Source organism: Muntiacus reevesi, chromosome 9 (assembly GCF_963930625.1).
Source record: "Muntiacus reevesi chromosome 9, mMunRee1.1, whole genome shotgun sequence".
NCBI classification, from domain to species: domain Eukaryota; kingdom Metazoa; phylum Chordata; class Mammalia; order Artiodactyla; family Cervidae; genus Muntiacus; species Muntiacus reevesi.
The window spans coordinates 11806421-11950599 of record NC_089257.1 but is presented as its reverse complement, the minus strand read 5'-3'; the positions used below and the strand labels follow the sequence as shown (position 1 = coordinate 11950599).

Below are 144179 nucleotides of genomic sequence, written 5' to 3'. Positions count from 1 at the left end.
AGGCCCTCAATAAAACTTAAAAAAAAAAAAAATAGATTGGATAAATAATGCTATTGCATCTAAACTGGAGATAAAATTTTATCATACCCAGCCCCACACTTACAGGCAGAACATATTAAGAACTAGATAAAAAGAAAGAAAATCTTCCTATGGATAAATGGGGAAATAAGTGATAAATTCATTTGTCTTGCAGCAAAATGAGAGGGCTAATATTTTATTCGCTACTGGCAAAATTTCCATAATGGTTCTGAAGCTATGTTTTTCTCCTTGTTACATCTTCTTGACCCCAGTTATGTCACTGGTCTAACAGTATCTTTATAAAGAGATGTTCTGTTAAGATTTGGTGGAAAATCACATGGAATATAATTAAGCAAGAGTCTGTCTTGGATAGGAGAAGGCAATGGCAACCCACTCCAGTACTCTTGCCTGGAGAACCTCAGGGACGGGGGAGCCTGGTGGGCTGCCGTCTCTGGGGTCGCACAGAGTCGGACACGACTGAAGCGACTTTGCAGCAGCAGCTGCAGCAGTCTTGGATACTCTCCAAATTCACGACTTGATAAATCTGATTAGAAGGTATAAGATCCCATGATCTTTGCCTCTGTCAGGGAGATGATGCTATCCTCTTTAGAACTATATACCTTTTTCAGGAGTTGCAATTACTATTTCCATAATGAGCTCTCAAAATCTCAGTAGTTTCTTTTGCTATACTAACACAATAGAAAGAGGTAGGGGAAAAAAGCTGCATAGTATATTTTCTTTATTGAAGTTACTGGAAAACAGTTTAGTTACTAGAGCAATTTCCTTTTCAAAGTAGTTGTTAACTTATATGACATAGATTTGTCTGCTGTTTTAATTACCTTAAGCTGGAAAAAATATTTTTTCTGTTTGTAATATGGAATTTTGGGGGAATTTTTTAAAAACATTTCTACAAGGTGAGTAATAACAATTTTCTGAAATATTTAGAAAATTCTATTAAGAAAAGGGGCTGACATAGTAATGTGAAATCAAATATATTTTTAGGAATAATGCAGGTTTTTGTTCTTGGTGTTCACACTGGATTGAAGACATTTCTATGTCTTTACGAGATAGTTGAAAAGGCTTCTTGCTGACTGTGAACTGGAATCCAAAAGGTAAATTTATAACAGTTAGTAGTAGATGCTGGATTTTTCAGTTGTGTAGATTTATTTACTATGTAGGAAATTGCAAACTTGGATTTATAAGAATTGAAAATTTGGAAACCTTTTCCTGAAATCACAAGATTTTTGAAGTGAGCTAGTTTAAAATTCAATTTCTTTCACTGAGAAATGTATGATTTTTAGAAAATTAAATATTATAAGCCTGTGTCTTTAAAAAGTGAAGTTAACAATATTTCTTACAGTGAAGACTAAATTTGATACATTAAATGTGATTTTATAAGTGCACAGAGTACATGCACTTAAACATATACATACGGAGATATAAAACATCAGTGTAAGCATGGAGATTTGTTTATCCCTAAGTCATATCCAAATCTTTGCCACCCCATGGACTGTAGCCCACCAGGCTCCTCTGTCCGTTGGATTTCCCAGGCAAGAATATTGGGGTGGGTTGCCCTTTCCTTCTCCAAGGGATCTTCCCAACCCAGGAGTTGAACCCCTGTCTCCTGCTTGGATGGAGATTCTTTACCACTGAGCCATCTGAGAAGTCCAAGAAGAGATAACATCTAACATATAGTTTGGCATTAAAATGATAGATATTCTTACAATGTTAATATTTCCTTTTATTAAACTATTCTCTACCACAAAATGAGATGGAGTACATTTAGGAAGGAATAGGTTAATTGTGGAATATTGAAAATGTATTTAATAAATTTAATAAATATGATTAAAAATTATTTTAATAAATATTAAATTGATATCTGTTTGAATATGTCAATTAGATAGTTGCATACACATATTTATTCCTAAATTTGTTCTCCCCACTTTGAATGTGTAAGTTACCTTAAATGATTCTTTACTTAAATATTTCACTTTTGTGATTTTGTACTTGGTTCATCTTTTCATGGAATTCCCTATTTATCCACTCTTATTATTTCACTTTTCCTATAAAACTCAGCTGAAGTATTGTTTTCTTTGAGAAACCTTCCCAGATCCAGAGTTGATTATAGACGTTCTGGAAATGTTAACCCTTATCCATATGAACCTATTTATAGTGACACTTATAAAATTGGTTGTTATGGTCTGACCCCTCATTATACATCTAATCACTGAGAATAGGGAAACGTTCTTATCTGACTTTATGATCCTAATGTCAGGTTTAACACATTGGGTGAATAAAGTACATTAAGCTTATAATCCATGTAAAGGTGTTTTTAATTTTTTGACTTGATTCATAGGTAAACTGCTCCTCATATGTGAAGCCAGCATCTGTGAGGAATAGATGGAACCAAGAAGCAATGTGACTCACTTTGTTCTCCTGGGCCTCACTCAGGATCCAAAGGAGCAGAAAGTCCTTTTTCTTATGTTTTTGTTCTTCTACATTTTGACCATGTTGGGCAACATGCTTATTGTGGTGACTGTAACGTTTAGTAAGATCCTGAATTCGCCGATGTACTTTTTTCTTGCTAGTTTATCATTTATGGATGTCATTTATTCCTCATCTATTTCTCCCAAATTGATTTCAAGCTTGTTCTTAGGGAAAAATACCATATCCTTCCAATCCTGTATGACCCAGCTGTTTACAGAGCACTTTTTTGGTGGGTCAGAGGTCTTCCTTCTGCTGGTGATGGCCTATGACCGCTACGTGGCCATCTGTAAGCCCTTGCACTATCTGGTGATCATGAGGCAATGGGTGTGTGTTGCACTGCTGGTGCTGTCCTGGGTTGGAGGTTTTCTGCACTCAATTATTCAGCTTAGCACTATTTTCGGGCTCCCGTTCTGTGGCCCCAATGTCATTGATCATTTTTTCTGTGACATGTACCCTCTATTGAAACTGGTCTGTACTGACACCTATATCATTGGCCTCTTAGTAGCAGCAAATGGAGGACTGATCTGCACTGTTGTGTTTCTGCTCTTACTCGTCTCCTACGGAGTCATCCTGCACTCTCTGAAGGACCTGAGTCAGGAAGGGAGGCGGAAAGCCCTCCAGACCTGTGGCTCCCACATCACCGTGGTTGTCTGCTTCTTTGTTCCCTGCATTTTCATGTATGTGAGACCTGCAAAGACCTTCCCCATTGACAAATCATTGAGTGTGTTTTATACAGTCATAACCCCCATGCTGAACCCAATAATCTACACTCTGAGAAACTCAGAGATGACAAATGCCATGAATAAGCTTTGGAGAAGGAACATGGTATTTTATGGTAAAAAAAATGCATCATCTACCATGAAGGGGGTCATTTGACATCAGAGACCACTTCTTTGGAATTCAGTAGCTTTCTCAAATCTGATGCTGGTTTCTTTTTCTTCTAAGAATTTATAATTATAATATGAAAAGTTGTACTATAACTATGCAACTGTGCTGTTAATAACATGGATAGTTCCTCTCCATGGTAGAATGCAAGGTCTGTAATATTTTCCTTATCACTGTACCTAGAAAAATGTAAGAAAGATTGAAGGAGCCAATATCATGTAACAGATTAGGGAAGGAAATTTTATATAGTTACACTGATTTTTATCAATTTATGCGTTTTTTTGTTTTAATTTTTTCCAGACAGTATTTATTTTTAGTTAGATTCTTGTCTTTTAAGTTATTCTTTTTATTATTCTATTTAAAGTATTTAATGCTATATACTCGGTGTTTTTTATAAAATTTCAGTTGCATTATACACAAAACTTTTCATGTAACCCTAATTTTTTTGAACAGCTGAAGTGAAATAGATAATAATAAATAGTAAAAATTCAAATCATACAAAATGGGAGAAAGTGTAGAATACATTTCCTATTTATCTTTCAATATATTTTCTAGTCCACTTCTGCAGGGGCACTCTATTTCTTAAGATCCATCTGGTAATAATCTATGTAAAAGCAATTGTATTTAAATATATATATATATATATTTTTTCTGTGTAGGTAAACTTTACTTTTGTAGGAACATCTGTGAAGTATTTTCATAGCAGTCCATTTAGAGCTAAACCTTAATTTTTCTCATACTGCATCATACTCCTTTATAGAGACATATTGAAATTAATGTTTCCATTCTTTTTCATGTTGTTCCTAAAAGTTTTCTATGAAAAGTAATTTTGCAATGGAAATATATTTTTGAATGTGTGTAGGAATGAGCTTCTGGAAGTGAAGCTGTTGGTAAATGTGTTGTGTTTGGATCAATGCTCGGGTGATCCATGCGTTTGAAATGTTGATGGTCATAGCCATTGCCGTCTGTGAAGTTGTACAAGCAGCCACACTCCTGTTCACAGTTTGTGAGAATGTTTTTGTCCACATTCTCAAAATCAACCCTGATAAATACTGATGGCCTATGATAATCAGATTAAATTTGTTTTAAATTTGGTTTTATAATTCACCACAAATCCTTTTGATATAATTGGGTTTGGACATCTTTACACTTGTTTGATATAATTTGTACTTTTTCCCTAGAATTGTCTGTTAATCTCTTTTATCTATTCATTTAATTGTTGATCCTTTCCATGCTGATTTTTAGGAAATAATTGTCTAATAAAGAAACGACACTTTTGTTATCGTACACAAATTGACATCTTTCTGGCCAGTCACCACACAGGGGGTCCTGGAGCTGGTGTCGTCTTGCTGGTTGGCAGAACGGTCAGGCCAGGCTGTCCTGGGTGGCGCTGGCCTGCTGTGAGTGGGCTGGGACAGACTGGGCTGGCACCAGGGCCACGGGCTGGTGGGTGCGGCTTTGGCCCAGCGGTCCTGGGGCTGATGCCTGCCCACTGGTGGGTGAGACCAGGACCTGGGGCTAGGGCCAGCCCCCTGGTGGTGGAGCCGAGTCCCAGGGCCCCTGGCTGCGGGGCCAGGGGCCCCAGCACTTGGGTTGTCTGAGTGGTTGCAGGTCCCAGAGGGCTCTGGGCTGCTGTCCTTGTTACTACCCAGGGTTCTTCACCTCCTTAATCAATAGAAATTGATTAGAGACCAGACAAGAAATTCAGGCAAGGCTCTACTGGGGCCCCCGCTGCAGCAGGGGGTAGAAGGACAAGCAGCTCCTTAGGTGGCATCGTGTGCAGGGGCACGCACACTGCCCTGCTTTCCTCCAGGTTCTGCTTTTTGCTCCAGGCTCTTCAAAAGCGGTGTGTGCTCATGCCAAGTCTCTGCAGTCTAGTCCGACTCTGCAGCCCTGTGGACAGTTGCCCACCAGCTCTTCTGCCCATGGGATTCTCCAGGCAAGAATACTGACGTGGGTTGCCATGCCCTCCGCCAGGGGATCTTCCCAACCCAGAAACTGAACCCATGTCTCCTGAGTCTCCTGCATTTCGGGCAGATTCTTTATCACTGAGCCACCGGAAAGCTCCTATTACCTTAGTTCTTAAACTTATTTTAAAAATTGTGGTCAAATATACATAACAAAATTTTAAATTTTAATCATATTAAAGTGGCATTAATTCACCCTGTTTTTTTTTTTTTTTAATTTTATTTTATTAGTTGGAGGCCAATTGCTTCACAACATTTCAGTGGGTTTTGTCATACATTGACACGAATCAGCCATTGAGTTACACGTATTCCCCATCCCGATCCCCCCTCCCACCTCCCTCTCCACCCGACTCCTCTGGGTCCTCCCAGTGCACCAGGCCCGAGCACTCGTCTCATGCATCCCACCTGGGCTAGTGATCTGATTCACCATAGATAATATACATGCTGTTCTTTTGAAACATCCCACCCTCACCTTCTCCCACGGAGTTCAAAAGTCTGTTCTGTACTTCTGTGTTTCTTTTTCTGTTTTGCATATAGGGTTATCGTTACCATCTTTCTAAATTCCGTATATATGTGTTAGTATGCTGTAATGTTCTTTATCTTTCTGGCTTACTTCACTCTGTATAAAAGCAGTGCTAAGGGGAAGGTTCATAGCATTACAGGCTTACATCAAGAAACAAGAAAAAAGCCAAATAAATAACCTAACTCTACACCTAAAGCAGTTAGAGAAGGAAGAAATGAAGAACCCCAGGGTCAGCAGAAGGAAAGAAATCTTAAAAATTAGGGCAGAAATAAATGCAAAAGAAACTAAAGAGACAATAGCAAAAATCAACAAAGCTAAAAGCTGGTTTTTTGAAAAAATAAACAAAATTGACAAACCATTAGCAAGACTCATTAAGAAACAAAGAGAGAAGAACCAAATTAACAAAATAAGAAATGAAAAGGGTGAGATCACAACAGACAACACTGAAATACAAAGGATCATAAGAGACTACTACCAGCAGCTCTATGCCAATAAAATGGACAACTTGGATGAAATGGACAAATTCTTAGAAAAGTATAACTTTCCAAAACTGAACCAGGAAGAAATAGAAGATCTTAACAGAACCATCACAAGCAAGGAAATCGAAACTGTAATCAGAAATCTTCCAGGAAACAAAAGCCCAGGACCAGATGGCTTCACAGCTGAATTCTACCAAAAATTGAGAGAAGAGCTAACACCTATCTTACTCAAACTCTTCCAGAAAATTGCAGAAGGTAAACTTCCAAACTCATTCTATGAGGCCACCATCACCCTAATTCCAAAACCAGACAAAGATGCCACAAAAAAAGAAAACTACAGGCCAATATCACTGATGAACCTAGATGCAAAAATCCTTAACAAAATTCTAGCAAACAGAATCCAACAACATATTAAAAAAAATCATACACCATGACCAAGTGGGCTTTATCTCAGGAATGCAAGGATTCTTTAATATCCGCAAGTCAATCAATGTAATACACCACATTAACAAATTGAAAGATAAAAACCATATGATTATCTCAATAGATGCAGAGAAAGCCTTTGACAAAATTCAACACCCATTTATGATTAAAACTCTCCAGAAAGCAGGAATAGAGGGAACATACCTCAACATAATAAAAGCTATATATGACAAACCCACAGCAAGCATCACCCTCAATGGTGAAAAATTGAAAGCATTTCCCCTGAAATCAGGAACAAGACAAGGGTGCCCACTCTCACCACTACTATTCAACATAGTCTTGGAAGTTTTGGCCACAGCAATCAGAGCAGAAAAAGAAGTAAAAGGAATCCAGATAGGAAAAGAAGAAGTGAAACTCTCGCTGTTTGTAGATGACATGATCCTCTACATAGCAAACCCTAAAGACTCTACCAGAAAATTACTAGAGCTAATCAACGAATATAGTAAAGTTGCAGGATATAAAATTAACACACAGAAATCCCTTGCATTTCTATACACTAACAATGAGAAAACAGAAAGAGAAATTAAGGAAACAATACCATTCACCATTGCAACAAAAAGAATAAAATACTTAGGAGTATATCTACCTAAAGAAACAAAAGACCTGTACATAGAAAACTATAAAACACTGATGAAAGAAATCAAAGAGGACACAAACAGATGGAGAAACATACCGTGTTCATGGATTGGAAGAATCAATATTGTCAAAATGGCTATTCTACCCAAAGGAATCTATAGATTCAATGCAATCCCTATCAAGCTACCAACGGTATTTTTCACAGAACTAGAAAAAATAATTTCACAATTTGTATGGAAATACAGAAAACCACGAATAGCCAAAGTAATCTTGAGAAAGAAGAATGGAACTGGAGGAATCACCCTCCCTGACTTCAGCCTCTACTACAAAGCCACAGTCATCAAGACAGTATGGTACTGGCACAAAGACAGAAATATAGATCAATGGAACAGAATAGAAAGCCCAGAGATAAATCCACGAACCTATGGACACCTTATCTTTGACAAAGGAGGCAAGGATATACAATGGAAAAAAGACAACCTCTTTAACAAGTGGTGCTGGGAAAACTGGTCAACCACTTGTAAAAGAATGAAACTAGAACACTTTCTAACACCATACACAAAAATAAACTCAAAATGGATTAAAGATCTAAATGTAAGACCAGAAACTATAATTCACCCTGTTATGCAAACAATACCACTGTCTATCATTGGCAGAACATTTCCAGCTTCCCAAACTGAAATTCCACAGCTAGTAAATAAAATTTCCCACTTCCACTCAGTGAGCCCCAGGCAATCACCATTCTTTCTGTGAGCTTGACTACTTTAAGTGCCTCATGTAAAGTGGAATCATTTATTAATATTTTGATTGCCTTTTTCCACTCAGTGTAACATCCTTTCCCTATTAAATGCTGTTGGCGCCCTTGTGGAAAATTATCTAAGCACTTACAAAAGGTTTATTTCTAGACTCTCTTAATTCCTTTAGTTTGTTGTCTGTCTTTATTCCAAAACTGGCGCTGTGACTACCATTGTTTAGTGTAATGTTGTAGAATCAGGAAATATTAGACTGACCACTTTCTCTTTCCTTTTCAAGATTGTCTTGGAAAAAATTGGAGTCCTTGAGATTCCATATGAGTCTTGGCATGAATTTTTCTATTTCTGCCAAAAACGTTTTTGGGGTTTTGATAAGGATTGCACTGAATCTGTTGGTCACTTATAGTCATATTAACATCTTAATGCTAATTAATAACCCGATTCATAAATTTCTTTCCATATATGGGTGTGTATTCTCTGAGTAACATTTTGCAGTTTTCAGTTTACAAGATTTTTGTCTCTTTGGTTATGTTTTTTCTTAACTATTTTATTCTTTATGATGTGCTTGTAGGTGGAATTATTTTCTTTGTTTCTCCTGGGTTATTCACAATGGTATAGAAATTCAACTCCATTTCACATAAAATCTCAACAAATTGGAATTAGAAAGAGTGTACCTTGACATAATAAAGTTCATATATTTACAGATCACAGCTAACATCATCCTCAACTTTGAAAGATTGAAAACTTCCCCATTAAAATATGGATGAAGAGGGCACACTCTCACAAGCCCTTTTTAACATAGTATTGCCATAAAAATTCTTATGAAAATTTTAGAGTTTTCTAAGTATAACTCCTGTCAACTCTGAAAGTGAGATAATTTTATTCATTATCTCATTTTTAAAATTTAGTTTTACTTTCTGTAATAGAGATTCTTTAAAAACTTTTTATTTTATTCAGAGTATAGCCAATTAATGAGTGTCACCAGTGGCTCAGTGGTAAAGAATCCACCTGCAATGCAGGAGACTCAGAAGACAAGGGTTCAATTCCTGGGTTAGGATTGTTCTCTGAGGACATGGCAACCCACTCTAGTATTCTTCCCTGGATAATGCTGTGGACAGAGGAGCCTGGTGGGCTATAGTCCATGGTTCTCAAGGAACTAGACATGACTGAGTGACTGAAAATGAAGGCACAGTCATTAACAATGTGGTGATAGTTTCAGGTGGAGAGCAAAGGGACCCAGTCACGGATACATGTATCCATTCTCCCCAAACTCCCTTCCCATTCCGGCTGCCACATGACACTGACAGAGCTTCCTGTTCTGTACATGAGGCCTTGTTGGTTATCCACTTTAAATGAAGTGATTTGAACGTGTAGATCTCAGCCTTCCTAATTCTCTCCCACATTGTCCTCCACTGACAACCATAAGTGTGCTCTCTGAGTCTCCGAATCTGTTCTGCTTTGCTCATTGGTATCATGTCTGTAACAGTGCTTCTGATGGTATTCATTTTCTATCCTTTCAATCTCATCTTAAACATATCCTTTTAAGAAAGATCATCTCTCCTTACATTATCCATAGTAGAATTTTCCTTCTTATTTTCTGTCACACTACCTTATTTCTTAACTTATAAGTAGTGTAAAGAATAAAACTACTTTATTAAATTGTTTTTTTTTCTTTATTGCCTGAATCATAAATAACATCCATGCAGGAGGAAAATTTTGCATGATTTTCCAACCAATTTTAGAAATTGCTGAACCCTCATTCAACATACAATTGCTGGCATAACTGCATAACACAGGTGTCCTGACCTTTTAAAAATTAATTGGATAAATAATTAGCTGTTATCTCTAAAATGTTGACATATTTAGTTGTGTTTTCTGATATAATTTTATATCTCTAACAAAATTTTAAGCTGAGAATAAGTTCAGTTCAGTTCAGTCATTTAGTCAAGTCCAGCTCATTGCCACCCCATGGACTGTAGCAATCCAGCCTTCCTTGTCCATCAACATATCCCATAGCTCACTCAAATTCATGTCCATCAAGTCGGTGATGCCATCCAACCATCTCATCCTCTGTTGTCCCCTTCTCCTCTCGCCTTCAATATTTCCCAGCATCAGGGTCATTTCAAATGAGTCAGTTCTTCACATTAGGTGGCCAAAGTACTGGAGCTTCAGCATCAGTCCTTCCAATGAATATTCAAGACTGATCTCCTTTAGGATGGACTGGTTGGATCTCCTTGCAGTCCAAGGGACTCTCAAGAGTCTTCTCCAACACCACAGCTCAAAGGCATCAATTCTTCAGTGCTCAGCTTTCTTTATAGTCTGACTCTCACATCCATACATGACTACTGGAAAAACCATAGCTTTGACTAGATGGGCCTTTGTCTGCAAACTAATGTTTTTGTTTTTTAATACGCTGTCTAGGTTTGTCATAGTTTTTCTTCCAAGCAACAAGTGTCTTTTGATGTCATGGCTGCAGTCACCATTTGCATTGATTTTGGAGTCTAAGAAAATAAAGTCTGTCACTGTTTCCATTGTTTCCCAATATATTTGCCATTAAGTGATGGGACCAAATGCCATGAACTTTGTTTTTTTGAATGTTGGGCTATAGCCAGCTTTTCCCCTTTTCTCTTTCCCTATTATCAAGAGGCTTTTTAGTTCCTCTTCACTCTCTGCCATAAGGGTGGTGTCATCTGCATATCTGAGGTTATTGATATTTCTCCCGACAATCTTGATCCCAGCTTGTGCTCCATCCAGCCCAGCATTTCACATGATGTACTCTGCATTTAAGTTAAATAAACAGAGTGACAACATACAACCTTGACTCACTCCTTTTGCAATTTGACCCAGTCCATTGTTCCATGTCCGGTTCCAACTGTTACTTCTTGACCTGCATACAGATTTCTCAGGAGACCCGTAAGGTGGTCTGGTATTCCCATCTGTTAAGAGTTTTCCAGTTTGTTGTGATCCACACAGTCAAAGACTTTGGCGTGGTCAATAAAGCAGAAGAAGATATTTTTCTGGAACTCTCTTGCTTTTTTGATGATTCAATCCATGTTGGCAATTTGATCTCTTGCTCCTCTGCCTTTCCTAAATCAAGTTTGAATATCTGGAAGTTCTCATTTCACATACTGTTGAAGCCTGGCCTGGAGAATTTTGGGCATGACTTTGCTAGCATGTGAGATGAGTGAGATTGGGCAGTAGTTTGAATATTCTTTGGCATTGCCTTTCCTTGGGATTTGAATGAAAACTGACATTTTTCCAGTCCTGCGGCTACTGCTGAGTAGTCCAAATAGCTGGCATATGAGTGCAGCACTTAACAGAGTCATCTTTTTGGATTTAAAATAGCTCAGCTGGAATTCCATCACCTCCACTAGCTTTGTTTGTAGTGATGCTTCCTAAGGCCCACTTGACTTCGCATTCCAGGATGTCTGGCTCTAGGTGAGTGATCGCACCATTGTGGTTATCTGGGTCATGAAGATCGTTTTTGTATAGTTCTTCTGTGTATTCTTGCCACCTATTCTTAATATCTTCTGACTCTGTTAGGTCCATACCATTTCTGCCCTTTATTGTGCCCATCTTTGCATGAAATATTCCCTTGGTATCTCTGATTTTCTTGAAGAGATCTCTAGTCTTTCCCATTCTATTGTTTTCCTCTATTTCTTTGCATTGATCGCTGAGGAAGGCTTTCTTATCTCTCCTTGCTATCATTTGGAACTCTGCATTCAAACGGGTATATCTTTCCTTTTCTCCTTTGCCTTTAGCTTCTCTTCTTTACTCAGTTATTTGTAAGGCCTCCTTAGACAATCATTTTGCCTTCTTTTTTGCATTTCTTTTTCTTGGGGATACTCTTGATAACTGCCTCCTGTACAATATCATGAACCTCTGTCCATAATTCTTCACGCACTCTATTAGATCTAATCCTTTGAATCTATTTGTCCATTTGTCACTTCCACTGTATAATCATAAGGGATTTGATTTAGGTCATAACTGAATGATGCTGTGGTTTTTCCCTACTTTCTTCTATTTAAGAATTTTTTTAAATAAAAATAAAAATTTAATTTAAATTTAAAATTTAAGAATTTTTTTTTTTTTCTCTCTACAGTCAGCAAAAGCAAGACTGGGAGCTTACTGTGGCTCAGATCATGAACTGCTTATTGCCAAACTGAGGATATTGTGTAGTAAATAAAAGAATGGAAACTCTTCCTATGCCAGGTGTGGGAAATATATAACAAATAAGTTCACTGGGACAAAATGATTGGGTTGATTTTATTCTTGATTGGCAGTAGTCTCATAATGATTCTAAAGTTATTTTTCCATGTTGCACCATTATGATATTTAATATGAACTTTGGTCTAATAATATCTTTACCTATAGATGTTCTTTAACAACTTTGTGGAAAATTCCAGTGTATTAATTAAAGCAAGAATCAGTCTTGGACACATTCCAATTCCGAGACTCCATGATAAATTCAGCTGGAAGGGATGAAATATTCCACAATCTCACCCTTAATAGGGAGAAGATGCTATCCACTCAGTGACTGTCATATACTTTTCAGAAGGTCATTTCTTACACTTAAAATTTGATAAAAAAATCACAGCAAAGTCTTTGGAAATCTGAAGTCAACTACTCTGCCCATGTTAACGTGAGTGTTAGAAGAGCTAAACATTCAAACGCTATTTTTCATTTTAATGTTAGTAGGAAATAAGTTGTGAAAAAATTCCCTAGGAAATGGCTGGTTGATATCTATGTTTTCTATGAATATGGAGGATTTAATGGTCATTTTGATACATTTCCTGATGTGATAAACTTTGTTCTGTGTGCCATGGAACTCCTTTCAAATAATCTGTATTTTATGTAAAAATGAACTTCTGAATAATCAGAAGACTCAGTGGAGAAAAAGGACAGACTGCCAAATGAAATAAACTCAATTAATAAGGCAGCATTTGGCCTCTGTCATCAAACTGGATGAAAAAGAATTTCAAGTGTTTATGAATAACTTCAAATCATCCTTAGATTCTGAACAAACCTCCACAAGGTAAGACTAGCAGAAAATAATGAGAACCATGCTCACAGTTGTATGATTTTCTTTATGTAAGAAGCTAAATTACTTTGAAGTCAAACAAATGTAGATTCAATTCTAGATATATCACTTAGAAGCGTGTGATTTTGGGAAAATAAATGATATATCCTGAGTATTAGATTCTTCAATTATAAAATGGCAATTGCATTTCTTGTTATTATAAATATTAAATATGATACATTAGACTATGAGTGCATGATTGGAATATACTGTAGCAGTTCTGAGCAATAGAGTGATATCATCAGAATAAAACTGAAAAAGACAGTTTGAGCTGCTTTAGGAGAACCAATTTTTGGAGAATAAACACAAAAAAACTTGGTAGGAGGATACCGCAGCAGATCAGGAAGAAATTAAGAAGGGAATGAAAAATTTTTTTGTCAGGACAATAGCATGGAAAATGATAGTATTTAATGAGATAAATAGGGTACGCCTCTTTAAATTTTGTATAGGAACTGTTTATATTTTTCATGGAAAATTTAAAAGCTAGTTTTAAAAATACTAAATTGCCAATCAACTTGATGTCAAAAATTAGAGATGTTGCATATATAAATTTGAAAATTAAGGGAGAGAGTGGGACTGGAGACACAAAATTAGACTGCTGAAGCATTTATTGGTCAGGAAAAGGGAAATATTCCCCTGAAGACCTAAGATGGATCAATGAGGTCTGAGACAATTCAAGACAGGGATCTTCTATTCATAGTTAGTCTACTCACATTGATTATGTAAATTACCTTAAGAGAGTCACAGGTGTTACACATTTGTAACTTCATAAATGGTGCTCCTTTCATGGAATTCTCTTCCCATCTTTTTTATTAAAACAAAGTAAAACAAAACTCAGCTAAAGCACTGACTCCTTTGGGAAGTCTTCTCTGATTCTAGTTTGATATACACCTATGCTGTAACTCTTAGCACTGTGTGATTATTCATGTGATGGCTGCAATTGCCTGATTCCTTATCATGTGTCACATCACTGAGGGTAGGGTTCTATGGCTTTTTCAAGCTGATAATTAGAATGTCCTTAACACATTGGACCCAAAATATATGCCATTCACATTCTTCTAATGAATGGATAAATAAAAAATTAAACATTTAATTCTTTCCCCCCTTGTTTTATAGGTAAACTGCATCTAATACACAAACTCAGCTCCTGTAAGAACTAGATGGAACCAAGGAACAATAATATATCTTACTTTGTCCTCTTGGGCCTCACAAAGAATCCAAAGGAGCAAAAAGTCCTTTTTGTTATGTTCTTGATCTTTTACATTTTGACTCTACTGGGCAACTTCCTCATTATCATTACTGTAACTATCAGTAAGACTTTGAACTCACCGATGTACTTTTTTCTTGCTAGCTTATCATTTATGGATGTCACTTGTTCTTCTTCTATTACCCCCAGATTGATTTCAGACTTGTTCTTTGGGGGAAAAAAACATATCCTTTGAATCTTGCATGACTCAGCTGTTTGCAGAGCACCTTTTTGCTGGATCCGGGGTCTTCCTTCTGCTGGTGATAGCCTATGACCACTATGTGGCCATCTGTAAGCCCTTGCATTATCTAGTGATCATGAGGCAGAGGGTTTGCGTTGTGCTGCTGGTGGTGTCCTGGGTTGGAGGTTTTCTGCACTCAGTGATTCAACTTAGCACTGTTTATGGGCTCCCATTCTGTGACCCCAATGTCATTGATCACTATATGTGTGACATGTACCCCTTATTGAAACTTGTCTGTACTGACACCTTTGTCACTGACCTCTTAGTTGCATCCAATGGGGGGCTGATCTGCACTATTGTGTTTCTGCTCTTACTTGTCTCCTATGTAGTCATACTGCACTCTCTGAAGAACCTGAGTCAGGAAGGGAGGCGGAAAGCCCTCCAGACCTGTGGTTCCCACATCACCGTGGTTGTCTGCTTCTTTGTTCCCTGTATTTTCATAAATGCAAGGCCTGCTAAGACCTTCCCCATTGACAAATCTGTGAGTGTGTTCTATACAGTCATAACTCCCATGCTGAACCCACTAATCTACAGTCTAAGAAATTCTGAGTTGACTAATGCTATGAAGAAGCTCTGGAAAAGGAACATCATATCTCATAGTAAAAAAGTGCATCACCCAACATGAAGAGAGTCATTTGACATCAGGGTTCATTTACTTAGAATGTAAAAGTCATTTAAAATTTGATTCTTATTTCTGTTTCTTCAGAGACTTTATGATAATTACATGAATGTTTGCAATTAATACAGCTATGCTATTAATAACAGTTTACCTACCTACTAGAATATAAGGTCTATAATTACTGGTTTATTACTGTACCTAGAAAGAGGTAATGCCTATATATCTAGGAATTAGTAATATATATTAAAAAATAGAGATTCAATTTGCCAACAAAAGTCCATAGGTCAATGCATAGTTTTTCCAGTAGTCATATATGGATGTGAGACGTGGACCATACAGAAGGCTGAACACTGAAGAATTAATGCTTTTAAACTGTGGTGCTGCAGAAGACTCTTGAGAGTCCTTTGAAATGTGAGGAGGTCATACTAGTCAATCCTAAGAGAAGTCAACCCTGACTATTCATTGGAATGACTGATGCTAAAACTGAAACTCCAATACTTTGGCCACCTGATGGGAAGAATTGACTCATTGGAAAAATCTCTGGTGCTGGGAAAGATTGAGCACAGGTGGAGAAGAGGGTGACAGAGGGTGAAATGGTTGGATCGCATCACCAACTCAATGGCCATGAATTCGAGCGAAGTCTGGGAGACAGTGAAGGACAAGGAAGCTTGGTGCACTGCAGTCCATGGGTTCACGAAGGGTTGGATATGACTAAATATCAAGAACAGGAATTTAAAATAATCAAGAAATTATTATGAGTTTCACTGATATTTAGCTTTATATATAGTTAACTTTTAAAGTTTTTATATAGAATTTTAACTATTATATAGTTACCCTGAAAATTAATCAAGTCATGTATTTATCTTTTTTACTTTCTTTCAGAGACAGGATACTTTTTATTTAGATTTGTGTCATTTAATTGGAACATTTTTTTGTATACAATTTTACATATTTAATTCTATGTAATTTGCTTTCTTTACTATAGTTAAGTTGCATTATTCACAAAATGTTTAACTTAATGCTTTAACTTTATAAGAAACATTGAAATCAAAAAAGATATTAATAAATAGTATAAAGAAAAACCAAATAAATTGGGATGCAATGTCAAATAAATTTCCTATTTTTATCTCAGTATTTTCTAGTCCTCATGCTCAGAATTTAGCCCTAAATTTGTTTCTTAATTGATGACTTAATTGGCGGCTCAGTCATTAAAGAACCTGCCTGCAATGTAGGAGACCCGGTTTCGATCCCTGATTCAAGAAGATCTCCTGGAGAAGGAAATGGCAACCCACTCCAGTATTCTTGCTTGGGAAATCATACGGACAGAGGAACCTGGTGGGTTATAGTTCATGGGGATGCACAGAGTCAGATAAGACTTGGCAACTAAACCACTCCCACCAACAATCTTTGAAACACAATATATTAGCCAAATGTACATTTGCTTCTTTCTATGTATATAACACTTGCTTTTGGTATCTGACATATTAAAAATATTTCTATTATCAATCCATAATATCTCTAAACTATTCTTAAGGTACACAATACTCTATAAATTTATACTAAAACTGACATGTCCATTCCTCTTCATTTGGTTCCTAAACTTCTCTATGAAAAATAATTTTCCAATAAATATGCTTTTGAATTGTGCAATTATGAGTTCCTAGGCTTAGAATTTTTGATATGATATTCGAATCAGTGTTCAAGTAGTATATTCATTTAAAATGTTGATACTGATAGTTATTGCTAAACTACCATTCTTGAGGTCAGTGTAACAGCTATAGTCCTGTCCACAGTCTGTGAATTTTTTTGACCACATTGTCAATGACCAATCCCTAAAAGGTATTTATGACATCTGGTTAATGTTATTTTTATATTTTAACCACCACCCTTCTCATGTAATTGAATTTGGGCATCTTTCCACATACTTAATTTATCTGTATTTATTTTCCTCTGGATTATATATATATACATATATATATATGTGTATATATATATGTGTGTGTATATATATATAAATATATATATAACCTATTTTTTGTTTTTCTTTTTATGAGATAATGATATACTAAAAATTGGTATCTTTTACATTATATGTATATTTAATATTTTCTGGTTATATGCTTTTAACATTTTATCATATGTAGAATGCTTTTTCCTTGTAATTTATTTTATGCTTTATATTCAATTTTTAGAATTTTTTGTATCTTCTTTACGAAGAATTTTCCCAGTTCACTTGTACCAAACGTCCTTCAATTCATTTTTAGGATTTAATTTTTAAAGCATTGTGATATCTTGTTTATTATATTAAAACTCCTGATTCATCTTGAATTAACTTTGCTATAGGAATTAAATAGTGATGAAGTCTTAACTGTTTCTCTAAATTTTAGAATTTTTAGAATATTCACAAAATTATCTTATTGCCATTGATTTGAAATTCTGACTGTGACTATTATATCCTGAAGTCCCAATTTGGAACCAATTTGAGACTATTGTTTTTCACTAGTCTCTTTATCTACGTGCAGGTTGACACATAACTGCTATGATATATAACATATTTCAATATGTGCAGAGACTAACTGTCCCTTACTACCATTATCTTTCAGACGTATGCCTAGGGTGGTTTATTTATAATTCAAAAATTATTTCAACTAAAATAATAAATTGATCAATAATATAGTTTAAAATTAAGTTAAAATAAGTTTAAAATAGTTTAGTCACAAAGCAATGTTATTATTTTTAATAAAATTCACTTTAAGAAGGTTAGATTAAGAGGTTAGTTTAAGTTAGTTTATATATTTAGAGTATAAAAAGAACTGCTATCCAGGTAAGAACAGGTGTCTTCAGTTAATAAGTCCCCTATCGTAAGCTTGGGTAGAGCTTACAGTTCCTGCCTGTGTTTCTTATCCCTTGTAGATAGCTGCTGGTTTTCATCTATGACACCTAAAATGCCAGCTGACACTTGCTGTAAGAAAAAAAAATCATCTCTTTCAGGAAGTCCAGAACTCAACTCTTTGCTGAGCACCTCTTGCTGCTGAGATCTTCCTGCCCACGGCGGTTGCCAGAGCTCTGTGTGGACATCTGCAGAACCCTGACCTGTGAAACCATCGTGAGTGACAGGGATGTGGTTTCTTTCGAGCATCACAGGCTGGAGGGTTTGTCCTTGCAACACTGGATTCTCTTCACAGCGTGACTGCCTGTCTGTAACTCCAATGTCATAGACCATTCCTGTGTGCCTAACACCCTTTGTTGAAACCTGTCTGCAAGGACACTCACACCACTGGACTCTGTTGCTGCCAACTGTGGATTCATTTACCCATTGAAACATTTCCTTCAGAATGGGAGAAAATGATAGCAAATGAAGCAACTGGCAAAGGATTAATCTCAAAAATATACAAGCAACTCCTGCAGCTCAATTCCGGAAAAATTAGCGACCCAATCAAATAATGGACCAAAGAACTAAACAGACATTTCTCCAAAGAAGACATACAGATGGCTAACAAACACATGAAAAGATGCTCAACATCTTCTTCATCAGAGAAATGCAAACCAAAACCACAGTGAGGTACCATCTCACGCCGGTCAGAATGGCTGCTATCAAAAAGTCTGCAAACAATAAATGCTGGAGAGGGTGAGGAGAAAAGGGAACCCTCTTACACTGTTGGTGGGAATGCAAACTAGTATAGCCACTATGGAGAACAGTGTGGAGATTCCTTAAAAATTGGAAATAGAACTGCCATATGACCCAGCAATCCCACTGCTGGGCATACACACAGAGGAAACCAGAATTGAAAGAGACACGTGTACCCCAATGTTCATCGCAGCACTGTTTATAATAGCCAGGACGTGGAAGCAACCTAGATGTCCATAGGTGGATGAATGGATAAGAAATCTGTGGTACATATACACAATGGAATATTACTCAGCCATTAAAAAGAATGCATTTGAATCAGTTCTAATGAGGTGGATGAAACTGGAGCCTATTATTTAGAGTGAAGTAAGTCATAAAGAAAAACAACAATACAGTATATTAGCACATATATATGGAATTTAGAAAGATGGCAATGATGACCCTATATGTGAGACAGCAAAAGAGACACAGCTGTAAGGAACAGAGTGTTGGACTCTGTGGGAGAAGGTGAGGGTGGGATGATCTGAGAGAATAGCACTGAAACATGTATATTATCATATGTGAACTAGATCACCAGTCCAGGCTCGATGCATGAGACGGGGTGCTCAGGGCTGGTGCACTGGGATGACCCTGAGGGATGGGATGGGGAGGGAGGTGGGAGGGGGAACACATGTACACCCATGGCTGATTCATGTGAATGTATGGCAAAACCACCACAATATTGTAAAATAATTAGCCTCCAATTAAAAAAATGCAAAAAAAAATTAAAATGAGAACAGATTATAGAATGTGTCAAGCTACAGAATTGCTGTGTGTACAACATGAGCTATGGTTAATAACTACAATATCTTTCTTTAGTTCAAAGTGATATCATTTCCAACTTTTATAAAGAAATACAGTTTTTGAGTTTATAGTTTAAAGAACACCCTAATGAGGGTCAGAAATTGTCAAAGTTTTTCTCACATATTTGTTAAGCAAAAACTAAAAGTAAAAAATGATGCTTTAAATGCAAAAAAAAAAAAAAAAAAAAAAAAACCCAACAGCAACCCAAAACATTTTCCCTTGACGGTGTCCTACGTGGACATCTTGTGCTCCCTAAAGACATGATTTGGAGCGGAGGTGCCTAGTCCTCTCCACCTGTGTCCACATCACGATTGTCATCTTAGTTGCGTCCTACTCATTTGTTTTTGCGCCCTTATATTTGCAGCCAACCCAAGGTTACATTTTACATCATCATAACTCCTGGCTGAACTCCTTAAACATGCTTTCTGTGCCTGCTAAGTTGCCTCGGTCTGTCTCATTCTTTGGGACCCTGTGGGCTGTAGCCTGCCAGGCTCCTCTGTCCATGGAACTTTCCAGGCAGGAATACGGAGTTGGCTGCCATTCCCTCCTCCAGGGGATCTTCCCAAGCCAGGGATCGAACTCCCACGTCTCATGTCTCCTGTACTGCCAAGAGGGTCTTTACCACAAGCACCACCTGGGAACACAGCCGCAAATTTAGAGGAGAAAATGCTATGAGGACGTTGTGGGATGAAATAGTGACTTTGGGAAATAATCATAGCAATGAGTTTGTCTCCTAAATGGAGAAGAGAAAATACAATTTCATGGTTCAGGGTCACCTGAACACTACTTATCAAAAGTTTGTTGAGTTTTACCTATAGGTACTCAGAGGAACGGCCCGGGTAGGGAATGTTTACCATTATAAAAACTGTATTTAGATTTATGTATTGCCCAGTTGGTAGTTAAACTTTATTTACTTATATCGCAAGTCATGGCTACTTTATTGTTTCCTTTATTTAATAACTACTTTAATATTAAAAGACATTTAATAGCTACTTTATTAGATGTCTCTTTTATTGTTTGACTGTATTAGAAGAAAATAAGATCCAGGCATGAGAAAAACTTTTATGTGATTTTCCCCCTGGTTTTATTAATCTGTGTCCTTACTCATAGCACAGTTGCTGGCATAACAGAAGTTACCTAACTTAAAAAAATATATATATAATTGGACAATTCATTAGTTATTATATCCAAAGTTTTGATACATTTAATTATATTTTTGATGTAAATTTTATTTATTAACCGAAATATAATGTGATTAAATTGAATATTAAATAAAAGAAAAGAAACTCTTCCCATGACGGGTGGGGAAATGCATAACAAGTTCTCTGAAACAACACAACTGGGTCAATATTTTGTATTTGATGGACAATCATATGATTCTAAAGCTACTTTCTTCGTATGTTGCACCTTTCTGACATTAATTATGTGATTTGCTATAGTAATATCTTTACATATAGGTGTTCTTTAAAAACTTTGTGGAAAATGTCAGTGAATTAATTAAGCAAGAATCAGTCTTGGACACATTCCAATTCCAAGACTCAATGATAAATGCAGCTAGAAGGAATGAAATATCCCCTGATCTTCACCACTAACAGGGAGAAGATGCTATACACTTAGTGAGTGATGTAAATTTTTCAAGAGGTCCTTTCTTAGACTTAATGCATGGCTTAAAAAATTAGGGGGGTGTCTTTCAAAACTGCAAGTCAACTAGTCTGGCTATGTTAACATGACAGAGTGAGAAGAACCAAACCATCAAATGGGACTTTTCTATTTGATGTTAGTAAGAATTCGAGCCAGCTTCCCTGGTGACTCAAGATGGTAAAGCATCTGCCTGCAACGCAGGACACCGGGGTTCCATCCCTGGGTTGGGAAGATCCTCTGGAGAAGGAAATGGCAACCCACTCTAGTATTCTTGCCTGGGAAACCCCATGGACTGAGGAGCCTGGTGGGCTACAGTCCATGGGGTCGCAAAAGAGTCGGACACGACTTAGCGACTAAACAACAACAAACGAGAAAGCAGTTCCTCGGAAAACTCCCCTGGCAAATGGCTAGTTGCTATCTTCTCTGTACTTATAAGATGTGCTGGTCATTTTGATACATTTCCTAAAGCGATAACCTTTTGTTTTCCTGTGTGAACCCTGGAATTCCTTTCAAATAACTAACAGTGCATATAAAAATGACCTGAGTAATCAGAAGACTTCATGGAAAAAATGGACAGATAGCCAAATTACATGAATATCCTCAGGTAATAAGGTAGCTTTCTACCCTCAGTTGTCAAACTGGGTGAAAATGATTCCAAGTGTTTATGAGTAACTTGAAGTCATCCTTCAGATTCTGAACAAGACTCCACAAGGTAAGACTAACTGTAAGTAGTGGGAATCAGACTTACAGTCGTGGGCTGTGTTTATTAGGTAAGACATTTAATTACATTGAAATCAATCAAACTTAGATTCAATTATAGGTATAGCACTTAAAAACATGTGACTGAAACAGTAAGTTAGATGTTCTGAATTTCAGTTTCTTCAATATGAAGTGAGGATTACAGTTCTTGTTATTGTAAATATTGACTGTGTTACATTAAACTATGAGTTCGTGATTGGAATAAACGATAGGAGTTTTGAGCACTGGAATGATGTCATCAGAATAAGATTAAAAAGGACAATTTGGGCAGCTTCAGGAGAACCAATTTTTGAAGACCAGGATAAACATGGAGAGAATTGGTGGAAGGCTGTTTCAGTGGACCAGTAAGAAATTAAAAAGTAATGAATGATCATATTTTGAAAGTATATATTTTGAAAGTAGTGCCAATAGGCTTTATTAAAGTTTTATGAGAGTAACTAATAGTGAAGACCATTGAAATTTTTTGTCCTAACACAAACATGGAAAATGATAGCATTTAATGAGATAAACAGGGAATATCTCTTTAAATTTGGTTTAGAAAATGCCTATGTCTATTGTGGAAAATTTAACAATAGTTTTGTAAATATTAAATTGCCATTAAACTGGATGTCAAAATTATAGAAGATGTATAACAAGTTTGCAAAATACAGGAGAGATAGGGGCTGGGGACATGAAATTAAACTGCTGCAGCATTTATTGTTTAGGAAAAGGGAAATATCCACCTAGAGATCTAAGAAAGTATCAGTGAGGTCTGAAACAATTCAAGACAGGGATCTATTTATGGTTTGATCTACCCACATTGATTGTGTAAATTGCCTTAAGTGAATCTCAAGTATTACACTTTTGTGAGTAATACTCAAGTATTGCTCTTTATAAATGATGCACCTTTTCATGGAACTCTCTTCCCATCATTTGTATTCTTTGATTTAAAAAAAAAAATATTTCAGCTGAAATATTGTTTCCTTTGGGAAACCTTCTCTAATTTTAGTTGATATACTCCTTTACTGTGACTCTTAGCACTGTGTGAATAATCATTTAATGCACTTATTACATGGGTCTGGAATTACCTGATCCCTCATTTTGGGTCCTATCACTGAGGGTGGGGTTCTATGACTTATTCTAGTAAGTAAGTGTTAGTTGTTCAGTCGTGCCCGACTCTTTGCAACCTCAGGGACTGCAGCTCACCAGGCTCCTCTCTCCATGAGATTTTCCAGGCAAGGATACTGGAGTGAGTTGCCATTTCCTTCTCCAGGGGATCTTCCCAACCCAGGGATGGAACCCGGGTCTCCTGCATTGCAGGCAGATTCTTTATTGACTGAGCTACAAGGGAAGCCCTGGCTTATTCAAGTTGGTAATTAAAATGTCCAAGGCACATTGGAGCCAGAAGATACTCCATTAATATTCTTCTAATGAATGGATAAATAAACGACTATACCTATAATGCATTTAAATGTTTTCCCTCTTGTATCGTAGGTAAATTGCGTCTACTACCTGAACTCAGCCTCTGTACAGACTAAATGGAAGCAAGGAACAATGTAATTTACTTTGTCCTCCTGGGGCTCACACAGAATCCAAAGGAGCAGAAAGTCCTTTTTGTTCTGTTCTTGCTCTGCTATATTTTGACTGTAGTGGGCAACCTTCTCATTGTTGTGACTATAACTGTCAGTAAGACCCTGAACTCACCAATGTACTTTTTCTTACTAGTTTATCATTTATGGATGTAACTTATTCCTCTTCTATTACCCCCAGATTGATTTCAGACTTGTTCTTTGGAAAAAGAAATAACCTCTGAATCTTGCATGACTCAACTGTTTGCAGAGCACCTTTTTGCTGGATCAGGGGTCTTCCTTCTGCTGGTGATGGCCTATGACCGCTATGTGGCCATCTGTAAGCCCTTGCATTATTTGGTGATCATGAGACACAGGGTGTGTGTTGTGTTGCTGGTGGTGTCCTGGGTTGGAGGTTTTCTGCACTCAGTGATTCAACTTAGCACTGTTTATGGGCTCCCATTCTGTGACCCCAATATCATTGATTACTATATGCGTTACAGGTATCGCTTATTAAAACTCGTCTCTACTGACACCTATGTCAGTTACCTTTTAGTTGCATTCAATGGAGGACTGATCTGCACCGTTGGGTTCCTGCTTTTACTATGGAGTCATCCTGCACTCTCTGAAGAACCTGAGTCAGGAAGGGAGGCAGAAAGCCCTCCAGACCTGTGGTTCCCACATCACTGTGGTTGTCTGCTTCTTTGTTCCCTCCATTTTCATGTATGTGAGACCATGGATGTGAGAGTTGGACTATAAAGAAAGCTGAGCGCTGAAGAATTGATGCTTTTGAACTGTGGTGTTGGAGAAGACTCTTGAGAGTCCCTTGGACTGCAAGGAGATCCAACCAGTCCATCCTAAAGGAGATCAGTCCTAGGTGTTCATTGGAAGATACTGAAGCTGAAACTCCAATACTTTGGCCATCTGATGCAAAGAGCTGACTCATTTGAAAAGACCCTGATGGTGGGAAAGATTGAGGGCAGGAGGAGGAGGGGACGACAGAGGATGACATGGTTGGACGGCATCACCGACTCGATGGACATGGGTTTGGATGGACTCCAATAGTTGGTGATGGACAGGGAGGCCCAGTGTGCTGCGGTTTGTGGTGTCGCAAAGAGTCAGACACGACTGAGTGACTGAACTGAACTGAACTGAACTGCTAAAACATTCCCCACTGATAAATTATTGAGTGTGTTTTATCCAGTCATAACTCACATGCTGAATCCATTAATCTACAGAAGTTCTGAGTTGACTAATGCTATGAAGATGCTCTGGAGAAGAAGCATTGTATCTCATATTAACTAGGAGGTTCATCAACCACGGAGGGAGTCATTTGACATCAGGTTCCATTTCCTTTGCATGAAGAAACCATTTAAATTTGACTCTGATTTCTCTTTCTTCTAGAAAATTATGATAATTATAATTAAATAATATAATCATACAACTGTGCATTCGTAACAGTTTGCTCCATGCTACAATGTAAGGTCCAAAATTCTTGTTTATCAATGTACCTAGATAACCATAAGGCCTATACAGCAAGGCATTAATAATAAATAAATGATTTAGTGAGGAAAATATTATATATTTATACTGATTTTTAATCAGTTCATGTATCTTTATCTTTTATACTTTTTCAGACAGAGTGCAATTTTTATTTAGATTCTTTTCATTTAAGTGAAATTTTATTTACATTATTTAAAATATTTAACTCTATATAGGTTTCCTTCTTTACTATATTTCAGTTGCATTATACATAACAATTTTTACTCTAATACTTCTGCTGTTTATAAGAAAAATGAAATAAAATAGATAATAATAAAAGCATAAGTGAAACCAAATTATATGGAATGCAGTGTTGAATAAATTTCCTATTTTCCTTCAGCATTTTCTGGTCCTCATACTCAGAGACTGGCCAAAATTTGTTTCTTCATTTTCATCTGAGAATAATTTTTATCAGTGCAAATGTATGTGCCATATGTATATTTGTTCTTTTTTATGTATGTAGCACTTACTTTTAGTATGCAAAGTCTTAAAAAATATCTCTGTATCAATCCATATATATCTCTTAATTTACCTCATCCTGCACAATGCTTCTTATAAATTTAAATTTAGTATGTTGATTTCTCTTCATGTAGTTCATAAACTTTTTAAATACTTTCCCAACAAATGCATGTTTTGAATTGTGCAAATATTATTGAGGGCCTGGGCTCAGCCTCCTTTCAGGGAGTTAGGATGCTACAAGCCGCAGGCAGGGCAAATCCTCCCCCCGCCAAACTAAAAACAAACAAAAAATTGCAAACGAAAAACAGACTCACTAACAAAACTCAAAACCCTTGTTAGATGCAGTTGTAGAGATTTTGCGGGGGGCGGGGGAAAGTAGGGTGGAAGTACCAACATATATATTAGCTTGGCGCAAAAGTAATTGCTGTATTTGCCTTGTTGAAATTTGCCATTTGATATTGGAGTACATTCTTAAATGTGGTTATATTATATGCATCCTTTTAATGCACATTTTTCACTTTATGTTTTTTGCTAATGACCTATTACTTGCTCTGCATTTTAAATTTATTTTAGACTAGGGAAATGATGTTAGACAAAAAGCAAATTCAAGCTATTTTTTTATTAGAATTCAAAATGGGTGTTAAAGCAGCAGAGACAATTCACAATCAGCAATGCATCTGGCCCAGGAACTGCTAATGATCAGTTCCGATGCAGTGGGGTGCAGTGGTGGTTCAAGGAGTTTTGCAAAGGAGATGAGAGGCTTGAAGATGAGGAGCTTAGTGGCTGGCCATAGGAAGTTGACAAAGATCAATTGAAAGCAATCATCGAAGCTGATCCTCTTATAATTACAGTAGAAGTTGCTGAAGAACTAAAAATCAACCATTCTATTGTCATTCAGGGCTTAAAGCAAACTGGAAAGGTGAACAACTTCAATACTTGGGTGCCTTATCAGCTGATCAATAAAAAAAAATTGTTGCTTTGAAGTGTCATCTTCTCTTACTCTGGATAACAACAATGAACCATTTCTCCATCAAATTGTGACCTGAGACAAAAGTGAACTTTATATGACAACTGGCAACAACCAGCTCAGTGGCTGGACTAAAGAGAAGCTCCAAAGTACTTCCTAAAGCCAAACTTGCACAAAAAAAAAAAAAAAAAAAAAGGTCACGGTCACTGTTTGTTGGTCCGCTTCTGCTCTGATCCACTACAGCTTTCTGAGCCCCGGTGAAATCACTACGTCTGAGAAGTATGCTCAGCAAATCAATGAAGCGAAGTGAAATGAAATGAAATTACTCAGCTCTGTCCGACTCTTTGCCATCCCAAGGACTGTAGCCTGCCAGGCTCCCCTGTCCATAGGATTCTCTAGGCAAGAATATTGGAGTGGGTTGCTATTCCCTTCTCCAGGGGATCTTCCCAACCCAGGGATCGAACCTGGGTCTTCTGCATTGCAGGCAGTTTCTTTACTGTCTGAGCCACTAGAGAAGTCCCAGCAAATCAATGGGATGCACCAAAAACTGCAATGCCTGCAGCCGGTATTGATTAAGAGAAGGGGCTCAGTTCTTCTCCAGGATAATGACTGATGAGTGCACCCCACACATACAAGTTTTTTTTTTTTTCCAATTATTTATTTTTATTTTTTTCCAATTATTTATTTTTATTTTTTTCATTTATTTTTATTAGTTGGAGGCTAATTACTTTACAATATTGTAGTGGTTTTTGCCCTACATTGGCATGAAACATCCATGGATTTACATGTGTTCCCCGTCCTGAACCCCCGTCCCAACTTCCTCCCCATCCCATCCCTCTGGGTAATCCACAATTTTTCAAAAGTTGAATGAATTGGTCTAAGTTTTACCTCATCTGCTATATTCAGCCTGACCTCTTGCCAACTGACTACCACTTCCTCAAGCATATCCCTTCAACGACTTCTGCAGAGAAAACACTTCCACAACTAGTAGGAGGCAGAAAATGCTTTCCAAGAGTTTGTGAAATCCCCAAGCCTGGATTTTTACATACAGGAATAAGCAAATGTATTTCTCATTGGCAAAAATGTGTTGATTGCAATGATCCTATTTTGAGTAATAAAGATGTTTGAGCCTACTTATTAATATATTGATTTAAGTGTCACAGTCTGAAACCACAATCACGTTTGCATCCATCTGTTTTATTATGACTCATTAAAATTTCTATTTAAGATATCACTGATCCATGTAGCATAAATTATTCCCTGTCACTTTGAGGGCAAACCCATCCCACTCAGAGTTTCATCAGTGACTTTGGTACCTCTGTTTGCAAGGTGGAGTTTAAGTCTAATCTGTAGTGCAAATTCTCATTGCTTTGTAGGCAAGGAAGTTTCCTATTGTAAAATCTTATCTTTCCTCTGCAAAATCAGACAATCTGAAGTAGTCCAGAGGAGCACAAAATCCTTCAAAAGTGTTTGCCAACTTGCTTCTAAAATCTGAGTTAGAAAATCCAAAATAAAGAGTTTGGGTTTTTGTTCCTTCTTTCTCCTTCTTTCTTTCTTCTTCTTCTTTTTTTGGTCTACTTTCTTTATTGATTCATCCTGAGAACTTAAACAATGCCTGGTCCACAGAAGGTACTCAATATTTGTTGAATTGATTAGATAAAACTTTGGAATTAGCATATGCAGACTACTATGTTTAAAACTGATATCCAAAAAGGACCTACTGCATAGCATAGGAAGCTCTGCTCAACATCCTGTAGTAACCTAAGTGGGAAAAGACTTTGAAAAAGACATGATGGATGCATGTATTCATATACCTGATTCACCTTGCTGCATACCTGAGCTAACACCTTGTTAATCAACTCTATTCCAGTACAAAATGAATATTAAAAATAGAGATTTTAATTTAGCAGTTTTGCTATTGATTGACACATTTACCTATTAGAAAGATGACCTTGGTTTACTTGAAGTCAACGATCTATGCACATACTTTGGGCTATTGTGCTATAGTTTATGTTCACATCATACACCAGTTAATGAGGTCACCTTAGTTCTTATATTTACTTTAAAAATTGTGGTAAAATATGCATAGCAAAATTTACAATTCTGGCCATTTTAAAGTAGCACTAAGTTAATTCACATTGTTATGCAAACATTGCCACCATCCATCTCCAAAACTTTTTCAACTTTGCAAACTGAAACCCACAGCCATTAAACAAAATTCTCCACTTTTGCTCCCAGAGCCCTGGCAGGGAAACCATTATATTTTCTGCCTGTGAATTTGACTAAGTGCCTCATGTAAGTGGAATCATAACATTTTTGTTTTTTGGTGATTGCCTTTTAATCACTTATTATCATTTCTTTTCCCCATAAAATGCTTGGGACCCTTGTTGAAAATTACCTAAACACGTATAGGAAGATTTATTTCTAGACTATCTGTTTTACCCCATTAGTCCATCGTCCATCTTTACTGGACGTCCACCTTTATTGGGGCTGTGATTACCATAGATTTGCACAGTATATTTTATAATCAGGAGGTATGAGACTCCCAACCTTCTTCTTTTCTAGATTGATTTGACAATTTGGAGTCCTTGAGATTCCATATGAATTTTAGCATGGATTTTTCTGTTTCTGCAAAAAATGATTTCGTGGCTATGATAGGAATTGCACTGAATCATGAAGTATTATTAAGTAATGCTCAAAATACTCCAAGCCAGGCTTTAGCAATATGTGAACTGTGAACTTCCAGATGTTCAAGCTGATTTTAGAAAAAGCAGAGGAACCAGAGATCCACCGGATCATCGAAAAAGCAAGAGCGTTTCAGAAAACCATCTATTTCTGCTTAATTGACTATGCCAAGGCCTTCGACTGTGTGGATCACAATAAACTGTGGAAAATTCTAAAGAGATGGGAATACCAGACCACCTGACCTACCTCTTGAGAAACCTGTATGCAGGTCAGGAAGCAACAGTTAGAACCGGACATGGAACAACAGACTGGTTCCAAATAGGAAAAGGAGTATGTCAAGGCTGTATATTGTCACCCTGCTTATTTAACTTATATGCAGAGTACATCATGAGAAACACTGGACTGGATGAAGCACAAGCTGGAATCAAGATTGCCAGGAGAAATATCAATAACCTCAGATATGCAGATGACACCACGCTTATGGCTGAAAGTGAAGAAGAAAACTAAGATCATGGCATCCGGTCCCATCACTTTATGGCAAATAGATGGGGAAACAGTGGAAATAGTGGCTGACTTTATTTTTGAGGGCTCCAAAATCACTGCAGATGGTGATTGCAGCCATGAAATTAAAAGACGCTTACTCCTTGGAAGGAAAGTTATGACCAAACTAGACAGCACATTAAAAAGCAGATACATTACTTTGTCCACAAAGGTCTGTGTAGTCAAAGCTATGGTTTTTCCAGTGGTCATGTATTGAACATTGGACTATAAACAAAACTGAGAACCGAAGAATTGATGCCTTTGAACTGTGGTGTTGGAGAAGACTCTCGAGAGTCCCTTGGACTGCAAGGAGATCCAACCAGCCCATCCTAAAGGAGATCAGTCCTAGGTGTTCATTGGAAGATACTGAAGCTGAAACTCCAATACTTTGGCAATCTGATGCAAAGAGCTGACTCATTTGAAAAGACCCTGATGGTGGGAAAGATTGAGGGCAGGAGGAGGAGGGGATGACAGAGGATGAGATGGTTGGACGGCATCACTGACTCGATGGACATGGGTTTGGATGGACTCCAAGAGTTGGTGATGGACAGGGAGGCCTGGCGTGCTGTGGTTTGTGGGGTCGCAAAGAGTCAGACACGACTATGTAACTGAACTGAACTGAACTGTTGAATAGTTCAGCTTATAAATGTCTTCTGTTATATGTGTGTGTGTTCTATATGTCTCTCAGCAACATTTTGTAGTTTTCAGAGTGTAAGACTTTATTTTATTCTTTTTTTGGATACTTTTGTAAGTGGAATTATTTTCTTAAAATCTCCTTGGGTTGTCCATGATCAGATAGAAATTCAATTTTCATTTCATTGAAATCTCTCAAGTTGGAAATAGTACCTTGACATAATAAAGTCCATATAGGACAGATCCACAGCTAATACCTTCCTCTGCATGAAAGGTTGAAAGCTTTTCCATTAAAATTTGGAATAATACAAGAGGGCATATATTCTCTGGTCCTTCTTAACATAGTACTGCCAAAAAAATTCCTGTGAAAATTTTAGAGTTTTCTAAGTATAACTCCTGTTTTCTCTGAAGTGAGATAGTTTTATTCATTAATTTTATTTAGTTTTAGTTTCTGTAACAGTACTTCTGATGGTAGCCACTTGCTATCCTTTCAATTTCAGCTTAAACATCACCTTTGAAGAAAGATCATCTCTACATTTTCCACAGTAGAACTCTACCTCTTATCTTTTGTCACAGTATTCTATTTCTTATAAGCAGTGAATAAGACTGAAGCTACTTTGTTAAGTTGTCTCATTCTTTATCATCTGACTAAGAAAGAAGATCCATGCAGGAAAAAACCTTTTACATGATTTTCCCCCAGGTTTCATTAATCTCTGTGTCCTCACTCATAGGGCAGTTACTGATATGACAGAGGTGCCTTGACTTTTAAAAAAATGATAATAATTGGAAAATAATTAGCTATTATATCTAAAATTTTAATACATTTAATTGTGCTTTTTGATATAATGTTCATATATCTAACCAAATTAAGGTGATCAAATTGAGTACTAAACAAAAGGAAAGAAAATCTTGTGATGCCAGGTGGGGGAAGAAATAACAAATAAGTTCACTGGGACAAAATTTTTGATTATTTTTGGTTGACCTTAGCCTCATAAAGATTCTAAAGCTGCCTTGTTTTGGGTATTGCACTTTTCTGATATTATTTATGTGACTTTGCCTATTAATATATTTACATATAGATTTTTATTTTTAAAACTCTGGGTGAAATCCCAGTGAATTAATTAAACAAGAATCAATCTTGGACACATTCCAATTCTAAGGCTCAATGATAATTGCGGCTGAAAGGGGTGAAATATCCTGTGATCTTCCTCCCAACAGGAAGAAGATATTATCCACTTAGTAACTGGAATCAATTTTTCAGGTCGTCCTTTTATAGACTTAAAGCATGACTATATATATATATATATACACGAAAGAACATCTTTCAAAATCTCAGTCAATGAGTCTGGTCATGTTAATATGACAGAATGAAAAGGGCTAAATAGTCAAATGTTATTTTTCTTGTTGAAGTTAGTAGGAAAGACGTTACTTGTGAAAAACTTCCCTGCCAAATAACTAGTTGATTTATTCTATGTATATGTAAGGTTTGCTGGTCATTTTGATAAATTTCCTAATGTGGTAAATTTTGTTTTTCTAGGTGTGCACCATGGAATTCCTTTGGAAAAATCAACACAGCACATAAAAATGCGCCTCTGAATAATCAGAAGACTTTGTGGAGGAAATGGACAGATAGTCAAATGAAATAAAATACATCCTCAAGTAATAAGGTGGCCTTTTGTCCTCTGTTGTCAAATTGGATGAAAAATAATTTCAAGTGTTTATGTGTAACTTAAAGCCACCCTTAGATTCTGAACAAGCCTCCACAAGGTAAGATTAGCAGTAAATAGTGGGAACCAGGCTCATAATTAGGGACTGTCTTTATTATGTAAGAAATGTAATTACTTTGAAATCAATCAAACTTAGATTCAGTTCGTGGTATGTCCCTTAGAAATGTATGATTTTGGGAAAATGGATGAGATCTTCTAGCATTAGTTTCTCCAGTTGTAAAATGAGGATTACAGTTCTTGTTACTGTCAATATTAAACAGTAAACTGTGAGTGTATGATTAGAATATACTCTAGGATTTTCGAGTTGTAGAGTGATGACATTTGGGCTGCTTCAGGAGAACTGATTCTTGGAGGCTGGAATAAACATGGAGAGACTTGATAGGAGCCTATTGCAGTGGACCAGGAGTAAATTAAGAAGTAGAGAGTGATCAAATTTGCGATATATTTTCATAGTAGGGTGAATAGGATTTAATAAAGTTTTATGAGAGTAACGAATGAATGAAGAGTGCATCAATTTTTTGTCCTAAAAATAACATGGGAAAAGACAGCATTTAATGAGATAAATAGGGAACACCTCTTTAAGTTTTGTATGGAAAATGCTTATGTTTATTATGGACAATTAAAAACTTTTTAAATACTAAATTACCATTCACTTGGATGTCAAAATTAGAGATGTTGCATATCCAAGTTTGCAAATTAAGAGGAAAGGTAGGGACCATGGACATAAAATTACTGCTGTAGCATTTAATTGTTAGGAAAAGGGAAATATCCATCTAAAAACCTAGGAAGTGTCAGTGAGGTCTGAGACAGTTCAGGACAGGGAACTTCCATTCACAGTTTGATCTACTCACACTGATTATGTAAATTACCTCAAGTGGGCCTCAAGTATTAGACTTTTATGGCTTTATAAATATTGGACTTTTTGGATTTCTCTTCCTTATATTTTTTTATTCTTTCAATTCTTTTTTACACTCAGCTGAAGCTTTGCTTCCTCTGGAAAGTCTTCTGTCATACTTATTTGATATACTCCTCTACTATGACTCAGCACTGAATATTCATTTAATGGCACTAATAGCATGGGTCTGGAGTTGGTTGATTTCTCGTTATGTGTCATAGCACCAAGGGAAAGAAACTCTGCCTTCTTCAACTTGATAATAAAAATGTCCATGATGCATTGGACACAAATAGCTGTTCTATACTCATTCTTCCAACAAATGGAAAAAAGCAATTCTCATACATTTGAGTATTTTCCCCCTTTAACTTTCCCTCCCTGTTTTGTAGGTAAATTTCTTCTACTATATGAAGTCAGCTCCTGTTCAGATTAGATGGAATCAAGAAACAACGTAACCTACTTTGTTCTTCTGGGACTCACACAGAATCCAAAGGAGGGGAAAGTATTTTTGTTTATGTTCCTGTTTGTCTACATTTTGACTGTGGTGGGCAATTTTCTAATTATAGTCACTATAACTGTCAGTAAGACCCTGAACACACCAATGTACTTTTTTCTTGCTTGCTTATCATTTATGGATATTGCTTATTCCTCTTCTATCACCCCCAGATTGATCTCAGACTTGTTCTTTGGAGAAAAAACCATAACCTTTAAATCTTGTATGACTCAGTTGTTTACAGAGCACCTTTTTTCTGGATCAGGGGTCTTCCTTCTGCTGGTGATGGCCTATGACCGCTATGTGGCCATCTGTAAGCCCTTGCATTATCTGGTGATCATGAGGCAGAGGGTGTGTGTTGCGCTGCTGGTGGTATCCTGGGTTGGAGGTTTCTTGCACTCAGTGATTCAACTTAGTACTATTTATGGGCTCCCTTTCTGTGGCTCCAATGTCATTGATCACTTTCTCTGTGATATGTACCCCTTGTTGAAACTCGTCTGTACTGACACCTATATCGTTGGTGTCTTAGTGTTGGCCAATGGAGGACTGATCTGCACTGTTGTGTTTCTGCTCTTACTCATCTCCTACGGAGTCATCCTGCACTCTCTGAAGAACCTGAGTCAGGAAGGGAGGCGGAAAGCCCTCCAGACCTGTGGTTCCCACATCACTGTGGTTGTCTGCTTTTTTGTTCCCTGCATTTTCATATATGTAAGACCTGCTAAGACCTTCTACATTGATAAATCATTGAGCGTGTTCTATACAGTTATGACCCCCATGCTGAATCCACTAATCTACAGTCTGAGAAATTCTGAGTTAACTTATGCTATGAAGAAGCTCTGGAAAAGAAGCATCATATCCCATATTAAATAAATGTATCATCCATCATGAAAGGAGTCATTTGACATCAAGTTTCATTTTCTTGGAACGCAGAAGTCATTTTAAAATTTGTTTTGATTTCTCTTTCTTCAAAGAGTTTACGGTAATTATAATTAAGATTACAATTATACAACCAGGGTATAATAACAGTTTACCTAGCTACTAGAATTAATTATTTTGTTTATCAGTGTACCTAGAATGGTGTAATGCCTATATAGCAAGAAATTAATATGTAATGAATTAGCGAGTTAATTGTTATATAGTTATACTGATTTTTCACCAACTTATGAATTTATATTTTTTATTCTTTTTCAGAGACAGTGTAATTTTTATTTAGTATCTTGTCTTTTAAGTTAACATTTTTACTTATACAGGTTAAAATACATAATTATATATGGCTTGCCTTTACTGTATTTCATTTGCATTATACAACACTTTTACTTTTACACTTTTAGTGTTTACAATGAAACTGAAGTAAAATAGATAATAATAAATAATATAAGTGAAAACTGAATGCTACGAAAGTGTAGTCGCTCAGTATAGTCTGACTCTGTGCAACCCCATGGATTCTAGTCCACCAGGCTCTTCTGTCCATTGAATTCTATAGGCAAGAATACTGGAGTGGATTGCCATTCCCTTTTCCAGGGGATCTTCCCAACCCAGGGATGGGACCTGGGTCTCCCGCATTGCAGGCAGTTTCTTTACCATCTGAGCCACAAGGAAATTCAAACAATACGAGGTGAAATGTAAAATGAATTTTCTATTTTTCTCTCAGCTTCTTCCGTCCTCATTCTCAGAGGTTGACGCTACATTTGTTTCTTAATTTTCATCTAGTAATAATCTTTGCAGATTCAGGTGTATTTTCTATATGTGTATGTATTTGTTTCTTTCTATATATGTTTCACTTGCATTTACTATGCAATATCTTAAAGATATTTCCATCCCATTCCATATATATTTTGTAAATTTTCTCATTTTGCAAAACACTCTTCATAGATTTATATCAAAATTAATCTGTCTATTTCTTTCATGAGATTCTCAAACTTTTCTATGACAGTTATATTTCCAATAAGTGTATGTTTTTGAATATGTGCAAATATAAGTTTCTAGGTTTGCTGACATTACATTTGATTCAATAGTCAAGTAGTATATGCATTTAAAATGCTGATATTGATATTTGTTGCCGAACTATCATTCTCTGTTTAAAAATTAATTTTTAATTGGAGGAAAATTCTGTACAATGTTGTTTTGGTTTCTGCCATACAACAGCCCAAACCAGTCATAATTATACATAGTTATACGTAATTATACTGAGCCTCTTAGCTCAGTCAGTGAAGAATCTGCCTGCAATGCCGGAGACCCGGGTTTGATTCCTGGGTTGGGAAGATCCCCTGAGAAGGAAATGGCAACCCACTCCAGAATTCTTGCCTGGAGAGCCCCATGGACAGAGGAGCCTGCCGGCTACAGACCATGGGGCCGCAAGAGTCGGACGCGACTGAGTGCCTGAACCAGCACCGCCTCCATCCTCAGCCTCCTCTCCTCCCCGACTCCACCCCTGCAGGCCACAGACTGCCAAGCTGGGCTCCTGGGCTATATAGCAGCTTCTCAGTTACCTGTTTCACACCAGCTAGTGGGTATATGTCGATGCTACTGTCTCTGTTTTCCCCACTCTTTCCTCCCCCTGCTGCGCCCACGAGTCCCGTCTCTGTTTCTGCGTCTCCAGTTCTTTCCTGCGAATAGGTTCTTCAACACCATTTTACTAGATCCCATACAGACACGCTAACATACTATATTTGCTTCTCCCTTTCGGACTTACTTCACTCCAAACTGTTGCTCTTGAGGTCGTACTAACAGCTACTGTGTCTGTGCTTAGCTGCTCAGCTGTGTCCTACTCTTTGCGACTCCAGGGGCTGTAGCCTGCCAGGCTTCTCTGTTCTTGGGATTTTTCAGGCAAGAATACTGGAATGGGTTGCTATTTCCTCCTCCAGGGGATCTTCTTGACTTAGGAATTGAACCTGCATCTCCTGTATCTCCTTTACTCACTGAGTCATGGAGAAAGCCCCACTAACAACTACTGGCCTGTCCATAGTCCATGTGAATTTTTTTGACCACATTCTCAATGACCAGTACCTGATAAATATATTTTTCACATCTGATTAAAGTTATTTTTTACTTTAACTGTAAACCTTTTGACATAATTGAGTTTGAGCATCTTCCTGCATGTTTAATTTGATTTGTATTTATTTGTGGAGAAGGAAATGGCAACCCATTCCAGTATTCTTGGCTGGAGAATCCCACGGACAGAGGAGCCTGGTGGGCTACAGTCCACGGGGTTGCAAAGAGTCGGACACGACTGAGCAACTTCATTTTCACTTTATTTGTGGATTTTATATATATGTCTTTAATCTGATTCACTCAATTTTTGATTTTTATGAGAGAATTTTAAGCAAAAGAAATGATCTCTTTACATTGTATATATAGTTAATGTTTTCTGGCTATATGTTTTTAACTTTTTATCCTATGTAGAATTATTTTTGCATGTAAATTTTTTGTAGTTTATATTAAATTAAAAAAATTGTATCTTGCTTAGGAAGAATTTTCTCATTTCATTTGTGCCAAAAGTTTTTCAATTTTTTTTGCATTTAATTTTTCAAGCATTTTTCATATCTTGCATCTTATAATATTTGATTCATCTTGAATTTATTTGGGAGTTTAAATAGGGGTTGATTTTATTTGTTCTGTAAATTTTAGAATTTAAAAAAATATTCACATATTTTTTTTTTTTGCTATTGATTTGAAATTATGACTATTGTATTTTGAACTCCCAATGTATTTGGGTCCAATTCAAAACTTTAATCTTTTTCACTGATCTCTTTTATTCATGTACACATTGGCACATAATTGCTATGTTATTTTGCTAAGATATTTTGATGTGAGATGAATCTACCAGTCCCTTATTAGTATTATTTCTCAGAATTTTGCCTAAGCCTGTACATTTCTATTTCAAAATTATTAGAACTTAAATAATAAATTAAGTATAGATAAAACTGTTTGAATTAAAGTTAGTTTAAAATTGTTAAAATAAATTTAAAATATGTTCAAAACTATTATATTCATTAAGATTCCCATTGAAAAGATTAATTTAAGAAGAATTTATACATTTAGAGTATAAAAAAACTGTTATCAAGATAAGAATTGGTGTCTTCAGTTAACAAGCCACCTATTGTAACACTGGGTTGAACTTGCAGTTCCTGCCTGTGTTTCTAATCCCTTGTAAATAGCTGCTGTTATTTGGCTATGACACCTAAAATGCTACCTGATCTTGATTTAGGAAAAAAAAAACATCTCTTTCAAGGAAGTTCAGGACTAAAATCACTGCTGAGCATCTTGTGCAGCTGAGATCTTCTTGCCATGTGCTGTGCTAAGCCGCCTGAGTCCTGTCTGACTCTTTGCAACTGTATGGACCGTGGCCCGCCAGGATTCTCTGTCCATGGGCTTTGCCAGGAAGACTATAGCCACAAAAAAAAAAAAAAAAAAAAAGGAAAGAAAGAAAAAGAAAAAAAGACTAAAAAAAAAAAAAAAACTGTGTCAGGATGCAGTTTTAGAGATTTTTTTTTTTCTGAAATGCGAACATGTTTATTTTATTATGACTTATTACAACCCCAGGTGGCGCTAGTGATAAGGAAGCCACCTGCCAATGCAAGAGATGCAAGAGACTTGGGTTTGCTCCCTGGTTGGGAAGATTCCCTGGAGCAGAAAGTGGCAACCCACTCCAGTATTCTTTTTTTTAAATTAATTAATTTATTTATTTTACTTTACAACATTGTATTGATTTTGCCATATATTGACATGAATCCACCATGGGCGTACATGTGTTCCCCATCCTGAACCGCCCTCCCACCTCCCTCCCCCTCCCATCCCTCTGGGTCATCCCAGCACACCGGCCCCGAGCACCCTGTATCATGCATTGAACCTGGACTGGCGATTCGTTTCACATATGATAATTTACATGTTTCAATGCCGTTCTCCCATATCATCCCGCCCTCGCCCTCTCCCACAGAGTCCAAAAGACTGTTCAAAACATTTGTGTCTCTCTTGCTGTCTCGAATACAGGGTTATCGTTACCATCTTTCTAAATTCCATATATATGCATTAGTATACTGTATTGGTGTTTTTCTTTCTGGCTTACTTCACTCTGTAAATAATAGGCTCCAGTTTTATCCACCTCATTAGAACTGATTCAAATGCATTCTTTTTAATGGTTGAGTAATATTCCATGGTGTGTATGTACCACAGATTTCTTATCCATTCATCTGCTGATGGGCATCTAGGCTGCTTCCATGTCCTGGCTATTATAAACAGTGCTGTGATGAACATTGGGGGTACATGCGTCTCTTTCAATTCTGATTTCCTTGGTGTGTATACCCAGTAGCAGGATTGCTGGGTCATATGGCAGTTCTATTTCCAAATTTTTAAGGAATCTCCACACTGTTCTCCATAGTGGCTGTACTAGTTTACGTTCCCACCAACAGTGTAAGGGGGTTCCCTTTTCTCCACACCCTCTCCAACATTTATTGCTTGTAAACTTTTGGAAAGCAGCCATCCTGACTGGCGTGTAGTGGTACCTCATTGTGGTTTTGATTTGCATTTTTCTGATAATGAGTGATGTTGAGCATCTTTTCATGTGTTTGTTAGCCATCTGTATATCTTCTTTGGAGAAATGTCTGCTTAGTTCTTTGGCCCACTTTTTGATTGGGTCTTTTATTTTTCTGAAATTGAGCTGCAGGAGTTGCTTGTATATTTTTGAGATTAATTTTTTGTCCATTGCTTCATTTGCTATTATTTTTTCCCATTCTGAAGACTGTCTTTTCACCTTGCTTATAGTTTCCTTTGTTGTGCAGAAGCCTTTAATTTTAATTAGGTCCCATTTGTTTATTTTTGCTTTTATTTCCAATACTCTGGGAGGTGGGTCATAGAGGATCCTGCTGTGGTTTATGTCAGAGAGTGTTTTGCCTATGTTTTCCTCTAGGGGTTTTATAATTTCTGGTTTTATATTTAGATCTTTAATCCATTTTGAGTGTATTTTTGTGTATGGTATTAGAACGTGTTCTAGTTTCTTTCTTTTACAAGTGGTTGACCAGTTTTCCCAGTGCCACTTTTTAAAGAGATTGTCTTTTCTCCACTGTATATTCTTGCCTCCTTTGTCAAAGATAAGGTGTCCATAGGTGCATGGATTTATCTCTGGGCTTTCTATTCTGTTCCATTGATCTATATTTCTGTCTTTGTGCCAGTACCACACTGTCTTGATGACTCTGGCTTTGTAGTAGAGACTAAAGTCAGGCAGGTTGATTCCTCCAGTTCCATTCTTCTTTCTCAAGATTGCTTTGGCTATTCGAGGTTTTTCGTATTTCCATACAAATTGTGAAATTATTTTTTTCTAGTTCTGTGAAAAATACCGTTGGTAGCTTGATAGGAATTGCATTGAATCTATAGATTGCTTTGCATAGTATACTCATTTTCACTCTATTGATTCTTCTGATCCAAGAGCATAGTATATTTCTCCATCTATTTGTGTTCTCTTTGATTTTTTTCGTCAGTGTTTCATAGTTTTCTATATATAGGTCTTTTGTTTCTTTAGGTAGATTTATTCCTAAGTATTTTATTCTTTCATTGCAATGGTGAATGGAATTGTTTCCTTAATTTCTCTTTCTGTTTTCTCATTGTTAGTGCATAGGAATGCAAGGGATTTCTGTGTGTAATTTTATACCCTGCAACTTTACTATATTCATTGATTAGCTCTAGTAATTTTCTGGTGGGGTCTTTAGGGTTTTCTATGTAGAGGTCATGTCACCTGCAAACAGAGAGAGTTTTGCTTCTTTTCCTATCTGGATTCTTTTTATTTCTTTTTCTGCTCTGATTGCTGTGGCCAAAAACATCCAAAACTATACTGAATAGTAGTGGTGAATAGTGGGCAAAATTCCAACATATGGAGGCTGAACAACACGCTGCTGAATAACCAACAAATCACAGAAGAAATCAAAAAAGAAATAAAAATATGCATAGAAATGAATGAAAATGAAAACACAACAACCCAAAACCTATGGGACACCGTTAAAGCAGTGCTAAGGGAAAGGTTCATAGCAATACAGGCTTACCTGAAGAAACAAGAAAAAAGTCAAACAAATAACCTAATGCTACACCCAAAGCAACTTGAAAAGGAAGAAATTATGAACCCCAGGGTTAGTAGAAGGAAAGAAATATTAAAAAATTAGGGCAGAAATAAATGCAAAAGAAGCAAAAGAGACCATAGCAAAAATCAACAAAACCAAAAACTTCTTCTTTGAGAAGGTGAATAAAATTGACAAAGCATCAGGCAGACTCATCAAGAAACAAAGGAAGGAAAATCAAATCAACAAAATTAGAAATGAAAATGGAGAGATCACAACAGACTACACAGAAATACAAAGGATCATAAGAGACTATTATCAGCAACTATATGCAAATAAAATTTACAACTTGGAAGAAATGGACAAATTCTTAGAGAAGTACAACTTTCCAAAATTGAACCAGGAAGAAATAGAAAATCTCAACAGAGGGACATCCCTGGCAGTCCAGTGGTTAAGACTTTGCTCTCCAGTGCAGGGGGCGCAGGTTCAATCCCTGGTCGGGGAGCTAAAAACCCACATGCCTGGCGGCCAAAAACCAAAACATGAAACGGAAACAGTATTGTAACAAATTCAATAAAGACTAAAAGTGGTTCACATCAAAAAAAAAAAAAAAAAAAAAATCTTTAAAAAAAGAAAATCTCAACAGACCCATCACAAGCATGGAAATTGAAATTGCAATCAGAAATCTTCCAACAAACAAAAGCCCAGGACCAGATGGCTTCACACCTGAATTCTACCAAAAATTTAGAGAAGAACACCTATCCTACTCAAACTCTTCCAAAAATTGCAGAAGAAGGTAAACTTCCAAACTCATTCTATGAGGTCACCATCACCTTAATACCAAAACCTGACAAAGGTGCCACAAAAAAAGAAAACTATAGGCCAGTATCACTGATGAACATAGATGCAAAAACCCTTAACAAAATTCTAGCAAACAGAATCCAACAACATATTAAAAAGATCATGCATCATGACCAAGTGGGTTTTATCCCAGGGATTAAAGGATTCTTCAATATCCACAAATCAATCAATGTAATACACCACATTAGCAAATTGAAAAATAAAAACCGTATGATTATCTCAATAGATGCAGAGAAAGCCTTTGACAACATTCAACATCCATTTATGATAAAAACGCTCCAGAAGGTAGGAATAGAAGGAACATACTTCAATATAATAAAAGCTATATATGACAAACCCTCAGCAAACATTATCCTCAATGGTGAAAAATTGAAAGCATTTCCCTGAAAATCAGGAACAAGACAAGGGTGCCCACTCCAGTATTCTTGCCTGAAAAATTCCATGGACAGAGGAGCCTGGCAGGTTACTCAAGTAGATTACATAATACTTGGATATTGACAATACCCACTAGTATATTTAAAATAGATAATCAACAAGGACCTACTCTATAACAAAGGTAACTCAATATTTTGTAATAACCTAACTGGAAAAAGAATTTGGTAAAATAGATACATATATATGTATAACTCAGTCCATTTGATTTAGACCTAACACTAACACATTGTGGATCAACTGTACTCTAATATAAAGTAAAATTTAAAAAAGAATTTAGTGGTTTTGCCATTGTATTGACATATTTATCTCTTAAACAAGTTACCCAAGTTTATCTGAAGCCAATGATATTTGCATATACTTTGGGCTATCGAGGTACAGTTTATGTTCCCTTTCATATTTCAATTAATGAAGTCACCTTAGTTTTTTTTTTTTTTTTTAATTTTTTTTCCTTTTAAGAAACTGACTTCATTTTTTTTTTTTTTTTTGCATGGAATGCAACCCACTGCAGTATTCTTGCCTGGGGAGTCCCATGGACAGAGGAGCCTGGCGGGCTACAGCCCACGGGGTTGCAAAGAGTTAGATATGACTGAGCAACTAACACATACACTGTTTTATTTGTTTATTGGTTGCCCTGAGTCTCTGTTGCTGCACGCGGGATTTCTATAGTTGTGGAGAGTGGGAGCTGCTCTCTAGTTGTGGTTGCATGGGCTTCTCACTTTGTGGCTTCTCTTGTTGAGGAGCACAGGCTCTAGGTGTACTGGCTTCAATAGTTGCAGCATGAAGGCTCCATAGTTGTGACTAAAAACTGTGAAAAGCTGCCTCTAGGGTGCCTGGGCTTCAGTAATTGCAGCACCGGGGCTCATTATTTGAGGCTAGAGGACCCTGGAGTATGCAGACTTCGGTAGTTGTGGCGTGTGGGCTCTCTAGTTGTACCGCTCAGGCTCTAGAGCATGTGCTCAGTGGTTGTGGAGCATGGACTTAATTGCTCCGCAGCATGTGGGATCTTCCGGACCAGGGTTTAAACCTATGTCCCCTGCACTGGCAGGAGGATTACCATTCACTGCCCCACCAGGGAAATCCCTTAGTTCTTACATTTATTTTGAAAATTGTGCTCATATGTGCATACAGAAGGTTGAGTGTCAAAGAGTCGATGCTTTTGGATTGTGGTGCTGGAGAAGACTCTTGGGAGCTCCTTGGGCAGCAAAGAGATCAAATTAGCCAATCCTAAAGGAAATCAACGCTGACCATTCATTGGAAGGACTGATGCTGAAGCTGGAGCTCCAATATTTTGGCCATCTGATACAAAGAGCCACCCATTGGAAAAGACCCTGATTCTGGGAAAGATTGAAGGCAGGAGGAGAAGGGGACACAGAGGATGAGACAGTTAGATAGGATCACAAACTCAGTGAGCATGACTTTGAGCAGACTCTGGGAGGATAAAAAAGGACAGGGAAGCCTGGTGTGCTGCAGTCCATGGGGTCAGCAAAGAGCTGGACATGGCTTAGTAAAACATACATAACAAAGTTTACAATTTTAATCATTTTAAAGTGACAGCTACTTGTTATGCAAACATTACCACTATCCATCTGTAGACTTTTCCAACTTCCCAAACTGAAATTTCAGTCATTAAACAATATTCTCCATATAAGCTCATGGAGCCCCAGGCAGTCACCATTCTAATTTCTGTTTATGAATTTGACTGCTTTAAGTGCTTCATGTAAATGAAATCATATGATAATTGCTTTTTTGTGGTTATCTTTTTTATAACTTGTTATAATATATTTTCCCCACTAAATACTCTTGGCACCCTTGTTGAAAATTATCTAAAGACATACACAAAGGTTTATTTCTAGGCTTTCTATTTTATTCCATTAGTCCATCGTCCATCTTTATTCGAATACTGGTTCTATGATTTCCATCGCTTTGTATAATATGTTTTAAAGTCAGGAAGTATGAGACCCCCAGCTTTCTTCTTTTCAAGATTGTTTTGGCAACTTGGAGTCCTTGAGATTTCACATGAATTTTAGCATGGATTTTTCTGTTTCTGCGAAATCAGTTTTGCTATTTTGACCTGTAGATCACTTGAGGTAGTATTAACAACTTAATACTTTTAAATGTCCAGATCATAAGTGTCTTTTCGCATTTGTGTGTGTTCCACAATATCTCTCAGTAAGCTTTTGTAGTTTTCAGTTTACAGGATTTATCTCTTTGGTTCAGTTCAGTTCAGTTCAGTTCAGTCGCTCAGTCGTGTCCGACTCTTTGCGACCCCATGAATCGCAGAACACCAGGTCTCCCTGCCCATCACCAACTCCCGGAGTTTACTCAAGCTCATGCCCATTGAGTTGGTGATGCCATCCAACCATCTCATCCTCTGTCATCCCCTTCTCCTCCTGCCCCCAATCCCTCCCTGCATCAGGGTCTTTTCCAATGAGTCAGCTCTTCACGTGAGGTGGCCAAAGTACTGAAGTTTCAGCTTCAGCATCAGTCCTTCCAAAAAAACCCAGGACTGATCTCCTTCAGGATGGACCCAGGTTGGATCTCCTTGCAGTCCAAGGGACTCTTGAGGGTCTTCTCCAACACCACAGTTCAAAAACATCAATTTTTCGGTGCTCAGCTTTCTTCACAGTCCAGCTCTCACATCCATACATGACCACTGGAAAAACCATAGCCTTGACCAGAAGGACCTTTGTTGGCAAAGTAATGTCTCTGCTTTTTAATATGCTATCTAGGTTGGTCATAACTTTCCTTCCAAGGAGTAAGCGTCTTTTAATTTCATGGCTGCAGTCACCATCCGCAGTGATTTTGGAGCCCCAAAAAATAAAGTCTGACACTGTTTCCACTGTCTCCCCATCTATTTCCCATGAGGTGATGGGACCAGATCCCATGATCTTAGTTTTCTGAATGTTGAGCTTTAAGCCAACTTTTTCACTCTCCTCTTTCCCTTTCATCAAGAGGCTCTTTAGTTCCTCTTCACTCTCTGCCATAAGGGTGGTATCATCTGCATATCTGAGGTTATTGATATTTCTTCTGGCAGTCTTGATTCCAGCTTGTGCTTCTTCCAGCCCAGCGTTTCTCATGATGTACTCTGCATATAAGTTAAATAAGCAGGGTGACAATATATAGCCTTGACGTACTCCTTTTCCTATTTGGAACCAGTCTGTTGTTCCATGTCCAGTTCTAACTGTTGCTTCCTGACCTGCATACAGATTTCTCAAGAGGCAAGTCAAGTGGTCTGGTAAATATGTTATTCTTTTTTCATGCTTTTGTACATGGAATTACTTTCTTAATTTTTCCTTGAGTTGCTAGTTACACATAGAAATTCAACATCATTTCATAAAAAACTCCCAACAAATTGGAAATAGAAGGAATGCATCTTGATATAAATAAGTCTATATATAGCATATCTATAGCTAACATCATCCTCAACATAGAAAGGTTGAAATCTTCCCCATTAAAATCTAGAATCAGACAAGAGGGCACACTCTCACAAGTCCTTTTATAACATAGCACTGCCAGAAAAATTCCTGTGAAAAGTTTATTTTTTTCTAAATATAGGTCCTGTCATCTCTGATGACAGGAGATAATTTTATTAATTTTTATTTAGTATTACTTTCTGGAACAGTGCTTCTAATGACAGTCACTTCCTACCTTTCAATCACAGCTTAAAGATAACCTTTTAAGGGACTTCTCCTATTATATTATCCACAGTGGAATTCTCCCTCTTCTTTTCTGTCTCATTATTCTATTTTTTATCTTATAAGCCCTAAATAAGACTATAACTACTTTATTAAATGTCTCCTTCTTTATTTTCTGACCTATTATAATGTTCATGCAGGAAAAAAAAATTTTTTTATGTGATTTTCCCTCTGGTTTTATTAAGTGCTGTGTCCTAGCCCATAGCACAGTTGCTGGCATAAGAGATGTGCCCTAGCTTTTAAAAACAATTAATAATTGGAAAAATCATTAGTTGTTACATCTAAAACTTTAAAACATTTAATTTTATTTTTAGTATAATTTTATTTATTTAACCAGATTTTAATGTGATTAAATCTATTATTGAATAAAGAGAAAGTTATTCTTTCCATGGCAGGGGAGAATATATTAAGTCTAGTAGATCAAAATGAGTGAGTCTATATTTTATCCTCAACGGCAGCAGCCTCATAACAATTCTAAAGCTACTTTTTTTTTTTTGCATGTTATACCTTTCTGATATTAATCATGTGATTTGCTCTAGTAATACCTTCACGTATTTTTTGTTGTTGTTTAGTTCCTAGGTCATGTCCGATTCATTTGCCACTTCATGGACTGTAGCTTGCCAGGCTCCTCTGTCCATGAGATTTCCCAGGCAAGGATACTGGAATGGGTAGCTATTTCCTTCTCCAGGGGATCTTCCCAGCCCAGGGATCAAAACTGCATCTTATGCATTGGCAAGTGAATTCTTCACCACTGAGCCATCAGGAAAGCCCCTATAGATGTTCCTTAAAACCTTTGTGGAAAATCCCAGTGAATTAGTTAAACAAGAATCAGCCTTGGACACATTCCAAGACTCAGTGATAATTGTAGTTGGAAGGGCTGAAATAGCCTGTGATCTTCACCCCTAATAGGAAGAAGATGCTATTCGCTTGGTACCTGGCATAACAATTTCAGGGGGTTCTTTCTTAGACTTATTTAAAAAGTATCATGGGAATGTCTTTCAAAATTTCAGTCAACGAGTCTGGTCATGTTAATATGACAGAGTGAAAAGAACTGAACTGTGAAATACTATTTGTATTTTTGAAGTTAGGAGAAAAGAAGAAACTTGTGAAAAATTTCCCTGCCAAATAACTAGTTAATTTCTTCTATGTATATGTAGGATTTGCTTGTCGTTTTGATATATTTCCTAATGCAATAAATGTGTTTATCAGTGTGTGCACCATGGAATTCCTTTCAAATAATCTACACTGCACATAAAAATGATCTGAATAATCAGAAGACTCCATGAAGCAAATGGACAGACAGTCAAATAAACGACATGCTCAAGTAATAAGGCAGCATTTTGCCCTCTGTTGTCAAACTGGAAGAAAAATAATTCCAAGTGTTTATAAGTAACTTCAAGTTATTCTTCAAGTTCTGAATAAGTGTCCAGAAGGTAAGACTGATATTAAATACTGGGAACCCACAGTTGTAAGACTTTCTTTGTTATATAAGAGAGTAAATTACTTAGAGTAAATCAAACTTAGATTCAATTTTAGGTATATGACTTAAAAATGTGTACTTGAGAAAATGAATTAGATATTCTGAGCCTTAATTTCTTCACTTCTGAAACAAGGATTCCAGTTCTTGCTAATGTGAATATTAAATGTGTTGCATTAAACTATGAGTGAGTGATTGGAATATACTGTAGGAGTTTGGAGAAGTAGAGTGATGTTATCAGAATAAGATTAAAAAGGACAGTTTGACTGCTTCAGGAGAACTGACTTTTGAGGCCAATATAAATGTGGAAAGAGTTAGTAGGAGTCTGTTTGGTGGACCTGGAAGAAATTAAGTAGGGAATGATCAAATCTGTGATATAGTAGAGCTAGTAGGATTTATTTAAATTTTCTGAGAGTAATAAATGAGTAAAAAACACTAAAAATTTTTCTGAACAATAACATGGAAAACTATAGTATTTAATGAGATAAGGAATGCCTCTTTAAATTTTGTTTAGAAAATGTTCATGTTTATTGTGAAAAATTCAGAAATTAGTTTTACAAATAGTAAATTGCTATTTGATTTGATTTCAAAATTAAAGATGTTGCAAATAAATGTTTGAAATTTAGGGGAAAGATGGGGGTTGGAGATGCAAAATTAGACTGCTGCAGTCTAACTCATTGGTCAGAAAAGGAAAATATGCACCTAAAGACATAAGAAGTGTCAGTGAGGTTAGAGAGTTCAGGACAAGGATCTTCTATTCACTCATTCATCTACCCATATTGATTACGTGTATTACCTTAAGTGTGCCTCATATATTATACATCGTGTCTGTAAGTGCTACACCTTTTCATGGCTTTCTCTTTCTATTTCTTTATACTTTAAATTCTTTTATACACTCAGCTCAAGTACTGCTTCCTCTTGAAAGTCCTCTGTGATACCCATTTGATGCATTCCTATATTCTGACTCTTCAGCACTGTGTGAATTTAATGGAACTTAACACATGTGTCTGGAATTGCTTGCTTTTTCATTCTGTGTCATATCACTGAGGTTAAAGCAAACAAACAAACAAAAAACAGAAAAAAGAACTATGCCTTATTCAACTTGGTAATCAAAATGTCTATGACACATTAGACACAAACAGATGTTCTACAAATGTTCTTCCAATGAATGGATAAATAAAAAAAATATTCTTATACATTTGAGCACTTTTCCCCCTTTAAGTGTTTCCCCCCTTGGTTTTTTTTTTTATTTTTTATTTTTTTTTTAGGTATACTGCTTTAGTATGTGACATCAGCTCCTGTCCAGATTAGATGGAATCAAGAAACAACGTAACCTACTTTGTCCTTCTGGGTCTCACACAGAATCCGAAGGAGCAGAAAGTCCTTTTCGTTTTGTTCCTGTTCATCTACCTTTTGACTCTGGTGGGCAACCTTCTTATTATAGTGACTATAGCTGTCAGTGAGACTCTGAACTCACCGATGTACTTTTTTCTTGCTAGCTTATCATGTATGGATGTCACTTACTCCACTTCTATAACTCCCAGATTGATTTCAGAGTCGTTATTTGGGGGAAAAAACATATCCTTTGAATCCTGTATGACCCAACTCTTTACAGGGCACTTTTTTGCTGGATTCAGAGTCTTCCTTCTGCTGGTGATGGCCTATGACCGCTATGTGGCCATCTGTAAGCCCTTGCATTATCTGGTGATCATGAGGCAGAGGGTGTGTGTTGCGCTGCTGGTGGTGTCCTGGGTTGGAGGTTTTCTGCATTCAGTGACTCAACTCAGCACTGTTTATGGGCTCCCATTCTGTGGCCCCAATGTCATTGATCACTATATGTGTGACATGTACCCCTTGTTGAAACTCGTCTGTACTGACACCTATATCGTTGGTGTCTTAGTGTTGGCCAATGGAGGACTGATCTGCACTGCTGTGTTTCTGCTCTTACTCGTCTCCTACGGAGTCATCCTGCACTCTCTGAAGAACCTGAGTCAGGAAGGGAGGCAGAAAGCCCTCCAGACCTGTGGCTCCCACATCACCGTGGTTGTCTGCTTATTTGTTCCCTGCATTTTCATATATGTGAGACCTGCGAAGACCTTCCCCATTGACAAATTATTGAGCGTGTTTTTCACTGTCATAACACCCATGCTGAACCCATTAATCTATAGTCTAAGAAGTTCTGAGTTGACTAATGCTATGAAGAAGCTCTGGAGAAGAAACATCATATCTCATATTAAATAAGTGCATCATCTACCATGAAGTGAGTCATTTGACAGCAGGTTCCATTTCCTTAGAGTGCAGAAGTCATTTTAAAATTTGATTCTGATTTAAAATTTTTTCTTTAAAAAGAAAAAATCCTCTTTCTTCAAAGAGTTTATGATCATTGCAATTAAAGATCATTATTATACAGCTGTGCTATTAATAACAGTTTCCTCCATACTAGAATGTAAGGCCCATAATTACTTTTTTATCACTGTACCTAGAAATGTGTAATGCCTGTATGGTAAGGAGTTAATAATAAATAATGATTAAGTGGGAAAAGTATTATATAGTAACACTGATTTTTAATCAATTTATGCATTTAGCTTTTTTACTCTTTTTTCAGAGACAAGATAATTTTTATTTACCATCTTGTAATTTAAGTAAACTTTTTAATGTTTACAATTTAAAATATTTAATTCTATATATTCTTTGTTAGTATATTTCACTTGCATTATACACAAATTTTTTACTTTAATACTGTTAGTGTTTACAAGAAAATTGAAGTAAAATAGATAATAATAAACAACATAAATAAAACCAAATAATATGGGGTGAAGTGTCAAACAAATTTCTCCTTTTTCTCTCAATATTTTCCAATCTTCACTCTAAGACTTAGAGTCTAATTTTTTTTCTTAATTTTCATTTAGTAAAAATATTTGCAAATGCCAATTTATTTGCCATATATATGTTTGCTTTTTCTATGTATATCACACTTGTTTTTACTATGCCACATCTTAAAGATATTTCAATACCAGCTCAAACATATCCCTTAACTTTCTCATATCTCACAATGCTTTTTATAAATTTATATTAAAATTCATATGCCCATTCCTTTTCATGTGCTTTTAAACTTTTTTATGACAAACAGTTTTCAAATAAATATGTGTTTGAATATGTGCAAATATGATTTCCTAGGCATAAAATTGTTGATTTGATATTTGAATCAATGATGAGGTAACATATGCATTTAAAATGTTGATATTGATAGTTATTGACAAACTATTTTTCTGGAGGTTATATAACAACTACAGTCTTGTCCACTGTCAGTGAGAATTCATTTGTCCATATTTTCGAGACCAGTACCTGATAAATAGTTATAACAACTGATTAAAGTTATTTTTATACTTTGCTACCCTTTTGATATAATTTAACTGGGCATCATTCAATACATTTAACTTGAGTTGTAATTATTTTTTGGTGGATATTTTATGTGTGTGTCTTACTTCATTCAATTTTTTATTTTTATGAGATCATATATTAAAGAAATGATCTCTTTTATATTGTATATATAATTAATACTTTCTGGTTGTATGTTCTTAAATTTTTATCCTATGTGGAGTGCTTTTTGTATGTAATATTTTTATACTATATATTCAGTTTTTTTTGTATATTGCTTATGAAGAATTTTCTCATTTCACTTGTGACACTTCTTCAATTCTTTTTTAGTATTTAATTTTTAAAACATTTTTGATATCATATGGAAACTTTTGACTTGTCTTGAATTAATTTTGCTATAGGAGATAAATGTTGATTCAATTTTTAGTTGTTTCTCTAAATTTTAGGTTTCTTTTAAATGGTCATGTAAATATCTTTTTGCCATTGATTTAAAATCCTGACTATTGTATCCTGAAGTCCTATGTATTTGGATATAATTCAAGACATGATTCTTTTTCATTGATCTCTTAATTCATGTGCAGATTGGCACATAATATAATTGCCATGATATATAACACATTTTGATAAGTAAAGAGACTAGCAGTCCCTCATTACTATTCTTTTTCAGAGGTATACCTAGGCTTGTATATCTCTGTTCCAAATTATTACAAATAAAATAATAAATTGAATATAAATAAGATTAATAATATAGTTTAAAATACTGCTGCTGCTAAGTCGTTTCACTCATGTCCGACTCTGTGCGACCCCATAGACGGCAGCCCACCAGGCTCCCCTGTCCCTTGGATTCTCCAGGCAAGAATACTGGAGTGGGTTGCCATTCCCTTCTCCAATGCATGAAAGTGAAAAGTGAAAGTGAAGTCGCTCAGTCGTGCCTAACTCTTAGCGACCCCATGGACTGCAGCCTACCATGCTCCTCCCTCCATGGGATTCTCCAGGCAAGAGTACTGGAGTGGGTTGCCATTGCCTCCTCCGAGTTTAAAATGAAGTTAAGATAAATTTAAAATAGTTTAGTCACAAATAATATTCAGTTATTATTTTCATTAAGTTTCATTTTAAGAAGGGTCATTTTAGAGGAGTTGATGTCTTCAGAGTATAAAACTGTGACCCAGGTATGAAAAGATGTTTTCAGTTAAAAGTCACCTTTTGTAAATTTGGGTAAAGCAGGAATTACAGTTCCTGCTTGTATTTCTGTCCCTTGTGGACATCTGCTGTTCTTCATCTATGACATCTGAAATACCAATTGACACTTGCTGTAAGAAAAAAATCATCTCCTCCAGGAAGTCCAGGACTAATGTCTTTGCTGAGCATCTTTTGCTCCTGAGATCTTCTTGTCCATACTGGTTGCCAGTGAGCACTATGTGACCATCCGCAAAACCCTGTCCTGTGAAACCATCATGAGTGACAGGGATGTGGCTTCCTTTTTCAAGTAATAGGAATGGGAAGGCTGTACTTGCAACCACACAGATCTTCATAGTGTGGCTGCCTGTCTGTGGTTCAATGACAAAGACCATTCCTGTGTGCCTTAAACACTTTGTTGAAACTTGTCTGCATGGAATTCACATCCTTGAACTCTGTTGATGCCAATCATTGGTTCATTTATCCATTAAAACAATTTCCCTTGTTGGTCTCTTAGCTGGTTATCTTGTCCTCCCTAGAGACACAGCTTGGAGGGGAGATGCAAAGTTCTCTCCACCTGTGTCTCTCACATCACTACGGTCATCTTAGTTTTCAAGCTCTGTTTATTCGTGTATTTGTATCCAAGGCTTGGGTACATTTTATATCATGAGAAGGCTTTTGTTAAACTTCTTAAACTTCAAGCTCAGAAATTTAGACGTGAAAATGCTATGAGGAAGTTCTGGGATGATAAAGTGACTTTGGGAAATAATCATAGCAATAAAAAGTGAGTTTGTCTTTAAAATGGAAAAGAGAAAATACAATTTTTATTTTTTTAATATATTTACTTATTTTAATTGATAGCTAATTACTTTACAATATTGTAGTGGTTTTTGCCATACCTTGACATGAATCAGCCATGGATTTACATGTGTTCCCCATCGTGAACACCCTCCCACCTCCCTCCCCATCCCATCCCTCAGGGTCTTCCCAGTGCACCAGCCCTGAGCACCCTGTCTCATGCATCGAACCTAGACTGATGATCTATTTCACATATGATGATATACATGTTTCAATGCTATTCTCTCAAATCATCCCACCCTCGCTTTCTCCCACAGAGTCCAAAATTCTGTTCTTTACATCTGCATCTCTTTTGCTGTCTTGCATATAGGGTCATTATTACCATCTTTCTAAATTCCATATATATATATATATATATATATATCAATATATTGTATTGGTGTTTTTGTTTCTGACTTACTTCACTCTGTATAATAGCCTCCAGTTTCATCCACCTCATTAGAACTGATTCAAATGCACTCTTTTTAATAGCTGAGTAGTATTCTATTGTGTATACATACCACAGCTTTCTTATCCATTTGTCTGTCAGTGGACATCTCGGTTGCTTCCATGTGCTAGCTATTGTAAACAGTGCTGTGATGAATATTGGTGTACATGCGTCTCTTTCAATTCTGATTTCCTCAGTGTGTATGTCCAGCAGTGGGATTGCTAGGTCATATGGCAGTTCTATTTCCAGTTTTTTAAGGAATATCCAAACTGTTCTCCATAGCGGCTGTACTAGGTTGCATTCCCACCAACAGTGTAAGAGGGTTCCCTTTTCTCCACACCCTCTCCAGCATTTATTGTTTGTAGACTTTTTGATAGCAGCCATTCTGACGGGCATGAGATGGTACCTCACTGTGGTTTTGATTTGCATTTCTCTGACAATGAATGATGCTGAACATCTTTTCATGTGTTTGTTAGCCATCTGTATGTCTTCTTTGGAGAAATGTCTGCTTAGCTCTTTGGCCCAGTTTTTTGATAGGGTCGTTTATTTTTCTGGTATGGAACTGCATGAACTACTTGTATATTTTTGAGATTAATTCTTTGTCAGTTGTGTCTTTTGCTATTATTTTTTCCCATTCTGAAGACTGTCTTTTCACCTTGCTTATAGTTTCCTTCATTGTGCAAAAGCTTTTAAGTTTCATTAGGTCCCATTTGTTTATTTTTGCCTTTATTTCCATTACTCTGGGAGGTGGGTTATAGAGGATCCTGCTGTGGTTTATGTCAGAGATGTTTTTGCCTATGTTTCCTCTAGGAGTTTTATAGTTTCTGGTCTTACGTTTATATCTTTAATCCATTTTGAGTTTATTTTTGTGTGTGGTGTTAGAAAGTGTTCTAGTTTCGTTCTTTTACAAGTGGCTGACCAGTTTTCCCAGCACCACTTGTTAAATCAATTGTCTTTCCTCCATTGTATAGTCTTGCCTCCTTTGTCAAAGATAAGTTGTCCATAGGTGCATGGATTTATCTCTGGGCTTTCTATTTTGTTCCAATGATTTATATGAGAAAATGCAACTTTATGATTGAAGACAACTCTACACTACTTAAAAGGATGTTGATTTTGACATATAGGCCCATAGAGGCAAGTTCCAAATAGAAAGTTATTTACCATTATACAATTATATTTAGTTTTATGTATTACCTTTTTGGTAGTTAACTTTTATTTACTGTCAGAATTAGTTAGGATTTGGAAATTCCCTGCCAGTCCAGAGGTTGGGACTACACACTGTCATTGCCAAGGGCCTATGTTCAGCCCTGATAGAAGAACTAGAACCCCTCAAGATACACCACACAGCCACACACATAAAAAGACACACCAATAACAAACAAACAGACAAAAAACCTAGGCAAGGAATATTGACAAAAAAATAGTTTGTTATAATACAGTTCCAAAAAACTTTTTGAAATGCAAATGTTTACTTTACTATGACTCATTACAGTTTCTATTTAAGTCATCATGCTTCCATGTAGCCTAATTATTATCTGCCACTCTGAGCGTAAACCCATCTCACCCAATGTTTCATCAGTCACTTTGGTGTCTCTGCAGAGTGGAGTTGAAGTACAATCTGCAGTGTGTAATCTGAGTGTATATTCCTACTGCTTTGTAGGGAAGGAAGTTTCAGATTATAAAATGCCCTCTTCCCCTAAATAACCAGTCAATCTGAACTATTCTGGAGAAGCACAAAATACTTCAAAAATGTTTGCTATCTTGCATCTAAAATCTGATTTTGAGACTTCAAGCTCTCCCTTTTTCTGATCTACTTTGTTTATTGGTGAATCCTGAGTACTTAGAACAATGCCTGGCCTATGGTAGATACTCAAAGTTGGTTGAGGTGAATATGTAATGCTACCGGAGTTTACCCAAACCCATGTCCACTGAGTCGGTGATGCCATCCAACATCTCATCCTCTGTCATCCCTTCTCCTCCTGCCCTCAATCTTTCCCAGCATCAGGGTCTTTTCAAATGACTCAGCTCTCAGCATGAGGTGGCCAAAGGACTGGAGTTTCAGCTTCAACATCACTCCTTCCAATGAACACCCAGGACTGATCTCTTGTAGGATGGACTGGTTGGATCTCCTTGCAGTCCAAGGGACTCTCAAGAGTCTTCTCCAACACCACAGTTCAAAACATCAATTCTTCAGCACTCAGCTTTCTTTATAGTCCAACTCTCACATGCAAACATGACCACTGGAAAAACCATAGGCTTGACTAGATGGACATTTGTTGACAAATAATCTCTGCTTTTTAATATCCTGTCTAGGTTGGTCATAACTTTTCTTCCAAGGAGCAAGCATCCTTTAATTTCATGGCTGCAAACACCATCTGCAGTTATTTTGTAGCCAGAAAAATAAAGTCAGCCATTGTTTCCACTGTTTCCCCATCTATTTGCCATGAAGTGATGGGACCACAGACCATGATCTTAGTTTTCTGAATGTTGAGCTTTAAGCCAACTTTTTCACTCTCCTCTCTCACTTTCATCAAGAGGCCCTTCAGTACTTCTTCACTTTCTGCCATAAGGGTGCTGTCATCTGCATATGTGAATTATTGATATTTCTCCTGGCAATCTTGATTACAGTTTGTGCTTCTTCCAACCCAGCATATCTCATGATGTATTCTGCATATAAGTTAAATAAGCAGAGTGACAATATACAGCCTTGATGTACTTCTTTTCCTATTTGGAACCAGTGTGTTTTTCTAACTGTTGCTTCCTGACCTGCATGCAGGCTTCTCAAGAGGTAGGTCAGGTGTTCTGGTATTCCCATCTCTTTCAGAATTTTCCACAGTTTATTGTGATCCACACAGTCAATGGCTTTGGCATAGTCAATAAAGCAGACATAGATGTTTTTCTGGAACTCTCTTGTTTCTTCGATGAACCCCCATAGATATTCTTGAAAACCTTTGAGGAAAATCCCAGTGAATTAATTAAACAAGAATCAGCCTTGGACACATTCCAAGACCCAGTGATAATTGCAGCTGGAAGGGATGAAATAGCCCTAATAGGAAGAAAATGCTATTCGCTTAGCAACTGCCATGAAAATTTCAGGAGGTCCTTAGACTTATAGCATGACTTAAAAAGAATCACAGGAATGTCTTTCAAAATCTCAACTAGTTTGGTCATGTTAATATGACAGAGTGAAAAGAACTGAACAGTCAAATGGGATTTGTATTTTTGAAGTTAGAAGGAAAGAAGTTACTTGTGAAATATTTCCCTGCCAAATAACTAGTTGATTTATTCTATGTGTATGTAGTATTGACTGGACATTTTGATATATTTCCTGATGCAATAAACTTGTTTTCCAGTGTGCACCATGGAATTGCTTTCAAATAATCTACATTGCAGTTAAAAATGACCTGAATAATCAGAAGACTCCATGAAGCAAATGGACAGACAGTCAAATAAACTATATGCTCAAGAAAAAAAGTGGGCTTTTGTCCTCTTTGTCAAACTGGATGAAAAATAATTCCAAGTGTTGATGAGTAACTTCAGGTTATTCTTCAGGTTCTGAACAAGCCTCCAGAAGGTAAGACTAACATTAAATTGTGGAACCAAGCTCACAGTTGTGAGACCTTCTTTATTATATAAGAAAATAAATTACTTTAAAATCAATCAAACAAATTCAATTCTAGGTATATGACTTAAAAGTGTGTACTTGAGAAAATGAATTAGATATTCTGAACCTTAAGTTCTTCACTTGTGAAATAAGGATTATGGCTCTTGCTACTGTAAATATAAAATGTGTTATATTAAACAATGAGTGAGTGATTGGAATATTGTAGGAGTTTGGAGAAGTAGAGTGATGTTATCAGAAGAAGGTTAAAAAGGATAGTTTGCGCTGCAGCAAGAGAACTGACTTTTGAGGCCAGTATAAATGTGGTGAGATTTAGGAGGCCACTGTTACCTTGGAACAGGAAGAAATTAAGAAGTAGGGAATGATCAAATTTGTGATATATGCTTAAAGTAGAGTTAGTAGGATTTATCTAAGTTTCATGAGAGTGACAAATGAGTAAAGAGCACTGAAATTTTGTTTCTGAACACTAACATGAAAATTATAGTATTTAACAAGATAAATAAAGAATGCTCTTTAAATTTTATTTAGAAAATGCTCAATTTATTGTGGAAAGTTTAGAAGTTATGTTTTATAAATATCAAATTGCTATTCAGTTGGATTTCAAAACTAGAGATATTCCAAATAAACATTTGAAATTTAGGGCAAAGGTAAGGACTTGAGATACAAAATTAGACTTCTGCTGTCTAATTTATTGATCAAAAAAGGGAAATATCCACCTACAGACCAAAGAAGTGTCAGTGAGGTTAGAGACAATTCAGGATAAGGAATTCATCTATTCACACATTCATCTACCCACACTGATTATGTGTATTACTTTGAGTGTTTCATGTATTATAGTTTGTGTCTTTATAAATGCTGCACCTTTTCATAGCTTTCTTTATTTCTTTATACTCTCAATTATTTTTTACATTCAGCTGAAGCATTCCTTCCTCTTGAAAGTCTTCTGTGATACTCACTTGATATACTCCTATATTCTGACTCCTCAGGACTCTGTGAATTTAATGTGTGAATTTAACTTCATACAGGTGTCAGGAATTGTTTGGTTTTTTTTTGGTTCTGTGTCATATCACTGAGGTTAAACAACAAACAAACAAAAAAACTCAGCCTTATTCAACTTGGTAATCAAAATTTCTATGACACATTAGACACAAATAGATGTTCTATTGACGTTCTTACAATGAATGGATAAATTTAAAAAAATTCTTGTACATTTGAGCTTTTTTCCCCTTTAAGTGTTATCCCCCCCCCCTTTTTTTTTTTAAAGTAAACTGCTTTAGTATGTGACATCAGCTCCTGTCCAGATTAGATGGAATCAGGAAACAACGTAACCTACTTTGTCCTTCTGGGTCTCACACAGAATCCAAAGGAGCAGAAAGTCCTTTTCGTTTTGTTCCTGTTCATCTACCTTTTGACTCTGGTGGGCAACCTTCTTATTATAGTGACTATAGCTGTCAGTAAGACCCTGAACTCACCGATGTACTTTTTTCTTGCTAGCTTATCATGTATGGATGCCACTTACTCCACTTCTATCACTCCCAGATTGATTTCAGAGTTGTTATTTGGGGAAAAAAACATATCCTTTGAATCCTGTATGACCCAGCTGTTTACAGAGCACCTTTTTGCTGGATCCGGGGTCTTCCTTCTGCTGGTGATGGCCTATGACCGCTATGTGGCCATCTGTAAGCCCTTGCATTATCTGGTGATCATGAGGCAGAGGGTGTGTGTTTTACTGCTGGTGCTGTCCTGGGTTGGAGGTTTTCTGCACTCAGTGATTCAACTTAGTACTATTTACGGGCTCCCATTCTGTGGTCCCAATGTCATTGATCACTATATGTGTGACATGTATCCCTTACTGGAACTCGTCTGTGCTGACACCTATATCATCGGCATCTTAGTGTTGGCCAATGGAGGACTGATCTGCACTGTTGTGTTTCTGCTCTTACTCGTCTCCTACGGAGTCATCCTGCACTCTCTGAAGAACCTGAGTCAGGAAGGGAGGTGGAAAGCCCTCCAGACCTGTGGCTCCCACATCACCGTGGTTGTCTGCTTCTTTGTTCCCTGCATTTTCATGTATGTGAGACCCGCTAAGACGTTCCCCCTTGACAAATTATTGAGCGTGTTTTTCACCATCATAACCCCCATGCTGAACCCATTAATCTACAGTCTAAGAAGTTCTGAGCTCACTTATGCTATGAAGAAGCTGTGGAGAAGAAACATCATATCTCATATTAAATAAGTGCATCATCTACCATGAAGTGAGTCATTTGACAGCAGGTTCCATTTCCTTAGAGTGCAGAAGTCATTTTAAAATTTGAATTTGATTTAAAATGTTTTCTTTAAAAAGAGAAAAATCCTCTTTTTTCAAAGAGTTTATGATCATTGCAATTAAAGTTTAATATTATATAGTTCTGCTATTAAGAACAGTTTGCTCCATACAGTTCCTCCCCACCCGTGTCTCCCATCACTGTGGTCACCTTAGTGTTTGTGTCCTGCTTATTTGTGCATTTGTCCGCAAGGCTTGGGTGCATTTTATATCATAATAAGTCCTTTATTAAACTTACGCTTCATGATCAGAAATTTAAATATGAAAATTCTATGAGGAAATTCTAGGATGAAAAAGTGACTTTGGGAAAAGATCATAGTAATAAAAAGTGAGTTTGTCTTTAAAATGGAAAAGAGAAAATATAATTTTCTCTGTTTTTGATTGAAGACAATTGCACCCTACCTAACAAAACCATGCTGATTTTGACATATGGCCACACAGAGGCAAGTTCCAGATAGAGAATTATTTGCCATTATAAAATTGTACTTAGTTTTTTGTATTACCCAGTTGGTAGCTAAATTTTATTTACTGTCAGAATTTGTTAGAGTTTGGATTCCCTGCCAGTCCAGAAGTGGGGACTACATACTTTCATTGCCATGGGCCTGTGTTCAGGCCCTGCTGGGAGAACTGGAATCCCAGAGGCTACACCACACAGCCGCACACATAAAAAATCCACACCAATAATAATCAAGCAAACAAACAAGCAAAAAACCTAGGCAAAGAATATTGAAAAAAAGAGTTTATGATAATACAGTTCTAAAATTTTTTGAAATGCAAATGTTTATTTTATTATGACACATTACAGTTTCTATTTAAGTCATCACGCTTCCATGTAGCATAATTATTCCCTGCCACTCTGAGCGTAAACCCATCTCACCCAGTGTTTCACCAGTCACTTTGGTGTCTCTGCAGACTGGAGTCGAAGTCTGATCTGTGGTGTGTAATCTGGGTGTATATTCCCACTGCTTTGTAGGGAGGAAGTTTCACATTGTAAAATACCCTCTTCCCCTGCATAGTCAATCAATCTGAACTATTCTGGAGGATCACAAAGTACTTCAAAAATGTTTGCTATCTTGCACCTAAAATCTGATTTTGAGACTCCAAACTCTCTCTTTATCTGGTCTGCTTTGTTTATTGATGAATCCTGAGTATTTAGAACAATGCCTGGCCTATGGTAGATACTCAATGTTGGTTGAGTAGATTATGTAATACTTGGATATTGATAATACACACTAGTATATTTAAAATTGATAACCAACAAGGATCTACCATATATAGCACAGGGAACTCTATTCAGCATCCTATAATAACCTAACTGGGAAAAGAATTGAAAGAGAATAGGTACACATACACGCATAGCTCCCTCACTCTGCTGACCACCTGACGCTGATATTGTTGGTCAGCTACAATCCAATATAAAATAGACATTGATTATTAAAAAGCAGAAAATTAATTTACTAATTTTGTCATTGGATTTCTAGATGTCCATTGGCAGATGAATGGATAAGAAAGTTGTAGTATATATGCCCGACAGAGTAATTACTCAGTTATAAAAAGGAACACATTTAAGTCAGTTCTAATGAGGTGGATTAACCTAGAGCCCATTATAAGACTGACGTAAGCCAGAAATAGATATTGTGTATTGAAGTATATATATGGAATCTAGAAAGATAGTACTGATGATCCTATGTGAAGGGCAGCAAAGGAGACAGTCATAGAGAACAGATGTTTGGATGCAGTGGAAGGAGAGAGGATGATGATTTGAGAGAATCACATTGAAACGCATACCTTACCATATGTAAAACAGATGACCAGAGGGAGTTTGATGTGTGACACAGGGAACCCAAGCCAGTGCTCTGTGCCAAGCTGGAAGGGTGGGATGGGAAGGGAGAGGTTGCGGGATTCAAGTATGCACCAGAGGCTATCACAATAATGTAAAATAATTTTCCTCCAATTGAAGTAAATAAATAAATTAAAAAATGAAATTATTAAAAAAATAAAGATTTTAATTTAGTTGTTTTGTCATTAGTTGACATATTTACCTCTTAAACTCAAGTGTATCTAAAGCTAATGATATTTTCAGGCACTTTGGCTATCGTGCTATATAGTTCATGTTCATATCATAAACAACACCAGGGGACAAACCTGCATCTTATGCATTGGCAAGTGAATTCCTCATCACTTAGCCAACAGGAAAGCCCCCATCAGTTCAGTTCTGTTCAGCCACTCAGGCGTCCGACTCTTTGCGACCAAATGAACTGCAGCACCCCAGGCCTCCCTGTCCATCAACAACTCCCAAAGTTTACCCAAACTCATGTCGATCTGAGTTGGTGATGCCATCCAACCATCTCATCCTCTGTCGTCCCTTCTCCTCCTGCCCTCAATCTTTCCCAGCATCAGGGTCTTTTCCAGTGAGTCAACTCTTCACATCAGGTGACCTGATTGCATCAAGTATTGGAGTTTCAGCTTCAACATCACTCCTTCCAATGAACAGCCAGGACTGATCTTCTCTAGGATGAACTGGTTGGATCTCCTTGCACTCCAAGGGACTCTCAGGAGTCTTCTCCAACACCATAGTTCAAAAGAATCAATTCTTCGGTGCTCAGCTTTCTTTATAGTCCAACTCTCACATCCATATAAGACTACGGGAAAAATCATAGCCTTAACTACACAAACGTTTGTTGACAAATAATGTCTCTGCTTTTTAATACGCTGTCTAGGTTGGTCATAACTTTCCTTCCAAGGATTAAGCGTCTTTTAATTTCATGGCTGCAAACACCATCTGCAATGATTTTTGAGCCCCCCAAAATAAAGTCTGACACTGTTTCCCCTTCTATTTGCCATGAAATGATGGGACCAGATGCCATGATCTTAGTTTTCTGAATGTTGAGCTTTAAGCCAACTTTTTCACTCTCCTCTTTCACTTTCTTCAAGAGTCTCTTTAGTTCTTCTTCACTTTCTGCCATAAGGGTGGTGTCATCTGCCTATCTGAGGTTATTGATATTTCTCCCGGAAATCTTGATTCCAGCTTATGCTTCCTCCAGCCCAGCATTTCTCATGATGTACTCTGCATATAAGTTAAATAGCCAGGGTTACAATATATAGCCTTGACGTACTTCTTTTCCTATTTGGAACCAGTCTGTTCCATGTCCAGTTCTAACTGTTGCTTCCTGACCTGCATCCAGGTTTCTCAAGAGCCAGGTCAGGTGGTCTAATATTCCCATCTATTTCAGAATTTTCCACAGTTTATTGTGATCCACACAGTCAATGGCTTTGGCATAGTCAATAAAGCAGACATAGATGTTTTTCTGGAACTCTCTTGGTTTTTCGATGAACCCCCTATAGATGTTCTTGAAAACCTTTGAGGAAAATCCCAGTGAATTAATTAAACAAGAATCAGCCTTGGACACATTCCAAGACCCAGTGATAATTGCAGCTGGAAGGGATGAAATATCCTGTGACCTTCACCCCTAATAGGAAGAAAATGCTATTCGCTTAGCAGCTGCCATAAAAATTTAAGGAGGTCCATTCTTAGACTGATAGCATGACTTAAAAAGAATCACAGGAATGTCTTTCAAAATCTCAACTAGTTTGGTCATGTTAATATGACAGAGTGAAAAGAACTGAACAGTCAAATGCGATTTGTATTTTTGAAGTTAGGATGAAGGAAATTACCTGTGAAAAATTTCCCTGCCAAATAACTAGTTGATTTATTCTATGTGTATGTAGTATTGGCTGGTCATTTTGATATATTTCCTAATGCAATAAACTTGTTTTCCAGTGTGCACCATGGAATTGCTTTCAGATAATCTACATTTGCAGTTAAAAATGACCTGAATAATCAGAAGACTCCATGAAGCAAATGGACAGACAGTCAAATAAACTATATGCTCAAGAAAAAAAGTGGGCTTTTGTCCTCTTTGTCAAACTGGATGAAAAATAATTCCAAGTGTTGATGAGTAACTTCAGGTTATTCTTCAGGTTCTGAACAAGCCTCCAGAAGGTAAGACTAACATTAAATAGTTGGTACCAAGCTCACAGTTGTGAGACTTTCTTTATTATATAAGAAAATAAGTGACTTTAAAATCAATCAGACAAATTCAATTCTAGGTATATGACTTAAAAGTGTGTACTTGAGAAAATGAATTAGATATTCTGAACCTTAAGTTCTTCACTTGTGAAATAAGGATTATGGCTCTTGCTACTGTAAATATTAAATGTGTTATATTAAACAATGAGTGAGTGATTGAAATATGGTAGGAGTTTGGAGAAGTAGAGTGATGTTATCAGAAGAAGGTTAAAAAGGATAGTTTGTGCTGCAGCAAGAGAACTGACTTTTGAGGCCAGTATAAATGTGGAGAGATTTAGGAGGCCACTGTTACCTTGGAACAGGAAGAAATTAAGAAGTAGGGAATAATCAAATTTGTGATATATTCTTAAAGTAGAGTTAGTAGGATTTATGTAAGTTTCATGAGAGTGACAAATGAGTAAAGAGCACTGAAATTTTGTTTCTGAACACTAACATGAAAATTATAGTATTTAACAAGATAAATAAAGAATGCTCTTTAAATTTTATTTAGAAAATGCTCAATTTATTGTGGAAAGTTTAGAAGTTATGTTTTATAAATATCAAATTGCTATTCAGTTGGATTTCAAACCTAGAGATATTCCAAATAAACATTTGAAATTTAGGGCAAAGGTAAGGACTTGAGATACAAAATTAGACTTCTGCTGTCTAATTTATTGATCAAAAAAGGGAAATATCCACCTACAGACCAAAGAAGTGTCAGTGAGGTTAGAGACAATTCAGGATAAGGAATTCATCTATTCACACATTCATCTACCCACACTGGCTATGTGTATTATATTGAATATTTCATGTATTATAGTTTGTGTCTTTATAAATGCTGCACCTTTTCATAGCTTTCTTTATTTCTTTATACTCTCAATTATTTTTTACATCCAGCTGAAGCATTCCTTCCTCTTGAAAGTCTTCTGTGATACTCACTTGATATACTCCTATATTCTGACTCCTCAGGACTCTGTGAATTTAATGGAACTTCATACAGGTCTCAGGAATTATTATTTTTTGGTTCTGTGTCATATCACTGAGGTTAAACAACAAACAAACAAAATAAACTAACCCTTATTCAACTTCGCAATCAAAATTTCTATGACACATTAGACACAAATAGGTGTTGTATTGACGTTCTTCCAATGAATGAATGAATTAAAAAAATTCTTATACATTTGAGCATTTTTCCCCTTTAAGTGTTATCCCTCTTGCTTTTTTTTTTTTTTTTTTTTTTAAGTAACCTGCTTTAATATGTGAAGTCAGCTTCTGTCCAGATTAGATGGAATCAAGAAACAATGTAACCTTCTTTGTCCTTCTGGGTCTCACACAGAATCCAAAGGAGCAGAAAGTCCTTTTCGTTTTGTTCCTGTTCATCTACCTTTTGACTCTGGTGGGCAACCTTCTTATTATAGTGACTATAGCTGTCAGTGAGACTCTGAACTCACCGATGTACTTTTTTCTTGCTAGCTTATCATGTATGGATGCCACTTACTCCACTTCTATCACTCCCAGATTGATTTCAGAGTTGTTATTTGGGGAAAAAAACATATCCTTTGAATCTTGTATGACCCAGCTGTTTACAGAGCACCTTTTTGCTGGATCCGGGGTCTTCCTTCTGCTGGTGATGGCCTATGACCGCTATGTGGCCATCTGTAAGCCCTTGCATTATCTGGTGATCATGAGGCAGAGGGTGTGTGTTGTGCTGCTGGTGCTGTCCTGGGTTGGAGGTTTCTTGCACTCAGTGATTCAACTTGGCACTGTTTATGGGCTCCCATTCTGTGGCCCCAATGTCATCGATCACTATACATGTGACATGTACGCCTTATTGGAACTCGTCTGTACTGACACCTATATCATCGGCATCTTAGTGTTGGCCAATGGAGGACTGATCTGCACTCTTGTGTTTCTGCTTACTCGTCTCCTACGGAGTCATCCTGCAGTCTCTGAAGAACCTGAGTCAGGAAGGGAGGTGGAAAGCCCTCCAGACCTGTGGCTCCCACATCACCGTGGTTGTCTGCTTCTTTGTTCCGTGCATTTTCATGTATGTGAGACCTGCTAAGACCTTCCCCATTGATAAATTATTGAGCGTGTTTTTCACCATCATAACCCCCATGCTGAACCCATTAATCTACAGTCTAAGAAGTTCTGAGCTAACTTATGCTATGAAGAAGCTGTGGAGAAGAAACATCATATCTCATATTAAATAAGTGCATCATCTACCATGAAGTGAGTCATTTGACAGCAGGTTCCATTTCCTTAGAGTGCAGAAGTCATTTTAAAATTTGATTCTGATTTAAAATTTTTTCTTTAAAAGGAAAAGAATCCTCTTTCTTCAAAGAGTTTATGATCATTGCAATTAAAGATCATTATTGTACAGCCGTGCTGCTAATAACAGTTTGCTCCATACGGAGTCCTCCCCACCCGTGTCTCCCATCACTGTGGTCGCCTTAGTGTTTGTGTCCTGCTTATTTGTGCATTTGTCCACAAGCCTTGGGTGCATTTTATATCATCATACGTCCCTTTTTAAACTTACACTTCACCCTCAGGAGGAAGTCTGGGATGAAAAAGTGACTTTAGGCAAAGATCATAGTAATAAAAAGTGAGTTCGTCTTTAAAATGGTAAAGAGAAAATAGAATTTTGTGATTGAAGACAACCGCACACTACTTAACAAAAGCATGCTGATTTTGACATATAGCTACTCAGAGGTGAGTTCCAGATAGAGAATTGTTTGCCATTATAAAATTGTACTTAGTTTTATGTATTACCCAGTTGGGAGCTAAATTTTATTTTCTGTCAGAATTAGAGTTTGGATTCCCTGCCAGTCCAGAAGTTGGGAGTACATGCTTTCATTGCCACGGGCCTGTGTTCAGGCCCTGCTGGGAGAACTGGAATCCCAGAGGCTACACCACACAGCCGCACACATAAGAAAACCACACCAATAACAAACAAACAAACAAAAAACCTAGGCAAGGAATATTGAAAAAAAGAGTTTGCGATAATACAGTTCTAAAATGTTTTGAAATGCAAATGTTTATTTTATTATGACTCATTACAGTTTCTATTTAAGTCATCACGCTTCCATGTAGCATAATTATTCCCTGCCACTCTGAGTGTAAACCCATCTCACCCAGTGTTTCATCAGTCACTTTGATGTCTCTGCAGAGTGGAGTCGAAGTCCAATCTGTGGTGTGTAATCTGGGTGTATATTCCCACTGCTTTGTAGGGAGGAATTTTCACATTATAAAATACCCTCTTCCCCTGCATAATCAATCAATCTGAACTATACTGGAGGATCACAAAGTACTTCAAAAATATTTGCTGTCTTGCACCTAAAATCTGATTTTGAGACTCCAAACTCTCCCTTTATCTGGTCTGCTTTGTTTATTGGTGAATCCTGAGTATTTAGAACAATGCCTGGCCTATGGTAGATGCTCAATGTTGGTTGAGTTGATTATGTAACACTTGGGTATTGACAATACACACTAGTATATTTAAAATTGATAACCAACAAGGATCTACCATATACAGCACAGGGAACTCTATTCAGCATCCTGTAATAACCCAACTGGGAAAAGAATTGAAAGAGAATAGGTACACATACACGCATAGCTCCCTCACTCTGCTGACCACCTGAAGCTGATATTGTTGGTCAGCTACAATCCAATATAAAATAGACATTTATTATTAAAAAGCAGAAATTTAATTTACTAGTTTTGTCATTGGATTCCTAGATGTCCATTGGCAGATGAATGGATAAGAAAGTTGTAGTATATATGCCCAACAGAATAATCACTCAGTTACAAAAAGGAACGCATTTAAGTCAGTTCTAATGAGGTGGATTAACCTAAAGCCCATTATAAGAGTGACGTAAGGCAGAATAGCTATCATGTATTAAAGTATATATATGGCTCCGGGCTGCTCCGTCTGAAGCGCGCGCCACGCTGCGCGCGGCTCCAGCCCTCGGGCGATTCACAAAAGCGCGGCACACAAAGCCGGGCCCGCGCTCCGTCCCCACGCCGCCCGAGCGGCCCAGGCAGCCAGGCGCTTGACGGGCGCTCTCTCCCCGGGTGCGGCGCGTCCTCTGCCCCGCGCGGTCCCAGTCTCAGTCCCCGCCGGCGCCAGTCGGGAGCGCGCGCCCTCTGCCCTCCGTGTCCCCAGCCGCAGTTCCCGCCCGCGCCGGTCAGGCGCCCGCGCCCTCCGTCTCGCCGCGACCCTCCCGGCGGGCTTCGGCCGCCCAGAATCTCGGTCCCTTTGTTCTGCGAACGGCCGGCAGTGTGTTCGGGCCGGTTAATTTTCTGTCTCTTTTGCTGTCCCACAGTTCAAGTTGGCAACTCACAAAAGCTCCCTCTGATTGTCCTCAGGGTGCTCAGGCCCGGATCCAGCCCCAAGTAATGCCGCCCGCTCCTCTCCGTTCCGTCCCCACTTGCTGGTGGCGGATGCGGGCGTCTGGGGTACTTTTCTGCTGGGAGTTGCTTTTAGGCTCTTAATCTGTGGGTTTTATTTATTGTATCCCTCCCAGTCAGATTCAAACTCTTGAGATTCCAACACTTCCCCCAGGCCCGCCAGAGCGAGGGTTTCCCGGTGTCTGGGAACGTCCTCTATTAAGTCCCTTCCCGGGACGGATCTCCCTCCTTAGCTCTTTTGTTTCGCTTTTTATCTTTTATATTTTGTCCTACCTCCTTTCGAAGACAATGGGCTGCTTTTCTGGGCGCCTGATGACCTCAGCTAGCGATCAGAAGTTGTTTTGTGAAGTTTGCTCTGCGTTCAGTTATTTTTTTGATGAATTTCTAGGAGAGAAAGTGGTCTCTCCGTCCTACTCCTCCGCCATCTTGGCTCCTCCCCCATTTCCTCTGAAATCAGGAACAAGACAAGGATGCCCACTCTCACCACTACTATTCAACATAGTGTTGGAAGTTTTGGCCACAGCAATCAGAGCAGAAAAAGACATAAAAGGAATCCAGATAGGAAAAGAAGAAGTGAAACTCTTGCTGTTTGCAGATGACATGATCCTCTACATAGAAAACCCTAAAGACTCTACCAGAAAATTACTAGAGCTAATTAATGAATATAGTAAAGTTGCAGGATATAAAATTAACACACAGAAATCCCTTGCATTCCTATACACTAACAATGAAAAAACAGAAAGAGAAATTAAGGAAACAATACCATTCACCATTGCAACAAAAAGAATAAAATACTTAGGAGTATATCTACCTAAAGAAACAAAAGACCTATACATAGAAAACTATAAAACACTGATGAAAGAAATCAAAGAGGACACAAACAGTTGGAGAAACATACCGTGTTCATGGATTGGAAGAATCAATATTGTCAAAATGGCTATTCTACCCAAAGCAATCTATAGATTCAATGCAATCCCTATCAAGCTACCAACGGTATTTTTCACAGAATTAGAACAAATAATTTCACAATTTGTATGGAAATACAAAAAACCTCGAATAGCCAAAGTAATCTTGAGAAAGAAGAATGGAACTGGAGGAATCAACCTGCCTGACTTCAGACTCTACTACAAAGCCACAGTCATCAAGACAGTATGGTACTGGCACAAAGACAGAAATATAGATCAATGGAACAGAATAGAAAGCCCAGAGATAAATCCACGAACCTATGGACAGCTTATCTTTGACAAAGGAGGCAAGGATATACAATGGAAAAAAGACAATCTCTTTAACAAGTGGTGCTGGGAAAACTGGTTAACCACTTGTAAAAGAATGAAACTAGAACACTTCCTAACACCATACACAAAAATAAACTCAAAATGGATTAAAGATCTAAATGTAAGACCAGAAACTATAAAACTCCTAGAGGAGAACATAGGCAAAACACTCTCCGACATAAATCACAGCAAGATCTTCTATGACCCACCTCCCAGAATATTGGAAATAAAAGCAAAAATAAACAAATGGGACTTAATGAAAATTAAAAGCTTTTGCACAACAAAGGAAACTATAAGTAAGGTGAAAAGACAGCCCTCAGATTGGGAGAAAATAATAACAAATGAGGAAACAGACAAAGGATTAATCTCAAAAATATACAAGCAACTCCTGAAGCTCAATTCCAGAAAAATAAACGACCCAATCAAAAAATGGGCCAAAGAACTAAACAGACATTTCTCCAAAGAAGACATACAGATGGCTAACAAACACATGAAAAGATGCTCAACATCACTCATCATCAGAGAAATGCAAATCAAAACCACAATGAGGTACCATTACACGCCAGTCAGGATGGCTGCTATCCAAAAGTCTACAAGCAATAAATGCTGGAGAGGGTGTGGAGAAAAGGGAACCCTCTTACACTGTTGGTGGGAATGCAAACTAGTACAGCCACTATGGAAAACAGTGTGGAGATTTCTTAAAAAACTGGAAATAGAACTGCCATATGACCCAGCAATACCACTTCTGGGCATACACACTGAGGAAACCAGATCTGAAAGAGACACGTGCACCCCAATGTTCATCGCAGCACTGTTTATAATAGCCAGGACATGGAAGCAACCTAGATGGCCATCAGCAGATGAATGGATAAGGAAGCTGTGGTACATATACACCATGGAATATTACTCAGCCGTTAAAAAGAATTCATTTGAATCAGTTCTAATGAGATGGATGAAACTGGAGCCCATTATACAGAGTGAAGTAAGTCAGAAAGATAAAGAACATTACAGTATACTAACACATATATACGGAATTTAGATAGATGGTGGCGATAACCCTATATGCAAAACAGAAAAAGAGACACAGAAATACAGAACAGACTTTTGAACTCTGGGGGAGAACGTGAGGGTGGGATGTTTTGAAAGAACAGCATGTATATTATCTATGGTGAAACGGACCACCAGCCCAGGTGGGATACATGAGTCAGGTGCTCGGGCCTGGTGCACTGGGAGAACCCTGAGGAGTCGGGTGGGGAGGGAGGTGGGAGGGGGGATCGGGATGGGGAATACATGTAACTATATGGCTGATTCATGTCAATGTATGACAAAACCCACTGAAATGTTGTAAAGTGATTGGCCTCCAACTAATAAAATAATATTAAAAAAAAAAAAAAAAAAAAAAAATAAAGTATATATATGGAATCTAGAAAGATAGTACTGATGGTCCTGTGTGAAGGGCAGCAATGGAGACAGTCATAAAGAACGGATGTTTGGACTCAGTGGAAGAAGGAACGAGCGGGATGACTTGAGAGAACAGCATTGAGACACATACCTTACCATATGTAAAATGATAACCAGAGGGAGTTTGATGTATGACACAGGGAACCCAAGCCAGTGCTCTGTGTGAACCTGGATGGATGGGGGGAGAGGGTGGGGGTTCCGGAGGGAGGGGACACAAGTATGCAGCAGAGGCTATCACAATATCGTAAAAGAATTGTCCTCCAATTGAAGTAAATAAATACATTAAAAAATAAAATTATTAAATAATAGAGATTTTAATTTAGTTGTTTTGTCATTAGATTTACATATTTACCTCTTAAACCCAGGTGTATCTAAAGCCAATAATATTTGCAGACAGTTTGGGCTCTCGTGCTATAGTTCATGTTCTTATCATAAACCATTTAATGAGGTCACCTGAGTTCTTCAATTTCTTTTAAAAATCGTGGCCAAATACACATAGCAAAATATACAGTTTTAACAATTTTAAGGTGTCACTACCTTAATTTATATTGTTGTGCCAACATTATGGTTGTCATCTCCAAAATGTTTCCAACTTGTCAAACTGTAATTTCACAATCATTAAACAAAATTTCCCATTTCCACTTACCAAGCACCATCCAACTACCATTCTATTTTCTGTCTATAAGCTTGACTAGTTAAGTGTCTCAATCAAATGTAGTCATACAAAATTAGTTTTTCTGTGTGACTTCCTTTTTCACTTTGCATCAATATACTATCCTTTCTCCATTAAATGCTCTTGACACTCTTGTTAAAAATTATCTAGGATGTATATAAAGCTTTATTTCTAGATCATCTATTTGATTCCATTAATATGTTGTCCATCTTTATTTCAATGGTCATGCTGGGATTACCATAACTTTGTATAATATGTTTTAGGATCAGGTAGCGTGAGACCTACAACTTTCTATTTCCTTTCAAAATTGTTTCAGCAGTTTGGAGTCCTTGAGATTCTGTATGAATTTTTCTGCTTCTATAAAAACTATTCTGGGATTTTGATAAGGATTGCACTGAATCTGAAGGTATTATTAACATCTTAATAATATGTAGAGGTATTATCAACATCTTAATACTGTTAAATATCCCAGATCATAAATATCTTTCCATATATGTGTGTATTTGATAATATCACTCAGATACATTTTGTAGTTTTCAGTTTACAAGACTGTCTCCTTGGTTAAATTTATTCCTAAATATTCTTTTTGGTGCTCTTGTAAGTGTAATTATTTTCTTAATTTATTCTTGGGTTTTCCATGATCGTGTAGACGTTCAACATCATTTCATAAAAAACTCTCAACAAACTGGAAATAGAAACAATGTAGCTTGACATCATAAAGTCCATATATGACAGATGCACAGCTAACATCATCCTCAACATGGAAAGGTTAAAAGCTGCCTCATTAAAATCTGGAATAGACAAGAAGGCACAAGTCTTTTTTAACATAGTACTGCCATAAAAATTCCTGTGAAAATTTTAAAGTTGTGTTAAGTATCGCTCCTCTCATCTCTGAAGTGAAATAATTTTATTAATTTTTATATACTTTCAATTGCTGTAACAGGGCTTATTAAAAAAACCCGACAACTTATTTTTATATTGGAGGGTAGCCAATAAGCAATGTTGTGATAGTTTCATGTGATAGCAAAGCAAAGAGCTCAGCCTATGTACACAAGCATCCATTCTCCACCAGACTCCCCTTTCACCCAGGTTACCACGTAACACTGTGCAGAGTTCCCGGTGCTCTACAGTAAGACCTTGCTGATTATTGAATTTAAATGTTGCAGTGTGTACATACCGACTCCAAAATCCCTAACTGTCTCTTCCCCAAGTTCTTCCAGCCTAACAAGCATAAGTTTATTCTCTGAGTCTGTGAGTATGTTGTGTGTGTGCTGGGTCATGTCCCATGGCCTGCAGCCCTCCACACTCCTCTGTCCATGGAATTTTCCAGGCTCCGTTTCATAAATAAGGTCATTTGTATAATTTTCGTAACAGTGTCTCTGATGGAAGTCACTTCCTATACTTTCGAACTCAGCTTGAGCATCACCTTAAGAAAGCTCATCTTGGATTACTTTATCCACAGTTGAATTTTCCCTCTTATTTTCTGTCACTATACCCCACTTCTTGTCTTTTAAACAGGGAATAAAACTGCAATTTCTTTCTTAATATTGTCTCCTTCTTTTTTATATGATTCTATTATAACAAAATAAGATCCACACAGGGGAAAGTTTTACATGACTTCCCCGTGATTTTATTAATTCTTGTATCCTCACTTATAGCATGGTTGCTGGTCAAATGCGGGTATCGTCAACTTTTTGAAACATTAATAATTGGATTATTTACTAAATATAAAATTTTAATACATTCAATTGTGTTTTTGGATATTTTATATACATATATAAAAACAAATTTATGATAATTAAATTGGATATTGTGTAAAAGGGAGCAATCTTGCTATGGCTGGTAGGGAAACACATAACAAATAATTTCACTAAAGCTAAACGACTGAGCTGATATTTCATTCTTGATTTGTAGTCATTTCATGATTCTGGAGCTCTTTGTCCACGTTGCACCTTTCTGACACTAATTTTGTGCTTTGACCTATTAATAACTTTACATATAGACTTCCTTTAAAACTTTGGGGAAAACCACAGTGAATTAATTAAGCAAGAATTAGTCCTGGACACATGCCAATTCCAAGACTCAATGATAATTGCAGCTGGAAGGGATGAATATCTTGTGATCCTCACCCCTAACAGGAAGAAGATGCTGCCCGCTTAGTGAGTGACAGAAATTTTTCAGAAGGTCCTTTCTTAGACTTAAGGCATGGCTTAAAAAAGGTTAGGAAATTGTTTCAAAATCTCAATCAACTACTCTGTCCATGCTAACATGACAGAGTGAAAAGGGATAAAAAGTCAAATGCATTTTTTTTTTTTACATTAGCAGGAATAAGTTACTTGTGAAAAATTTCCCTTCAAAATGACTAATTAATATCTTCTATGTATATATAGAATTTCCTGGTCATTTTGATAAATTTCCCAAGGTAATAAACTTTTCTTTTCTCTGTGCACCATGGAATTCCATTAAAGTAATATATACTGCACATAAAAATAACCTTCTGAATAATCAGAAGACTCCATGAAGTTAATGAACAGACAGTCAAACAAAATAAACTATATTCTCAAGTAATAAGGCAGTTTTTTGCCCTCTGTTGCCAAACTGGATGAAAAATTATTTCAGTGTTTGTGAGTAATTTAAGGTCATCCTTCAGATTCTGAACAAGCCTCCACAAGGTAAAACTAACAGTAAATAGTGGGAACCAGTCTCCCAATTGTGAGAAATTATTTTGTAGAAATTAAGTTACTTTGAAGTCAAACTTAGACTCAACTCTAGGTATATCACTTAAAAATGTGACTTGGGAAACTGAATTAGTTGCTCTGAGCCTTAGCTTCTTCAGTTATGAAATAAGGATTGCGGTTCTTGTTACAGTAAATATTAAATGTGTTATATTCAGATATGAGTATATGTTTGAAATATATTGCAGGAACTTTGAGCAAAAGAGAGATGCTATCAGAATAAGATTAAAAAGAACAATTTGGGCAGCTTCAGGAGAACCAAATTTTTGGAGGCCAGAATAAATTTTTCTCCAATTTTTTTGGAGAGACTTGGTAGAAAGCTATTTCAGTGGAGCAGGAAGAAATTAAGAAGTTGGATATGATCATATTTGTAATATATTTTGAAAGTAGAGTTGATAAGATTTATTAAGATTTTATGAAATTGGTAAATGAGAACAGTACTGAAATTTTTTTTGTCTGAAAAATAACATGGAAAATGATAGCATTTAATGAGATAAATACAGAACACCTCTTTAAATTTTATACAGGAAACCATTATGTTTAGTGTGTACAATTTAAAATTTTAATAAGTATTAAATTGCCAATCAATCGGATGTCCAAAATTAGAAATGTTGCATATAGGCAGCTTGGTGGTAAAGTATCCGCCTGCCAGTGGAGGAGAGGCAGAAGATAAGGGTTAGATCCCTGGATTGGGAAGATCCTTTGGTGGAAATGGCAACCACCCTGGTATTCTTGCCTGGGAAATCCCATGCATGGCACATATCTATGCTTGAGAATTTGAGGAGAGTTAGGGACTGGGGACTCAGTTTAGATTGTTGCAGTGCTTGTTGGTCAGGAAAAGGGAAGTGTCCACCTGAAGACCTAAGAAGTGTCAGTGCAGTTTGAGACACTTCAGGACAGCGAACTTCTACTTATTGTTTGATCTACTCATATTGATTATGTAAATTACCTTAAGCGGGTCTCAAGTATTGCACTTTTTTGACCTTATAAATGGTGCACCTCTTCATGAACTTCTCTTCCCATCTTTTTTATTCTTGCATTTTTAAAAACTCAGCTTCAGCATTGCTTCCACTGGGAAGCCTTCCTCTGATTCTAGTTTGAGAAACTCCTACTGTGACTCTTAGCCCTGTATTGATACTCATTTAATGGCATCTATTACGTGGGTCTGGAATTGCCTGATTCCTCATTATGTGTCTAGCACTAGAGGGAAAGGAACTATGCCTTATTCAACTTGGTAATAAAAATGTCCATGACATATTGGACACAAATAGATGCTCCGTGCATATCTTCTAATGAATGGATAAATAAAAGACAAACATTTAAGTCTTTGCTGTCTTTAAGTGTTTTCCCCTTCATTTTGGAGGTAAGCTACTCAGAGGTGAAGTCAGCTTCTGTACAGACGAAGTGGAAGCAAGGAGCAGTGTGACTCACTCTGTCCTCCTGGGCCTCACTCAGGATCCAAAGGGGCAGAGAGTCCTTTCTGCTATGTTCTTGCTCGTCTATATTTTGACTGTGGTGGGAAACCTGCTCATTGTTGTGACTGTAACCGTTAATAAGACCCTGAACTCACCAATGTACTTTTTTCTTGCTAGCTTATCATTTATGGATATCACTTATTCCTCTTCTATTACTCCCAGGTTGATTTCATACTTGTTTTTTGGGGAAAAAATCATAACCTTTGAATCTTGCATGACCCAGCTGTTTGCAGAGCACTTTTTTGCTGGATCCGGGGTCTTCCTTCTGCTGGTGATGACCTATGACCGCTATGTGGCCATCTGTAAGCCCTTGCATTATCTGGTGATCATGAGGCAGAGGGTGTGTGTTTTACTGCTGATGGTGTCCTGGGTTGGAGGTTTTCTACATTCAGTAATTCAACTTGGCACTATTTACAGGCTCCCATTCTGTGGCCCCAATGTCATTGATCACTATATGTGTGACATGTTCCCATTATTAAAACTCGTCTGTACTGACACCTATGTCACTGGCGTCTTAGTTGTGGCCAATGGAGGACTGATCTGCAGTCTTGGGTTTCTGCTCTTACTAGTCTCCTATGGGGTCATCCTGCACTCTCTGAAGAACCTGAGTCAGGAAGGGAGGCGGAAAGCCCTCCAGACCTGTGGTTCTCACATCACTGTGGTTGTCTCTTTCTTTGTTCCTTGTATTTTCATAAACGCAAGACCTGCTAAGACCTTCCCCATTGACAAATTATTGAGTGTGTTCTATACAGTCATCAGTCCCATGCTAAACCCATTAATCTACAGTCTAAGAAATTCTGAGTTGACTAATACTATGAAGAAGCTCTGGAGAAGAAACATCATATCTCATATTAAATAAGTACATCATCCACCATGACGGGAGTCATTCGACATCAGGGTCCATTTCCTTACAATGCAGAAGTCATTTTAAAATTTGATTCTGATTTCTCTTTTTTGCAAAAACTTTTCTATAGTTATAATTAAAGATAGTTATACAACTGTGCTGTTAAAACAGTTTTCCTCTGTACTACAGTATAAAGCCTATAAATACCTATTTATCACTGTAGCTGGCAAGATTTAATGCCTATGCAGCAAGATATTAATAATATATAATTAATTTGCAAGGTTATGACTATATAGTTACACTTATTTTAGAACATTTATGCTTTTATCATTTTTACTCTTGTTGAGACACAGAGTAATTTTTATTTAGATTCTTGTCATTTAAGTAAACTCATTTATTTATATAACTTAAAATTGTTATGTTATATAGATTGTCTTCTTTGCTATGTTTCCATCACATTATGCCCCCAAATTTTAAGTTAAATATTTTGCTGTTTACAAGAAGATTTGAAGTAAAATGGGGATTAATTAACAGCCTATATGAGAACCAAACAATATAGGATTGAAAGAAAGTGAAATTTGCTTAGTCATGACTGACTCATTGCAGCACCATGGACTGTATAGTCCATGGAATTCTCCAGGCCAAAATATTGGAGTGGGTAGCTTTTCCCTTCTCCAGGGGATTTTCCCAACAAGGAGATGAACCCAGGTCTCCTGCATTGCAGGCAGATTCTTTACCAGCTGAGACACAAGTGTAGCCCAAGAATACTGGAGTGGGTATCCTATCCCTTCTACAGCGGATCTTCCCACCCCAGGAGTTGAACCGAGGTCTCCTGCATTGCAGGTGGATTCTTTAACAACTGACCTATCCATGAAGCCCAAACAATATAGGATTAAGTCTCAAATAAATTTCCAAATTTCCTATTTTTTTCTCAGCATTTTCTGGTCTTCATAAATGTAACCCCTGATTTTGTTTCTTAATTTTCATTTGACAATAATCTTTGCAAATGCAAATGTGTTTAACATATGAATATTTGTTACTCTCTATATATATAATCCTTGCTTTTACTATGCAATGTCTTGAAAAAATGTTTTTGTAGGAGTCCATATATATCTCATAACCTTTCTTATGCTGCACAGTACTCCTCATAATTTTATACTAAAATTAGTATGTCCATTTCTCTTCATGTGGCTGCTAAATTTTTCTATGACAAATAACTTTCCAATGAATATATGGTTTTGAGTATGTACAAATCTAGCTCATAGGCATAGAACTGTAGCTGTGATATTTGAATCAGTGGTAGAGTAGTACATGAATTTAGAGTGCTGACATTGATAGTTATTGCAAACTACCGTTCTTGAGATTGTCCTAAGAGCTACTGTCCTGTACACTGTCTATGAGAAGTCTTTTGTCCACCTTCTCAAGACCAGTCCCTGATAAATGTTTATGATAACTGATTAAAGTTCATTTTACATTTTAACCACTACCCTTTTGATATAATTGAGTTTGGGCATTTTTCCATATGTTTTGTTTGATTTGTATTTTTTCACTTTTTTCTTTTTGATTCTGAAGCTGAAGTTCCAATACTTTTGGCCACTTGCTATGAAGAACCCACTCATTAGAGTGTGTTATTAATTTTTGAGTTTTGATATTGAAATTCCAACTAACAATGTTAATGTATGTACTTAAAAAAATAATTGTAATATATAGTGGAACTATGAACTTCCCTGATGGCTCAGCAGGTAAAGAATCCTGCCTGCAATGCAGGAAACACAGGAGATGTGGATTCCATCCCTGGGTTTGGAAGATCCCTTGGAGGAGGGTATGGCAACCCACTACAGTGCTCTTGCCTGGAAAATCCCATGGACAGATGAGCTTCATGGGATACAGTCCATGAGGTCACAAAGAATTGGGCATGACTGAGTGAGCACCCAGCACGCACACAATGGAACTATGTGTAACTTTGTTCTGCATTTTCCAAGTCTCCTGTAAATGTGTTATCTTACTTTCCTAATTTAAAAAATAAAATAGAAGGAAGAAAAAAAAATCTTTTTACCATTGAATATGTAACTAACATTTTCTGGTTATATGTTTTTACCTTTTTAATCTACTTGTAGTATTTTGATGAAAGTGAAAGAGGAGAGTGAAAAAGCCAATGCTATCTCAAAATGCATGTTGTGGGTTAGGGGCCTGTTGCAACTCTCTCAGTTTTCAGTCATTTCCTTTCTCTATTTAAGAACTTGCTAAAGGTCTGCATAGTCAAGGCTATGGTTTTTCCAGTGGTCATGTATGGATGTGAGAGTTGGACTGTGAAGAAAACTGAGCGCCAAAGAATTGATGCTTTTGAACTGTGGTGTTGGAGAAGACTCTTGAGAGTCTGTTGGACTGCAAGGAGATCCAACCAGTCCATCCTAAAGGAGATCAGTCCTGGGTGTCCATTAGAAGGGCTGATGCTGAAGCTGAAATTCCAGTACTTTGGCCACCTCATGCGAAGAGTTGACTCATTGGAAAAGACCCTGATGCTGGGAGGGATTGGGGACAGGAGGAGAAGGGGATGACAGAGGATGAGATGATTGGATGGCATCACCGACTTGATGGACATGAATTTGAGTAAACTCCGGGAGTTGGTGATGGACAGGGAGGCCTGGCGTGCTGTGATTCATGGGATCACAAAGAGTCGGACACGACTGACAGACTGACCTGAACTGAACTGAATAGGCATATAACTTCTTGCTAAAAACTAGCAAGGGGGCAATCTATCTGTCCCCTTCTGATGTCTATGTCAGAAGATTTCACTGTCTCTTTTATACTTTAATAAAACCTTGTTACACAGAAAGCTCCAAGTGATCAAGCCTTGTCTCTGGCCCTGGATTGAATTCCTCTCCTCTGGAAGCCACGAATCCCAGTGTTGTTCCCGGCTCGTAGCAGCAACTTTTCAAAACCATCATATCATGAGTGACATGATGGTTTCACAGAACAGGAAGGGATGTGGCTCACTCTTTCAGGTATGGGAGCTACAGGATTGCCCTTGCAATCACCCAGATGCTCTTCATGGTGTTGCTGCCTGTCTGCGGCTCCCATGTCACCAACCATCCACATGTGAATTAAACCCTTTACTGGAACCTGTCTGCATGGACTCTCACACCCTTGGTCTCTCTTGCTGCTAACAGTGGGTTCATTTATCGGTTAAATATTTTCCCCCTGATGGTCTCCCATGTGGTCAGCTTGTGCTGCATAGAGACCTATAGGTTGGAGGGGAGATGCAAAGTCCTCTCCACCTGTGTCTTCCACATCACTGTGGTCATCGTAATCTTTGTGCCCTGCTTATTTGCCCTGAAGGCGTGGCTCATTTTATATCATGATAACTCCTTTGTTAAACTTCTTAAACTTACTCACTCAGAAATCCAGAGGTGAAAAAATGCTATGAGGAAATTTGGAGTGAAAATGTGGCCTGGGAAATAGTCATAACAATATGAAATGGCTTTGTATTTTAAATGGTGAATAGTAAATGAATACAATTTTATGGTTCAGGGCCAACTGAATATTGCTTATCAAAAGTATGTTGATTTTGACATATAAGTACCCAGGGGTAAGGTCCAGTCAGGAAATCACTAACCATTATGAAAATTGTATTTAAATTTATATACTGCCCAGTTCAGAATTCATTATGGTTCTGAGATTCTCTGGGTTTCCAGTGGTTGGGACTACAGACTTTCATTGCCTAGGGCTTAGATTCAGTCCCTGGTAAAAGTAGGATCCCCCAATTCACATGGCATGACCAGAAACAAACAAACAATACCAGGAAAAACATACAAAGAAAACCTAGCTAACAAATAATAAAAAAAAGAAAAAAAAAAGAGAAGTTTTTTATAACTTTTATATAACTATAAAACTTATAACTTTATATAACTTTTATATAACTATAGAGACTTTACTTTTTGAAATGCAAACATGTTTATTTTATTATGACTCAATACAATTTCTCTTTAGGCTGTCACTCTTCTACATAGCGCATACTAATCCCTGTCACTCTGAGAGTAAATTCTTCCCAATAAGGGATACATCAGTCACTTTGGTGCCTTTCTTTGCAGGGTAGAGTTTAAGCCCAGTCTCTGGTGTATAATCTGTGTTGTGTATATTTCCACTGCTTTGTAGAGAGGGACTTTGTAGAGAGGGACCTTCACTTTATAAAATCCCCTCTTCCCCATGCATAACCAGGCATTCTGAATGTATCTGGAGGAGCATAAAATCCTTCAAATATGTTTTCTAATTTACAACCAAAACCTGATTTTGAAACTTCAAAATAAAAAATTTGGATTTCATTTCTTTCTTTCTCACCCAGGCTTTTTTTGGGTCTCCTTTCCTTTTTGATGCATCCTGAGTACATAGAACAGTGCCTAGTCCATGGTAGGTACTTAATATTTGCTGAATTGATTATAAAAAAATTTGAGATTGACAAATATATGTTACTATATTTAAAGTAGATAGTCAACAAGACATACTATATAACACAGGGAACTCTACTCACTATTTTGTAAAAGTTTAAATGAAAAATAATTGAGAAAAAATTGATACAGGTGTATATATATACACACATCTATCTAACTATCTATATACATATATGTCTGAATCACCTTGCAGTACACCTGCACCTAACACATTGTTAATCAACTATACTGAAATATAAACTGAAAATTTAAAGCTAGAGGTTCTAATTACTAGTTTGTCATTGGATTGACACGAAAATGAAAGTGTTAGTTGCTTAGCTGTGTCCTACTGTGATTTCGTAGACTGTAGCCCACCATGGCTGCTCTGTCCATGGAATTTTTTAGTCAAGAATACTGGAGTGGGTTGCCATTTCCTTCTCTATTGGATTGACATATTTGTCTCTTAAACAAATTACCCATGTGTATCTGAAACCAATGATATTTGCATATATTTGGGGCTATCGGGTTATTTGTCTATTGTACTTTAGTCCAGATTCACATCATAAATCAATTAATGAGGTGACCTTAGTTCTTAAATTTGTTTTTTTAAATTATGGTCTAGTATGCATAATAAATTTATATTTTCCACAGGACTGGAAAAGGTCAGATTTCACTCCAATCCCAAAGAAGGACAATGCCAAAGAATGTTCAAACTACCTCCCAGTTGCGCTCATCTCACCTGCTAGCAAAGTAATCCTCAAAATTCTCCAAGCCAGGCTTCAACAATACGTGAACTGTGAAATTCCAGATGTTCAAGCTGGATTTAGAAAAGGCAGGGGAAACAGAGATCAAATTGCCAAAATCTGCTGGATCATCGAAAAAGCGAGAGAGTTCCAGAAAAATATCAACTTCTGCTTTATTGACAATGCCAAAACCTTTGACTGTGTGGATCACAAGAAACTGTGGAAAATTCTTCAAGAGATGGGAATACCCTAGCCTCTGAGAAATCTGTATGCAGGTCAAGAAGCAACAGTTAGAACCAGACATGGAACAAAGAACTGGTTCCAAATTGGGAAAGTAGGACATCAAGGCTACATATTGTTGCCCTGCTTATTTAACTTATATGCAGAGTACATCATGAGAAACACTGGGCTGGATGAAACACACGCTGGAATCAAGATTGCCAGGAGAAATATTAATAACCTCAGATACGCAGATGACACCACACTTATGGCAGAAAGCGAAGAAGAACTAAAGAGCCTCTTGATGAAAGTGAAAGAGGAGAGTGAAAATGCTGGCTTAAAATTCAACATTAATTAGCCTCAATTAAAACAAACAAATTAATTAAAAAATAAAAATAAAAAATTAATGAAACAAAAGATGTTCACAGTTGTGCCACTTACAAGAGTTAAAACAGCAGAAAAAACCTACAAGTCTAATAAACAGAACTGCTTAAAGAAAAAACAATAAAAAACCTCAACATTTGAAAAACTAACATCATGGGATTCAATGCCATCACTTCATGGCAAATAGATGGGGCAACAAAAGAAACAGGGAGATACTTAATTTTTTGGGTTCCAAAATCACTGCAGATGGTGACTGCAGCCCTGAAATTAAAAGACGCTTGTTCTTTGGAAGAAAACTATGACCAAGCTAGACAGCATATTAAAATGCAGTGACATTACTTTGCCAACAAAGGTCCGTCTAGTCAAACTATAGTTTTTCCAGTAGTCATGTATGGATGTGAGAGTTGGACAATAAAGAAAGCTGAGTGTCAACAATTGATGCTTTTGAACTATGGTGTCGAAGAAGACTCTTTCAAGTCCCTTGGACTGCAAAGAGATCCAACCAATCCGTCCTAAAGGAAATCAGTCTTGAATATTCATTGGAAGAACAGATGCTGAAGCTGAAACTCCAATACTTTGACCCCCTGATGCAAAGAAGTGACTCATTGGAAAAGACCATGATGCTGGGAAAGATTGAAGTTGGGAGGAGAAGGGGACGACAGAGGATGAGGTGGTTGGATGGCATTATCAACTCAGTGGACATGAGTTTGAGCAAGCTCTGGGATTTGGGAATGGACAGGAATTGGGTGATGTACAGGGAAGGCTGGCGTGGCGCATTTCATGAGGTCGCAAAGAGTCGGATATGACTGCGTGACTGAACTGTTACATAATAAAATTTACAATTTTCACCATCTTAAGGTAGTATTAATTTAACTCACGTTATTGTGTAAATGTTACTAATGTCTATCTCGCCAACTAGTCCAACTTCACAAACTGAAAGTCCACAACTATTAAAGAAAACTTTCCATTTTCACTCACAGAAACCCAGGAAACCTCTATTCTACTTTGTCTATGAATCTATTTTATTTGCCTCTGTTAGTGGAATCACACAAAATCTGCTTTTGTGTGTGTTTGTGACTGCCTTTTTCAACTAGTGTCATATAAAACCCTTTTTCCATTAAATGTTCTTGACACCCTTTTAGAAATTTATTAAATACATATTTAGAGATTTATTTCTAGGCTGTCTATTATATTGCATTAATCTGTTATTAATCTTTATTCCAATATGGGTGCTGTGACTACTATAGCTTTGCAATTTTTTAACATGTGGAAGTATGAGATCTCTAACTTCTTTTTCAATATTGCTTTGGCAGTTTGTAGTCCTTGAGATTCCACATGAATTTTAGCATGGATTTTTCTATTTTTGCTAAAATATTTTTGGTGTTTTGATAGGGATTGCACTATATTTTAGATCACTTGAGGTAGTATTAATTTCTTAATACTGTTAAATATTCCAGCTCATAAATGTCTTCCCATATATGTGTGTGTTCTATAATATCTCTGAGTAATGCTTATAGTTTTCAATTTACAAGACTATTGTCTCCTTGGTTAAGCTTACTCTTAACCATTTTATTCTTTTTGATGTTGTAGTGGAATTGTTTCCTTAATTTCTCCTTGAGTTATTTATGATCATATAAACTTTCACATCATTTCATAAAAATACTTTTAATAAGCTGCAAATAGGAGTGCAACTCAACATGATACTGTCCAAATGTGAGAGATCCACAGCTAATACACTCACATTTAAAAGTTTACAGCTTTCCATTAAAATCTGGAATAGGACGAGCAGGCACACATTTTTTAATATAGTGAAGCTATATAATTTTCTATGAAAATTTTAGATTTTTCCAGGTAGAGCTCTTGTGAGTTACTTTTGTTTTGCTTTTGTTTTAAGCTTAGATGGTGATATTTATTGGGATTGAATTGACTTCATAGATAATGTTGGGGAATAATTGTTATCTTTTCAATTATTTTCCTATCCAAAAATATGCAGTATTCTTGCACTTCTTAAGTATAAAGTATTATTTTTCAAATGTAAGTCTTGTGTGGTTCTCAGTTCAGTTCAGTTCAGTTGCTCAGTCGTGTCCGACTCCTTACGACCCCATGAATTGCAGCATGACAGGCCTCCCTGTCCATCACTAACTCCCGGAGTTTACTCAAACTCACATCCATTGAGTCAGTGATTCCATCCAGCCATCTCACCCTCTGTCGTCCCCTTCTCCTCCTGCCCCCAATTCCTCCCAGCATCAGGGTCTTTTCCAATGAGTCAACTCTTCACATGAGGTAGCCAAAATATTGGAGTTTCAGCTTCAGCATCAGTCCTTCTAATGAACACCCAGCACTGATCTCCTTTAGGATGGACTGGTTGGATCTCCTTGTAGTCCAAGAGACTCTCAAGAGTCTTCTCCAACACCACAGTTCAAAAGCATCAATTTTTTCGGCGCTCAGTTTTTCTTCACAGTCCAACTCTCACATCCATACATGACCACTGGAAAAACCATAGCCTTGACCAGACGGATATTTGTTGGCAAAGTAATGTCTCTGCTTTTTAATCTGCTGTCTGGGTTGGTCATAGCTTTTCTTCCAAGAAGCAAGTGTATTTTAATTTCATTGCTGCAGTCACCATCTGTAGTGATTTGGGAGACCAAGAAAATAAAGTCTGTCACTGATTCCATTGTTTCCCCATCTACTTGCCATGAAATGATGTGGCCGGATCCCAAGATCTTATTTTTTTGAATGTTGAGTTTTAAGCCAGCTTTTTCACTTTCTTATTTCATTTTCATCAAGAGGCTCTTCAGTTTCTCTTTGCTTTCTTCCATAAAGGTGGTGTCATCTGCATGTCTGATGTTTTATATATTTCTCCTGGAAATCTTGATTCCACCTTGTGCTTCATCCAGCCTGGCATTATGCATGATGTACTCTGCATAGAAGTTAAATAAGCAGTGTTACAATATACAGCCTTGATGTACTCCTCTCCCAAATTTGAACTAGTCTGTTGTTCCATGTCCAGTTCTAACTGTTGCTTCTTGACCTGCATACAGATTTCTCAGGAGGCGGGTCAGGTGGTCTGGTATTCCCATCTCTTTCAGAATTTTCCCCAGTTTATTATGATCCACACAGTCAAAGGCTTTGCAATAGTCAATAAAGCAGAAGTATATGTTTTTCTGGAACTTTCTTGGGTTTTTTGATGATCCAACAGATGTAGGCAATTTGATCTCTGGTTCCTCTGCCTTTTCTAAATCCAGCTTGAACATCTGGACGTTCTCGGTTCACGTATTGCTGAAGCCTGGCTTGGAGAATTTTGAGCATTACTTTGTTAGCGTGTGAGATGAGTCAAGTGTATGGTAGTTTGGACATTCTTTGGCATTGCCTTTCTTTGGGATTGGAATGAAAAGAGGTTTTTCAGTCCTGTGACCACTGCTGAGTATTACAAATTTGCTGGCATATCGAGTGCAGCACTTTAACAGTGTCATCTTTTTGGTCTTAAAATAGCTCAACTGGCATTCCATCACCTCCACTAGCTTTGTTTGTAGTGATGATTCCTAAGGCTCACTTGACTTTGCATTCCAAGATTTCTGGTTCTAGGTGAGTGATCACACCGTTGTGGTTATCTGGATCATGAAAATCTTTTTTGTGCAATTCTTCTGTGTATTCTTGCCATCTTTTCTTAATTCCAAAGAATAGCTAGTTCCAAAGAATAGCAAGGGGAGATAAAGCATTCCTAAGTTATCAATGCAAAGAAATAAAGGAGATTAATAGTATGAGAATGACTGGAGATCTCTTCAAAAAAAAATTAGAAATACCAAGGGAATATTTCTTGAAAAGATCGGCACAATAAAGGACAGAAATATTATGGACCTAATAGAAGCAGAAGATATTAAGAAAATGTGGCAAGAATGCACATGAGATCTATACATAAAAGATCTTAACAAACCAGATACCCATGATGGTGAATTTTTTTTTTCACAATGGTGAATTTAAAATTAGCTACTACATATTTTATTTTAAGGCATTTAGCTGTGTTTTCTGATATAGCTTTCATATATCTAACCAAAATTTAAGGTGATTAAATTACATCTTAAAATAGCATTTGGTTGTTTAGCCCTTCTCATTCTGTCATGCTAGCTGGCCAGATTAGTTGACCTAAGATTTTGAAAGATATTCATGTGATTTTTTTTAAGTCATATTTTAAGCCTAAGAAAAGACCTCAGGAAAACTCAATGCCTGTTACTAAGTGGATAGCATCTTCTTACCCTTAGGCGTGAAGATTATGGGATAGATATTTCATCCCTTCCAGCTGCAATTATCATTGAGTCTTAGAACTGGAATATATCCAAGACTGATTCTTATTTAATTAATTCACTGGGACTTTCCCCAAAGTTTATAAAGATCATCTATATGCAAAGTTTTTATTGGACAAGTCATATAATTTATGTCAGAAAGGTCCAACATGGGAAAAACTCTTCATAAGAATGAGAACTTCATGAGAAAAAAAGAATCGTCATGAGACTAAAGACAATCAAGGTTAATATATAAACCCAGTCATTTTACTCCAGTGAACAGATATGTTGTGTATTTTCCCACCTGCCATAGCATGATTTTCAATTTAAATTTTTTCCCCCTTGTCTTTTAGACCAACTGCTTCTAATACCTGAACTCAGCTTCTGTCCAGACTGGATGGAACCAAGGAACAATGTAACTTACTTTGTCCTCCTGGGCCTCACACAGAATCCAAAGGAACAGAAGGTCCTTTTTGTTACATTCTTGTTCTTCTACATTTTGACCCTGATGGGCAACCTGGTCATTATTGTGCTATTTTTCTTTTTCAAGTTAGTAGAAAAAAGTTACTTGTGAAAAATTTTGCTGGGAGATGGCTACTTGATATCTTTTATGTATATACAGGATTTCTTGGTCATTTTGATAAATTTATAATTTGATAAACTTTTGTTTTTCTGTATGTACCCAGGAATTCCTTTCAAATAATCTACACTGCACATATAAATAACTTGAATAATCATGAGACTCCATGAAGAAAATGGACAGACAGCCAAATGAAATCAAATTTATCTTCAAATAATAAAGCAACCTTTTGCTCTCTGTTGTCAAACTGGATGAAAAATAATTCTTAGTGTTTACAAGTAACTTAAAGGCATCATTTAGATTCTGAAGAAGCTTCTAAAGGTAAGACTAATGGTAAATCATGGGAACCAAACTCACAAGCATGGAATGTTCTTTATTGTAAAAGAAATTATAATACTTTGAAATCAATCAAACAGATTCAGTTCTAGATGTAACCCTTAAAAATATGTGATTTGAGGGAAATGAATAAGATATTCTGAGCATTAGTTTCTTCCATTATAAAATGGGAATTCCAGTTCTTATTACTCTAAACATTAAATGTGGTACATTAAACTTTGGGTCTGTGATTGGAATATATAGTTAAGAATTTTCAGCAGCAGGATGATGTCATCAGAATAAAATTTAAAAGGACAATTTGGGCTGCTTCAAGGGAATCAGTTTTTGGAGGCCAGAATAAACATGGAGAGATTTGGCAGGAGGCTACAGCAGTAGACCAGGAAGAAATTAAGAAGTAGGATATGATCAAACTTGTGATATATTTTGAAAATAGAGCAAATGGGAATTATTAAATTTTTATGAGAGTATCAATGAGTGAAGAGCATTGAAATTTTTGTCTGAACAATAACATGGAAAATAATAAGATTTAATAGATAAAAAAGGAGCACCTGTTGAAATTTTGTATAGACAATGCTTATATTTATAGTAGAACTTTTAAAAGTTAGCTTTGTAAATACTACATTGCCAGTAAACTATGCCGAAATTAGAGATGTTGCATATCAGTTCAGTTGCTCAGTTGTGTCCCACACTGTGATCCCATGGACTGCAACATGCCAGGCCTCCCTGACCATCACCAACTCCTGGAGTTTATTCAAACTGATGTCCATTGAGTTGGTGATACTATCCAACCATCTCATCCTCTGTTGTCCCCTTCTACTCCCACCTTCAATCTTTCCCAGCATCAGGGTCTTTTCCAATGAGTCACTTCTTCACATCAGGTGGCCAAAATATTGGAGTTTCAGCTTCAGCATCAATCCTTCCAGTGAATATTCAGAACTGATATCCTTTAGGATGGACTGGTTGGATCTCCTTTCAGTCCAACGGACTCTCAAGAGTCTTCTCCAACACCACAGTTCAAAAGCATCTATTGTTCAGTGCTCAGCTTTCTTTATAGTCCAACTCTCACATCCATACATGACCACTGGAAAAACCATACCTTTGACTAAATGGATCGGTTTGTTGGCAAATTTATTGTCTCTGCTTTTTAATATGCTGTCTATTTTGGTCACAAGTTTTCTTCCAAGGAGCAAATGTCTTTTAATTTCAGGGATGCAATCATCATTTACAGCGATATTGGAGCCCCCAAAATAAAGTTTATCAATGTTTCCACTGTTTTCCCATCTATTTGCCATGAAGTGATGGGGCCAGATGCCAGGATCTTAGTTTTCTGAATGTTGAGTTTTAAGCCAACTTTTCCACTCTACTCTTTCACTTTCATTAAGAGGCTCTATAATTCTTCTTCACTCTCTGCTATAAGGGTGGTGTCATCTGCATATCTGAGGTTATCGATATTTCTCCCGGAAATCTTGATTCCAGCTTGTGCTTCATCTAGTCCAGTGTTTCTAATGATGTACTCTGCATATAAGTTAAATAACCAGGGTGACAATATGCAGCCTTACACATGTTTGAAAATTAGGGGAGAAACAGGGACTGACCCAAAATTAGACTGTGGTAGCATTTACTGGTCAAGAAAAGGGAAATATCCACCTAAAGACCTAAGAAGTGTCAGTGAGGTTTGAGACAGTTCAGGACAAGGATCTTCTGTTCACAGTTTGATCTATCTACACTGTAAATTACCTTAAGTGGATCTCATTTATTATACTTTCTGACTCTGGAAGTGATGCACTTTTTCATGGAATTCTCTCCCATCTATTTTATGCTTTCAATTTTTTAAAAGCTCAACCAAAGCATTGCTTACTCCAGGAAGCCTTCTTTGATTACAGTTTGATATACTCCTAAAGTGAAGGAAAGTGAAAGTGAAGTCATTCATTCATGTCCAACTCTTTGTGACCCCATGGACTGTAGCCTACCAGGTTCCTTCGTCCATGGGGTTTTCCAGGCAAGAGTACTGGAGTGGGTTGCTATTTCCTCTCCAGGGGATCTTCCCGACCCAGGGATCAAACCTGGGTCTCCCTCATTGTAGGCAGATGCTTTTACCATCTGAGGGACCTGTGATCCTAAGCACTGTGTGATATTCATTAAGAAAAAAAATAATAAAGTTGCTCAGTCATGTCTGAGTCTTTGTGACCGCTTGGACTATAATTTTCCAGGCTCCTCTCTCCATGGAATTTTCCAGGCAAGATAACGGAGTGGGTTGCCATTTCCTCCTCCTGTGGATGTTAACAATCCAGGGATCAAACCTAGGTCTCCTGCACTGCGGGCAGATTCTTCACCATCTGAGCACCAGGGAAGCCAAATATTAATGGCATCTATAACTTGGGTCTGGAATTGCCTGATCCCTTGTTGTGTACCATATCACTGAGGGAAAGAAACTACGCCTTACTCAACTTGTAATCAAAATGTCCGTGACATATTAGATACAAATAGATGTTCTGCATACATTCTTCAAGTGAATGTGTAAATAAATAATTGTGCATTTAAGTGTTTTCCCCTTTAAGTGTTTTTTTTTTTTTTTTTTTAATTTAAGTGTTTTTCCCCTTGTCTTTTAGACCAACTACTTCTAATACCTGAACTCAGCTTCTGTCCAGACTGGATGGAACCAAGGAACAATGTAACTCACTTTGTCCTCCTGGGCCTCACTCAGAATCCAAAGGAGCAGAAGCTACTTTCTGTTATGTTCCTGTTCTTCTACATTTGGACCCTGATGGGCAACCTGCTCATTATCCTGACTATAACTGTCAGTAAGACCCTGAACTCACCGATGTACTTTTTTCTTGCTAGCTTATCATTTATGGATGTCACTTACTCTTCTTGTATTACACCTAGAATGATTTCAGACTTGTTTTTAGGGGAAAAAATCATATCATTTGAATCTTGCATGACTCAATTGTTTACAGAGCACATTTTTGGTGGATCTGAGATCCTACTTCTGCTGGTGATGGCCTATGACCGCTACGTGGCCATCTGTAAGCCCTTGCATTATCTGGTGATCATGAGGCAGAGGGTGTGTGTTGCGCTGCTGGTGGTGTCCTGGGTTGGAGGTTTTCTGCACTCAGTGATTCAACTCAGCACTGTTTATAGGCTCCCATTCTGTGGCCCCAATGTCATTGATCACTTTATGTGTGACATGTTCCCTTTACTGAAACTCGTCTGTACTGACACCTATGTCACTGGCATCTTAGTTGTGGCCAATGGAGGACTGATCTGCACTCTTGGTTTTCTGCTCTTACTCGTCTCCTACGGAGTCATCCTGCACTCTCTAAAGAACCTGAGTCAGGAAGGGAGGCGGAAAGCCCTCCAGACCTGTGTTTCCCACATCACTGTGGTTGTCTGCTTTTTTGTTCCCTCTATATTTGTAAATGCAAGACCTGCTAAGACCTTCCCCATTGACAAATCTGTGAGTGTGTTTTATACAGTCATAAGCCCCATGCTGAACCCATTAATCTACAGCCTAAGAAACTCTGAGTTAACTAGTGCTATGAAGAAGCTCTGGAGAAGGAACATCATATCTCATTTTAAGTAAGTGCACTGATTACTATGAAAGGTGTCATTTGACATCAGGGGACATTTCCTTTGAATGCAGAAGCATTTGTGCTCAGTCACTCAGTCATGTCAGCTGCTTGCAACTGCATGGACTGTAGCCGGCCAGGCCCCTCTGTCCACAGGGATTCTCCAGACAAGGATACTGGAGTGAATTGCCACGCTCTCCTCCATGTGATCTTCTCAACCCAGCGATCGAATCCAGGTCTCCCCCATTGCAGGAAGATTCTTTACAATATTAGCTACCAGGGAAGCCATTTTAAAATTTGATTCTGATTTTTTTTCTTGAACAAATTTATGATAATTATCATTAAAGATTGCAATTATACATCTGTTCTATTAATAACAGTTTTTCTGCTTACTAGAATGTAAGGTCTATAGTTACTTGTTTATAACTATACCCAGAATGGCATAAAACCTATATAGCAAAAAAAAAAAAAATGTATAATGAATTCATGAGAAAATTATTGCACTGATTTTTAACTAATTTGTGTATGCTCAGTCGCTTCAGTCATGTCCGAGTCTATGTGACCCTAGGGACTGTAGCCCACCAGGCTCCTCTGTCCATGGGATTCTCCAGGCAAGAATACTAGAGTGGGTTGCCATGCCCTCCTCCAGGGGATCTTCCTGACCCAGGGAATGAACTGGCATCTCTTATGTCTCCTGCATTGGCTGCTGAGTTCTTTACCACTAGAGCCACCTGGGAAGCCCAACCAATTTATGGATTCATATTTTTCACTCTGTTTCATGAAAAAAAGAGCAAAAACGATATTGCAGTTCATGGAGAAGCACAGAGTTGGACTTAGAGGTTGAATAACAACAACTCTTTTTCAGGACAGGATTTTTATTTACACTCATCATTTAAATGAACTTTTTTATTTATAAAATTTAAAATATTTATTTATATATATCGTCTTTTTTTATTATACTTCTGTGGCATTATGCACAAAATCTTTAACTTAATACTCTCCTATTTACAAGAAGATTTGAAGTAAAAGAGATATCAATAAACAGCGTAAATGTAAACCAAACCATATGGTATGCAGGGCACATGAATTTCCTATTTTTTTCTCAGCATTTTCCAGCCCTAGCTGTTGGCCCTAAATTTGTTTCTTTTCATCTGGTAATAATCTTTGCAAATGCAAGTGTAATTAACATACATATATTTGCTTCTTTCTATATATGTAACACTTGCTTTTACTATGCAGCATCTTGAAGATGTTTCCATACAAGTCCATGTATTTTGTACATACATGATCAGTCGCTTGTAGTTTCTGACTCTTTGAGATCCCATATACTATAGCCTGCCAGTCCCCTCTGTCCGAGGAATTTCCCAGGCAAGAATGCTGGAGTGGGTTGCCATTTCATACTCCAGGGGATCTTCCTGACCCAGGATCAAGCTCGTGTCTTCTGCGTCTCCTGCACTGGCAACCAGATTCCCACTGTGCCACCTGGGAAGCCCAGTCAGAAGCCCAGTCAGAAGCCCAGTCATATATAATTTTTCTTATGGTGCACAGTTCTCTTTATAAATTTATAGTGAAATTAATGTGTACATTTTTATTAATGTGATTGCTAAACTTTTCATAAGGCAAATAATACTCTGATTAATATATGTTTTATGTATAATAAATATAATTTTATAGGGATAGCATTGTTCCTATGATATTAGAATGAATGGTCAGATAATATATGCATTTAAATGTTGATATTGATAGTTATTGCCACATTACCACACTTGAGGTTAAGTAGTTATAGTCCTGTCCACTCTATGAGAATTCTTTTGTCCACAATTCAATCACCAGTACCTGATAAATATATATGACATCTGATTAAAGTTACTCTTATTCTTTAACCACAACCCTTTTGATATAACTGATTTCCATAATCTTTCCACATGTTCAATTTGATTTGTATTTTCTGTGAGTTTATATGTATATAAATATAAACAAATTTTTACATATATATTCATTTAAATTTTACCTATTTAATGGTTAGTCTTTTCCATACTGATTTTTATGAGATGTTTATATAGTAAGAAACGATCACTTTCCCCACTGCGTGAGTGGTTTATGTTTTCTGGTTGTGTGAAAGTATCTCAGCTGTGTCCTGCTTGTTGTGACCCCAAGGACTGGGACCTGCCAGGCTCCTCTGTCCATGGCACCCTCCAGCCCAGAATATTGAGGTGGGTAGCCGTGCCCTTCTCCCGGGGATCTTCCCATCCCAGGGACTGAACCAAGGTCTCCTGCACTGCAGGTGGATTCTCTACCGTCTGAGCCACCAGCTGCTAAACAAATAGAATAAGAACACAGGACTATGGTACCACTCACTGCAGTGAAAAGCAAAAACCTAAACAACCAAAAATATTTGACAAGTAGATGAATGCAATCTATTCATAAGATGGATTATCATGCAGCTATTAAAAACTTGTGTTTTCAAAGAAAATTTGAAGACATGAGAAAAAGTGCATGATATAATATTAGTTCAAAAGGGATGATAAAAATTCACACACGATATGACATCAAATTAGATTTAAAAATTAGATTTCTTGTTGTTTACTTGCTAAGTTGTGTCTGACTCTTTTTCTACTCTATGGACTGTAGCCCGCCAGGCTTCTCTGTCCATGGGATTTCCAGGCAAGAATACTGGAGTGGGTTGCCATTTCCTTCTCCATTTCCTGGTTACATGGTTTTAACTTTATAAACTATGTAGAATGATTTTTGCATGTAAATTTTTTATTTTTACATTTTATATTCAATTTTTTTCATTTGTGTATCTTGCTTAAAAAGATACATTTTCCCATTCCACTTGTGCCAAATAGTCTTCAATTCTTTTCCAGTGCTTTTTTTAAAAAGCATTTTTATGTCTTATATTAAAACTTTTGATTAATCTTGAATTTATTTTGCTATAGGAGTTAAAGAGGGATTGAAATTTTAGTGGTTTCTCTATATTTTATGGTTTTTAAAAATAGTTGCATAGCTATCTTTTTGCCATTAACTTGAAATCCTGATTTTTGTTTCCTGAAATCCCAGTGTATTTGGATCCAATTCAAGACACTCTTCTGCTTCACTAATCTCTTTTTTCATGTGCAGGTTGACACATAATTGCCATTATATGTAACACATTTTGGTCTGTGAGGAGACTAGCAGTCTCTCCTTCTTATTGTTTCTCAGAAATACACCTAGGCTTGCGGGCTGCGATGCCCTCCTCCAGGGATCGTCTCAACCCAGTGATGGAACCCAGGTCTCTGGTGTCTTCTGCGTTACAGGTGGGTTCCTGACCACTGAACCACCAGAGAAGCCCCCAGTACACGCTGCTGCTGCTGCTAAGTCACTTCAGTCGTGTCCGACTCTGTGCGACCCCATAGACGGCAGCCCACCAGGCTCCTCTGTCCCTGGGATTCTCCAGGCAAGAACACTGGAGTGGACTGCCATTTCCTTCTCCACCAATATGCACTCCTGTATTTAAAATAGATTATAGCAAGGCCTAGTGTCTAGCACAAGGGAACTCTGCTCCATATTTTGTAATAAACTAAATGGGAACAGAATTTGAAAAAGAGTAGATACATGTATATGTGTAAGTCAGTCACTTTGCTGTAGACATTTTTTAGCAATGTAGACAATTGTAGCAATGTAGACAGTGCTAATCACTATACTCTAACATGGGCTTTCCTGCTGGCTCTGTGGTAAAGAATCCACCTGCAAAGCAAGAGCTAGAGGAGATGTGGGCTGGATCCCTGGGTCAGGAGACCTCGTGGAGGTGGGCATGGCATCCCTCTCCAGTATTCTTGCAGGAAAATCCCATGGACAGAGGAGCCTAGCAGGCTGCAGTCCCTGGTATCGCAAGAGTTGGACACGACTTAAGACTAAGCCACCACATGTTTAACATAGATTATAACAAGTCCTACTGTACAGCACAGGGAACTCTGCTCACACTTTGTAATAAACTAAGTGGGAAAAGAAATGGAGAAAAGGTAGACACGTGTATTTGTATAACTCAGTCCTTTGCTGTAGATCTGAAACTGGCACGTTGCAAATCACTGCAGTCTAATGTGGGCTTCCCGGTGGCTTTGTGGTAAATCCGCCTGTAATCCAGGGGCCACAGCAGATGCAGGCTTGGGCCGGGAAGATCCCATGGAGGGGGGCGAGGCGCTGCACTCCACTGCTCTTGTCAGGATCATCCCATGGACAGAGGAGTCTGCGGGCTGCAGTCCACACGTTTACAGAGTCAGACGCGACTGAAACCACAGCACACAGGCATACACGCTCCAAATTAATAAAAACTTAAAGATAGAGATTTTAATTTAGTAGTTTTGTCATTGGATTAACATATTTGCCTCTTAAATTCCCCAGATGTATCTGAAGCCGATGATATTTGCCCTTACTTTGGGCTATCAAGCTATACTCTATATTCATGTCATAAATCAATTAATGAGGTCACCTGAGATCTTATATTTACTTTTAAAATTATGGCCAAGTATACATGACAAAATTCATAACTCTCATCATCTTAAAGTTATGCAACTATGACCACTGTCTATATCCAGAACTTTCCCAACATCTCAAGCTGAAATTCTAAAACCATTAAACAGAATTCCCCATTTTCCCTCACTGACCTGTGGGCAGCCACCATTCTAGTTTTTCTCCATAATTTGACTCTTTAAGTGTCTCAGTCAAGTGGAATCATACAGTATTTGTTTTTTGTGACTGTCTTTTTTCACTTAATTCCATATTATATCTTTTTTTTTTCATAAAATGCTCTTGGCAGTCTTGTTGAAAATTATCTGGGACATACACAAAGGCTTATTTCTAGAGTCTGTTTACTCCATCAGTCTGTTGTTCATCTTTATCTCAATACTAGTGCTGCGGTTACTGTAGCTTTGTAGTATGTTTTAGAGCAAGGAAGTGTGAGACCTCCAACTTTCCTCCTTTTCAAAACTGTTTTGGCAATTTTGAAGTCCTTAATAGTCCATACGAATTTTATCATGAATTTTTCTACTTCTGCAAAAAACATTTTTATAGTTTTGATAGGAAGTGTACAGAATCTGTAGATCACTTGAAGCAATATTAATATCTTAACACTATTAAATATTCTAGTTCATAAAGGTTTTCCCATATATCTGTGTGTTCCATAATATCTCTGAGTAAAGTTTTGTGATGTTCAGTTTAAAATGCTTTTGTCTCATTGATTAAGTTTTCTCTTAACTATTTTCTTCGTTTTGGTGCTCTTGTAAGTGGAATTATTTTCTTAATTTCTGCTTGGCTTGTTCATGACCACATAAAACTTCAACAACATTTCACAAAAAACTCTCAGCAAGGTTGAAATAGAAGGAATGTGCCTGGACATAATAAAGTCCACATGTGACTGCTCCACCACCAACATCATCCTCAGCACTAAAGCTTTGAAACTTCCATGTTAAAATCTGAAAGAAGACAGTGGGCACACTTTCACAAGTCCTTAATAAAAAATTAATTTATTTTTTATTGAAGGATAATTGCTGTACAGAATGTTGTTGTAAACTGTCAAACCCCAACATGAATCAGCCATAAATATACACATATCCCCTCCCATCCCACTCCTCTAGGGTGATACAGAGCCCCTGTTTGAGTTTCCTGAATCACACAGCAAATTCCCATTGTCTATCTGTCTTACATATGGTAATGGAAGTTTCCATGTTACTCAGATTTTTTCTAAGTGTAGCGCCTATACTCTGAAGTGAAATAATTTTATTTTTAAATTTTTACTTAGCTTTGCTTTCTGTAACAGTACTTCTAATGGTAGTCACTACCTATCTTTTTAATCTGAGTTTAAATATCACTTTTTAAGATAGGCCTTCTCTGATTACATTATCCACAGTAGAACTTCCTCTTATTTTCTGTCACAGTAAACTATTTCTTATATTACAAGCCATTAATACAACTACAATTACTGAATGTCTCCTTCTTTATTGTCTGACTTTATTCTGAGAAAATAATACAGGAATGCAAGAAAAAATTTTTTACATAATTTAACCCTGGTTTTATTAATTGTTGTGTCCTTACTTATAGCATAGTTGCTGGCCTAACAGAGGCATTCTACTTTTTAAAAAGTTGCTAATTGTTTAAACTATTAGCTCTTATATCTACAATTTTAATATATTTAATTGTGTCTTTTGATATAATTTTCATATTTCTAACCAAATTTTATGATGATTAAGCTGAGTATGAAATAAAAGGAAAGAAAATCTTGCTATTTCAGGTGGGGAAATACATAACAAATAAATTCACTGGAGCAAAATGACTGGGTTATTTTATTCTTGATTGGCAGCAGTCTTATAGAGATTCTAAAGTACGATTTTTTCTGACATGAACTATGTGAATTAGACTATTAATGTCTTTACATACAGATGTTATTTAAAAACTTTGTGGAAAATCCCACTGAATTAATTAAGCAAGAATCAGTCTTGGACACATTCCAACTCTAAGATTCAATAATAATTGCAACCAGAGGGGATGAAATACTCCATGATCTTCATTCTTAACAGGAAGAAAATGCTATCCACTTAGTAACTTGCACCAACTTTTCAGGAGGTCCTTTCTTAGACTTAAAAAATATCATAGAAATATATTTCAAAATTTCAGTTTGAACTAGTCTGGCCGTGTCAACGTGACAGAAGTGAGATGGGCTAAACAATCAATGCTATTTTTCTTTTTAATGTTATTAGGGAAGAGGTTACTTATGAAAAAGTTCCCTGGGAAATGACTAGTTGCCATCTTCCTATGTTTATATAGAATTTGTTGGCCATTTTGATAAATTTCCTAATGTGATTAAGGTTTTTCTTTTCTGTGTACACCAAGGAATTCCTTTCAAATAATCTTGCATATAAAAATGACCCTCTGAATAATGAGAAGAATCCATTTAGAAAATGGACGGTCAAATGACTGTACAAATTTATATCCTCAGATAATAAGGCACCCTTTTGCTCTCTACTGTCATACTGGATGAAAGAATTCCAGGACTTACATTGTGTTAAAACTCATTCATCAATTTGTGAACAAGCCTCTGCAAGGTAAGACTAATGGAAAATACTGGAAAACAGGCTAACAATTGAGAGACCTTCTTTATTATGAAAGAAATTAACTTACTTTGAAATAAATCAAACTTGGATTCAGTTCTAAGTATAGCATTTAAAAATGTGTGACTTTGGGAAAATGAAATAGATGTTCTGACTCTTGGTATTTTTTAGTGATGAAACAGGGATTGTAGTATATGATACTATAAATATTAAATGTGATACATTAAACTATGACTGCATTATTGGAATATACTGTAAGACTTCTGAGCAGCAGAGTGGTGATATCGTCAGAACAAGACTGGGAAGGACAATTTGGGCTGCTTCTGAAAACCAGCTTTTGGAGGCCAGAATAAACACGGAGAGACTTGGGAGGAGGCTATCACTGTGGGCTATGAAGAAACTTAAAAAAAAAAAAAGCATAGCAGAAAAAAATAGATGAGACTATTCCAATTTGTGATATATTTTGGAAGTAGAGTCAATAGGATTTATTTATGTTTTATGAGAGTAAAAAATAAGTGAAGAGCACTGAAACTTTTTGTCTGAACAATAGCATGAAAAATTATATCATTTAGCAAGGTAAAAGGCAACATGTCAAATTTCATACAGGAAGTGCTACATATTGTGGAAAATAAAAAAGTTAGTTTTGTAAATACTAAATTGCCATTCAGTTGCTTGTCCACATTTAGAGATGCTGCATATACATATTGGAAAATTAGGGGAAACGCAGGGTTTGGAGACACACAATTATACTGTTGCAGAGTTTACTGGTCAGGAAAAGGGAAATATCCACTTAAAGACCTAAGAAGTATCAGTGAGATCTGGGACAATTCAGGACAGAAACCTTCTATTTATGATTTGATCTACTCACATTGATTATGTAAATTACCATGAACCTCACTTTTACAGTTTTGTGACTTCACTGAATTCCCTTCCAGTCCGTTCTTGTTGTTTCACTTAAAAAAAAAAAAAAATTCAGCTAAAGCATTAATTCCTCTGGAAAGTTTCCTCTGATTTAATTATTATTGATGCATAACTGTACTATGACTCACCGTTTGTGAATTTCCTTAAAACTTATTATACGGATCTGGAATTATCTTATCCCTATTCCTGTATTATATCATGAGGGCAAGTAACTCTACCTTATTCAACTTGGAGATACACTATCAATGACACATTGGACATGAAAAGACTCTTGACACACATTCTTTTAATTGAATATATAATAGCAGATGAAAATTTAATTCATTTAAAAGTTTTTCCCTTGTTTTGTAGGTACACTGCTTGTAACAAGTGAACGTAGAATTTAGACTGACTAGATGGAAACAAGGAGCAATGTAACTTACTTCATCCTCTTGGGCCTCACACAGAATCCGAAGGAGCAGAAAGTCCTTTTTGTTACATTCTTGCTCTTCTATATCTTGACTGTGGTGGGAAACCTGCTCATAGTTGTGACTATAACTGTCAGTAGGAACCTGAACTCACCGATGTACTTTTTTCTTGCTAGCTTATCTTTTATGGATGTCACTTACTCTTCTTGTATTACACCTAGATTGATTTCAGACTTGTTCTTTGGGGAAAAAATCGTATCCTTTAAATCTTGCATGACCCAGCTATTTACAGAGCACTTTTTTGGTGGATCAGAGATCCTACTTCTGCTGGTGATGGCCTATGACCGCTATGTGGCCATCTGTAAGCCCTTGCATTATCTGGTGATCATGAGGCAGAGGCTATGTGTTGTGTTGCTGGTGGTGTCCTGGGTTGGAGGTTTTCTACACTCAGCAATTCAACTCAGCACTGTTTATGGGCTCCCATTCTGTGGCCCCAATGTCATTGATCACTTTTTGTGTGACATGTTCCCTCTACTGAAACTCGTCTGTACTGACACCTATGTCACTGGCATCTTAGTTGTGGCCAATGGAGGACTGATCTGCACTCTTGGGTTTCTGCTCTTACTCGCCTCCTACGGGGTCATCCTGCACTCTCTGAAGAACCTGAGTCAGGAAGGGAGGCGGAAAGCCCTCCAGACCTGTGGCTCCCACATTACTGTGGTTGTCTGCTTCTTTGTTCCCTGTATTTTCATAAATGCAAGACCTGCTAAGACCTTCCCCATTGACAAATCTGTGAGTGTGTTCTATACAGTCATAACTCCCATGCTGAACCCACTAATCTACAGTCTAAGAAATTCTGAGTTAACTAATGCTATGAAGAAGATCTGGAGAAGAAACATTTTTATCTCATATTAAAGAAGTGCATCATTTACTATGAAGGGAGACATTTGACATTAGAGTACATTTTCCTAGAATGCTGAAGTCATTTTAAAATTTGTTTCTAGATTCACTTTCTCCAATGAATATACAGTAATTATTTTTAACTAATGTAATTATAGAACTGTGCTGTTATTAACAGTTTCCCTCCCTACTATAATGGAAGTTCTATAACTCCTTGTTTATCACTGTACCTAGAAAGGCATAGCGCCTATATAGTGAGAATTAATAATATATGGTGATGAAACTTATAGTGGGAAAATTATACACAAAATTTTTAATTTCATGTGTTTTTGTTTGTAAGTAATGTTGAACTAAGATATCAATAATCAAGATTTTCCAGGTGGTGCTTGTGGTAAAGAATCCATCTACCAATGGAGGAGACCAGGGTCAGGATGAATCCCCCGAAGTGCGTGGCTACCCACTCTTGAATCACCATTGTCAGAGGAGTTTTGTGGGCAACAGTTCATGGGTTGCAAAGAGTCGGATGTGACTGAAGTGACTTAGCATGCATTAGCAAACAGAATGAATGAAACCAAACAATATGGGATAGAGTTTCAAATGAATTTCCTGTTTCCCTCAGCAGTTCCCAGCCCTCGTCCTCAGCTGCTGTTCGGTCACTAAGTCGTGTCCGACTCTGTGACCCCATGGACGGCAGCATGCCAGGCTCCCCCGTTGGTCACTCTCTCCTGGAGTTTGCTCAGATTCATGCCCATTGAGTCAGTGATGCTAGAGGTTGGCCTTAAATTGGCTTCTTTTCATCTGGTAATAATCTTGGTGCATGCAAGTGTATTTAACATACGGATATTTGTTTCTTTATATATATTTAACACTCGCTTTTACTATGCAAAATCTTGAAAATGTTTTCATTCCAGTCCATATATTGTGTGCATTTTACAGGCAAGATTACTGGAGTGGGCTGTCATTTCCTCCTCCAGGGGATTTTCCTGATCCAGGGACAAACACCCCTCTCTTGCATCTCCTGAATTCACAGGTAGATTCCTGACCACTCTGCTACCTAGGAAGCCCAGTCCTTATATATAACCTTAATTTTTCTTATGGTAGGCAATACTCCTTATAAATTTTTACTAGAATTAATGTGTACATTCCTCTCCAGTTGCTTGCTAAACCTTTCTATGACAAAGAGTTATTCAAAAATATATGGTCTTATAAATAGGTAAATATGAGTTCATTGGCATAGAATCATTGCTATAATATTTGAATCAATGGTCAGGTAGTACATGCATTTAAAATGTTGATATTGATAGTTGTAGCCAAACTACCATTCTTGAGCATCTTCTAATAGTTACAGTCCTATCCGCTGTCTGTGAGAATACTTTTGTCCACATCTCAATGAGCAGTACCTGATAAAAATGACATTTGATTCAAGTTGTACTTTAGCAATGACTGTTTTGATATAATTTAGTTTGGTCATCTTTCCACATATTTAATTTGATTTTCTTGTGAAAATAATATTTCTTTTACCCATTTCATTCAATTCTTTCTCTTTTTCATACTGATTTTTATGAGATATTTATGAACTAAAGAAATGATCTTTTTTACCACTGCATATGTAGTTAATACTTTCTGGTTATATGTTCTTAACTTTTTGAAGTATGTAGAATGCTTCTTGCATGTAATTTTTTTTTTACATTTTATATTCAATTTTTTTTGTTTTTTGTATCCTACTTGGAAATTTTTTTCCCATTCCACTTGGGCAAAATATTCCTCAATTCTTTTTCAGTATTTAATTTTTAAAGTCTCTTTATCTCTTATATTAAGAAGCTTGATTCATCTTTAATTTATTTTTGGTATAAGAGTTGAAAAGGGACTGAAATTTTAGTGCTTTCACAATATTTTGAGGTTTTTAAAAATAGTCTCATAATTATGTTTTTGTCATTAATTTGAAACCTGACTATTATATCCCAGTGTATTTGGGTCCAATTCAAGACAATCTTCTGTTTCAATGATCTCCTTATTCATGTGCAGGTTGGCCTAGAATTGCTATGATATGTAACACATTTTGATCTGTGAGGAGACTGGTAGTTCTTTACTCCTATTGTTTTTCAGAAATATGCCTAGATCTTCGTAGTTCTATTTCAAAATTATTAAAAAATAAGCAGTAATTTGAATATAAATCAGATAAATAATATAGTTTAGAATGAAAATTAAGTTAAATATATTTAAAAGAGGCGAGTCACAAAACAATTTTCAGGTGTTATTTTCAATGAGATTCATTTTAAGAAGGCCACTTTAGGAAGAGCTTATAAACCTATTGCCGTCACTGGAGGTGTCTTCAGCCAACACGTCACCTGCTGTAGGCTTGGGCAGAGCCGAGTTTCCTGTCTGTGTTTCTGACACCTAGTGGCTAGCTGCTGTTCTTCAGCTATGACGCCTAAAATGCTAGGTGACTTTTGCTGTAAGAAAAAAAAAAAAATCTTCTCTTTTCAGCAAGTTCGGGTCTCAAATGTTTGCTGAGAGTCTACTGGTGCTGAGACCATTCTGCCCACACTGGTTGCCAGTGAGCGCTATGCGGCCGTTTGCAAAACCTGGGCTGTAAAACCACCATGAGCGACAGGGATGAGGCTTCTTCCTTCAAGCGGCGTGAGCTAGCGGGCTGGACCCGCTGCCACCCAGGCTCTCCTCATGGTGCGGGCGCCTGCCCGTGGCCACAGAGCCGCAGACGCTCATGTGTGATGCAAACCCTGTGTGGAAGCTCGTTTGCGTGCGCAGTCACAGCCTTGACCTCTGCTGCTCCCAGCAGGGGGTTCTTCTGCCTGTGAAATATTTTCCCTTAACGGTCTCCTATGCGGTCATCTGTGCTCCCCAAAGGCGTACAGGTTGGAGGAGAGACGGCAGGTCCTCTCCATCCGTGTCTCCCACATCATGTGGCTCTCTCAGTCTTTGCACCCTGCTTGTTTGCAGCAAGCAGACCACGGCTGCATTTTATGCTTTGAAAACCCCCTTGCTAAACCTCTCAGGCTTGCAAACTCAGAAATTTAGAGGCAAAAAAACGCTATGAGGAAGTTCTGGAAAAAACAAAGTGAGTATGGAAAATAAGCATAACAATATAAAACGACTTTGTCTTTTAAAGGTAGAAGAGAAAATACAATTTTATGTGTTGGGGTCATAAAATAATACTATTTATTAATAGCATGTTTATTTTGAAATTTAGGCACTCAGAGGCAAATTCCAGGTAGAGAATTATTTACATTATAAAACTGTATTTATATTTAGGCATTTCCCAGTTGTTCCACACCCTCTCCAGCACTTATTGTTTGTAGACTTTTGACAGCAGCCATTCTGACTGGCATGAGATGGTACCTCATTGTGGTTTTGATTTGCATTTCTCTGAAAATAAGTGATGTTGTGCATCTATTCATGTGTTTGCTAGCCATTTGTATATCTTCTTTGGAGAAATGTCTGTTTAGTTCTTTGGCCAAATTTTGATTAGGTCATTTATTTTTCTGGCATTGAGATGCAGGAGCTGTTTGTATACTTTTGATATTAATTCTTTGTCCATAGCTTCATTTGCTATTATTTCTCCTATTCTGAAGGCTGTCTTTTCACCTTATTTATAGTTTCCTTCATTGTGCAAAAGCCTTTAAGTTTAATTAGGTCCCATTTGTTTATTTTTGCCTTTATTTCCATTACTCTGGGAGGTGGGTCATAGAGGATCCTGCTGTGATTTATGTCAGAGACTGTTCTGCCTATGCTTTCCTCCAGGAGTTTTATAGTTTCTGGTCTTACATTTAGATCTTTAATCCATTTTGAGTTTATTTTTGTGTACGGTGTTAGAAAGTGTTCTAGTTTCATTCTTTTACAAGTGGTTGACGAGTTTTCCCAGCACCACTTGTTAAAGAGGTCGTCTTTTCTCCATTGTATATCCTTGCCTGCTTTGTCAAAGATAAGGTGTCCATAGTTGCATGGATTTATCTCTGGGCTTTCTATTCTGTTCCACTGATCTATATTTCTGTCTTTGTGCCAGTACCACACTGTTTTGATGACTGTAGCTTTGTAGTAGATACTAAAGTCGGGCAGGATGTTGACAATTTGATCTCTGGTTCCTCAGTCTTTTCTAAATACAGATTTTACATCTGGAAGTTCTCAGTTCACATACTGTTGAAGCCTAGCTTGAAGCATTTTGAACATTACTTTACCACAATCCACATGGCACATCCAAAACAAACAAACACCAACAACAAAACAGACAAAGAGAACCTAGTTAACAAATATTTAAAAACAAACGAGAGAGCAGTTGTTGTTATATAGTTATAGAGATTTTGTTTTTAATTTTTGAAATGTAAATGTATGTATTTGTTATTACTCATTACAATTTTTTGTTTATGCTGTGACACTGCCACATACAAAGATAATCCCTGTAGCTCTGAGAGTAAGCTCTTCCCACTTAGGGTTCATCAGTAACTTTGGTGACTCTTTTGGAAGGTGGAGATGTAGCACAATTTGTGGTTTGTCAACTGTGTGGTATATATTGACACTGATTTGCAGAGAGAAAAGTTTCACATTATCAAGCCCCTCTTCCCCATGCATAGCCAGGCAATCTGAGTGGTCCAGAAGAGAACAAAATCGTTCAAAGGTGTTTCAGTTCAGTTCAATTTCAGTTCAGTTGCTCAGTTGTGTCCAACTCTTTGTGACCCCATGGATCGCAGCATGCCAGGTCTCCCTGTCCATCACCAACTCCTGGAGTTACTCAAACTCATGTCCATCGAGTCAGTGATGCCACCCAGCCATCTCATCCTCTGTCGTCCCCTTCTCCTCCTGCCCCCAATCCTTCCCAGCATCAAGGTCTTTTCAAATGAGTCAACTCTTCACGTGAGGTGGCCAAAATATTGGAGTTTCAGCTTCAGCATCCAGTGAACACCCAGGACTGATCTCCTTTAGGATGGACTGGTTGGATCTCCTTGCAGTCCAAGGGACTCTCAAGAGTCTTCTCCAACACCACAGTTCAAAAGCATGAATTTTTCGGTGCTCAGCTTTCTTCACAGTCCAACTCTCACATCTGTACATGACCACTGGAAAAACTATAACCTTGACTAGACAGACATTTGTTGACAAAGTAATGTCTCTGCTTTTTAATATTCTATCTAGGTTGGTCATAACTTTCCTTCCAAGGAGTAAGCGTCTTTTAATTTCAGGGCTGCAATCACCATCTGCAGTGATTTTGGAGCCCCTCCAAAATAAAATCTGACACTGCTTCCACTGTTTCCCCATCTATTTCCCATGAAGTGATGGGACCAGATGCCATGATCTTAGCTTTCTGAATGTTGAGCTTTAAGGTGTTTAGTAGCATGCATTTAAAATCTAGTTTTGAGCTCCAAAATAAAGAGTTTGGGTTTTAGTTCCTTCTTTCTCCTGCCCTCCTTTTTTTTTTTCCTTTTTTCTTCCTTTTCTTCTTTTTTTCCCTTTTAGTTTGCTTTGTTTTCTTCATGCATTCTGAGTACTTAGAGCAACTCCTGGCCCATAGTAGGTATTCAACATTTGTTAAACTGTTTACATAAACATTTAGACTGACAAGTAGCACTAGTATATTTAAAATAATCAACAAGGCCTACGGTATTACACAGGAATTCTGCTCAATATTTTGCAATAAATTAATGGGAAAAGAATTTGAAAAAGAATAGACACATGCATACACTGTAGATTCAGTACAGCTGAACAGTTGAAACTAACACATTGTTAATCATTATACTTCAATATAAAATAAAAATTTAAAAATAGAGATTTTAATTTACTAGTTCTGTCATTGTATTGGCATATTTACCTCTTAAACAAACCATGCAGGTATATCATATTCCATAAAAACCTGGAGTGTTAAGTCCATGAATCAAGGCACATTGGGCATGGTCAAGCAGGAGGTGACAAGAGTAAACACTGACATCTTAGGAATCAGTGAACTAAATGGGATGAGAACGGGCAAATTTAATTAATACGACCATTATATCTACTAATTTCGGCAAAAATTCCTTAGAAGAAATGGAGTACCTCTCATAGTCATCAAAAGAGTCTGAAATGAACTATTCGAGTGCAATCTCAGAAAAGACAGAATGCTCTCAGTTCATTTCCAAGGCAAACCATTCAATATCACAGTAATGCAAACCTATGCCCCAACCACTAATGCTGAAGAAGTTGAGGTTGAATGACTCTATGAAGCCTTACAAGAACTTCTGGAATTAACATCAAAAAAAAAAAAAAAAAAAGATTTAGTTTTCATTATAGGGGATTGGAATGCAAATGTAGAAAGTCAAGAGATACCTGGAGTAACAGGTAAGTTTGATCTTTGAGTACAAAATGAAGCAGGGCAAAGGCCAAGAGAGTTTTACCAAGAGAAGCAATTAGTAATGGCAAACACCCTCTTCAACAATACAAGAGACGACTCTAATATGGACATCACCAGATGGTCAATACTGAAATCAGATTGATTATATTCTTTGCAGCCAACTATGGAAACACTCTATACAGTTAGCAAAAAAAGAGCAGGAGCTGACTGTGGCTCAGATCATGAGCTCCTTATTGCAAAGTTCATACTTAAATTGAAGAAAGTAGGGGATACGACTAGACCATTCAGGTTTGATCTAAGTCAAATTACTTATGATTATACAGTGGAGGTATAAAAATATATTAAAGGGATTAGATCTGATAGATAGAGTGTCTGAAGTGGACAGAGCTTTGTAACATTGTCCATGAGTTGGTGACCAAAACCGTCCCCCCCAAAACGAATGCAACAAAGCAAAATGGTTGTCTGAGGCGGCCTTACAAATAGCTGAGAGAAGAAGAGAAGTGAAAAGCAAAGCAGAAAGGAAAAGATATACCACCTGAATGCAGAGTTCTAGAGAACAGCAAAGAGAGATAAGAAAGCCTTCTTAAGTGAACAATGCAAAGAAATAGATGAAAACAATAGAGTAGGAGAGACTAGATATTTCTTCTAGAAAATGTGAGATACCAAAGGAACATTGCATGCAAAGACAGGCACAATAAAGGATATAAATGGTATGGGCCTAACAGAAGCAGAAGATTTAAAAAAAGGTGGCAAAAATATACAAAAAACAAAAAAAGTTCATGACCCACATAACCATGATGGTCTTGTCACTCACCTAGAAGCAGATATCTGGTGTATGAAGTCAAGTGGGCCTTAGGAAGCTCTACTACGAACACAGCTGGGGGACGTCATAAAATTCCAGTTGAGCTACTTCACATCCTAAAAAATGATAGTATTAAAGTGCTGTATTCAATAAGCCAACAAATTTGGAAAACTCAGCAATGGCCACAGAACTGGAAAAGGTCAGATTTCATTTCAATCCCAAGGAAGGACAATGCCTAAGATGTTCAAGCTACTTTATGATTGCACTCATTTCACCTTCTAGCAAGGCAATGCTCAAAATCCTTCAAGCTAGGCTTCACCAGTATGTGAAGCAAGAAATTTCAGAAATACAACATGGATTTAGAAAAGGATAAAAAACTAGTGATCAAATTGCCTCCATTCATCCCATCATAGAAAAGGCAAGAAATTCAGGCAAACATCTGCTTCATTGACTACACTATAGCCTTTGATGGTGTAGATCATGGCAAACTATGAAAAATTCTTAAAGAGATGGGAATATCAGACCACCTTACCTGCCTTCTGAGAAACCTGTTTGCAGGTCAAGAAGCAGTAGATAGAATTGAACACGAAACAGTGGACTGGCTCCAAACTGGGCAAGGAGTGTGTCAGGACTATATATTGTCACCCTGCCTTTGAACTTCTGTGCAGAGTGGTGTTGTTGCTGTCAGTCACCCAGTCATGTCCGGCTCTTTGTGACTCTGTGGGCTGCAGCATGCTAAAGCCTCCCTGTCCCTCACATTCTCTTGGAGTTTGCCCAAGTTCATGTTTATTGCATCTGTGATGCCATCCAGCCAGCTCATCCTCTGATGTCCTTTTCTTCTTCTGCACTCTATCTTTCCCAGCATCAGGGACTTTTCCACTGAGTTGTCTGTTTGCATCAGATGACCAAAATCCTGGAGCTTCAGCTTCAGCATTAGTCCTTCCAGTGAATATTCAGGGTTGATCTCCCTTAAGACTGACTGGTGATCTTCTTCTTGTCCAACAGACTTTCAGGAGTCTTCTCCAGCACCACAGTTTGAAGGCATCAATTCTCTGGCATTCTGCCTTCCTTACTGTCCAGCTTTCACAACCATATGTGACCATGGGGAAGACTGTAGTCTTGACTATCCAGACCTTTGTTGGCAGAGTAATGTCTTTGTTTTTCAACACACTGGATAGGTTTATCATCACTTTCCTGCCAAGAAGCAATCATCTGCCCTCACCATGGCAGCAGTCGCCATCTGCAGTGATTTTGAAGCCCAAGAAGAGGAAATCTGTCACTACTGTCCAACTTCTCCCCTTCTATTTGCCATGCAGTAATGGGGCCAGATGCCATGATCTGTTTCTTTTAATATTTGGTCTTAAGCTGACTCTTTCACTCTCCTCCTTCACTCCGCAGAGTACATAATGCTAAATGCTGAGCTAGATGACTCACAGGCTAGAGTCAAGATTGCCAGTAGAAATAACAATCTCAGGTATGCAGATGACACCACCTTAAAGGCAGAAAGTAAAAAGGAATTAAAGAACCTCTTGATGGGGATGAAAGATGAGAGTGAAAAAGCTGGCTTAAAACCCAACATTCAGGAAAAAATAAGATAATGGAATCCAATTCTGTCACTTCCTGGCAATTAAAAGGGGGGCAGGTGGAAACAGTGACAGATTTAATTTTCTTGTGTGCATGTTAATTCACTTTAGTTGTGCCTGACCCTTTGCAAACCCATGGACTGTAGCCTGCCAGGATCCTCCGTCCATGGGTTTCTCCAGGCAAGATTGTCATCACTTCCCCCAGGGGATCTTCCTAACCCAGGGATTGAAACTGCATTTCTTATGTTATATGTTGTCAGGCGGGTTCTTTACCACTAATTTTCCTTAATTTTCTTGGTCTTCAAAATTGCTGTGACCTGTGACTGCATCCATAAAATTAAAAGGTACTTACTCCTTGGAAGAAAGACAATTACAAACCTAGACAATTTATTTAAAGGCAGAGACATCACTTTGCTGACAAAGTTCTGTATAGTGAAAGCTATGGGTTTTCCAGTAGTCATGGACTGTTGTGAGATTTGGACCATAAAGAAGTCTGAGTGTTGAAGAATTGATGCTTTTGAACTGTGGTGTTGCAGGAAACTCCTGAGAATCCCTCAGACCGCAAGGTGATCAAATCAGTCAATCCTAAAGGAAATCCTGAAGGAATATTCAACTCTGAATATTTATTGGAAGGACTGATGTTGAAGCTGAAGCTCAATACTTTGGTCACTTCATGCAAAGAGCCAACTCATTGAAAAAAATCTTGATGCTGAGAAAGATTGAGGGAAAGAGTAGAAGAGGGCAGTAGAGGATGAGATGATTGGATGGCCATCACCAACTCAATGGACATGAGTTTGAACAAACTCCAAGAGATATTGAAAGACAGGGAAGCCTGACATGCTGCTGTCCATGGGGTCACAAAGAGTTGGACACGACTTAGAGACTGAACCAGAACAATCCTAATCTCGTGATATTTGCATATATTTTGGGCTATCATGCTATACAGCTTATGTTCACATCATAAACCTATTAATGAAAAGGATAAAATTAATGAAGTCACCTTAGTTCTTAAATTTATTTTTTAATTTATGATCAAATGTGCATAATAAAATGTACAATTTTAGCCATATTAAAGCAGCATTAGGTTAATTCATAATGTTATGCAAGCATTACCATGTCTGTATCCAGAACTTTTTCAGCTTCTCAGACTGAGATTCTGCAACCGCCAAATAAAACTGTCCAATTTCAGCCACTGAGCCCCAGGCAAACACGATTCTACTTTCTGTTTATGATTTGCCTTTCTAAGTGTCTCAGTCAGGTGGAATCAAACAGTATTTAGATTTTCTGTGACTGCTTTTGTCACTTAATGTCATATAATATCCTAAAGACATATGCAAATGTTTATTTCTAGACTCTGTGTTTTACTCCATTAGTCTGTTGTCCATATTTATTCTAACACTAGTGCTGTGATTACTATAGCTTTGTAGTATGTTTTGCAATCTGGAAGTATGAGACTTCCAACTTTCTTATTTTTCAAAATTGTCTTGACAATTTGGAGTCTTGAGATTCTTATGAATTTTATCATGAATTATTCTATTTCAGTGAAAAATAGGTTGGAATTTTGACAGGGTTTGTACTAAACCTGTAGATCACTGGAGGTAGCATTAACATCTTAATATTAGTAAATATTCTAGCTTATAAATATCTTCCCATGTATGTGTGCATTCTGCAATATCTCTGACTAATGTTTTGCTGTTTTTAGTTCATACGACTATTGTTCTATGGTGGTGTTTATTCTTAATTATTTCATTCATTTTGGTGCTGTTGTAAATGGAATTATTTTCTTAATTTCTCCTTGGTTTGTTCATGATCATATGAAAATTCAACATTTTACAAAAACTCTCAGCAAGTTTGAAATAGAAGGAAAGTACCTCGACATAATGAAGTCCATGTATGACAGATCCACAGCTAACATCATCCTCACCATTGAAAGATTTAAACCTTCCCCTTAATATCAGAAAGAGGACAAGAGGGCTCATGCTGAGAAAGCTTTTTAAGCACAGTACTGCCATAAAAATTCCCGTGAAAAATTCAGGGCTTTCTATGTAAAGCTACTGTCACCTCTGAAGTGAGATAATTTTATTTATTAATTTTTATTTAGCTTTCCCTTCTGTAACACTCTCTCTAACGGCAGCCACTTCCTCTCCTTTAAATCACAGATTAAATATCATCTCCTAAGAGAGGACTTCAGTTCAGTTCAGTCGCTCAGTCGTGTCCGACTCTGCGACCCCATGGACTGCAAGCATGCCAGGCTTCCCTGTCCATCCCCAACTCCCAGAGCCTACTCAAACTCAGGCCCATCGCATCGGTGATGCCATCCAACCGTCTCACCCTCTGTCATCCCCTGCCCCTTCCACCTTCAATATTTCCCAGCATCAGGGCCTTTTCCAATGAGTCAGTTCTTAGCATTAGGTTGTGAAAGTATTGGAGTTTCAGCTTCAGCATCAGTCAAATTCTCCCTCTTTTTTGTCGCAGTACTCTAGTTCTTCTTATATTGCAAGGCATAAGTAAGAACACAAGTATTTTATTAAATGTCTCCTTCTTTATTTTTTTAAATTAAATATCTCCTTCTTTATTTTTTGACTCCTATATAAGAAAATAAGATTCTTGCAAAAAAATTATTCTACATGATTTTCCCCCAGGTTTTGCTAATTGCTGTATCCTTATTCATAGCAAAATTGCTGACATAAAAGAGGTGGCTTAACATTTAAGAAAATTAATAACTGGATATATAATTAGCTATTAGTTATTTTATTTTAAGGTGTTTAATTCTGTTTTTTATATAACTTTTATATGTCTAACCAAAATTTAGGGTGATTAAATTGCCTATTAAATAAATGGAAAGAAATTCATGCTATGGCTGGTGGGGAAATACACGACAAGTTCACTGAAGAAAAATGACTGGGTTTACATATTATTCTTGATTGCCTTTAGTCTCAAAAGGATTCTAAATCTTTTTTAAGAATGTTGGGCCTTTTTTTTCCCCCCATGTTGGACCTTTCTGACAGGAATTATGTGACTTGGCGTATTAATATATTTACATATAGATGACCTTTAAAAACTTTGGGGAAAATCCAAGTGAGTTAGTTAAATAAGAGTCAGTCTTGGACACATTCCAGTTCCAAGACTCAATGATAACTGCAGCTGGAGGGGATAAAATATCCCGTGACCTTCACTCCTAAGAAGAAGATGATAATCGCTTAGTAACTGGCATTGATTTTTCCAAAAGTTTGTAAGTATGACTTAAAAAAAAATTCATGGCAATATCTTTCAAAATCTTAGATTATCTAATCTGACCATGTTAACATGACAGAGTGAGAAGGACTAAATAGCCATATGCTATTTTTCTTTTTCAAATTAGTGAAAAGAAATTACTTGTGAAAAATCTCCCTGGGAAATGGCTACTTGATATCTTCTATGTATATATAGGATTTTTTGGTCATTTTGATAAATTTCCTAACATGATTAAGTTTTGTTTTTCTGTATGTACCTTATTTGAAATTCCTTTCAAATAATCTACAGTGCACATAAAAATGACTTGAATAATTATAAGACTCCATGAAGAAAATGTACAGTCAAATGAAATAAAATATATTCTCAAATAATAAGGCAACCTTTTGCCGTCTGTTATTACACTGGATGAAAAATATTTCCTAGTGTCCATGTGTAACTTAAAGTCATGGTTCAGATTTTGAACAAACCTCCAAAGGTAAGACTAGTGGTCAATCGTGGGACTTTCTTTGTTGTATAAGAAGCTATATTACTTTGAAATCAATCAAACTTAGGATCAATTCTAGATATACTGCTTAAAATTTGTTATTTGAGGAAAATGAATGAGATACTCTGAGTACTAGTTTCTTCCATTATACAATGGGGATTTCAGTTCTTGTTACTGTAAATATTTAATGTGATACATTAAACTATGAATGTGTGATTGCAATATATGGTTAAGACGTTTCAGCAGCAAGATGATGTCATCAGAATAAAATTTGAAAGGACCATTTGGGCTGCTTTGGGAGAACCAGTTTTTGGAGGGAGGCCAGAATAAACATGGATAGGTTTGGCAGGAAGAAAGTAAGAAGTAGGATATGACCAAACTTGTGATATATTTTGAAAGTAGAGGAAAGAGGAGTTAAAGTTTTATGAGACTATCAGTGAGTGAAGAGCACTGAATTTTTCTGTTTGAATAATAGTGTGGAAAATAATAGGATTTAATAGATAAATATGGAACACCTGTTTAAATTTTGTATAGGAAATGTTTATATTTATAGTAGAACTTTTAAAAGTTGGTTTTATAAATACTACACTGTCATTAAACTGTATGTCAAAATTAGAAATGGTGCATATATGCGTTTGAAAATTAGAGAAGAATTAGGGACTGACACAAAAGGAGACTGTAGCATGTATTGGTCAGGAGAAGGGAAATATCCAACTAAAGACCTAAGAAGTGTCAGTGAGGTTTGAGACAATTCAGGACAAGGATCTTCTGCTCACAGTTTGACCTCCCTACACTGAAAAATCCCATGGACACAGGAGCCTGGCGGGCTACAGTCTATGGTTTGCAAAGAGCAGGACACGACTGAGCGACTAGACAGAGAGGGGAAAGGATCTTCTATTCACTGTTTGACCTCCCTACACTGATTATGTAAATTACCTTCACTGGGTTTCATTTACTATGCTTTCTGACTCTGTAAATGATGCACCTTTTTATGGAGTTCTCTTCCCATCTTTTTTATTCTTTCAATTTTTTTTTTAATCTCAGCCAAAGCATTTCTTCCTCCAGGAAGCCTTCTTTGACTATAGTTTGTTATACTCCTATACTGTGACCCTAAGCACTGTGTAAATATGCATTTTTAAAGAAGCAGTCTCTCAGCCGTGTCCAACTGTCTGACTGCTTGGACTATAGTTCACCAGGCTCCTCACTCTATGGAATTTTCCAGGCAAAAATAATAGAGTGGGTTGCCCTTTCCACCTCCAATGGATCTTAACAACCCAGGGATCAAACCTGGCTCTCCTGCATTGTGGGCAGATTGTTTACCATCTGAGCACCAGAGAAGCCAAATATTAGTGGCACTTATAAGCTTGGATTTGGAATTGCCTAATCCCTTGTTATGTACAATATCATTGAGGGAAAGAAACTGCCTCATTCAACTTGGTAATCAAGTGACCACGACATAGGAGACACAAATATATGTTCTATATATATGTTTCTTTTTTTTTTCCTAATGAATGGGAAAATAAACAATTATACATTGAAGTGTTTTCCCCTTCAACTGAAGTGCTTTTTTCTCCCCCCCAGTTTAAGTGTGTTTTTGTTTTTGTATTTCCCTTGTGTTTTAGATCAACTGCTTCTAATACCTGAACTCAACTTTTGTCCAGACTGGATGGAACCAAGGAACAATGTAACTTACTTTGTCCTCTTGGGCCTCACTCAGAATCCAAAGGAACAGAAAGTCCTTTCTGTTATGTTCTTGATCTTCTATATTTTGACCCTGGTAGGCAACCTGCTCATTATTATGACTATAACTGTCAGTAAGACCCTGAACTCACCAATGTACTTTTTTCTTGCTAGCTTATCTTTTATGGATGTCACTTATTCTTCTTGTATTACCCCTAGAATGAATTCAGACTTGTTCTTAGGGGAAAAAATCATATCATTTGAATCTTGCATGACCCAACTGTTTACAGAGCACTTTTTTGGTGCATCAGAGATTGTGCTTCTGCTGGTGATGGCCTATGACCGCTATGTGGCCATCTGTAAGCCCTTGCATTATCTGGTGATCATGAGGCAGAGGGTGTGTGTTTTACTGCTGGTCGTGTCCTGGGTTGGAGGTTTTCTGCACTCAGTGATTCAACTCAGCACTGTTTACGGGCTCCCATTCTGTGGCCCCAATGTCATTGATCACTTCATCTGTGACATGTTCCCTTTATTGAAACTCGTCTGTACTGACACCTATATCATCGGCATCTTAGTGTTGCCCAATGGAGGACTGATCTGCACTCTTGTGTTTCTGCTCTTACTCGTCTCCTACGGAGTCATCCTGCACTCTCTGAAGAACCTGAGTCAGGAAGGCAGGCGGAAAGCCCTCCAGACCTGTGGCTCCCACATCACTGTGGTTGTCTGCTTTTTTGTTCCCTCTATATTTGTAAATGCAAGACCTGCTAAGACCTTCCCCACTGACAAATCATTGAGTGTGTTTTATACAGTCATCAGTCCCATGCTCAACCCATTAATCTACAGTCTAAGAAATTCTGAGTTAAGTAATTCCATGAAGAAGGTCTGGAGAAGGAATATCATAGCTCATTTTAACTAAGTGCATCAGTTGCTATGAAAGGAGTCATTTGACATCAGTGGCCATTTCCTTTGAATGCAAAAGTCATTTTGTGTTTAGCCCCTCAGTTGTGTCCAACTCTCTGCGACCCCGTGAACTGTAGCCCGCTAGGCTTCTCTGTCCATGGGATTCTCCAGAGAAGAACACTAGAGTGGGCTGCCATGTCCTCCTCCAGGGGATCTTCCCAACCCATGGATCAAACCCAGGTCCCCCACTTTGCTGGCAGATTCTTTACCATCTGAGCCACCAGTGAAGGCATTTTGCAGTTTGATTCTTGTCTCTCTTTCTTCAACTAGTTTATGATAATTATAATTAAAGATTACAATTGTACAACTCTGCTATCAATAACAGCTTTTCTCCCTACTAGAATGTAAAGTCTATAATTACTTGTCCATCTCTGTACCTAGAATGATATAATGCCTACATAGCAAAGAGCCACCTGGGAAGCCCAACCAATTTATGGATATATATTTTTTACTCTTTTTCATGAAAGAAAAAGTAAAAATGATGCTGCAGTTCATGGGGTAGCAAAGAGTTGGACACGACTTACAAACTGAAAGCAACAAAAACTCTTTTTCAGGACAGACCCATTTTTATTTAGATTCTTATCATGTAAATGAACTTTTAATTTATATAATTTAAAGTATTTAATTCTATATATATTGCCTTCTTTACTATATTTCAGTTGCATTATACACAAAATTTTTAACTTAATGCTTTTCCTGTTTACAAGAAAATTAGAAGTAAAACAGGTATTAATAAACTGCAGTGATGGAAACCAAACAATATGGTATGAAGTGTCAAATGAATTTGCTATTTTTTTTCTCAGCATTTTCCAGCCCTAACTGTTGGCCCTAAATCTGTTTCTTTTCACCTGGTAATAATCTTTGCAAATGCAAATGTAATTAACATACAAGTATTTGTTTCTTTCTATATATATAACACTTGCTTTTACTATTCAACATCTTGAAAATGTTTCCATATCAGTCCACATACATGCACGCCCAGTTGCTTATAGTTTCTGACTGTTTGAGTTACTGTGGATTGTAGACTGCCAGGCCCCTCTGTCCATGGAATTTCCCAGGCAAAAATTTTGGAGTGGGCTGCCATTTCCTACTCCCGGTGATCTTCCCAATCCAGGATCAAACTTGTGTCTTCTGCATCTCCTGCATTTACCAATGTGCCACCTGGGAAGCCCAAGTCCAAATATATATATATATATATATCTTATTTAACATATATATATATATCTTAATTTTCTTATGGTACAAAGTTCTCCTTATAAATTTATACAGAATTAATATGCACATTTCTCTTCATGTGGTTGCTAAACGTTTTTATAACAAATAATATTCCAATAAATATAAGCTTTATATATGTGAAAGTATGAGTTCATAGGCATAGGATTGTTCCTATGATTTTTGAACCAATGATCAGGTAATATATGAATTTAAGATGTTGATATTGATAGCTCTTGCCAAACTACCATACTTGAGGTTGTTTAAATAGTTACAGTCTTGTCCACTCTATGAGAATTCTTTTGTCCACATCTCAGTGACCAGTACCTGATAAGTATTTAGGACATCTGATTAAAGTAACTCATACTTTAACCACAACCCTTTTGATATAATTGAATTTGATTATCTTTCCATATGTTTATTTTTATTTGTATTATTTTTGTGTGAATTTATGTGTATATAAATATACAGAATTATATACATATATTCATTCAAATTTTATCTATTTCACTCAATGGTTAATCTTTTCCATACTAAATTTTATGAGATATTTATATACTAAAGAAATGATCACTTTTACCACTGCGTGTATAGTTAATATTTTCTGGTTATATGTTTTTAAGTTTTTAAACTATGTAGAATGCTTTTTGCATGTAATTGTTTTACATTTGGTAATCAATTTAAAAATTTTTTTACCTTGCTTAGAAAGATTTTCCCCATTCCACTTGTGTCAAATATTCTTAATTTTTTTTCTCAGAGTTAAATTTTAAAAGCATTTTTATATCTTATGTTAAAAATTTTGATTCATCTCAAATTTATTTTGGTTTTGGAGTTAAATGGGGATTGAAATTTTAGTGGTTTCTCTATATTTTATGGTTTTTAAAAAATAGTTGCATGATTATCTTTTGGCCATTAATTTGAAATTATGATTATTATACCCTGAAATCCCAATGTATTTGGATCCAGTTTGACACTCTTCTGTTTCACTAATCTCTTTTTTCATGTGCAGGCTGACACATAACTGCCATAATATGTAAGATATCTTGATCTGTGCGGAGACTCGCAGTCTCTCATTACTGTTGTTTCTCACAAATATGTCTATACTTACATATTTCTATTTCAAAATTATTAAAAATTAATGATAAATTTAATGTAATTAAAATAAATGATGTAGTTTAAAACTAAAATTAAAATTAAGTTAAAAGAAATTTAAATGAGGTCGGACTTCCTTGGTGGCTCAGATGTTAAAATGTCTGCTTGCAATGCGGGAGACCTGGGTTCGATCCCTGAGTCGGGAAGTTCCCCTGGAGCAGGAAATAGCAAATCACTTCAGTATTCTTGCCTGGAAAACCCCATGGACAGAGGAGCCTAGCGGGCTGCAGTCCATGATACCCCAAGAGTCAGACACGACTGAGCAGCTGAATCACCACATATTTAACACAGATTATGACAAGTCCTACTGTATAGCACAGGGAACTCTACCCAATATTTTGTAATAAACTAAATGGAAGAGAAATTGAGAGAGAGTAGTCACATGCGTGTGTAACCCAGTCACTGCTGTAGACCGCAAGCCAGCACGCTGTTAACCCCGGACTCTGACAAGGCTTCCGGCTGGCTCTGTGGGAGAGAACCCGCCCGCCATGCAAGAGCTGCAGGAGAGGCGGGCTGGATCCCTGGATGGGGCAGATCCCATGGAGGAGGGCACGCATCCCAATCCAGTATCCTCGTCAGGAGCATCCCACGGACAGAGGAGTCAGCGGGCTGCAGTCCACAGGTTTACAAAGAGTGGGACATGACTGAAGCCACCGAGCACGCAAGCAGGCATGCTCCAAATTAAAATAAAAATTTAAAAGTAACAATTTTACTTCAGTAGTTTTGCCACTGTATTGACATATTTACCTCTTAAATTACCCAGATGTATCTGAAGCCAATGATATTTGCCTTTACTTTGGGCTATCATGCTATATACTCTATGTTCATATCATAAATCAATTAATGAGGTCATCTTAGTTCTTAAATTTACTTGTTAAATTATGGCTGAATACACATAATAAATTCATAACTTTCATCATTTTAAAGTGGCATAAGTTGATTCTCATTGTTATGCAATTATTACCACTGTCTATATCCAGAACTTTTCCAACTTCTCAAACTGAAATTCTAAAACCATTAAAGAAAATTCTGCATTTTCCCTCACTGACCTGTGGGCAGCCACCATTCGACTTTTGGTCGATGATTTGATTAAGTGTCTTGGTCATGTGGAATCATACAATATTTGTTTTTTTGTGACTGCCTTTTTTTTTCACTTAATGTCATATTATCCTTTTCCCATAAAATACTCTTGGTGATTGAAAATTATCTGGGACAAATACAAAAGCTTATTTCTAGAATCTTTTTACTCCATTAGTCTGTTGTCCATCTTTACCCCAGTACTAGTGCTGTGGTTACTGTAGCTTTGTAGTATGTTTTAGAATCAGGGATTATGAGACCTCCAACTTTCTTCCTTTTCAAAACTGTTTTGGCAATTTTGAAGTCCTTAATATTCCATATGAATTTTTTTACTTTTGCAAAAAACATTTTTGGAGTTTTGATAGGGAATGTCCTGAATCTTTAGGTCACTTGAAGTAATATTAACATCCAAATACTATTAAATATTCTAGTCCATAAAAATTTTCCCATATATGTATGTATTCTAGAAATACTTTAACATTTTGTGATTTTCAGTTTACAAGACTTTTGCCTCATTGGTTAAGTTTGTTCTTAATATTTTTTTCTTTTTGGTGATTTGTAACTGAAATTATTTTGTTAATTTCTCCTTGGTTTGATTACAACCATGTAAAAGCTAAACATCTTTTCATAAACAACTCTTAGCAAGTTGGAAATAAAAGGGATGTCAGTTTAGTCCAGTTCAGTTGCTCAGTCATGTCCTACTCTTTGTGATCCCATGAATTGCAGCACGCCAGGCCTCCCTGTCCATCACCAACTCCCAGAGCTTACTCAAATTCATGTCCATCGAGTCAGTGATGCCATTCAACCATCTCATCCTCTATCATCCCCTTCTTCTCCTGCCCTCAATCCCTCCCAGCATCAGGGTCTTCTCCAATGAGTCAGTTATTCACATCAGGTGGCCAAAGTATTGGAGTTTCAGCTTCAACGTCAGTCCTTCCAATGAACACCCAGGACTGATCTCCTTTAGGATGGACTGGTTGGATCTCCTTGCAGTCCAAGGGACTCTCAAGAGTCTTCTCCAACACCGAAGTTCCAAAGCCTCAATTCTCCAGTGCTCAACTTTCTTTATAGTCCAACACTCACATCCATATATGACCACTGGAAAAGTCATAGCTTTGTCTAGATGGAATTTGTTGGCCAAGTAATGTCTCTGCTTTTTAATATGCTGTGTAGGTTGGTCATAACTTTTCTTCCATGGAGTAAGCATCTTTTAATTTCATGGCTGTAATCGCCATCTGCAGTGATTTTGGATCCTAAAAAACTAAAACCTGACACTATTTCCACTGTTTCTTCATCTATTTGCCATGGAGTGATGGGACCAGATGCTTAGTTTTCTGAGTGTTGAGTTTTAAGTCAACTTTTTCACTCTCCTCTTTCACTTTCATCAAGAGGCTCTTTAGTTCTTCTAATTCTGCCATAAGAGTGGTATCATCTGTGTATCTGAGGTTACTGATATTTCCCCCAGCAATCTTAATTCCAGCTTGTGCTTCATCTAGCCCAGCATTTCTCATGATGTACTCTGCATGTAAGTTAAATAAGCAGGGTGACAATATACAGCCTTGACGTACTCCTTTTCCTATTTGGAACCAGTCTGTTGTTCCATGTCCAGTTCTAACTGTTGCTTCCTGACCTGCATACAGGTTTCTCAAGAGGCAGATCAGGTGGTCTGCTATTCCCATCTCTTGAAGAATTTTCCACAATTTTTTGTGATCCACATAGTCAAAGTCTTTGGCATAGTCAATAAAACAGAGATAGATGTTTTTCTGGAACTCTCTTGCTTTTCTGATGATCCAGCAGATGCTGGCAATTTGATCTTTGGTAGGTCTACCCTTTCTAAAACTAGCTTGACCATCTAGAAGTTTATGGTTCACATTAGAGAATTTTGAGCATTAGTTTACTAGCATGTGAGATGAGTGCAATTGTGCGGTAGTTTGAGCAATCTTTGGCATTGTCTTTCTTTGGAACTGGAATGAAAACTGAGCTTTTCCAGTTCTGTGGCTGTGAGGCTGTCACAGCAAATGCCATGACAGGCAGCCTAGATTAGAAGTAGGCCTGGTTTCCCAGGGTAACGTAATTATCAGGCCTCCTGGACCTAGCCAATCAACATATACCTAGCAAGAAAAAGGGAACCTATCAGGGGAAAGCTGAAAGCCCCACGTTGGGACAACAAAAATTGCCTTGCAACTGTGTAACCAATCTGCTTGGGCCAACTACCTGCTGCTTTTTTTGACCTAATAAATACCCGAGAGAACTGGGACTCGGGGTCTTTTCGTCCTCACACCCTTGGTGAGGGCGGGAGGCCCTGGCTCGAGTCAGTAATAAATTCCACTATTGCAAGTTGCATTGTTTCAAGGAGTCTTCTTTCCCGACCGGGGACTCAGACTACAGGCAGAACATTTGGGGGCTCGTCCAGGATCCCTTGACCGGGGAAGAACGCTCTTTGGAACAAAGGGGAAAAAGGACAGGTAATAGCACCGGTGCTCAGGCAGGTCTGGAAAAGTCCGGTGTAAATCCAAGGCCCTGCTAAAAGAAAGGAAGGTGTCTGGCGTGAGGGAAAGCTTTCCATGAGGGAACGGATTGGCCGTTCTGGCCGGCATGAGGCCGAGGCCAGCGATCATGCTGGAAGGCAGCCGGCTCTGCGGGAAGGAGACCTCCTCTCCTAAGCCTGAATCTGGGGAACAGTGGACGCCATTCGGTAAGGTGACCCTTGTTCCAGAGGATAGGGAGACTCAGGGGGTCCCGCCCCCCAGTTCTGTGTTGTCAGCCGATGTGTGTCTATGTGTTTTTCTACGCCCTTTCGCGTCTGTATAACTGCTGTCATCCTCTCCTGTCTCTTTGTTCTCTGGTGTGTTGTTGTCTACTTCTTCCTATAAAGCCTTGGAGCCTCATTTCTGTTTCTGAGAGTTTCAGTGAACAGGCAGACAGTTCTCGGGGCAACTGACGAGTCCCGGCCAGGGCTACTCCCTGGCGGATTCTGAAGGCCTCCCAACAAGTCAGCCCCAGTAACGGGAGCCCGAGAGGGTGAAACTCTTTTCTTTTTTCTCGTATTCTAAACCGAGAATCTGGCCAAATAAAAACCCGTCTGTGTGGGCACGGGACAGGCACTTAAGAGCCAATAGGGCGCCTGCCACTGGAAGACTCCCATGAAAGGATAAGGGGGTCATAGAACGGGCTAGAAACCCTTAGGGTGCCCGCCCTCAACAAGAAAATTTCCGTGCAACGACTAAGGCACTTAAATAGTTCCACGAAGCATACCACAAGCCCAACCTCCTGGCCGCCACCACTCCTGATAGGATTTTTTGGTGGTAATTCTCGGTGACTTTCTTCTGACTCTCGTTATGGGGCAAGGAGAATCCACCCCACTCTCTCTCATGACTGATCATTTCTCAGATGTCAGGGCTAGAGCGTATGATCTGTTGCTACTGGTTACAAAGAGTAAATTAATAACCTTTTGCTCTGCAGAGTGGCCCGCCTTCCAAGTTGGATGGCCTCCAGAGGGAACTTTTCAACCTTCTATTATTTGGGCGGTGAAAGAGAAAGTTATGGCTCCTGATCCCTGGGGCCACCCGAACCAAGTCCCATATGTTATGGTCTGGCAAGATCTAGTAGAAGGTCCGCCCAAATGGTTAAAACCTTTTGTTCACGAACTCCCTGATTCTCCTAATGTACAGGCCCTGGTTATGGAAACTCCCACTCCCCCAGAAGAAGCCGAGAAGAATAAGGGCCCAAAACCGGTCTTGCAGGAATCCTCGTACCGGAACCTGATTGACTTGGAGACGGAAATTAGGCCCCCACCATATGCCCCTCCTCCGTTGCAGGTTCTCCCAGGGGGAGGAGCTCCCCCCCCACCCCGGTTAATCAGAAGGGATAAGGGAACCCCGACCCTGGAGAAGGAATAGAGGAAATAGGGGTGAGCAGGATCATGGGGACCCAGAGTTACCTTCATCTACTGTACAGGCACTCCCCATCCAAGTGGGACCAGTTAATCTGGACGGAGAGCGAACCTATCAGTACTGACCCTTTTCCCATTTTGTTCACTCATAACCCCACTTGGGAGGATTGCCAGCAGCTGTTGCAGGTGCTCTTCAACACGGAAGAATGGGAGCAAATCCTGGCAGAGGCGCAGAAACGGGTCCCGGGGGTCGACAGGAGACCAACCGCCCAGCCTCATCTCGTGGACGAGGGGTTTCCTCTGTTGTGGCCTAACTGGGATTTTGAGCTAGTGGAAGATAGGGAGCGTCTCCAAGCATACCGCCAGACTCTAATGGTTGGCCTGCGGGCCACAGCTAGGAAGCCGACAAATTTGGCAAAGGTAAATTTAGTAAGGGCCCACTGAGAGCCCGTCAGCCTTCCTAGAGAGGCTAATGGAAGCCTTTAGGCAACATACACCCATGGACTGCCAGGCTGAGGAATCATGCGCTGCAGTTCTACTAGCGTTTGTGAATCAGGCAGCCCCAGATATTAGGAGGAAATTTCAAAAGATAGAGGGGTTAGCAGAACAGACAATACAAGACTTACTGAAAGCAGCTGAAAAGGTATTTAATAATAGGGAGACCCCAGAAGAAAGGGAGGAACAACTTCGTCGGGGGGAAAGGGAACTAGCTGAGAAGATCAGGAAAGAAGATAGGGAACATAGGGCAAAGGAACACCGGAAGAACCAGAGAGAGCTAGCCAAGATTCTTTTTGTGGGGATAAAGGCCAGAACAGAATTGAGGGAGCCTCGAGGCCCCCAGACAGGAAAAAAAGAGAGACCAAACAGGCAGGCCCTAAAGAAAGATCAGTGCGCCTACTGCAAAGAACGGGGGCACTGGAAAAATGAGTGCCCTAAGAGGGACCTGAAGAGAGGAACAACCCAGAGAGAGAGAATTTCCCCTGGAACTCGAGTTCCATATGCGGGGGAAGACAGTGACTAGTCAAGACTCGGCACCCCTCCCCGAGTCCTGGGTAACCATACATGTGGAGGGGAAACCCGTTGGCTTCATGGTGGACACTGGCGCCCACCACTCTGTTTTAAATCAAAAACTGGGACCAATGTCTAAGAAAACCAGCTTGGTGCAGGGAGCCACAGGGACAGATATTGTTGGATCACAGAACGGAAAGTAAATCTGGGGACCCATCAGGTGTCCCATTCGTTTTTGGTGATACCAGAATGCCCAGCCCCTCTACTTGGACAGGACTTGTTGACTAAAGTTAATGCTCAGATCCGTTTTGACCCTGGGGGAATGTCAGTCACGGATGGACTTGGACAGCCGATACATGTCTTGTCTCTAGCTTTAAGAGATTAATACAGACTTTTTGTGCCTAACCCCTCAGAGATTATAGCACCAGATATACGACCGTGGGTCCACAAATACCCGTTGGCATGGGCAGAAACAGCAGGAATGGGACTGGCTAAACAGAGACATCTGGTCGTCATTGAACTAACAGCCGAGGCGACGCCTGTGAGGATGAGGCAATACCCTATGAGCCAGGAGGCTCGGCGGGGGATCACTCCCCACATTCGATGGCTCATGGATGCCGGAATTCTCAAGCGGTGCCAATCCCCTTGGAACACCCCCTTACTACCGGTGAAGAAGCCAGGGAGTACGGATTACAGACCTGTCCAGGACCTACGAGAAGTCAACAAGCGGGTGAGTGACATACACCCTACTGTCCCCAACCCGTATACCCTCCTGAGCAGTCTGCTGCCTGAGTACACTTGATACACTGTGTTGGACTTGAAAGATGTTTTTCTCAGCCTACCCCTGGCGGCCCAGAGCCAGGAGATATTTGCCTTTGAGTGGACTGAGGGGGAAGGCCAACCGGTAATACAATTAACTTGGACCCGCCTCCCACAGGGGTTCAAAAACTCCCCTACCTTGTTTAATGAGGCTTTGAGTGAGGAACTCTATGAATATCGGACTCGCCACCCAGAGGTCATCCTGCTGCAAAATGTGGATGACCTTATGTTGGCTGGAACCACAGAGGAGGCATGCAGCCGTGCCACCGGTGACCTCTTACAGGCTCTAGGCACCTTGGGATATCGTGCTAGTGCAAAGAAGGCGCAAATATCCTGGCAAGAGGTCACCTATTTGGGGTATAAGATCAGGCAGGGGCAAAGGTGGCTAACTCAGGCCATGAAGGAAACAATATTGCAGATACCAGAGCCTGAGACCCCCCGCCAGGTGAGAGAGTTTCTGGGGACTGTTGGATATTGCAGACTGTGGATCATGGGGTTTGCTGAGAAGGCCCGGCCCTTGTATGATGGAAGTAAAGAGACCCCAAGCTGGACTTGGACTGAGCCAATGAAACAGGCTTTCCAGACACTCAGACGGGCCCTACTGGAAGCCCCAGACCTTGCCCTGCCCAACCCAAATAAGCCATTCCAGTTGTTTGTAGATGAAAAGCAAGGAATAGGAGAGGGGGTCTTGATGCAACAATGGGGACCATGGAAGCGGCCGGTAGCATACCTTTCAAAGCAATTGGACCTGGTGGCCTCTGGGTGGCCCCCTTGCCTCCGCATCATTGCAGACACTGCCCTCCTCGTCCGCGACGCCGACAAGTTGATGTATGGACAGCAACTCTGGGTTTACACCCCCCACGCCATCGAAGGGGTTCTAAAGCAGCCGCCGGGTAAATGGATCTCCAGTGCCCGCTTGACACATTACCAGGCCCTGCTGCTCGATGCCCCACGGGTGCGTTTTCTGACCCCTTGCTTCCTAAATCCGGCCATGCTCCTACCAAACCCAGAGAAGGACCGCTCTCTCCATGATTGCAATGAGATACTGCCTGAGGCCCTGGCAGCTCAGAAAGACTTAACTGATGTGCCGCTAAACAACAGTGAGCTAGTATGGTTCACCGATGGGACCAGCTATGTAAAAGATAGACAAAAGAAGGCGGGAGCCGCTATAGTTGATGATTCAAGACAGACAATATGGGCTGAGATACTTCCCCCAAACACGTCTGCACAAAAAGCAGAGTTGATTGCCCTAATACAGGCTCTGGAACAAGCAAAAGGGAAGAGAGTCACCATTTTTATGGACAGCCGATATGCTTTTAGCACTGTCCATATTCAAGGTCCGATACACCAGGAAAGGGGATTTAGAACAGCGTAGGGAAAAGAAGTCAAGAATTTGCCTGAGATCCGCAGGCTCCTGAAAGCTGTTCAACTGCCGTGGGCAGTAGCGATTGTACATGTCCCCGGTCACCAGAAAGGAGACGACCCTAGGGCATGGGGCAATCGGGCTGCTGGTGCGGCCACTCTAGAAGCGGCCAGCCGGGACTACGCTGCCCCCATGTTAGCCATGAGACTTCCACCTCCTGGTATGGGGACTCTGCAGCCATTCCCCGACTATTCTCTCCCTGACCTCGTTTGGATGGAAGAGGATACCACCCTCCAGAAGAATGACAGAGATGGATGATACCAAGATCAAAACAACAACCTGATATTGCCTGCCATCCTGGGTCGTCACCTATGTGAACATCTGCACACAACTACACACTTGGGGGAGAAAAAGACCTTGACACTTCTCCAGACGGCCTGCCTGAGGTTCCCTCGACAAAATGCAACTGGACGAGAGATAATCCAGATTGCAGAGTGTGCCAGCTGATGAGGACAGAGAGAAAGCAGCACACGGGGACGAGGTACCGAGGGGAAGAGCCAGGGCAACACTGGGAGATAGATTTCATTGAGGGAAGGCCAGGCAAGTACGGGTATCGCTGTCTGTTGGTTCTGGTAGATACCTTCTCGGGATGGGTAGAAGCCTTCCCCGTTAAGGGATAGACAGCAATAGTGGTTGCTAAAAAGATCTTAGAGGAGATAGTGCCTAGGTATGGGCTGCCGGTGACTATGGACTCTGATAACGGACCTGCCTTTGTGAGCCAGATTGTACAAGGGCTGGCCCAAGCTCTGGGGATGAAATGACATTGTGAATATAATCCCCAGAGCTCAGGACAGGTTGAGAAAATGAATCGGACCCTAAAAGAAACTTTGACAAAGTTAGCAATAAAGACTGGCGGGGACTGGGTGACCCTCCTTCCCTTTGCGCTCTTTCGAGCGCATAACACCCCTTATAAGCTGAATCTTACCCCTTTTGAGATTCTGTATGAAAGACCCCCTCCTGTGTGTCCTATATTCGAGGGAAAATGCCTACCACCCCCTACCTTGGGACAATTCCAGCAAACACTGAAGGCATTAAGTAAGGTGCATAGCCATGTTTGGAAATTATTTCGAGAGATACACAAGGGAACAAGCAAGGGGACCATCCCCTCACATAATATTGGCCCGGGTGATTGGGTTTGGGTAAAACGACACCAATCTAAAGCATTAGAACCTAGATGCAAAGGCCCTTATGTTGTTCTCCTTACCACTCCTACTACTGTTGAGGTCGACGGGATCGGGCCCTGGGTTCACTGCAATCACGTGCGGCAAACCACCCCAGAAGAACAGGAGAAGGCGCAAGCAGAATGGGAGGCAAGACCTCACCCGTCAAATCCTTTGAAACTGAAACTCGTATGACGGGAGCCCTCTTAACTCTCCTGCTGACAACAGTTTTCATCGGCCCAGGAGCAACCAGCCACAACCCCCATCAGCCTGCTAACCTGACTTGGGTGATCTACAATCCTGAGAATGGAGAAGTGCTTAACTCGAGCTCCAACGTGGCCCCCAAAGGGACATGGTGGCCAGTACTGACCTTTGATTTGTGCGTGCTGGCAGCTGATAGTAATGGGTTTGGTCCCCACCAACTGACCAAGTTCTTTGCCCACGGCTCTTTCGGTCTGTTCACCCGTAACTGTGAGCAAAAAGGCCCACAGTACTATGAACAGGTCCATGTCTATGTCTGCCCGGAGGGAGGAAGGGATCAGAACCAAATTGAGAAGTGTGGGAGAGTTGACTCTTTTTATTGCGCCTTGAGCTCCTTGGCTGAAGTAGTGTTACAGAATAGGAGAGGTTTAGATTTGTTGTTTCTGCAACAAGGAGGATTATGTGCAGCACTGGGAGAAGAATTCTGTTTCTATATCAACCATTCAGGACTGGTACAAAAATCTCTCCAGAAACTAAGAGAGAGTAACCTAGCGGAAGAGAGAATGAGAAGCCCAACAAGGCTGGTTTGAATCCTGGTTTCAGCGCTCCCCCTGGTTGACCACTTTGATTTCCACCCTCCTGGGCCCACTCATAGTATTAATATTGTTACTGCCCTTTGGTCCATGCATTTTAAACCATCTGGTCTCATTTATTAGGGAGCGCCTAAATACCATCCAAATTATGGTATTGAGACAACAATATCAGTCAATTTCACAGGGTGAAGAGAAAGATTCCTCTACAAAAGTACAAAGACAGGGGGGAAATGTGAGGCTGTCACGGCTAACGCCATGACAGGCAGCCTAGATTAGGAGTAGGCCTGGTTTCTCGGGGTAACATAATTATCAGGCCTCCTGGAGCTAGACAATCAACATATGCCTAGCAAGAAAAAGGGAACCTATCAGGGGAAAGCTGAAAGCCCCACATTGGGCCAACAAAAATTGCCTTGCAACTATGTAACCAATCCGCTTGCACCAAACTACCCGCTGTGTAACCAATCCGCTTGCGCCAACTACCTGCTGCTTTTTTTGACCTAATAAATACCCGAGAGATCTGGGGCTCGGGGCCTTTTCGTCCTCACACCCTTGGTGAGGGCAGGAGGCCCTGGCTCGGGTCAGTAATAAATTCCCCTATTGCAAGTTGCATTGTTTCGAGGAATCTTCTTTCCCGACCGGGGACTCGGACTACGGGCAGAACAGTGGCCACTCCTGAGTATTCCAAATTTTCTGGCATATTAAGTGCAGGACTTTCACAGCATCATCTTTTAGGATTTGAAATAGCTCAACTGGAATTCATCACCTCCACTAGCTCTATTTGTAGTGATGCTTCCTAAGGCCCACTTGACTTCACATTCCAGGATGTCTGACTCTAGGTCAGTGATCACACCGTTGTGATTATCTGGGTCATGAAGGTCTTTTCTGTACAGTTCTTCTGTGTATTCTTGCCACCTCTTCTTAATATTTTCTGCTTCTCTTAGGTCCATACTATTTCTGTCCTTTATTGTGTCCATCTTTGTATGAATACCAAGATGCCCTTTGTATCTTTAATTTTCTTGAAGAGATCTCTAGTCTTTCCCATTCTATTGTTTTCCTCTATTTCTTTTCACTGATCACTGAGGAAGGCTTTCTTATCTCTCCTTGCCATTCTTTGGAACTCTGCTTTCAAATAGGATTGTCTTTCCTTTTCTCCTTTGCCTTTTGCTTCGCTTCTTTTCACAGCTATTCTTAAGGCCTTCTCAGACAGCCATTTTGCTTTTTTGCATTTCTTTTGCTGTGGATGCTCTTTATCACTGTCTCCTGTATAAAGTCATGAGAAGGAATGTACCTTGACATGATAAATTCCACATGTGACAAACCCATTGTTAACATTTTCCTCAACATTAAGGCTTTAAAGCTTCCACATTAAAATCTGGAAGAAGACAAATGGTCACAGTCTCACAAGTCCTTTGTAACATAGTGTTGACATAAAAATTCCTGTGGAAATTTTAGATTTTCCTAAGTAGAGCTCCTGTTTTCTGAAGTGAGATAATTTTGTTATTAATTTTTATTTAGTTTTGCTTTCTGTAACAGTGCTTCTAATGGTAGCCATTTCCTTTCCTTTTCATCTCAGTTTAAGCATCACTTTTTAAGAAAGACCTTCTCTGATCACATTACCCACAGGAGAATTCTTTCTTTTATTTTCTATCCAGTACTCTATTTCTTATATTACACGCCATGAATACAACTACAATTAACATCTCCTTCTTTATTGTCTAACTTTATTATGGGAAAATAAGAAAGGAATGCAGGAAAAAGAAGCTTTTACCTGATTTTAGCCCAGTTTTATTAATTGCTGTGTCCTTACTTCTAGTACAGTTGCTGGCATTACAGAGGTACCCTACTTTAAAAAAAAAATTACTAATTGTTGAAATTATTAGCTTTAATATATTTAATTGTGTCTTTTGATATGATTTTCATATTTGTACCAAATTTTATGGTGACTAAATTGAGTATTAAATAAAAGTAAAGAAAATTTTGCTATTGCAGGTGGGGAGATACACAAGTAAGTTCACTGAAGCAAAATGACTGGGTTGATATTTTATTCTTGATTGGCAGCAGTCTGATAGAGATCTGAAATACTACTTTTTTCCCCTGTGTTGCACTTTTCTGAAATGAATTATGTGATTTGGCTTATTAATATCTTTACATATAGATGTTCTTTAAAAACTTTGTGGAAAATCCCATTGAATTAATTAAGCAAGAATCAGTCTTGGACAAGTTCCAAATCTAAGATTCAATAATAATTGCATCTGGAAGGGATGGGGTGTTACATGATCATCATTCTTAAGTCGAAGAAAATGCTACCCACTTAGTAACTGGCATCAACTCTTCAGGAGGTCCTTTCTTAGACTTAAAAAACCCAATCTGGCCATGTCAATGTGACAGAGTGAGAAGGGCTAAACAATCAAATGCTATTTTTCTTTCTAATGTTATTAGGAAAGAAGTTGCTTATGAAAAATTTCCCTGGGAAATGACTAGTTGCTATCTTCCTATGTTTATATAGGATTTGTTGGCCATTCTGATAAATTTCCTAATGTGATAAACCTTTGTTTTTCTGTGTACACCATGGAATTCTTTTCAAACAATCTGCACTTCATATAAAAATGACCTTCTGAATAATGAGAAGAATCCATTTAGAAAATAGACAGTCAAATGACATAATTTTATCCTCAAGTAATAAGGCATCCTTTGCCCTATACTGTCATACTGGATGAAAGAATTCCAGGGCTTACATTGAGTTAGACCTCATTCTTCAGATTGTGGACAAGCCTCCACAAGGTAAGACTAATGGAGAATACTGGGAGACAGCTTAACAAATGAGTGACTTTATTTATTATGGAAGAAATTAGCTTACTTTGAAATAAATGAAACCGATTCAATTGCAGATATAGCACTTAGAAATGTGTGACTTTGAGAGCAAGATATAGATGTTCTCAGCTTTAGTTTTTTCAGTTATGAAACAGGGATTATAGTCTATGTTACTGTTAATATTAAATGTGATACATTAAACTATGACTGCATGATTGGGATATACTGTAATTCTTTTGAGCAGCAGAGTGATATCTTCAGAATAAGACTGAAAAGGACAATTTGGGCTGCTTCAGGAGAACTAATTTTGGAGGCCAGAATAAACCTGGAGAGATTTGTTATGAGGTTATCACAGTGGACCAGAAAAAAAAAAAAGTATAGCAGAAAAAAAATAGAAGGGATTGCAATTTGTGATATATTTTGAAAGTAGCATCAACTAATAAAATAATATTTAAAAAAAAAAGTAGCATCAATAGGATTTTTTTAATTATTATGAGTGAAAATTAAGTGAAGAGCACTGAAATTTTTTATCTGAACAATAACATGGAAAATTATACCATTGAGCAAGATAAATAGGTAATAATTCTTTAAATTTTGTATAGGTAATGCCTATGTTTATTGTGGAAAATAAAAAACTTTGTTTTATAAATATTAATTCAGTTCAGTTCAGACTCTTTGTGACCCCAAGAACCACAGCATGCCAGGCCTCCGTGTCCATCACCAACTCCCGGAGTTTACAAATATTAAATTGCATTCAATTGGATGTCCACAATTAGAGATATATAGTTTGAAAATTAGGAGAGACACAGGGTCTGGAGGCACAAAATTAGACTGTTCCAGTGTTTACTGGTCAGGAAAAGGGAAGCATTCACTTAAAGACATAAGAAGTATCAGTGAGGTCTGGGAAAATTCAGGACAGAAACCTTTTCATGATTTGATCTACTCACATTGATCATGTAAATTACCTTGAGTGAGTCTCACTTTTACACTTTGTGACTTCACTGAAGTCCATTTCTGTCCTTTCTTGCTAATTCACTTTAAAAAAAAATTCAGCTGAAGCATTAATTCTTCTGGAAATTCTCTGATTCTCTTTTGATTGATATATTCCTGTACTGTGACTCTTAACTTTTGTGAATATCCTTATAACTTAATGCATGGGTCTGGAATTATCTGATCCCTAGTCGTGTACTATATCATGAGGGCAAGGAACTCTGCGTTATTCAACTTGGCAATTAGAATGTCAATAACACATTGGACATGAAAAGATTCTCCACACTCGTTCTTTTAATTGAATTTGTAACGAAGGATGAAAATTATAATTCACTTAAAAACCTCCCCCTTGTTCTGGAGTCTCACTGCCTCTAACACGTGAACACAGCACCTACACAGACTAGATGGAACCTCACACAGAACCCGAAGGAGCAGAAAGTCCTCTTTGTTCTGTTCTTGATCTTCTACGTCTTCACTGTAGTGGGCAACCTGCTCATTGTTGCGACTGTAGCTGTCAGTAAGACCCTGAACTCACTGATGTACTTTTTTCTTGCTAGTTTATCATTTGTAGATCTAGTTTATTCCTCTTCTGCTTCCCCCAGATTGATTTCAGACTTGTTCTTTGGGGAGAATACCATATCCTTTGAATCCTGTATGACCCAGCTGTTTACAGAGCACTTTTTTGGTGGATCTGAGATATCCCTTCTGCTGGTGATGGCCTATGACCGCTATATGGCCATCTGTAAGCCCTTGCATTATCTGGTGATCATGAGGCAGAGGGTGTGTGTTGCGCTGCTGCTGGCGTCCTTTGTTGGAGGTTTTCTGCACTCAATTATTCAAGTTAGCACTGTTTATGGGCTCCCATTCTGTGGTCCCAATGTCATTGACCACTTTATGTGTGACATGTTCCCCTTATTGAAACTCGTCTGTACTGACATCTTTGCCATCGGCATTTTAGAGGTGGCCAATGGAGGACTGATGTGCACTCTTTTGTTTCTGGTCTTACTCGTGTCCTACGGAGTCATCCTGCGCTCTCTGAAGAACCTGAGTCAGGAAGGGAGGCGGAAAGCCCTCCAGACCTGTGGCTCCCACATCACTGTGGTTGTTTGCTTCTTTGTTCCCTGCATTTTCATGTATGCAAGACCGGCTAAGACCTTCCCCATTGACAAATCACTGAGTGTATTTTATACAGTCATAAGCCCCATGCTGAACCCATTAATCCATAGTCTAAGAAGTTCTGAGATCATGAATGCTATAAAGAATCTCTGGACAAAAAAAGTGAGATCAAGTAGCAAATAAGTGCATTGTGCATTACAGAGAAAGTAGTTTAACACTAGGAATTTACTTCAAATATCAAAGTCTACTGTTGTGATGAAAACTTTTCTTTTCTCTGAACAATTTATCATGAGTTTTGTTAAAGAATAGAATATTTGTTTATGTTATTAGTAGTAGTTACCCTCCTTGAATGTAAACATCAATGTCTAGTTTATCACTGCAACTGGAAAGTTGAAATGCATTTAAAACAGAGTCAATAAGTCATATGTAATGTGTTGGTCAGAATTACAAAAGTAATTAGCTAATATGCATTACTTTTATTACTTTCTCATTTTTTGTAACCAGATTCTTACCTTTTATCCTCACTTTTTATTGTACTAATGAAAATATTTTATACTATATATTCTGTCCTCTTCATTCACTTTTATTTGCTACATATGAAAATTTAGTGTAACAGTTTCCTTTATATAGGAAATTGAAAGTATGATGGATAATAGTAAATGTTAAAAAATAGAATCCTTGCAGAAATAGAATCATGTAAAATGTACCTCCTGTCCAACCAATATCAGAGTTTCCCAGTTTTTCCAGATGCAGTCACTATACTGTTTCTAAGATTACTCAAATAATAATTTTGGCAAAAGAAGCATATTTTCATGTGTGTTTGCCTGTATATCTCTGTGTATAAATTTCCATTTTGCAGCTCAGATTTCTTAAGATCTTTCCATACAGTCTTCACAGATCTAACTCATTCTGGTTTTCTCATACTGCTCAGCTTCTTTAAAAGTCTCTAAAATTTAGGTATCCAGTTTTCTTCAAGTTCATTCTCTTTTTCTACAATAAATAATTCTGCAAAGAAGTCTTTTTAAAATTTTCTCAGCATGAATTTCTAGAAGTGGAGTTGTTGAGTTAAGTGTTATGTGTATTTAAAATATTGATATTCATAGTTATTGCAAAAATGTCATTATGAGTTTGAACAAACTTATTACTCTCCTCACTTTGAAAAATACATTTGACAACATGCTGAACCACTAGGGCTTGATAAACATCTATGGTATATGAAAATGTGATTAAACAAATTGTTTCATTTGTATACTTTAATTGATATTCAATAAACATAATTGAATTGGAGTGTCATCCTTGTTTAAATCATTTGTAGTCCTTTTTCATGAATTGCCTATTAATGAATTTTTGTGTGTATCTGACTACTGACACTGTTCCATACTGATATTAATGATTGAGGTACACACTAATTATCCTTATTACCCTGTGTTTGGATTACTGTTTTTCCTGCTTATGATTTATTTTTTTAATTTTTTAAATAATGTGAAGAATATTTTGTGGCATGGACAAATATTTATACATTTGCATAATTAATTCCATCAATATTTTTTGCCTCTATATCTTGAATTTGTCTAACTCAATGTTGTCAAAATATTCTTCACATTTTCAACACTCAATTTTTTGTCTTTACATTTTATGCTTACATTTTCCTTTGATATATAGAGATAAGCAGGGATTATATTTTAATTATTTTTCTAGATTGTCATTATTTTAGATGCATAATTATTTTCCCCATGGCTTTGATATCCTAACTTTGTAAATATGGCATGTGTTTGCATCAAATTCATTCCTCCACTAACATCTATTGATGTCTTTATTCATGTGCCATTTAACACACAATGTAACTGTGTATATTTGATTTAGAATATACTTTACTATTTTAAAAGCCTAGAATTACTTCACTGCTAATTTTTTATCAGAACTATGTCTATTGTTGCATATTTGCATTTTAAAATTAAATTTCAGTAAGCTAATCTGGTAAAAACTACATTGAGTTAGTATTTTGAGTAATATTTGATTGAGAAAGCATTTGTATCTTCAGAGAATTGAGAATTCCTATCCACAAACTAAATGGTATCAGATTCACAGATTGTAATGAATATTTATGCCACCTATTTGTGGTCATATTGCATACATCTTATTCAAGGATATGTGAATTCAAAAATCTCTTGGTTTGAAAAATATTTGCATCTAGTAATTGGATGAGGGAACATGATTTTCCTGAATTGAGTTCTGGTTGTTCAGTTCAGGCCTCTGTTCACCAGACCTACATTATTATTATTATTATTATTATCATTATCATTGTCACCTTAGTCTGCATGGGTTGCCATAACAAAATACTACAGACTGTGGAGCTTAGACAACAGACATTTATTTGCCTGTAGTTCTGCAAGCTGATATCCAAGATCAAGGTGATATCTAGGTTGGTTTCTGGTGAATCCTCTCTTCCTACCTTGCTTTGGGCACCTTCTCACTCTGTCCTTGCATGGCCTTTCTTCTGTGCACTTGCACAAGAGAAAGCTCTTTTCCCCCTCCACTTCTTATAAGGATGCCGGTTCTATCAGATTAGGACCCACCCTTATGATCTCAAGGAATATGAGCTATTTCAGTCCCCATTTCAAGGTTTCCAAGCCTAGGTACAAGATGTAGGAGTGAATAAACTTTTTAGATGACCTCAGTCTGACAGTTTCTAACTGCAATTATGAGAGAGGTGGAGACAGAAGTATTCAGCTGAATGGATCAAATTCTTGACCCACTGAAATAATCTAATATAATAGAGTGAATATTGGTACTTTATTTTTTTTAATTAATTTTTCTAGTTGGATGCTAATTACTTTACAATATTGTAGTGGTTTTTGCCATACATTGACATGAGTCAGCTGTGGGTGTACATGTGTTCCCCATCCCACTCCTCTGGGTCATCCCAGTGCACTAGCCCTGAGCACCTTGTCTCATGCATGGAACCTGGACTGACGATCTGGTTCACATATGATAATATATGTTTTAATCTTATTATCTCAGATCATCCCACCCTCGCCTTCTCCCACAGAGTCCAAAAGACTGTTCTATACATTTGTGTCTCTTTTGCTGTCTTGCATATTAGGTTATTGTTACCGTCTTTCTAAATTCCATATATATGCGTTAGTATACTGTATTGGTGTTTTTCTTTCTGGCTTACTTCACTCTGTATAATAGGTTCCAGTTTCATCCATCTCATTAGAACCGATTCAAATGAATTCTTCTTAATGGCTGAGTAATATTCCATGGTGTATATGTACCACAGCTTCCTTATCCATTCGTCTGCTGATGGGCATCTAGGCTGCTTCCATGTCCTGGCTATTATAAACAGTGCTGTGATGAACATTGGGGTGCATGTGTCTCTTTCAGATCTGGTTTCCTCAGTGTGTATGCCCAGGAGTGGGACTGCTGGGTCATATGGCAGTTCTATTTCCAGTTTTTTAAGAAATCTTCACACTGTTCTCCATAGTGGCTGTACTAGTTTGCATTCCCACCAACAGTGTAAGAGGGTTCCCTTTTCTCCACACCCTCTCCAGCATTTATTGCTTGTAGATTTTTGAAAGCAACCATTCTGACTGGTGTGAAGTGGTACCTCATTGTGGTTTTGATTTGCATTTCTCTGATAATGAGTGATATTAAGCATCTTTTCATGTGTTTGTTAGCCATCTGCATGTCTTCTTTGGCGAAATGTCTGTTTAGTTCTTTGGCCCATCTTTTGATTGGCTCATTTACTTTTCTGGAATTGAAGAGTAGGATTTCCTTGTATGTTTTTGTGATTAATTCTTTGTCAGTTGCTTCATTTGCTATTATTTTCTCCCATTCCGAAGGCTGTCTTTTCACTTTGCTTGTAGTTTCCTTCATTGTGCAAAAGCTTTTAAGTTTCATTAGGTCCCATTTGTTTGTTTTGCTTTTATTTCCATTACTCTGGGAGGTGGGTCATAGAGGATCCCGCTGTGATTTATGTCGGAGAGTGTTTTGCCTATGTTTTCCTCTAGGAGCTTTATAGTTTCTGGTCTTACGTTTAGATCTTTAATCCATTTTAGAAATATGGAGTGCTTCACGAATTTGCATGTCATCCTTGCGCAGGGGCCATGCTAATCTTCTCTACATCATTCCAATGTTAGTATACGTGCTGCCAAAGCGAGCACTTTGGTGCTTTAAATAGTGAATTTTTTCAGGTATCACAATAGTATGAAACACTCTAGTAATTTAGACACTATGGTACTGGCTCATGGATATGTACACTGATTGAACAAAAGAGAAAGCTAAGAAATAGAATAGTAAATATACAGATTTTTGTGTCTGGAAGTAATGATGTTGCAGGGTATTGGGAGACAGAATGGTTATTCAATATATGTACCGGGAAATTTTCTTTATTTTTTGCCACAAGGCACATGGGGTTTTCGTTCCTCACCCAGGGTTTGAACCTGCACCCCTGCATTGGAAGCACAGAGTCTTATGCACTAGACTGCCAGGGAAGTCCCTATTTATCCTTATGATAGGAAAGTGTATTTTCATGTCACACTATACTTTAAAGAGTATAGTCTATGTGGGTTATTTATGTAAATGTGAAATAAATAACTTTAAAATGTTTAAAGATAATTATCTTTATAAACTTGAGGAAGGGAAGGACTTTGAGAAGTACATGCAGAGAACTTTCATCCTGAATCTAGTTTCCATATTTCTACATGATTGAACAGGTGGTTAATCCTTGATCCCAACCATGTTCACTGCAGTATCCAGGTGTGAACTCCCCCTATTTTCATAATTTGGAAGTGTGTAATACAGTGAATTAGCTTCCCTGGTGGCTCAGATGGTAAAGTGTCTGCCTGCAACACAGGAGACCCAGGTTCAATTCCTGGGCCGGGAAGATCCCTTGGAGAAGGAAATGGCAACCCACTCCAGTACTCTTGCCTAGAAAATTCCATGGACTGAGGAGCCCAATAGGCTACAGTCCACGGGGTCACAAAGAGTCGGACACGACTAAGCAACTTCACTTCAGTTAATACAGTGAATTAAATATTCCTTTCTCAGTTCCCTCATAGAAAGGTTGGAATGAAGACTTACATCACTTATGTGTGGTCATATCGCAAACATCTTATTCCATAATACATGAAGACTCCTTCATTCAAAAGTCTCTAGATCTGGAAAAAAAATTTTGTGTGTATGCTCAGTCATGTCTGCCTCTTTGCAATTCCATGGACTGTAGCTGCTCTGTCCATGAAATTTCCAGGCAAGAATACTGGAATGGGTTGCCATTTTCTACTCCAACTTTTCCACTCTTCTCTTTCACTTTCATCAAGAGGCTCTTCTTCTCTTTCTGCCATAAGTGTGGTGTCATCTGCATATCTGAGGTTATTGATATTTCTCCTGGCAATCTTGATTCCAGCTTATGCTTCCTCCTGCCCAGCGTTTCTCATGATGTACTCTGCATATAAGTTAAATAAGCAGGGTGACAGTATACAGCCTTGGTGGACTCCTTTTCCTATGTGGAACCAGTCTGTTGTTCCATGTCCAGTTTTAACTGTTGCTTCCCGACCTGCATACAAATTACTCAAGAGGCAGGTCAGGTGGTCTGGTATTTCCATCTCTTTCAGAATTTTCCACAGTTTATTCCTATATATTTTATTCTTTTTGATGCTGCTGTAAATTGGAATATTTTAATTTTTTTAAATATTTTGTTATTATATTTAAATGCAACTTGTTTCTGTATATTGATTTTGTGTTCTGAAATACTGTTGGGTTTGCTCAGCAATTCTAACAGTCTTGGTGCAATTATTTGCATCTTCTGTCTGTAAGCTTATGTCTACTCTGTACTCTTCAGTATGACTTCTTAATCTTACTATCATGCATATGAGATTTGTATATATCAGTGTGTTAATCTGCAGTTTATTTTATGGATGATTAGTATTTCATTTTATGAATGTATCACAGCTTTTGTATTCTTTTCTTTATTATTTTCTCAATATTTTGGCTATTTACAGCTATTTGGAATTATGATTAAAACTGATCTAAATATTCATGTAGAATTTTGACAAACAAGGAAACACACCAGAAAAAAAAATGACATCATAATTTTCAAAACACTAGATTTGAAAAATAAGTTACTATGATTATTGAATGATGGGAAACAAATTGGCCTGCAAGACTTTTTCCAGTTTATTACCTTTAAAAAATTTCCATATTGTGCTACAGACAGAGATACCTCAAAATGTCCATGTAGAGTGTATGAGTTGAGGAGATGAAGTCAGGGATCTGAAGAGACCAAGGCAGCCAAAACTCTGAGAGCAGAATACTATATATGATACACTTGTAATCCAGGATGGGGAAGGAGGATGAGAGAGAGAGAATTCTGGACAACAACAAAAGAGGATCCCTTTCAACTATTCATCAGGGTACTGATTAGTGCACACATTGAAGAATACCTAAGGATGGGGAAATATTTACCCAGATGGTTAGTGAGACGAGGGCTGGTGTTCAGGCTGGGCCAGGAAGAGCGCCTGTTCTAACCAGCTGGAAAGCCTCATGGTTCACTGGGGCAGTGCTCTTGGTTGAATACTTAGGAAGAGTTTGCATTGGTAGTGGGGCATGATTAGCCCTAGACTGAGAACTTCTCAAGACTTGCTTCAAACACCATGTGAAGATTTCTTTAAAAGAAATTCTGAAAGGAATGATCCAAAAGAATCCAAGTAAATATCCTGTTCAGAATTTTGTATCTTTGTTACTGTGAGATATTCATGCAAATATTTTTCTTGTGATACCCTTGTGTTATGACAGTATAAAGGTTATACTAGGCACATAATGTGTATTAGGAAGTATATTAATTTTCTCCCTTCTGAGAAAGTGTGTACTATCCCCAGATTAGCATTTATATAGAATTGGTTGAGCAGATCTATATGGGAATGAACTTTTTGGGGGGTTAAAAGATAGAATTCTAGTCATGTAAATTTATTTAAGTATTAGATTATCCCAGTTTTTAATTATTTTTCTCTGAGTTTATAAAGTTGTGTTTTTCATGGCAGCTTTTCTATTTTCTTTCAATTGGCAAGTACACTGTCAAAAATTAATTAATCATATCACCTGATTATCTTTTTAAGGTCTGTAGAATTTGTAGGGATGACCCTATTTTCAATCTTGATTCTAATAATTTATTTTTTCTTATTTTTTATAATCCATTTTGCTAGGAATGTATTAATTTTATTTAACATTCAAAGAATAAATTGAAATCAGCTCAGATATCTTCAAAGATAAAACTTAAATTTGAACAGATTTCCTGTTTTGAAAGTTAAGATTTACACAAGAAAGTTTTTATATATTTTTTTTCTTCCCAGACTGGACATTTCCATTCCTGTGAGATGACCTCAAGTTGTTTTTCATGATTTTCTCCCAGGGGACAGGATTCTATAAGTCATGTACTACACAGTGATTTTCCTGGTGGTATCTCTGGAGATAAAGAATCTACCTCAAAATCATGATCATGGTCCCAGTGAATTTAATTAGACAGCAATCATGTTTGGAGATGAAGCAATTGAATGACTCAATAATACGAGACACAATTAAATGTAGACAAAGTGTTCACGACCCTGTGCCCTTACCTCAGAGAGTATTTGTCTGTAGCAGTAACCACTTGACAGGCTTCTTCTCGAATTGAAATGATGGACTCAAAACATGAAAAATTGTGTATAAGAAGTTATTCTTCAGGAAATCCAAAGTTCAACAGTGCTATTTGAAGACAGGACAGTATAAGTGGCTGAGAATCAAAATGTTGCAAAAGCTCTTTCACTATTTCATCTTCACTGGTATAAGCGCAAAGAGCAAAATTTTTGCTGTAAGTAATTCTTGCAGAATTTGAAGTTTTCTCTCGCTCTCCTCAATCAAAATGCTGATTTAACATTTGTTATCAGAACACATCCTGCCAACAGTGAATATTCTGAGTTTCTGCTGACAATCAAGATTCAAATTGCTTGGATTACAGGACATTGATGTTCGTCTTTGAATCCCAACAATTTGAAAATGTAATTTTCTCTGAGTGACAGAGATGAATTAGATTTCCTGCAAGCGTGAGAAGAGTTGATCACGCGGAAGCAGTTCAAGGTCCAGTGATGGTGCATGTACCTTGCTCTCTGTTCCCAGAGATGGAGTGAGTTCATGAAGGATGAGGAAGACAGCATGGGAAGACAGCATGAGGAAGTCCAGAACATGGATTGAAAGGCTTTATCTTTATGCTGGTAACTCAGGAAGTATATTTATACATAAAATTCTGAACTAGGCTTTATATTTTGCAAGAGTATATTGGTGGTTTGACAATTAAGTTTTTTAGGGGTTCTCCTTTGTGATTTTCATAATCAACTATATTAGGAATCCTTTGTAATTTCTGAAAAATCTGCAGATTAAGTCTATTCTGTAATTCTCTTCTTGAATACGTTCATATTGTAATGGTCTAGAGTAAATTAACCTTCTCAAAAATATTCTTAGAAATTAATTTTAAATGCAACTATTTGGAGATATTTTTGTGGGCAAATATTTTTAAATCTGATAATATGCTCAATTAATATGTGCTCTAAATAAAATATGTTAATCTGTTAAAATTAAAAGATGAGATAGCATCTGTAGACTTTGATTCACTGACTTTCAAGGATAAAAATTAAGAGTGTAGTAAGCAAAATCTGACTACAATTCCTACTTGTTTGTTCAGAGGTGAGAGTCAACAACCTATCATATATCTGATGACCACTTAGAGGTATTCTTCCTTTAACTGTTTGTTTATATATTTTATGCTATAATTTTATTTATATCTATTATAACTTAATAGTTTAAAATTTTTTGTCTATTTTAGATTTAGATGTGTATATCCTCTAAAATGTAAATAATTTCCACAAACTACATTTGTATATTGTTTTAGTACTTTTCCTAAACCCATAAAAAATTTATGTTGTCAAATATATCTATTTGGGATTTTAATAATTTCTTAAGAAGATTCTTCTGCTCCTAAAATGTGCAAGGTAACCTCCATTAACTGGAAAGTAAATAGAAAGTAACTCTGGGTTTCAGTTTATTTAAGTTCCTCCGTCATGTTTGACTCTTTGCAGTACCCCAGGCTTCTCTGTCCATCACCAGCTCCTGGGGCTTACTCAAACTCATGTCCATTGAGTTGGTGATACCATCCAACCATCTCATCCTCTGTTGTCCCCTTCTCCTCCTGCCTTCAATCTTTCCCAGCATCAGGGTCTTTTCAAATGAGTCAGTTCTTCGCATCAGGTAGCCAAAGTATTGGAGTTTCAGCTTCAGCATCAATCCTTTTAATGAATATTCAAGACTGATTTCCTTTAGGATGAACTGGTTGGATCTCTTTGCAGTCCAAGGGACTCTCAAGAGTCTTCTCCAACACCACAGTTCAAAAGATACTATCTACCTTATACAATTTAATGAGCTTCCAAATGGAAAGCTAGTTGTGGCAACTCATGTATTTAATACTGTGGATTTTTCCCACACATGTCTCTAATCACTCACCTCTCCATTAGACTATATGATTGTTGAGATTAGGATTAATATTTTAATCAGTCATAACATCTGAAAATATGGATACATAATAAACTTTACTGCCTAATTGTTGCATTAACAAATTAGTTTAAACTTTTGGGAAGTCACTATTAATAATATATATTTACAGGTAATTTTGTCCAGAACTCTGAAATATGACATACAGAAGAACCCATGGAACAAAGGAACAATGTAACTGAATTTTTCCTCTTGGGGCTCACTCAGAGCCCCCAGGGTCAGAAAATACAATTTGTCATCTTCTTGCTCATCTACATTGTGACCATTGTACTGACTGTGGTGGTCAGTCCAACTCTGCATGCCCATATGTACTTCTTTCTTGGCAACTTATCATTTATGGATGCTGTTTATTCTACTACATTCACCCCAAATATGATTATAAACTTACTCTACGAGAAAAGAACCATCTCCTTCCAAGCTTGCATGACCCAGATTTTTACAGGGCACTTATTTGGTGGTGCTGAGATTTTACTCCTGGTGTTCATGGCCTATGACTGCTACGTGGACATCTGCAAACCCTTGCATTATTTGACAATCATGAATCAGCGAGTGTGTGTTCTGCTTCTGCTTTTGGCCTGGGCTGGTGGGTTTTTACATGCTGTCCTTCATCCTCTCTTTGTTTACAAACTCCCCTTCTGTGGCCCCAATGTCATGGATCACTTTGTGTGTGACATGTACCCCTTGTTAAAACTGGCCTGCACTGACACCCAATTTATTGCCCTCACAGTCCTGGCCAATGACAGGGCCATCTGTATGGCCATCTTCACACTGTTACTCATCTCCTATGGGGTCATCCTGCGCTCCCTGGAGAATCGTAATCAAGAAGGAAGGCACAAAGCCTTGTCCACCTGTGGCTCCCACATCACCGTGGTAGTCCTCTTCTTCGTGCCCTGTGTTTTTATGTTTGTGAGACCTCTTTCTACTTTACCCATTGATAAATACTTGACTGTGTTTTACACCATTATCACCCCTATGTTGAACCCTCTAATCTATACACTGAGAAATGGTGAGATGAAAAATGCCATGAAAAAGCTCTGGAACAGAGGCAAAAGAAGAAAATGAAGAAGCATGGATATATATAATATATATATTTTTTTATGAAGCATTGTTCCTCCAAGGAAAGTCATGTGTGATTATTTAACTGGAAAAAAAAAGTCTTCTCTGCTTTAATAAGAACATAATGAAAAGATTTATTTGGTAAGAGTCTTAATGATCAAAATATGCTTTTAATATTTTCATTAGTTTTTTAGTTCAAAGTATATATTATGTTCAAAACACATTTTTTAAAGATTTCCACAATTTCTTCAGAAAATATAGTTTATGGTTGTAAAAGGTCTCTTGAGACTACAAATTTATTTTCTATATGATAAGTTAAGCTATAGTTAATATTTTAAATTTATTTAATTAGTGGAAGATCTTATGTTTCTCTTAAAAACTGACCTTTTAGAATTAATAAGGCTCATTACAAATTTTTAAAAAAATACAAGAAATATGACATAAAATCTTGGTTCACTGCTCTTCACACAAAGACAGCACATATTAATATTTGAGGCACATGAGTTATTCTTCCATCTGTAAGGTACTCTTCATATACTATTTTGCTTATGTTACTTAGAATGCTAAAGTCAAAGAATGTTTCAGAGTTGTAATATTTATCATGAAGAGGTTACACGAATAATCTGAATAAGCATGGTGTAAATGCAGAAAAATAACCAAATCTTACTTATTTTCCAATTGGACAATCATGTTCTCTCCTGAAGCTTACCAGCTTTGTCAGGAGTTAAATTTTTATAAAGATGATTGTTTCACCTTCCCTGATACTTTAGAATTTCTGATAAAACCTCCACTATTTTTCAATATCCCTGTTTCTTTGTTTACATAACCTTTATAGAGATGAAGGCTCTGTCTTTTATGCATAAATTTAGCATAATTCATTATTCCTGAGCTTCAAATATGCATTATGGAACTTGACAACAGATATTTTAAGTGATATCATTGTTAAGAAAGATTCTGACAATATATGCCATTCTTGTTTCTCTTATTAATGAAACACAGATTTAGTCAAGACAAGTCAAACCATTTATGAGACCAACATGCACTGCTTAGTCGCTCAGTCGTGTCCAACTCTTTGTGACCTCATAGACTGTGGCTCCGCAGGCTCCTCTGTCCGTGGAATTTTGCAGGCTGGAGTACTAGAGTGGGTTGCCATTTCCTTCCCCAGGGGATCTTCCTGACCCAGGGCTGAAACCTGTATTTCCTGTGCCTCCTGCATTGGA

General features: G+C 37.7%; 11 protein-coding genes, 1 non-coding gene and 1 pseudogene across 12 annotated transcripts in view; 12 read left to right on the top strand and 1 right to left on the bottom strand.

The window, feature by feature from the left end:
- Positions 1 to 2418: 2418 nt before the first annotated feature.
- On the top strand, positions 2419 to 3381 carry LOC136175633 (olfactory receptor 4A47-like). The gene has a single exon (XM_065945885.1). The coding sequence runs from the start codon at positions 2419 to 2421 to the stop codon at positions 3379 to 3381; it is 963 nt and encodes a 320-aa protein (XP_065801957.1).
- Positions 3382 to 14699: 11318 nt separating this feature from the next.
- On the top strand, positions 14700 to 15362 carry LOC136175632 (olfactory receptor 4A47-like). Its single transcript, XM_065945884.1, has one exon. The coding sequence runs from the start codon at positions 14700 to 14702 to the stop codon at positions 15360 to 15362; it is 663 nt and encodes a 220-aa protein (XP_065801956.1).
- An 18488-nt stretch (positions 15363 to 33850) lies between these two features.
- LOC136175631 (olfactory receptor 4A47-like) lies at positions 33851 to 34582 on the top strand. Its single transcript, XM_065945883.1, has one exon. The coding sequence runs from the start codon at positions 33851 to 33853 to the stop codon at positions 34580 to 34582; it is 732 nt and encodes a 243-aa protein (XP_065801955.1).
- Positions 34583 to 48879: 14297 nt separating this feature from the next.
- On the top strand, positions 48880 to 49464 carry LOC136175630 (olfactory receptor 4A47-like). Its single transcript, XM_065945882.1, has one exon. It carries the CDS (start codon positions 48880 to 48882, stop codon positions 49462 to 49464), a length of 585 nt encoding a protein of 194 aa, XP_065801954.1.
- Positions 49465 to 57990: 8526 nt separating this feature from the next.
- Positions 57991 to 58920, top strand: LOC136174011 (olfactory receptor 4A47-like). Its single transcript, XM_065943789.1, has one exon. The coding sequence runs from the start codon at positions 57991 to 57993 to the stop codon at positions 58918 to 58920; it is 930 nt and encodes a 309-aa protein (XP_065799861.1).
- Positions 58921 to 64361: 5441 nt separating this feature from the next.
- Positions 64362 to 65289, top strand: LOC136175629 (olfactory receptor 4A47-like; annotated as a pseudogene).
- A 10029-nt stretch (positions 65290 to 75318) lies between these two features.
- Positions 75319 to 75963, top strand: LOC136175628 (olfactory receptor 4A47-like). The gene has a single exon (XM_065945881.1). The coding sequence runs from the start codon at positions 75319 to 75321 to the stop codon at positions 75961 to 75963; it is 645 nt and encodes a 214-aa protein (XP_065801953.1).
- Positions 75964 to 89570: 13607 nt separating this feature from the next.
- Positions 89571 to 90500, top strand: LOC136175627 (olfactory receptor 4A47-like). Its single transcript, XM_065945879.1, has one exon. The coding sequence runs from the start codon at positions 89571 to 89573 to the stop codon at positions 90498 to 90500; it is 930 nt and encodes a 309-aa protein (XP_065801951.1).
- An 8384-nt stretch (positions 90501 to 98884) lies between these two features.
- LOC136175186 (olfactory receptor 4A47-like) lies at positions 98885 to 99811 on the top strand. The gene has a single exon (XM_065945507.1). The coding sequence runs from the start codon at positions 98885 to 98887 to the stop codon at positions 99809 to 99811; it is 927 nt and encodes a 308-aa protein (XP_065801579.1).
- Positions 99812 to 113899: 14088 nt separating this feature from the next.
- Positions 113900 to 114829, top strand: LOC136175626 (olfactory receptor 4A47-like). Its single transcript, XM_065945878.1, has one exon. The coding sequence runs from the start codon at positions 113900 to 113902 to the stop codon at positions 114827 to 114829; it is 930 nt and encodes a 309-aa protein (XP_065801950.1).
- Positions 114830 to 131865: 17036 nt separating this feature from the next.
- Positions 131866 to 132510, top strand: LOC136175625 (olfactory receptor 4A47-like). The gene has a single exon (XM_065945877.1). It carries the CDS (start codon positions 131866 to 131868, stop codon positions 132508 to 132510), a length of 645 nt encoding a protein of 214 aa, XP_065801949.1.
- Positions 132511 to 136386: 3876 nt separating this feature from the next.
- LOC136176090 (U6 spliceosomal RNA) lies at positions 136387 to 136493 on the bottom strand. The gene has a single exon (XR_010664471.1). It is a non-coding gene; the product is annotated as a U6 spliceosomal RNA (small nuclear RNA).
- A 5566-nt stretch (positions 136494 to 142059) lies between these two features.
- LOC136175624 (olfactory receptor 4A47-like) overlaps positions 142060 to 144179 on the top strand; it is a 10711-nt gene continuing 8591 nt past the window's right edge. The window contains exon 1 of the mRNA XM_065945876.1: positions 142060 to 142948. Coding sequence (XP_065801948.1) covers positions 142060 to 142948 — 889 coding nt within the window. The remainder of the gene's footprint in view (positions 142949 to 144179) is intronic.

What these genes read in the sequence shown, in the direction of transcription:
- LOC136175626 (XM_065945878.1), top strand. Translation starts at nt 113,900, where the DNA reads ATGGAACCAAGGAACAATGTAACTTACTTTGTCCTCTTGGGCCTCACT.
- LOC136175625 (XM_065945877.1), top strand. Translation starts at nt 131,866, where the DNA reads ATGACCCAGCTGTTTACAGAGCACTTTTTTGGTGGATCTGAGATATCC.
- LOC136175628 (XM_065945881.1), top strand. Translation starts at nt 75,319, where the DNA reads ATGACCCAGCTGTTTGCAGAGCACTTTTTTGCTGGATCCGGGGTCTTC.
- LOC136175630 (XM_065945882.1), top strand. Translation starts at nt 48,880, where the DNA reads ATGGCCTATGACCGCTATGTGGCCATCTGTAAGCCCTTGCATTATCTG.
- LOC136175632 (XM_065945884.1), top strand. Translation starts at nt 14,700, where the DNA reads ATGACTCAGCTGTTTGCAGAGCACCTTTTTGCTGGATCCGGGGTCTTC.
- LOC136175633 (XM_065945885.1), top strand. Translation starts at nt 2,419, where the DNA reads ATGGAACCAAGAAGCAATGTGACTCACTTTGTTCTCCTGGGCCTCACT.
- LOC136175186 (XM_065945507.1), top strand. Translation starts at nt 98,885, where the DNA reads ATGGAAACAAGGAGCAATGTAACTTACTTCATCCTCTTGGGCCTCACA.
- LOC136175631 (XM_065945883.1), top strand. Translation starts at nt 33,851, where the DNA reads ATGGATATTGCTTATTCCTCTTCTATCACCCCCAGATTGATCTCAGAC.
- LOC136174011 (XM_065943789.1), top strand. Translation starts at nt 57,991, where the DNA reads ATGGAATCAGGAAACAACGTAACCTACTTTGTCCTTCTGGGTCTCACA.
- LOC136175627 (XM_065945879.1), top strand. Translation starts at nt 89,571, where the DNA reads ATGGAACCAAGGAACAATGTAACTCACTTTGTCCTCCTGGGCCTCACT.